Here is a 120,557-nt window from a genome sequence, read left to right as displayed (position 1 = left end):
ATTTACATGGCAAACGATGGATATGACTATTTATTGTAGACTGTGACTGCTCATAGCATGTTCATGCATCTGTAACGACAGTGTGAGAACATCTACTAGAAAACATTTTAAACTGACACTAGCAGTAGTTAAGATCCGCACCACGGACAAGATTCATAATTGCATTATAGCAGGAGAAGTGTCAGGGTTTTTTTTTAGCTGCTTATGATTATTAAAAAAAAAAAAAAAAAAAAAAAAAAAAGATCTACAATTTAATGTACTTTGAATGTACTACCTATGCATTAACAGGTGAGATCAACATGAATAAAAGAAAAACAACTGGTTATTACACCAAAAAAAAAAAAAAAAAGTTGAAAAAAAGGTACTGTAATAAACATCCCTGAGTGCTCCAGTTTTGGTTCAGAACTAAGTGCATCTGAAATGATTACTTTTTGTTTTCCAAGCCCACCCCACAAGCAAAATCACCACAAATCCATTACAAACTGTGGTGAAGAAATTCGCAAATAACAAATCTGGTCAACAGGCTTTTCTGTTTTATTATCTGTATAAATTATTATGCATAGAGGTAATCTAATTCCGTGTAGAAAAATGACGAGCCAGGCTGGTGGGTCTAATATTTTTTGTTCTAAAAAAAAAAAAAAAAAAAAAAAAAAAAAAAAAAAAAAAAAAACAACAAAAAACACAAAACAAAACAAAAAAACACCACAACAGTGCCATCTGCAAGTAGGTGTATTCTAGAGGACACATTCTACTCAGTTACAGTAGTTCTCTGTTTAACTTAAAAAAAAAAAAAAATCACCTTTAAATAATAAAAAAAAGAAGCTGGAATTTGATCCTTGACATGGTTTGACATTAAGGACTGATAAAACACATTTTGTCGTCTGGGAATTTATTGGAAGTGGAAAACTGAAAGGGGAAGAATGCAAAGGCTGTGCTTATATGTATGAATTACTTCTGAATATAACCTCAAACTTCTCAATGAAAAATAATAATTTCAATGAATTGAATTGACTCCTTAAACCTCCATCATCAGGCAAGACAATGTTAATGGTGTGACGTCATCTTTTACAGCCTGTACAACCAGCAATCTTTTCTGTACTTAAAACAGCTGAAAAAAATACAAAACGTTGGATATTGCATGGAACTTTCAGTATCACCTACAATGACTGCAAGACCCAACTTTGCTCTAAGAGCTGAGACATTTAAACTTTGTCCTGTAGCATCGGGACATACAAACAGTACGTCCTAAAATACCAAACCATGACATAGCTACCTCATGTTACCTGCCAAACAATGCCCTAACGGCTTCTTCACTTCCATGAAGAATAAATCCAAGTATGCTTTCTCTGCATAAAAACATTTACATAAAAAAATTAAACGTGTATTAATTACTGTTATTAGCTTTGCTCTTCTACCTCCTCCTCTTCCTCCTCATTGACGTCAATATCTTCTATTTCCTCGCCCTGCGGTCTGGCCTCGCAGCCACCAGAGTCACGCGAGTCGTCCACTTCTTCTACGTCTAGTTCCTCTTCCTCCCTCTCCTCAAAGGAGGACTGATCACTATCATCAGCACCTGGTGAACAGAACTCTGAAGATTAGTTACTGCTAATCCTACAACAATTATGTTTGGTCACTGGGGTAAAGGTCTCAAAAACTATTAGATTGTAGAGCTGGTACTATGCATTCTCAAGACCACCCTTAACAAGGACGCAATGATAAAGTTATTCAAATTAAGCATGTGCAGCATAGAAAGCTGTTCGAGTACTGACAGCTAAGTGAGTTACAAGTAAGGCAGGATTTCTCAGTTAGCCAGAAAACTTAAGCTTAAAGTTTAGTCATCATAGGGCTGCACAATATATAGTTTCAGCAGCAGCAGCATCGCAATGTGCACATATGCAATAGTCACATCATAGGATGTGCAATGTCATGTAAAGCAAATTATACACAGCATGCTACGAGTTGCTTGATAGAAAAGGAAAATTTGCACTGTCCCCATTTTCCAATATGTTCTAATATCGCAAAACAACAAAATATCGCAACGTATCACAATGCCCTAGTCCCTCAACTACTCTCCCATTTTGCCAGCTTAATTTTGAGTTTAAGGTATCTGGCTTATTTGAGAAATCCTGCAATAACATTTACATCTCATAACTAACCATAAACACACATTTGTCTGTGGTTCCAGTAGATGGTAATCAACATGTTAATACTGTATACATTTAGCATAAATGCTTCTGTCATGACAACAGGTCTAAGAGAATATGTCAGACAAGTGGTCGACCAAGTGGTTCTCAAATCACCAGACCTACATATTTAAGAGGATTCATAGAGCCTTTTGTGCCTCCATGCTATACTAACTCCTTACCCCAAAGTTGGCACTGAACATTCCTCTTACCACTGAATAATGTAAAGTGCTCTTTAAAGGTTTGTTAGGCATCTTTGCTCTCAGCTGCAATGGCCAAGTACAATGGGGTGCAACTTGCTGCATTCTGAAGTAAGGTGACATGGACATGTGGAAATAATGTGATCCATTAATTTCCATAATTTTGTTTTCCATATTTTAACAACTGTTCTATCTACAGTTTTTTTAACTTCTATTTTTTATATTATATTATATTATATTGGTAATTTATCTATGTTTTGCATCCGAGTGTCTTGCTATTTCTTTACTGCTGTGGCACTGTGAATTTCCCCACTGTGGGACTGTGGGATCAAATCTTATCTTAAGGATGATCTTATCTTATTAAAATACTTTTTACTACATTTTGTTACTCAGACAAATAAAGCTTTCCAAATTGAGAAATAAGTAACAGCATAGCAAACCTAACTAAATCTTGAGCATTTAAATGTTTTAAGTGTCCTCAGAAAATGACTGAGAATAAATAATGAGGGTAAATTATAGGATCAGGGGTCACAAACTCTCCTCCTGGAGATGCAACTTTCTGTAGGGTGGCTAGACAGTAAAGTAGATCTCCTGAAGAAAGGATGGCGATTAAGGATGCTACAAAAACAATACAACAAACTTTTTAACACACGCGTCCTTTAAAACACTTTTTAACCCAAGCATCACAGCTTTTCCAGCAGCCACTCTCACAGCAGCACTGCAGCTGAACAATGGAAGGATAAGGAAACATAACCATTCTTTCCACCCATAGAGCAGAGCCAATTATGATATCAAGAAATCCCAGTCACAGGATTCGAACTACGGATTTCCTGACATAATCTTTATATTATACACATTTGCCACTTGGGAGCCCCCTTCTTTTTATTTTGGCCACTGATCACATGCTTTACTGAATAGGATTAGAATTAATTATGACCAATTGTAACTTGTAAATTTCTATAGTCAAGTTCACTTCCTTACCTGCGACTCGCCCTTCGTCTTCTTCGCCATCATCGTCCTCTTCTTCTCGCCCCTGCCGTTGATCTTGGCTTACCACTTCCTGGTCATCATCTGAGTCTGAGATTATCACACACTCGTCTCCATTACTGTTGTCTGGTGGTTTGGGTGTGCTGTCAAAAACAGTGTGGCAGTGGGTAAAACGTGAAAGCTTGATGAATGACTGAATGATTATCACTATAGGATATGGTAATTAATGATAATAAACCATACAAGAATTCTGGTGAGACTTTCTTTACTGTGACTCTTACCAGCGGTGTATATTGATACACTATAGTATCGCAATATTATGTTTTGCAATTTTGCATTATTCTCAAAAACAGTATTCATTTTTAAATAACATTTGTTAAGTTTCCATTTGTGTTAGAGTGTTTTTTGAATTGTGTTTAAATCCTGACAGCTATATGCACTTACAGCTCTTGTCCAGAGGGACTTACAAAAGTGCTTCGCTAATTACTCAAGAATAACCTTAGCTAATCTGAATAGACTAAAAATTCAAAGATGCCTCCAAGCTTAGACATTACTAAACACAAGTCAATATGGAGACCATAATACTCTAAGCAGTGTTGTACTCTGTCTTCAGATCCCACCTCTAATTATGAAAAGTGAAAAATTATACTTTTACTTAGATTTTTTTTGCATACTGTGGTATGTGTTTTTTATACTATGACTGTTTTCTTAGAATTTGATTAAAAACAAATCTACACACACACACACACACACACACACACACACACACACACACACACATCACCTTGTTTCATTACCTGCCATTTTGACGTGGTTCCCACAGTGGGGTCAGATAGTACCTCAGAGGATTTCTGTACAGATCATCCTTCAGGATCTAGAGCAAAAGAGAGACAGAGTATACCATGGGCCCACAATTGATCAGACTTGCCTGATTTGCTGCACTAATGCAACAAGAAAATATGGATCATGTGATCTGACCAGCTCTCAGGATCGGCTAAATTATCAGACAATCGCATATTTGGTCTGGAAATATAGCCGATCAATCAAAATAGCCCTCCATCTCTAGACAGGACACTATACTTCCATAAACCAGCTGTATTGTACCTGTGCTATGTCATCCCTCCCAGGACTGCTGTGGTCACTGAACCAGTGGAAAAAGCTCTGATAAACTCCTTGTGAAGTGCGTCTTGGTTCACCATTTCCTATTAAATTCTGTCCACGATGCCACAGAATTGGGTTTGAGAAGGACACTGGGGATCCTGCAGAGAAAAGCAACTTAATTAAACAGAGCAACTTAATTAAACAGTGACATAACCATGATGCACTCCTTTACAAGACCAAGACCATGATACACTCCTTTACAAGAACCACCTGACAATAAATGTAATGTCATGTAGCAAATCGAGAACGAAACTGTGAAAATGGTGTACACTTTTACAGTGCCTGACATCTCACCTCCCATTCCAAGATGGAGCTCTTTCACTATTACTTTATTCTGGAAGAATGGATTCCGCCGAAAATGGAAGCAAATTCGGTAGCCAAGTTTGTTGTTTTTGAAAGTCTCGATCTGTACAAGACAAAATCAATATCACAGTAAACAGAGATGCTCAGTAAAACACATCAAGCTTACACTTATGGGACATGACAACAACAAAAAAAAAACACTACCTAGAAATACAACAGCAGTCATATTAACAGGAGCAGGTACTTTACCTCCAAATTGGTCATGTAGCTGAGAGCATCTTCATCATTCTCATCGATGTGTGCTGACAGGTGCGGGTGGTTGAGAAGCTAAAATGCTTTCAGTTAAGTAAACAAAATGTTTGTAAAACAAAACAAAACAAATAAAGTTATGAAAAATAAGCTATATATTAAATTATACAAAATAACAGTCATTGTAGAATCTATGGTGTTGCCCTTTATGCTAATCAACATCACTGAAATGTAAAATGGGCAACTAGGAACAGGGTACATGATGTAAAAGTTACTAGTGAAGCAAATCTTAGACTTTTATTTTGGTAGCCCTTGGTTCTGAACTTGGACCCCTGTGTAACAACAATGCTATTTGGATGAATTGTAAAGGTTGCCATGTAATTCTATCAAACAAATGTACCATCAATACAATGATAGTTGTATTGATGGTATGTTTTCTGCTGAATCAAACATATTGATCATATATTACTGAGAGGAATTTCATCACACTGTGTTTGAAAGTTAGAAAATCACACAGTATCCTGGCAGTGTCTTATATGTACACCACAGAGTTATAAAGCCATGCAGGGGTCATTATAGAGGCTTTTCAGGCTATACTGTACCTTTGAGCACCATACTGAACACTCTCTCTAGAGTGCCTTTGGTAAACTGGGCCCTGTGTAGTGGCATTAGGCATGTTAGAGCAGGGACATCGGCACAACATGCAGGGATCTGTAGAACACCCCTAATAAGTGCACAACGTATACCTGAGCCTGCGTAAAAGCGCGTATGGAAAAAGGATACGGCTGTGACCCAGAAGCCCGGGATGGTCTGGGTGATGGCGCCGCGCTGGTCCAGATGAGGGCGCCGCTGGCGGCTGAGTTTTAGCTCCAGGCGCTGGTGGAGCCGGGCTCCTTTCTTCTCCAGCGCGTCCAGTCGCATCTGCACCTGCGCCAGCAGCGACACGGACTGCCGTACCTCGGGGGCCATCCTCACCGCCACTATGGCACACTCACCTTCCTCGTTCTCCTCGTTGTCGGACGCAACCGAGGAGCTGGCCGTGGACGAGGAACCTGCGAGCGAGTCGTCCTCCTCTTCCTCCTCCTCCTCCTCATCCTGCTCTCCCCCGTCTTCTCGTTCAGCGCCGCCCAGCAAGGATGAGGAGCTGTCAGCGACCGCTGCCTCGGCGTGCCGGCCCCTCTCCCTTACCCTCTCCTTGGAGGAACAGCCGGGCCGACTGGACCTATCTTTGTCATCTAGCGCTTGCCTGGACGAACAGGGCATTTCTTTAGTAGCGTCCCCGCGGCCGCGGCCTTCCCCTCCGCCGGTGAGACTCGCAAGCGCCTCGGCTGCAGCGAACGCCGCCGAATCTGAGCGCTCCTTCTCCGGCAAAGCTGAGGAGGGCTCGCAGACTCTTTCGGCTTCCCGAGCCGAGGCCGCAGCTTCGTTTTTTTCCGTTGAAGAACAGCCGCCAGCCTCACTCGAGTTTTCTGCTACGTTTGTGCTGCCCTTCTCATCTTTCTGTCCAGAGCCGTCAGGAGCACTGGCTTCATCTGCCGTCTGCTCTGGAGCTGCGTGTCTGTCAGAGCGTTCAGATGAACCAGTCACTCTAACGGCACCTTCGTCCTCCTTCTCCTCGGCCACTTTAGAGCGCTTTGACAGCGGGCAGTCCAGGTCAGATTCCCGCCTCGGACTGGCGCTTCTCTTTTTACATTCGGGCGGCTTACTGCTGTCCGACGTTGCGCTCATGTTATTGCTCGCTACGAAGCCCCTCGACCGCGTTGAAATGATCGCTTTAGTGGCGTTAAAACTGTTGATCTGCTGCTTTTTAGCGAAACCAGCTCAACCCGTTTGCATAGCAGTGAACCCACAGTCTGCGAAAATTACAGAGGCCTAGCTCAGGCCAGCCCTGTGCTAACTCTCCAAACGTCCCGCGTCTGCCTCCCCGCTACCGTATTATTACAGTTTATGTCCACCACGAAGAAGAAAAGCCTCCCTTACTTAAATGCAGGACATTTCCAATTTCCAGAGTCATTTCCAATTCCGCGCATTTGTTTATAATTCGTCCTTCCGTTCGCCATTTGTCTGAAGCTACGCTGTTTTTCATACGAAGCAGGAAAACAAAGCTCTGATTGGCCGAACCGAGCCGCGCAAAATCTTCCGACCAATCGCGAAGCAGAGCAGGCAAGTCGCGTACATTTTGCACGGCATGGCTGCGTTACTTTTGCGCTTTGGCTGCTGATTTTGCATTCAGTCAGAAATAAATTATTTTGCATTAAAAACAACGTACAGCGTGGTGCATTCCATAACGTCTTTTATTCAGTAATATATCATAATCAAAGTTTAATTTCTAGTACAGTGGAAGGTAACAAAAAAAATGTAACATTAGTATTTTACGTCCCCCATGTGTAGAACATCTCTGTAGCTAAAAGACCTTAGCTTAGCATAAGCTTCCCTGGCCAGGCAGGTCAAGGGGGTAGGAAGCTGATCCATAATCAGAATAAATGACTAATATCTAATAAAATAGTAACACTGAGGAGTTGGTGGGTTTTACTCCGAATGTCTCAAGATGTGACTAATCACTGAAGAATCAAAATTCAAAAATAACACATGGAATAGTGTGCCATCCAACCCATGTCTTGATCCCTAGAGACAAAAATGTGTAGTTATATTTAATGTTGTTGTTATTATTTTTAATTATTCATTTATTTTGCATCATTTACACATCAGGCATACAGCTGGACTGAGCGTATTTATACACTACTGTTCTGTACTGTACACACTAGTGTCATTTCATTGTAAATTATTCTAAAATGATCACAAGAATATTAACATATTATAATGAATGACACACATGATTGAAACTTTTGAATGGCCAAGTATTAAAGTGCCTGAAAGCCATTCTAACGGATGCCACTTCAGATACCTACACCTCACTTGCCAAACGCTATGGCAGACAAATGCTCTAACGTAATGCTAGTCATGTTTTTGTGATACAGCTTAATGGTACTGAATCATTATTGGAGTTTACCTCTGTAACTTCTGCCCCTTCCTCCTCAGAAATTCTGCCTCATCCACTGTCCAAACAGAACCCTTTCCTCCATCCACACGCACAAAGCACTTATGGAGACTGAGGTTGTGTCGGACAGCGTTCTATATGGGGGAGTAGAACAAGATTTGTGAATATATAAAGCACATTTACACAGCGGTGCATAAACATTCCACATAGAATCATTTATTAAATTGTCACATGAGTCTGACACACAAGTCTGCATCTGTCAGCAATTATCATGTGAATTAAAGATGTTGATTAGTATGAACTGATGCCTGTGGTTTTAGAGTCACGGAGGGACAAAGACAAGCACACTCGTGTGGTGAGGCTTACCTTCCACGTGGCTGTGTTGTGACGGAAGTAGGAGAACATGCGTGTGAACCAGTGGTAGATTTCATTCAGGGTTAGTTGTTTCTCTGGAGACTCTAGAATTGCCTAAGTGACATCAAACACAGGGTGCATGTGTTTGATTCTTATTAAAACAATTAACAAGTGTGATGAACTTTAAGAAACTCTAAATTTGTAAAATAACGGCAGTGCTCACCCACCCATCTTATCATGGAGGCATAGGTGAATGGTGGCCTTATGTTCGTATATTTGTAGCACTCAATGCTGGTGATAATTCCTGTAGAATAATAGCAGGCTACTTAATATGTATGCAAATTGCATATTTCTGTGCCGAACAGCTCTATAAACATTGTATATAAACATTGGATATAACAATTTATAACATTATTTCAAATGTCAGTCCAAATAGTTCATTTCATAGTTCATAATCATTTTGTACACTTTGTTTGTAGCCTAGTGAGTACTGCATTCAGTCTTACCTGGTATGAACGGTGAGGTAGGGATCTGCCAATATCCTGGAGGTAGCATTTCAGCTGGGTCTCTATTGCTGCCCTGACTAGTGACACTCTCAAAGGCCTGCAGGCTTCCTGAAGGATTGCTTGACTGCTTCAGACTCAGACTGAGGTTGTTCTGCAGTAAAAGTGCATGGAGTACAGGTTTAAGCACAAACACAGTACTGTGCAAAAGCTAGAGACCATCGCTGTGTTTTAAATCCAAACAAAACAATTAGTAAGCACAATTTTTATTTTTCTAGTGTCAAAAACAAGATGGGCACAGGAACTGGTGGTACATAGAAAATGGGACTCCTAGCAACCATGCCTGGCAAGACCTGGTAGAGCATAAAAAACTGTCCTCATCAGATAAACAGAATGTAAAAGGGCCCCTAAAATGAAAAACTGAATTTCCCTCTTTTCTGAAGTAAAGCAATTTGAAGGAATATGTAAAAATACTTACTACTATTTTAAGTGCCTTTATTATGCTGCTCTCTTGTTTGATTTTGCTGCTGTAAAAACTGACTTTCCCCGTGGGATAAATAAAGTGATCTATCTATCTATCTATCTATCTATCTATCTATCTATCTAAAATACAGAATATGGGCCCTTTAAGGCCTTCATCTTTGAGAAACAGGAGAAAACTCTCACTTTAGATCTGAAAAGATCCACATGTGCTTTGTCTATCCCTTCACAGTGAGAAAATTACTCAACAGGTGTGGAGCTGATCAAGAAGCTTTTAGAAACTGAGACAGCAAAAGTAGAAGGTGGAGCATGTGGAGGTTTTATGGACTGCTGAGTCTAAATTTGCTATGGAAGTAACAGAAGAAAGCATATGTATAACTACCAGTGAAGGGTCACTGATGTGCATCAAGAAAGATGATTAGTAAAAAATAATGTTAATACATCATGTTGTACCACCTGGAAAACATTTGATTTGAGAAGAAATCTACACCAAGACAATGTACCTAAGCACACTGCTGAGTATCTCAAGACATAACTGACAAACTAGAAAGTGCTGGTATTCTCAAAATACCTTAACATAATTGAATGTGTTTAGGATTTCATGGTCGATAAGAAGCATCTGTTTGTTTGGTATAGTGTTTTCTTATATATATATATCTGTTTGTTTGGTATAGTGTTTTCTTTTCGTGATTATGAAAAATGGACTTGCACAGTAGGTCACACACTATATTGTATAGTTGTTGAGTCTGGGCTATACACAATATCTGTAGCGACACTGATTATGTCCTACTTACTTCAGCTGAAGATTTTACGTCAGACAGATGCAGGTACATGGCCTGTAGTCGTTGTTTCTCCAAAATCAACTGCGGTAAGTGGATATAGAGAATGCTATCAGGTTTGCTGATAAAGCTGAATTTAACATACAGTATTTACATGTTGTTTACACATACCTTATTCTCCATCTGTTTTACCAAATCTCTCTGTGTTCTCCATTGTTCAATGGTTTTGTCCCCAGGACTATGTTCAGCCTGTAGATGTCTTTCAACAATACAATAAACGTGGTTAATGAAAATGGTTAATCATGCTAATTCAACCTAGAAAGATGTACTATTATTATGGGATCTAATAAGCAAACAATTTAATAGCTTATAAAGTAAATAACAAACTATAACAACAGACATGGATTTAACAAAACTCAAGAAAATGCCAACTAGACAAACAAATAGAGTGTTTAATGCCACTTCTTTGACTTACTTCAGGAAGTGTGAGTATTCCTTGAACACTTTTCTACAGTCTGGCCAGCTGCACACTCCTTTAGCATACAGCAAACTCTCTAAGACTGCCTGTGGACGTCTTCAGTGAGAACAGTATAAGAATGGATAAGAACAAGGAAAAAATAAACACAAGAGCGTGGAAAGATGTAAGAATGAGGAAAAAATGTAGATGCAATGTTCATCTTTATGTGCTCACATATTGCAACTTAGTGGACCCTATGCACTCCAGCCTATATATTTTGAATGCACTTGTATTAGAAAGGCTGTCAGCCTTTTAGTACATTTACATTTACAGCATTTAGCTGACGCTCTTATCCAGAGCGACTTACAAAGTTACTCATATTACAGAGATGGGCCAACGTAGGGTTAGGAGTCTTGCCCAAGGACTCTTATTGGTGTAGTGCAGCATAGGCACCCAGACCAGGAACCGAACCCCAGTCTCCCACGTGGTGTGGTAGCTCACTGGTAGGTAGTGGTGTTATCTGTTGCGCCACACCAACCATGTAGTAGTCATTAAGCAGTTTGCCATACAGTTGGGAGTTACTGCTTTGCCGATACGGTCCAGCCTGCAGTTTGTTTACATACAGAGTACAATTTCCAGAAGGCTTGCCTGTCCCACACCCAGTTTTTATCACACTTAAGCTGGAATGCTACATCTTACCCTGGGTGAGCTTGGTCCACATGTTTGTCTTTGTAGTCAAGAACTACAGATGTCCTGAACTTACCAGAAACTGGACAAAAGTAGTCACATGCATAGTTTCTTCTCTTACCAATACTTGGTTTAGCATTCTCTTCACTTAAGAACTGATTTAATCCTGATAAGGTATTACAGCAGTCCCTGTTCATTACAACCCAATCGTCTAAGTACTTTGTGCTTCATGTCCAAGAAGAAGAAAACATTGACACTCCCACATTCCAGGGTGGCATCTGTACAGCACATTGATCCCAATCTCTGTGGCTGGTTAAACAGCAATTATAAAACACTGGGAATCTTGGACTGACTATCAAACTCACCAGCCCTGTATCCCTCTATAATTCTCAATCTAAAATAGACACAGACACACAAACTTTAGCTGAAACCTAACTCCAGTGAGTGCCTAAAATGGACAGGAGTCAGTCTGATGTAATCTTTCCTGGTAGGATCATTAGGGCGAAGAAAACATAATCAGGTATTAGAAAAGAAACAATGCATGCAACTAATATTTTGTCCACTGATGTTGTATTGCTAGTCTAAAGGAACTGATGGAACATTATAAAACTCTTGTTTTGGAGTGGTAGATAAACTGCATGAAAGGGATCATGTGAATGCAGTTAAAGGGAAGCTGATTGGAAAACCAGACCATCAATATCTAAACAAGCAAGAAAAGGCTGCCACTAGTCCCTTCAAAAAGAATTAAATATGTGTAGATCTTTTTTTACTCACTCCGTATGGTGCTCGGGTGTGCTCTGCCTGAGACTTGGTCCAGAAGCACTGTCCCTGCTGTGAGACTTTGTGTCATAAGAGGATGAGTTGACTGAAAGGTTATTTTCGAATTCAGCCTTACACACAATCTGCATGGGCCAGTCACCCAGACCAGACTGGTTGGACAAATCTGTGGAGAATGTTTATAAAGATATTCCGTTTAATCTAAACATTGTAATAGCGGCCTCAGTTTACAGTGGAAAGATCTGATTTTGCTCAATGAAAGCATTACCCTGTGGTAGAGCCTGGTTGCCCTTGCGTAAAACTGATGGCCTCGGCAGACTGCACTGCAGATGCTGCTTGCTGGTTTTATCACTGGTATTCTGGACATAGAGAAGAGGTGGTTGCAGGTTAGTAGGATGTTATATTAATGCTTTCTTTAAAGTATTTTCAGATAGACACTCAATAGTAACAGAAACGCAATTTGTGCTACAGTAGCCAGTCATCTAGCCATCACAATTTGGTTCTTCTCAAAGTCGCCCAGATTCTTACACTTGCTCATTTTTCACGCTTCCAACACATCAACTTTAAGAATCGTCTATTCACTTACTGCCTAATATGTATATCCCACCTTCTGACAGGTGCCATTGTAACAAGAGAAATTAATGTAGTTTTAATGTTATGGCTGATCGGTGTGTAAGCACTGTAATTGACCCCAGTCTCATTACCTTAGTGATGATGCACTGAGCTGATGTCAAAGGTAAACTGCTAGCTGTTGACTTCAGGTGTGATCTCGACAGCTCAGGGGACTCTTTCTCTGGATACTGAATTTGCTGCTGCTGCTTTTCCTGGGCACAGCTGCCATCCCGTCCTCCACTTGTTCCAGCACCATGACGAAGCATAGCTAGAGTCCACAAAAATCACATACACTAGCTATTATTTCAAGCCGTTTTGATTGTGAAGCTGCAGTTATGATTTTAAACCAAAAGCAAACATTTGAACGTGTCCAGTCATTTCAAATGTAGTTGATCAGCCTTGGCATGGTTTCTGAAATGGAATTCTTTAGTTTAAATGCATACCCCACCAATTCACCAAATCATCATGAAAGGACAGGGACTTCAGGTTATTTTAAATCATTGTTACCAGGGTTAATTATATATTTTTCAGAAACCTACACGTCTCTACAACTGAAAATGAAAACTTATACTTTACTAGGATGGTCCATTGTACATGCCTCATAGATGCTCACCTGACATTCAACTAACATTCAACTGAATATCTAGTAAATGCAACTGAACTGTAAGTTATATATAACTGAATGTCTATTGAATGTAACCCTACACCTAACCCTAACCATAGTAAGATTTAAGGTTTAAGATTTTGGGTTAGGAGTGAAAAGAGGCTGTGTGGAACGTGACACGTTTATTTTGGACCACAAATTGATTAGAATGATCAAGTAAAAGGTAAATAACAGGACCTGGTCAATAACCAGACAAAATGGTAAGCAACCAGATAGCTCAGAAATAAAATAATGGTAAAATTAAGTCTAAATCTGACTGATGAAATGATTTTGATCTAGTTCTGTTTACAAGCTTTATTTTATATCTATATATTTTACTTACCATATTAATGTAGTGATAATGCAGTAATGAGGTTTGATGTTATTTCAGTTGTATTCAGTAATATCTGAGATGAAATTTCAGTGGTTGTGTTTACATGCAAGTAAATGTGCAGGCATTCCTTAAAATCTAATTTAATAGCACTCAAAGAATGATTCACTTAGCAAATTAATACATTTTTGTGTTAAACATTGCTGTGTAATGGCAAGGCTAGGAGCTCATAATAGTGAACATACATGAGTGAGTGCAAACACTGTGATGGATAAGATCAAATGTAAAATGTAAATCAATGTCTATGTGTATTATCACACATTATATCACACAATGAAAAAAATTTAAATTAGACACGCATAAAAGAACTCATGCTTTGAACACCATAGTTACTCTCTCTGAATACTGCCACTTTTTAAATAACTTTGCTATTCTGGAATCAGATATGTTTTTATATTGGCAGAGAGCAAGCAGCACCTCCCGGATGGTAGCTCTACTTTTGTGCAGTCTAAACACCAACCAAAAGCCAGCATAGGCAACTTCCAGGGGTCTTATATATATACGCATTACGTCAGCTGCTCATGCTGAACTTTCCGCAGATATAACCAAGAAAACGTGCACATATCCGTGGGTTCTGTGTTCTTGTGGTATTGCACAGGTGTGCTCTGAACCGATGACAAGAGAACCAACCTGTGGACCACAGGAAACCTTGCAAATGGAAGCAACACACACACGCATCCGCCTGCCTGCGCAGGGCCCCCACGATCGAGGAAAAGGGCAGAGACTGTGTTTGCTTACAACAACAGGCTCTCTTATTATACGACTGTTGTCATCTGTTTGTGGAAGACTGCCAACAAAAACCTGTCTAATTCAGGAATGTTACAGGTGCAAAAATATTACTTTACCTTTATTTAAAACATGTGCATTCTAATGAGGTTGATTGCCAATGTTTACTATGATGTTCAGTAATGTTCACAACACAATAAACACAATATAGTTTTATAATAAATTCAAATAATCAATCATATATTTAAAAGAAATTTGAAGATATCTGATATCTAATCACATTTGGTTTATTTCAGACAAACTGTACTAAACCCCCATTTTTTATTCTTTGATAACAGCAAAATAAATCACTGAAATCTTTTGTCTTTAAAATTCACGCCCAACACCTATCTATACTAAAATAAAAATGTCTTTTAATGTGTTTTGAAATGAAATCCTTAATTTCTTGCATTGAGAAACATTATCTACATCCTGCGAGCTAGTCGGTTGTTCTTCTCGATAGTAGCACATGTAATGTCAACTTAATGAAGTACTGATGAACTGAGGCAGGTATTCAATGATAATGACACACAAAGGCCAGCCACTGAGTTTAGAAATGGTTTCGCTAACACTGCATTGTTAAGCTAACACTGTAAGCCAACTATTTATTGTATTCATGTTTATGTGCGTTTCTAATCATTCCTGTTATACTGAGCATCACTTCGTCACATTAACCAGACACAGTTACTATCCCTAAGAGTACATCCCCATTTTCAAACCGATGTAAAGATTAGATCAAAAAAGAACTTGAAAAATACTTTCACCTTTGGATTGTAGAGCTGTGTTGCCGCTGTGGTTTATTATACACGTTTAGGCATGTAAGTCATGCACAAAGTTTGTCTAACAGAGAACACACAGTGACATTTACAGGCATTTAACCACATCAACAGTGATAAATGTCATTTTTTACCTTGGGGTTTTTTCTAACTTCTCTGCTAGAATCAGAGACGAATCACATGAGTTTTTTGTTTAGTGGGTGTTTAAGGGGTGCAAGAGTGCATAAAAAAAACAAAAAACATTTGCATGCAATAAACACTGTGATGGCAAGGGAAATTAAAAATATTGTTTGAAAATATGTATTTACTTTACGATTCATCATTTTATTTATCCTTCCATGAGGATTTGTTGAGCAAGGCAAAATTAAGTAGTGATAAAATCTCTTTTAACTGTAATAAAGTAGTATTATTATTAGTTTAAATGATAGAATTTTGAAATATCTACATTTAAAATGTCACAGTATGGTGAAGTGATCTTATTAGCAAAAGCTATATTATTAGTAAAAGGTATATTATTAGCATAGTCATTTAGTAAATGGTTAATATCATGATACCTTTTAAAATACGGCAAAAGAAAATCAACTTGTGTTTTTTGTTGAGCGATTCTGAGGAAAAGTATGTGTAGTGGATTTCATTTTTTCACTTTTTTTTCACATTCAGCTATCACCTCCATCCAGGAAACTAATTATACTAACTAATTTGGATCAGAGTTGGAAAGACCTTGTAGACAATATAAATTCTTATTATCATTCTTACCATTAACAGTATGCTGTTAATATAGAGCTACATTGGCAGAAGCTAAAAAAACATCAAATTCCACCATGTTCATATCTCACTTGTATGGAAACATGGCATGCAAAGTCTCTCAGTGATTGGAAGACTGGAAGAACATAATTGGCCCAAGCCTCTAGAATTTTTTTAATTAAATTATAGCTCTGAATGGCATTCTGTCAATGTTTTTTTTCTTAAAAAGCAAAGCATAAAATGACGAACTCACAAAAGCGCTCTGCTGGCCTTCTTCACCTTGGCCAGTTGGCGTTCACAGTTTCTCAGCTAGAAAGACACTGAAAAACTGGAACTCACAGCCAAGCGGATTCAGTTTACTAGGACAATTATAAATGTTTACCTCAGGCTTGCCGTGTTTGAACTCCAAAGCACCCTTGATTTCTTATATCTTCTATGGACGAACGCTTCAAATATGAATTGAATAGTGTTCTAATTCTGTTACAGTTAACAGTTAGAGCAACAGTCCACTCCACTGCACAGATGAGATATAAGGTATGTAGATATATTAAGACAGTTAAAGCACCACAACACCACATCCAAAGGAGTTATAACATTTCTAAATGATAAAATGGAAGGCCTAAATGCCACAGCAGCTCTTACTGAAGACGCAAATGCAGAGACACATAAAGAAGGTCCTTCACAGATATGGAGAACAAGATATCATGGTGTCAATATATGCCATATCCATATAAAGCTGCTGTTATCTGCTGCACAATATAAACTTGAATAAATAGGCCAAATGAGTAACATTTATCATTTTCTCAGAATATATAAAGTTCTCACTGAATTTAAAATATGCCTAAATTGTCTTTATTTAAAGACTATCTAGTATATTATTATTGTTTCTGCATAGAGTATGGATACTTCGCTACTATTCCAATATGAGTCTGTAATTTGAGGATACAAGTCATTCCCCTAAGTGAAATGTAATATGCATTTCTCAGTCTGAATCGAGTGTTTTCTCAGTCCATTCATTTTGTTACCTCTGTTGAAAAAGCATGAAATATTCCTGAAAATATGAGCAGATGACACTGAAAAGGCCTTTGCGCTACATTCCCAAGACACAAAAACAAAAGATATTTACAACAAGCAAATCAAGTGAAATAACTGAATCTCAGAAAGATGGACCAAACATTACACAGGCCCCAAACATAGCCCTGAAGGCAAGTTTAACCCCCTAAAAAGGCTATGGCCTGCCGGCGGACTTAAAGTGTTTAGCCAAAGAAGTCTCTGTAGTTACTGAATAATACACTTTGTGTGTTATAAGCCTATCTGAGTTAAGGGGTTAACTGGGCCAATCAAATTTATGTATGTTATTTATTTATTATATCCCTGTTTTAAGGTTAAACCCTTAAACTGAGTTGATGTCTACATCCTAGCCTTTCAATTTTAGTAACAATATAAAATGACTGTGCTATTATTCAATTATAAAACCATTCAAATGAATGGATGTCTGGGCCCACCAGAAGATCAGTTAATGTTAAAGGGTTAAATGTGAAAAGACATCATGGAACACACAGCAGACGCAGCCAGCCTGACGTTCACCAACACTCTCAGTGCTCTCAGTCCCTTTTGTTTTCAGTCCCTTTTCACTGCAGTCACTTGTGGTTGGTTAGATGCTTAATATCCTTAACACATCATATCAATACTTCTTCCTTACACCTGGTACTCGATCAGTTCTCTTCATTATAAATAGTTTAAAAGTCCTATTTTTGCAGTTATATGAGCATGTTCTATCTGCCACTTTAAAAAGCACTGTTAATGTCACCGTGCCATTTCACTATTACTCCTCTCAGATCTGTCAGTAGTAATATTATAGATATGGGACAGAAAGTGTCTATTGATGACCTCCCACATTTGAAATGTGTATGTAGCTTTTTATATCAAGCCAGAGATTCGTTCTGACTCGCATTTACACCATTTTTCCAGTCGATTGTTTCCTCTCACCGACTTACTAGAGCGGGTGTAGAAATTCACTCTAGAACATACCTCTTATGTCTTACATCGGAACAGAGCTGAATCAATCCAAGACTGAGTTTACTGTGCATCTGCTAAAGTTGGCGTGTAGATAAAGGTTTTTTCTAAATCTTTTTTTCCCCTTTTAATCACAGCAGCCATTTTTGTTTAGCTACAAAACTGTATGTGTCTGGCTATTTGTTATGGTTATTAGATGAACTTCTAATATACTCTTGAGGAATAAATGAAACCCTCCTCGGTCACTGATTCTACCAGACTTACTCATTATCCATGATTACTAGCATACAAGACATTTAAGCATTTAAACATGTATAACTTGATCTTTAGTGATATTACTGGAAATAGTTCCTGGACTTTTCTTGAGGCATTTTTGATCAACATGAAAACAAACATCATACACAGTCTATCTGCCAATAAAAAAATACAACAACTAAAGCCAATATTAAAAGTAAGAAAACCAACATTGTAGTACACATATTAAAATAGTACTTTTCTCCACACACACTTTGAAAAATAAAGGTGCTTCAAGCAGTTCTTTGAGTCGAAAGCCTCTCATGTGAGTCTATTACTAATATAGTTCTTCTATGGCATTGCTCAAAGAAGCATCTGAAGCACCTCTACTTTTAAGAGCGCAGAAAGACAGCTCTTCGACTAAAGCGGTTTCGGCTGACAGCACGTACGTTTTCAGAACTGGTAACTTACCCTCTGCCCGTCACCTAAGTGCTCTTAACCCACAGCTTGGGTCTACCAAGCATAGTGATGAAAATACTTTTACAATGTTAAGTTTGTTGAAAAAGTATGTCAGTTACCTCCTACTCTCTTTTTGTCTGTCCCTCTGTCTCTCTTTCCCACTCAGTTTCTTTCTCGTTGTGGTTACAGTCTCTCCGCTGTAAGGGAAAACCTTTCATGCAGGAAGGAAAACCATAGGTTGAGTGCTCCAGCAAGTGTGTTAGGAGAAAACCAAAATGTGCACTGTGACCTCATTTGTAATTAAGAGTGTAATTGAGGAAATACAATACAACACAATTCAGAGCAATGCAGTACAGTGCAATCTTATTCATTCAATATGGGAGATATTCATGAAAATCATTAATGAAACATCATCATCATCATTTCAAGTACATTTTACAGCTTTATTTCAACCATGTACAAACTGATATCCATTGGACTTTAACCTCTTAAATCCCAGGGTTGTTATTCGGCTATTAAGACTTTTTTTCCGTTTTTTTTGCTACTAATTTTTTTGGAATGTACAAAAAAAGTAACGTGTAAGTTGTGGTAATGAGAGCGAAATGGCTGCCCTTTAATTTAACTATTTGCAGTCTATGTACAGGCTCTTGTCATTTAAGGGGTTAATTTATGTATCCGGTTGGTTTTAGTTCTAGAGCAGTAACACTACAATGCCAAATGTGATGTAATAGTGTCTGAATAATCTTTCCTCCTTCCATCTATTTACCTCTAGATCATTCCAGAGTCTATTTCAGATCAAATTAGCTGAATACGTATGAATGTATCTCCAAATATTCCCTAATATATATCCCAAGTTTCTCTTTATGGAGGTATGTCCAATCTTTTTTTATGGAGATGTCACTGATAAGAGCAAGGACAAATCAAGTCATATATTTCATGAAATATAAAAGAAGTACAGAAAGAAAATAATATATTTTTGCATGAGTCAGTTGCTATAAAGAATCCTATAATAGAATAGATATAATAGAAGACTTACCTTGCTCTGCAATTAAACATGTGGTTAAGGTGAAGGACTGGTCGGAAACGATTTGTTGAATACGTACTGATGGTTAGGTCAAAGCTCTTTATAAGTTCGCGGGTGACATTTAAAAGGAAATCAGTGTGTGTGCGTGTATGTGTGTGTGTGTGTGTTGCTTTAATATTTTGTGTAGGCATGTACAGAACTACATTTCACAGAACTTGCATCCTGTACATTTTTTTTTGCAGAGAGAGAACTTTAAAACCACATAATTAGAACACAATTTTCTTTTTATATTACATTTTCTGCTTTAGGTTTTAAAGTTTGTAGCAATATTGCCCAATTTACTGCTGACAAATTATGCCACATACTTTATGTACATTGGCCTTGCTACATTGGATTTATTGGATTTGCTATTGATATTGAACATTTGAAAAGTTACTGCTGCTAAATTCAGTCCATCTGACTTTGACTGAAAGAACATTCAGTATTTTCTTTAATGTCTTAATGGACAACATTAAAGACCGTGTGACTTTACTTGGCACACCTCTAAAACCTATTTTTTTTAAGTATGATTTATTTAATTGATACGATTAACACAATAATGCAAGTCCCTTAGCCAAAAATGGGGAAGGCCATTCTGGAACATTTCGGAAAACAAGCACACGCAAAAAATAACCTGTTACGCGTTTGGAAAGTCCATTTACGGGGTACGTGACGTGATTCTATGGGCGTTACAATAATGGGGGGAGAATAAGCCCATGTTCATCTGTACATAGCATGTCTGATTAGTTCAGTAATGCAGGAAAAAACAGGTTCATCCTGTTGTTGGTCTCTAAGTGCAGACCGACAAACTAACAGTTCTAAAGGGCTCATCTTCTAATCGTTTTTTTAACCTCACGCATTGGAATATGCTTCAGTTCTCTCTGATACTAATCTTGAAGAAAAATGTGTTGTCTGCAATTAATTATATGAAGTCACTCTCGTTATCATTAAACAGTCACTCTTAGTATTGTTAAATACTCACTCATTGATATTAAATATGCTTGACATACTTTTTTTCTAATTCATCAGACATGTATAAATGTACAGGAGAATTTAATGGCAAAAGTACCGGTACACATGAAGAGCTTCAGTAAAACGTGATTAAGGAGCTTTAGTAACATTTGATAAAACGGCATCAATAAAATTCAATGAAGGTGCTTCAGTAACAATTAGATTAGGGGGCTTCAGTAATATTTTAAAAATCGGCTTTGGTAATATTTGATAAATGGCTTTAGTAATACTAGACGAAGGGGCTTTTTGAAAAAAATTGAACTTTGATAAAACTATGCAGACTTTAGTAACTAGACGTTATTCCTTTTTGAACATGTTTAATATGTCTATTTTAGTTTAACAGCCCTAACTGACCACACATCTGCATGTTTTAATGTATTATATTATTGTCTAACTGAAAAAAGCATGTATATACATTTTACTCCAATACTGTAGTGTAAAATATAGGTACATTTAAAAAGCTGCCCATTGTGTCTAATTACAGTTGTATATAGTAATTTCATTCCACTTGTCACCACCACATTAAATTACTTTTCCAGACTGAGCTTTCCACAGCTGTGTTAAGTTATCAATAGAAAATGAAGGATGAGTAATTATGTTTAGAAGCTCTGAATAATGCAGAATAATTACAGTCTGTATTCTGATTCTTTCTTTTTATGTTATTTTTCAATTAAGAACATCTAATACAGCAAATCTTCTGTATTTTCTATTTGCTTCATATTTATCAAAGTATCATATCAAAGTATATTTTCATAGGTTTCCCAAAAAGACCTATGAAATAGCGTTGACAGTAAGAACTTCTGAGCTATTATTAAAAGCACATATCAGTCTAAATCCTTTGACAGAAAGTCTTTTAAATAGATGGAGGGGTTCATATTTTAAGGTAATGAATGCTGACATTCTAACAAGATGATAAAATGTGTGGGAATTTTATTTCTCCCTAAATAAAACATTTTGCAAAGAAAAATGGCAACATCCTAAACTAGATCTAGATCTAACTGTTTAGGTACTTACAAACTGACTAAATAAGCAAGCATGTTTATTAACCTAGGGCCTGGCTTCTATTACCAAAGAACACCCCCACCGTTTTGTACAGAAGTCCCTGTAGTTAGTAAATAATGTGCCTTAGTGTGTAATAGGCCTTTCTGCAAATGCTTTAAGGGCTTAAAGCATTTAAATGTATTTATTTATTTAACTACATATAAAGTAGACTCATTACAAGTTTAGTTTTTATCTGATGAAAACGAGAACATATATGTCATTTCTAGTCAAATTAAGATCATGTGCAATCATGGTATCTGTTAGGCTGTATAAAATGTTGCAAACTCTACAGACTAATTTCTCAAGCCAAGATCATCTTAACAGATAGCGAGGATGTGCAGTGTGCTTGTCCAATTAAGAAATCCTCTTTGTGCTAAGATGCTTTTGGGAAACCCAGCCCTGTTCATTAAAACATAAACCTTACTAACGAGCTGGCACAAAGATAGGGGTGATTCTGGCATGGTGTGAATTCAATAATAAGCCATCTGGAAACTGGTGAGCGTTTTTATTTCACTCAGCATATATTTGATCATAATATGACAGCGGCTGACAGCTAACCACCTGCTATTTTAAGAAACACTACATGAATAATAAGCCTGTACACACTGTGTGTGTTATGACAATACAGGGCAGGGTTGTATGCAGCCTGTGTAAGGAGCACAATTATTCATCGCTGGGAGGAAACACCCAAAGTGGCAGTAATTAGATTACATATATTATAATATGCCCTGGTCTACTGTTTGCATATTATATTATAATGAGAAAACCCAATAACTTTCAGATTTCATTTGCAACTTCACCTCAGCAGGACTGTTGCAGTGAGGGCCGCGAGCCAGAGAACTCCGTCCCTATGGAAACCTGTCAGGGCTGCATCCTCCGTGTTTAGTCTGAGGGGAGAGCAGGGCCTCATCCTGAGAAACCTGCTGAACAGTTTAAAAGATGTTAAAAACTGGAGCTAAATGGCGACCAAGCTAAAAGAGAAAGCATGGGAAGTTGTTAAATCGCCTGCAAGAGATAGCTATTACTAAACCCAGGCAGGTAGGCTGTAACAGCAGCCACATATCTACTACAAGCTAGCTAACGTTACTCGATCTGACGTTGCTGCTGGACTTCAGCCGTTAGTCTGAGATGATACTCTTCACAATGAGCAAAAACACATCGAGCTAAATCTTCAACAAAACTTTCAATTATCTAATTATTCTTATTATACCTTGTTTATTATAACTGTTTCTTCCTAAGACCATCTTTTAAAGCAGTTTTCTTGGTAGCTAGCTAGCTAACTGTGCTGTGTTCAGAACAGTCCCTCTACATTCACACATGCTAGCTAGCTAAATACTTTACTATGCAGTACTACTACTGTTATTATTATTTATTATTTATTAATTATTATTATTAATAATAATAATAATAATAATAATAATAATAATAATAATGTAATAACCTAGCTTCTTGCTAAATGACCAGGATTTCTGCTCCTGACAGGAACACACACTCGTGCTTGTTTAAGTGGATCAGGGAGGCGTGGTCAGTGTGGAGCGGACCAACTCTGGTACTGAGGAAGGGGGGGCACGGGGGGTCTTTACTACCACAAATACTTCAGCTCGATTTTGACCCCTGGACAACGATGTACTTCAGAAGCACGCAGCGTCCTGCTAAATTTAGCCACATTCTTGTCGTTTCGCCCTGATCCCTAGACCGCTGTTCTCATGTAAGGCTGCTGTGTTCAGACGCCCCCCTCAGTTCGCTCTGCAGCGAGCGCTTGGCCGAAGCACTGACGGCTCAATCTGGCGCTGCTATGCCGGACGGCTGCTTCTGAGAGAGGGGGCCTCGGCGGCTGATAGTGGGGAAACGGGCTGAGAGCGGGAGTGGGACAGCGGAGGCACAATGGCGCAGGAGAACAAGTTCTTGACCATCCCCGCACAGGGGGGCCTTTTCGTGCCGGTGAGAAAGGAGCGAAGCGCGGAGATGGACGACGACGACGAGGACGACAACGGCGACGAGGAAGAGGAGGACGTGCGCCTGATTCCGCGCTGCTCGCCCGTGCCCAGGAAGCGCGGCCACTCGCTGGCCGACGAGACGGCCGAGTACATGCGCATCCGCCTCGCGCTGCCCAGGCGCCGCGTGTCCTTCGCGGACGCGTCCGGCGGTGAGCTTGTGGACGTGCGGCAGTTCGTGCCCTTCGACTCGGACGAGGAGGAGGAGGACTCGCGCTGGGAGGAGGAGGAGGCTAAGTACCGGAAAGCCTACCGCCAGCCCAACTATCGCGTGCGCCCAGACTTCCAGTCGCTGTCCAGCGGCGACTTGGAGCACGCCGTGCGCGCCCGCAAGGTGGAGGTGGAAGGCGTGCAGGAAGTGTCGGACGAGCCGCTGTCCTTTGACGTCCTCATTCGTGTGCTTAACGTCTCCTTCCACAAGTCCGTGTACGTGCGCTCCACCATGGACGGCTGGATCACATACTTCGACTACCCGGCCGAGTACGTACACGGCCCCGGCGACGGCGATACGGACAGCTTCTGCGTCAGGCTCTCCTTCGCCGAGCCCTATCTGTTCGACGGCGCACGGATCGACTTCGTCGTGCGCTACGAGACGGCCGACGGGGAGTTCTGGGCGAATAACATGGGCAGGAATTACTCGGTAACCCTGCAGGTGTCTTACGAGGAGGAAACAGGTCAAGCCAGCAAGGTGGAAGAAGCTGAGCTTAGAGGCATCCTGAAGCCTCCTAGGTATAGGTAGGTGCAGTGGACCAGTGCAGGGTGGCATGTTGACCTCTAACGCAGTGGTCCACAGTCCTGGTCGTAGAGTACCCCTTTTCACACCCACCTATCCTCAGTAAGAGCTTGTTAATCAGCTGATTATTCACACAGATGTGTAGGAGCAGAGAAAACACAATGTAGGACAGGGCTCAAGGGCCGTGCTGGGATTCTGCACTGTAACATTGTACACTGGCCTCTAGAGAATTGAGTACTTTTAAGATTAAGATTAAGATTATCCTAATTTAGCATCCTCATTTAACCCCTTAAACCCCTGTGTGTAGGCCTACACTTTGATTCTTCACTCTCATAACCACTTTACTGCCACAATTAGCAGTTTCACAACCCCTACAACAGAACCCTGTGGGACTCCACCAACCCTAAACAGTTATATAATAACCATATTAATTTTTTGCATTAGGACTATTCATTGAATAATTCTCCTAGGGCTTTATGGACTAATCCATTCGTGGCAGTAAACACATTCACACTCACACTTGTGATTATGTGCAGTGAGCACCCACACTCAAGGTGGTAAGCAGCCTCCTCAGCGCTTAGGGAGCAATTGGTGGTGAAGGTGCCTTGCTCAAGGTCACCACAACCATGCTGGTCCAGGGGATCAAATGGTCATAAGCCTCCTTCTCTCACCATTAGGTCACTGCTACCCCACAATGAATTGGGCAAAAAAGACTTTTTGGAGTCTGTACATCTTACAGACATCAACAGAACATATTACAGTTATTGGTGCCCTGCCAAAGTGACAGGTATCATCATGCATCCCTAGTCATTGATATAATCTGGAAATAATGTAAACATTTGAATCAAGAAACGTCTAGGCATTACCTTCATCCATTAAAGGCAAAGTCAAGCTTAATGAAGCACTTGTCTCACACATCATCAGACACTTTGCCTCCATGGCCACAGTAGTAGAGCATCTTGTGCACGGTGTAAGTCAAGCAGACTGCAGCGCTGCGCATAACCAGGTCCCCGCAAAATGTGGACTACACTTCAGGAGTTTTTTTGTGGGTTCTCAGTCACCTTAGCAATGTGTGATGCCTTCAAGCGATTCCTGTGCATAATGAGCTTGCTCTCACATTGTCTGAGGATTGGGGAGCTCTTTGGACTGTAGCGTGTGGGGTGCACTCGCTCACATACACAATATTCAGATTGACACACAACAACACGCACCCCTGAGAATGGCTGCTATTCCAGAGGGCATGAGGGGGTTGAAAATAGGACAAGGGAGGTGTCGCTTTCAGCCCTGGCGTTTGCAGCTCTTACACTTGACCTTTTTGTAGGGGTTGCTGGGTAGAGATCGGAAATTACTGCAGGCGAACAGGAGTATGCGGTACCTTCTTCACATCTTCAGACATTGCCTGTTTTAGTAGTTCGCTTGGTTCCTTCGACCTTTTCCCAAATGTCAGATGAAATTGGTCCTTTACTCCAAAGCAGCTGAGGAAACAGAATGTTGTAATGTTGTAATGTCAGATGTTTGCACCACAGCTATTACTCAATAGTAGAAATGTGAGTCTTAATCCAGTGCGTCTTTATGCACTTTTGGTTGCTTAGTGGGCTGTGAATAGAAAGAAGCTTTACACTTTTATATGTGTTTTTCACTCATATATCTTTTTACAAAAAGTATTCTCATATGGCATCGCTCAATGAACCCTTTCTAGCCCTCAATATTTTTAAGAGTATATATGCAGTAGGTCCTAATTGATTTGGAAGTTTTGTCACTGATACTGATTTCAAGCAGCTAAAACATCTGGTAACCGATTATAGCAATAATACATGCTAATAATAATATACATGCAAAAAAAAAAAAAAACTCACAGTAGGTTTAGTGAAACAGTACTTACAGACAGATTTGCAAAATGTTCCAAACAGCCTGGCTCTAATATGGAGATGTTTAACCACCATCCGGATATAAACATGAGCCTGCACGTAAACTGCAAAGTGTCAGATCACTGAGCCCCAGCCAGCACTTTCCGAGAGATGTCCCAATACCGTTTTTTGATATGTGGCAATAAATGGAGTGGACGGCACATGCCATCAGGTGATTTTTCATATCTCTTTGGTACATCTTGTGACAGGTCTGAGGCGCAGAGCACACATTTGAGTAACAGCCTTCAGGGCCTCCTGTCCAATAAAGAGGCTGGAAAGAAGATGCATCTTGGAGCCACGTAAAGATGTTACTATGGAGACAAATGTCACAGGGGTCCTAGGTTCTTTCCACTCCTTTTGTGAAGCACAAACATGTCTCCTCAACACGTCTTTTAGTCGTTCGCACTGAATTCTCTAACTGATTCCTGCTCTCTTCACTGCTGGCCTACCATAGCATGTTCTCATTCTCATTCACAGCAACTATGCTGTTTTTGGTAAAGCTCTACATTTCCAAATCAAATGAATCATATTGTTTAAGCAGACAGTTTTAAAGAACTGCATTTGTTCTCTAAACATGCTGAAGTAGGTCAATCATGTCATCAGCACATTGGCTGCTCATACTAAAGCTCTGTTGTTTACCTTCCAGAATGGAGGACGAGAACGAACTCTTTCAGTACAAGGATGAAGGTATGAAAATAGCAAAACGTATAGGCACATAGAGGACAGTAGTGCTGGGCAATGTATCATATAGACCAGCAAGCCAGTATTGGCATTGGACAACAGTTGGGTTGTAGTGTTAGCAGTATCGGTAGATAATGAAAAGTGTTAAGCCTGTTATTATGTAGATGCTTTATATTTGTTTTCTTTAGAGTTGTTTGTTTCTTTAGAGTTTTTTTTACTTTTTTAAAAATCTATTTTTTTAGTACTGTGTAAGATTCTATTTGGTCCAATATTAACCCCTTATGCTATGTGACTTTTATTACACACTAAAAATGACTAATCAGTATCTACATGCACAGCAATGCGAACTGGCTGAGTTGTTCTCAAATTATAGCAGTGGGGAAAAAAGCCAGGAACCACCAGTGGTTCTGCAGAGTTTAAGAGGTTAAAATTTGACATTCTTTCAGCATAAAGTAGCAGTACTTAGGATGAATGGGCTCATTAACTGAATTAGAAAATAACCTGCAAAGGATTGGGCAGCTTTTTTTTTGCTTTTTTTTTACAATTTTAGAGCAAGGAAAAATAAAAGGAATAAACAAATAAACATTTTCCAATGTCTCAGACCTTAGTTGGTCTGTTGGTGCGTCCCAACATTTAGCAGCCATTGGCTGCTCTAAGCTGCCCTTTCTTAAAGAAACATCCAAACTAGCTTGACACAGTTCGGAAAGAAGATGTGTTGACAGAAGAAGTTAAAATAGACATTTTTGGCAACAATGAGGTACTGTTTGTTTGGAGAAAAAATGGTGAGCATTTGTTTCCAACTGTTTACAACAGAAATGGATCAATCATGCTTTGGGCTTGTGTTGCAGCCAGTGGCACAGGGAACATTTCACTGGTAGAGGGAAGAATGGATACAGTTAAATACAAGCAAATTCTGCAAGCAAACATCAATAAATTAAATTCCAGCTATTTACATTAAATGTGGCAAAAATGTGTCTTTTCTAACTTTATCTTACACTTAATTAGCTAATCAAAATACCATTGAATCAAGGGGTGCTTAAACTCTTGACAGTATTATCTGATACTGTGATATTGTCATGTATGTGGAGGACAATGTTGTTATATTTAATTTTACTACCCAGCACTACTCAGCATGTTCTTTACTCTATCCAGAGTGATACAGAATAAGTTAAAAGCAAATGGCAGGCATCACGATTAAGCAGGCTGTTTTTCATCATGCTCTGTGGTTTATTTCCAGCTCACTTTGAAGTATCAAGTCGTTTAGATCCAGATCACGCTTGATTTAATTTTATGATTCAGCATCAGATCATGCTTGATTACATTGTAGGAGATGTGGACACTACAGAGGAAGAGGCAGCTGTGGCGGTTCCCTGTGTTGCATGTCCGCTCGTCATTGAACCTGAGATCGACATTGAGGTTAGTGCTGTCTGCTTTGGGACACTAACACCAGGATGAATGAAGTTTAAGTTTTATTTGCACTGTACAGGAGATTCTAATAAGGGAATTGTAAAAATTATGGGAAATTGAATTTATTCATCTAAAGCATTATATAATGGAAACCAGGTATTAAATCCAAAGAAAGGTGTAAGCAAAGCAGTAATTATTAGATATGTAAAAAAATCTATGCTTAATAAATAATCTGCTACAAATATGAATATAATATATAATATCGTATGTGTGTAATTTTGTTAGACTTATTCATTTATTTAATTTATTTGTATTTGCAATTGTAAACCCCTATATAGCCAAATACTAATTTAGGTGGAAAAACTCAGTTTGGTAACTGGGAATTATAGAAAATAAAAGATATTATGTGACCATTAGACATAGGTTGAAACGCCATAATCTGAACAAAAGTTAATATTTTGCTTTATTTTAAGATCATTTCTCATTTTTGCTTCGTCTGCAGCTTAATGCATATTTATTTATTTTTATGTTATTTTCTTTACTTGCTTGTTTATTTATTAGGGATGCACTGATATGGGAATTGTACGGCTGCAGATATCTGGGGCTGATGCAGAATATTGATACATAATTATCAAGTATGAAAAATGAGACTGGTTGAACAGAGAATTGTAACATTTATTTGTACTGATGCAATAAAATAAATAAAGTTCAGATATTTTAGCATAACAGCTCAGTGTCACCTAAACATTCTGCTCTTCCAAGTACAATAAACAAGTCATCAAAGATCAGTTTGAAACATGGACTAAATCTAAACTGATCAATCTGTCAACATTAAAACCAACTAGATACTATTTTGTAGGTCCCCCTCATGATGCCAAAACAGCACGTCAAGGCATGGACTCTCTGAAGGTGTTTTGTGGTATCTGGCAGCAAGGTGTTAATGTAGCCCTGATAGTTGGGTGGTGGGGTCTCCATGGGTCAAGGCCATTGCTGAGCCTTGGGTGTCCATGGCCCTCTCTCAGTTTAACCTGATGTCCATCCTTGGAGCACTTTTGGTAGGTACTATCTAACCACTGCATACCGGGAACCTTAAAGGACCTGCTGCATTGAAGAAATCACCACAAATTGGCTGTTGTTAAAGTTACTCTGCATCTTCTGTAGGCCCATTGTTCATGCTTCCAACACATCACCTTCAAGAACTAACTGTTCACTTGCTGCCTAATGTGTATATCCCACCTCTGACAGATGCCATTGTTGTCAGTGGTTTTGATGTTATGGCTATATATATTAAGAATTGGTCTGGCAATTCTGATATTATCATGCATCCCATTTTCGATCTACCTATCAATCTAAGTGATAGACTCCAAGTGCTGAGGTTAATTTACATTAGTTTATTTCTGTGTTCTGTGGTAGTTCTGTGCTCTATTCTTTCTAGCATTAGTGGACATATTGACCTTTCTTAATTCATTATTGTTAGAAATGGTTCATGTCTTTTAGAATAGCGACAGCTGCAAGTCTTTTAATATCTACCCCAGCCGTGGGCAAATCCAGGAAGCCTTCAACTTGAACTTCAACCTACTGTTTGTGCATTTAATACTAACCTGATCACAATAAAGACTTATTTGACCACACAGCACTTCGAATTTACTCACTAAAATGACCACTGACATTTTGCCTGAGGCAAGATCACTTGAGTTATAAACAATTGTCAGCGGTTACTGAATCTGGAAACTTTGACAGGTTTCAGTGATTAATTTGATGGTAATAGTTTTTACTATGCGCATGAATGTGACATGACTTGGACAGTGTCTACTGTATTTATCCCTGACTTGATCTTTCCAATATCTTCACATGCTTTGGCTTTTTTGGCTTACTGCACCCAGCCAACCTTCATATCGTGTTGTATTTCTTCGTTAATGTAATTATAAGTAATTTGTTTTGCTTTTCCACCTGGACAGCTCATTGAAGCTTCAGCAAGAACTTAGGTAATGTGCACGCTGCACGCTAACCCTTCACCCCGCTATTGGCATCCTTTTTTTTGTTGTTTGTTCTTAATTATATTTTTTGTAACATGCATCTTGTATAATGTCTTGTACAGTGTATATTGTCTTTCCATGCATCGACTTACCAAAAGAAAAATATTCAGACCTTTCTCAGTTGTAATGTTTATATAACATTGTTTAGTGAGGAAAAAATGCAGGGGTTCAGCCTAGAGACAACGAGCTAAGATGACTTTTTGGATGTTTCCATTGACTTTTTAAGCATCCTACATGAGAAACACGCTGCACTTTAAAAAGCAAGAACATTTTGTACTGAATACGAGGCGGTTCTCGTGACAAACTTGTCAGTGGGGGAAAAAACCTTTGCCTCAGTTAGCTTATGTCTTCATTTGTCTTTCTTCATTTTGTTTATTGGTTCTTTGCAATTACATTTTCATCAGTCACATAGCATGCTGTATCAAACGATCCAACATCGTTGTGGTTTAGTATTCTTGTGTAAGTAATTTATCAATCTTAGTCACCAAAAGCTGCTTCTGTAGCCCTCTGCATGCACTGATACCCAGGCCCAACGCCTTCTTCTACGAGTGCCAAGGTTCCTGTGATAACACATCAGAGTGTGTTCTATCTGCTGATAAGTGAACTAGTCGTGTATATGACCAGTTTGAGGGTCCACTGAATTGCAATATGGTACTGTACGTGTTTTAATAAGCGGATCAGTTCACTAAGATCACTTTAACACTCTAGTAAGAGCCCAAAAATAGGCACAGTGTTCTGCACTTGTCACTAATATTTCTAACTAGAATTAGTTTAATGTTGCTCATGTTATTTTTTGGCTAATTTGCACCTATACTTGTAGCTATGTAGTCAATACCAATACAAGTATTATTATTGGTGTACAGATAATCTGTGGTGTTTTATCCAAGATCACTGATAAAACACCATCATGGACAATATGGAATAATGATACTTGGTTAATTGGTGCTTGTGAATAACCCATAACAGGTACTGTATCCACATCATATCTAGGCTTTTTTGTACACATTCTGTTCCCACACATTCACTGATCTTGTACCTTCACTAATTTGCCATTTTATCAAGTTTGCATACAGTATACAGTGCTGTGCAAATGTGTTTTATGCAGCCCCATCTCAGCAGTGCAACTTCCCTGTAAAAACACAATATAATATTAGATTAAGTGCAAAGAACATAAAGATGAATAGAATTAGAGCATCACAGGTTTGGTAGCTGGCTGGCTTGGCTGCTGTATAGACTTATTAAATTCCAGCAGCAGCTCACTTGATTTACTTTATTAATGCACAGATTAGCCAGACTATGTCTTAGATGACATTTGTTGTATTTATATTTACTCATTTTATTTTCCAGTTAATTTTTTTGCACAGTGCTGTTGGTGTGCTTTGTAGGTATTCTATTACTGACTGTAACTCTGTAGCTCTGAATGTGCACAATTCTTCAGTCACCCTGTATCGTGACCACAGCAGACCATATCATGATTAGCTAATAGCAAGATATGCATCTAAAGACAGGTTGTGTTCAAAGAAGTAAATATGTTTGGTTTTTTGTGCTAAACCTTAATGCCTTATTTTATATTATATATGTATGTTTCAAATCATGTATATATATTTATGTTATAAGTCATTTATAAGTCATTTATGTTAAAATAAGCTTTAGAATTTAATGATCAGTTATTATACCAATGTTAAGTATGTCTTGTCAGCTGTAAATTACTACCACACTCTACAAACCTAGTACTAACCCTGAATATCTATGGATTCCTCTAAAAAGACTTCCAACTTGCAATTTCCACTCTCTGAAATGAAATGTCATTAGGAAATGGCAGTTAACAGGAACTGTTAAAAAATCTGGAAGACCAACAAAAATCGCAGAACTGTTCATATGCTAGCAGGAAAAACAAAGCAACCCCTTATATGACAGCAAGATCTGCTAGAAGATCATCAAATACCTCAAATACTGCTTAATACACAAGTTACCTGTGACTTCATTACACATGCCAGTGTCTGTAAAACAACCTCTAGGAGCATTTCAGAAGCAAGAGCTGTAAACAGATCAAATAAACCTTAAGATAAAGATTTTGCCACGATACAATAATCAACCACATTTAGAAGACTTGTAGAAAAGAATCCCTTGCCAACTGTTGGTGGAAGTGTGGGGCTGGAGATCTGGTACTCTAGAGTTGTGTGGTAGCCAGTGGCACATGAAACACTGATCGATGGAAGAATCCATAAATATCATCACATTCTGGAAGCGGTTACAAAAGTCACAGTTAAGAAACTGAAGCTGAAAAGATGCTGTTTTTATGATCCAAAACAACTATCCAAGAAACACAAGCCATTCCCTTGAAGAGGGGTGAGAATTGTTAAAAACAAGAAGTTAATCAAATGTAAAGTAACTGTGCATTGATATTTGCAGAGAACTATTATTGGAGAGAAATATAAACTTTGGATTGCCACATGGTTGGTGGGCTATTTCCAACCTTGAACCAGTCAGAAATAATAGAAAGTGAGATACTAATGCAGGATCAGATTGATGAAATGGAAATATTGCAGAGACTTATACACTACAACACAAGTGCAACAGTCACTAACATGGCCATAGCATTTTGTTGTCACAGACATTTGACAAACAGTAAACAAGCAATATCTAATAAAGGTGCTATGATTGTTCCTTTTCACTGTTGAATAGGGTAGAGGGCTGTTGATAAATTATCTATGGTTAGTAGTTGTATAGCCTTTAAACCTCTTAACACTTATCTTCTTGATTTTAGGTTTCCGAGGCTTTGTCTATATCTCCCCCTAATACCAGCAGAGACACCACTCCAGCAGAATGCACTCTGCCAAGTATCGAAGATTCCTCTGATAAACAACCTTTACAGGAGTCACCTGCAATTCCACTACAAACAGATCATCCAGGAACCACTGGTCAAGCCACCGAGTCACTGTCGCTGACTGTGTCTATTCAGCAACCTGAAGAGGCACAGCTTGAAGTCCCAGATAATGACCAGTTACCTCATTCTGAAAGACCCCAGGTTAGGGTCACAGTGGTATCTGAGGATGACATTGAGGGTTCTGCCGAACCCAACAAATCCTTTTCCCCAAATCAAGATGACTCCCAGTTGGACATTTCAGCCCAAGTGCCTTTTGACTTAGACATAACCCCATCAGCCATTTATCCATGCATCCCACGTGTAGAGGAACACAAGTCAGAGGAATTGAAAGAGGAGGGAGAAGCTGAAGAAGAAATTAAATCAGAAACAGTTGAAAGTGAGACACCAAGGCAGAGTCAGACAATTTATCAAGTCGATGAAACTGAAAGTTCTTTGCAAGTACAGCATGAGACGGTATGGACATGTTCCTTTAGTAACATGGGCATTGGCAGTGCAAGCCAAGATGAAGGAGATCACAGTTATCGCATATTTCAAGATGCCAAGCCACCTGGCTCAGAGAGTTTGTTAGTGAAGGAACCTGAAATGCAGACAGCAGAATATGATGGCAAAAGTGAGACCAGCAGGGATAAAGGGGCAGGGCTTAGGGTAGAGAAAACCCAGACAGGTGAGAAGGATGTACCAGACATCACAGCCACCCACCTGGGGCCAACAGAAGACGACATAGTGACTCAAAGTCTACAAAGTCTTCCAACTACTTCTGACCCCAAGGTATCCGTTCATCACCAAGAAAGACCAGAACAGGGGCCAGATCTGAAAGAGTTGGAGGATGCAGACACGTCACCTGCCTCTGAGAGTGGTCCAGTCTTGACATCTGTTTGCAAAAGTGACACATCCCCAGATTTTACTGCCGGCGTCGAAGTAGTGTCACCTGAAGACAAAGACAGAGACCTTTGCTCAGTCGAGGAACCGGTAACTCACAAAGAGTTCGAATCGTTCCATGAAGATCTTTCTCCCCTTCAGACCCAAGATGGTCTGGAAAGCCAGCTTCCACTGCCCAGTGAGTCCTTAGAGGACCCTTCTGCTGAGCCTGAGGTGGCACTGGGCCAGACTCTGATCCTGTCCTTTGCTTTCCTCAGTGCTGCTATCTGCCTTGTTGTTGGGCTCCAGGATGCCAGTGTCTTCCTCGTCATGGGACTGTTCCTAGTCTCCCTCTGTTTCTGATGACCTGCGTTTATTGTAGCCATATCCTTCTCCACCTCCCCAGTGCCTTTTTTCTGAATTCCAAAAAAGATTTTTTTGCAAGCACACCTGGTTTCATGTTCAAATGTGTGGTGTCGACATAGAAGATCTAGATATATTGGGTTTTATTTATGTAGAAATAATTATTTTTGTATGCTGTGCCTATAATTTACAGTATGATTTCACTGATTAGTGAAAAATCGAAATTACTGGGTAATTGTGAAAGTAAAGAATTGGCACGTCTTCTGTCCAGCACACACTACTTAACGTCATGATTTGCAACACTTGTAAACATCTATTACAAACACATAAACATGAACTACTATTTAATAGGTAACTTGGACTGATGGTTAGAGTAAGTGGCTTTACGTGCACTTTGATATGGATTTTCAGTAGGGTGTTATTTCTGAACACTACCAGATGAGGAGCAGTGACCACTATAAGAGGAAGATGAAGTATGTTGTACTATTTTTAAAGCGGCAGTTTGGAACTGCTGTTAACTAGCTGGTTTTTGGCAGTACTATGACAGAGGCCTCCAAAGAGCTTTGATGGCCGGAGCTTAATCCTGTATGAGCACGTTCAAATACTAGTCAGTGAAATGATAAAAGTTGTAGCCGTTACACAACTTCTCTGCTGCTTAGCTTTGCTAGTACCAATTCAAATAGTGACCAGGCTCTTTCCTGATCAGAAGTTGTTCATGCTGTTGATTTATGCAAAAACGAGCACCACTGTTTACTTGTCGCAACGAATTTGTTCAAATTGGTTCTGTTGTCTTAAAATGTCTTAAGAGAACTCTTAAGAGTGCTTCCTCATGTCTCAACTCCTGGCCGTTTACATTCACTTTGATTTTAATTTCTTAGGGTTATGGTGCTTTCTGATCCGTAGCTTTGCTTTTGCATTTGATGGATGATTATTTCAGACAGTATGGATATGTTGTATGTCTGTAGGAGTAATACGTTGAGTATATTGTCTACTAGGGCTGCACAATATTGGAAAGAACTGACATTATGATATTTTGTTGTTCTGCGATATCAGTTGTGATGTTAAAAAATACAGCACTATTCACAAGATTTCGCCAGAAGTCAATAATCCAACCTGATATGTTGTGATATTAATAATGCATTCTGTGAATCAATGCTTGGAGTAAAATACTAATATGGGGCAGGTATAATCTGCCTCTGGTTGATGACATGGAAAATTTACATTGAACGTCTTGCGATGTCACTTTTGCACATGTGCACATTGCGATGACGATGCTGAAACGATATATTGTGCAGCCCTATTGTCTACAACAGTCTAGTGTACTTTCTGTAGTCCTGATTGACTAGTCTTTTCACAATGTTTGATGATGAAGTAGATAAATCTAAATGTTATCATACGCCTTTATCTGTCTCCTTGATGTCATGGCATATGTACATGTAATCGTTAGAGCCGATGTTAATCATGTTTTACCAGCTACACTTTCTCACAATGCAGAGGCTTCTTGAACGTTCATAAGACAACCAAACGGCATCTTGTAGAGCGTCTGTCAAGAGTGACCCGAGCCTCTGATATCGGCGCAAAAGGTCACGCATTGCTCTGAAGTCACAGTGTCGGCTTACAGAGCAACTAGCCGCCATTATAAACTCGGATCTGAGTTTGACAGCAGTTTCTCAGAGCAATATCTGACCTTTTGCTCATGTCTTAACGAGTGACCCAAAATGACCTCTGTTCTGAATATGTGTGTTCTATATAAAATTAATCAACCTCAGTTATCCCAAGTTTTCACAAATGCCATCAGCTGAGGTGGAGGAGGATAAAGAATACTGTCCTAAGCATTAAAAAACCTTTTGAAGCTGGTTTATTTCACATTATTTTGTTAAATTGTAGAACTGTTCAAAGAACAGGCATAATCCATTTCATGATACATGATGAAATTATGCCTCCTTAATTGGGTTAAAGGCCTAATCAGGTACATTTACGATGCTCTGTTCAATTCAGTAATGCCTGATTAAGGCCTTTTTAACATTACATTGAAATACATGTACATAAGTATGAGAGGCCTCGATTTGGAATTTTTACAAAGACATTTGTCAGCTCAAACAGAAACAGGATGTTCTATGGCAGATTGGACACAAGCTGTTGCAGCAAAAGGGCAGGAAAAATAAAAATAATATCCTCTTGCCACACGTGAAGTACATTTAACGCCAGGTTTCGTTTGGTTGGTTCCTTGCTTTATTGGCTGCTGTACTAAACAGGAAAATCACTATTTGGGTGATGAACAGAATACAAAGCTATTTTTTCAGGGGTACACTTTACAATGTCAATTTTCAGACAATACACCATAGAGCTATACCAAATGACACAAATCTAGCATTCAAGACCATACATGATCAATTTTTGTTCCTGTGTGATTTATCATTCTGTTTTAAGCCATAGCATTCACAGTACAGTTTTGCCCCCTAATGGATGCTTACTGGAATCGAAGCTGCACATGTCTTTAGGTCTGTGTTCCAGACAGATTACACCTAGGCAAAACCAAGAAGACTAGGTGTAATCAGCATTCAGATAAAACGACTTTCTCGACTTCAAGTAAGTTGTACAAATCATTGTAATTGTTTGATTAAAAAAAGATTAAAAGCCATCTTACAAAAATACCCAAACTTTGAAACTTCGTGAAAAAAAAGAAACGAAAAAGAAAACGCATAATCCCTTTCCAATTAGACAATGGTACATTTGACTGTTGTTGAACGAAAAACAACAAAAAAAAGAACATTTACAAAAGAACTGTACACTTTCACAATGTGGTGAAACATGGTCTTAGGGGCATCATGCCACATGAGCCTAAAATACTATGATGGTATGGAGGCTCAATAGTAAAATGTAACAAGATACTTCTTCACCATTATCAGATAGATTACATGACAGATCTCAATTTCTAAGGACTATTTGGCATGACAGAAACTTATAGCCCTCAGTTGTTTTTTTAAAAGAGATACTTTCGACATGTTGCCACTCCACATTTGCACTCAATACGCATCCGCTTCTTGGGAGAACCCGGGAGTCCCGTCAAACTGAAATTAGAGTCCATCCTTGTGCTCTCTGCATCTACAGGGTCCACTAGAGAGAAAGGACAAAAAAAGGGGTAAAGGTCATTTCCTAGTTTAGAAATGTGTATTTTTGGCTCTCAGCTAACTGGTTAACTCTATAGCATCCCAACAGTAACACCAGTACCTTTACACTATTGTCATCATAATCCAGAATTATTAGACAAGTTTTAGACACTGTATTTTTAATGCACAGCGGAGTTAGACCCTGTGTGTTTGCCAGTTTCTTAAAGATGTGGATTTTTTTGGTTTCGCTTATGGATCATGCTGTAGCACTGGTTTTTGATATTGTTTCTGTTTCAAGCTGTATTTTCAAAGACAGGGAGATTCCAGTCATGGTAAATGAAAGTTTTTTTAAGCAAATTCCTTTCATTCACCAACCCTGGAGCAGGAGATCACTGGTGGTCTCTCTCAAACTCTATGAACATAAAAGGGGCCAATACTCACGCTGCATTTTGTAGTCAAAGGTAAGCTCCTCCCCTGCCTTGATGGCACGAGTGGCGAAGAAAGCTATACGAGGTAGCCTCTCATCCAGGTTTTCTATGAACACATTATACACCTGAAGGTTTGGATCGCACTGCAGAAGAAAAAAGGACAGAGGGTAAATCTTCAAATAAAATGTAAGATGGCGGAGAGGATTCTGCTGTTGCAAATATGATGGACAAGAGCATTAAAAAATAAATAAATAAAAACACTAAAATACATTTAGACTCAAAATATAGTCTGTTATTGTATATTATATAGGTGTTAAAGTAATGACCTCTGTCCCACCCAGGATCTAGTCCCAAAATGCTTTTGCTAGGTGTGCCGATGTGCTTAATGTCATAAAAGTGGCCACATTAAGCTATTTTAAATCCAAACCACTCATTACAATAAGTCTAGTTAAACAAAACATATTACATTAATAAAATAAAACACCAGAAAATCGATCTTTATAACCAAAACTGTGATCCTGGCACTGATCACAAACAGGCCTCTATCAATTTCACTATTTACTATGCCTGAATTATTAAAGGGTTACAGGCCTATTCAAACTGTCCATAGGTTTGAATTAATAATACCTAATAATACATGCATACAGCAGACAATTCTTACTCTTCAGCCATTTCAAGAAAACTAGGAGCATATTCAGACACCATAGCACATCAATCATCACATACACCACATTTAGAAAGCTGGAGAACTCCCACAAACTGCAAACTGTGTGTACCTATTTTAGAGGACACCAAGCCTTTATTATTGATTGGATTAATATGATTACAATCTATAATATTACTTTTGATAATTAATAACCCTGTAAGGTCAATACATCATCCTTATCCCATCTAAATACTTGCCAACAAGCTTTTCATAAAGGGGAATACGCTATCTAAGCATACTTACGCTGTGATTGACGAAGTGGGAAATGTTGCCGTAGTGGGCAGCGTCCACTGTATACTCGTCATCAACGTAGTCCAGATCAAACAGGTAGGTGGTTCCCTCTTTATCATACACATGACCCCTCCTCTCTGCTTCCTCTGTTGTGATGATCTGAATGACAAAGTTGATCAGTTAGGCACTATCCAAGAGACCATTTACAGCACATTAAAGACAATGACATTACCAATGGTGCAGTTGAGGGACAATAAACAAGCAAATAAGTGTAAAAGAAGCTACAGCAATGGAATAAAACTGATTAAAACTCAACAGCAGACGTAAATAGCTATATATATATATGCTATATATATATATATATGTACTTACAAGTACTCAACATGTAAGAGAGCTTAAACTGTGGCATGCAAATGGTTGGGCATCCCTGGTCAAAATTCTGCTACAGTGAATAACTACATTTAGTACACCCCGCATTCTAAATTCGTACAAAGCCAGGAGCGCTGTGAACAAGTCTCGGCACCCCAAGAGATTTAAGCTTTCCTAACTTTCCTAACTGCCAAGCACTATACACAAGTGAAATACCCAATGCCCACAAAGCAGATAAAGACTTTAAGAAGATGAAGCATTAACAGGAAGGACAAGGACAACATGTGAACCCTTAACAGGGTCAATGGCACTTAAGGCTCATTAACGTGATCCACGAAAGCCCCACCTCCAGTTCTCGGACTTAAAGGTTCTGCTGCCAACATTAGTATTGGGGCCAGATACCACATGACTCCTTCAGAGATCTTGTGGAGTCCATGCCTTAATTGGTCAGATATGTTGTGGCATCATAAGGGAGACCTACTCAACATTAGGCAGGTGGTTCTAAGATTATGGCTGATCAGTGTATGACCATCATGGAAAAGCCTTTTGTAAAATCCCTCACATAAGAACTGGAAGACTCTTAGCTGACATCAACAGATATTTTGACCTAGGGTTTACAAACTTTTAATGCCACTGTAGGCATCTCTAATGCCACCTTACCTCTCCTACATATTCCATAACGAAGGTGTTCTTACGGATGCGCTCCATGGTCCGTACCCCCCAGCCTCTGCCATCGTCTGTCCTAAAAATGCATAGTGAATATTGAATACCCTTCTGAACCACTCTGTTGTGGCATTCCGGCCCGCAGCGGCACCTCTTGTTGCACTCGTATATAGGCAGCCCTGGCCGAACGCGCACTTGTCCACAATCGTTGTAGGCAAACTTGTGCTGTGAGGCTCCAGCACAGCAGCCGTCCACGGGATTGTCCAGACAGTCTGTACACTCGCAACCAACGGCCACTTCGTTCAGAGAGATCCCCTCACCCACCTTATAGTCATTAATATAGGTGAAGTTCTTTGGAGGGCCCTCCAGATCTACCACATTTTCCACATAGATGCAGCCTTTGTCAGGACCCAGGCTGTTAAGGTGATTCTCCCACAGTTTAAGGGTCTGCCTGAGCTTTGCCCGCTGGATAAGATGAGAGACGATGGAAGCGTCCAGTTTCTTAGGGACGGTGCGTTTCTTTAGTCTCAGAAGTTCTCGCATCATGTCCTCCCAGAAGTGGTAGAGCAGATCTGTGCACTTGAGGTTCTTCCGGGGCTCCCACGTGTTCATTGATTCTGGGTAGCCCTTCCATTTCACCAAATACAACTCCTGAGAGGGAGACAAAAAAAAAGGTGGAAGAATTTTAGACATCTGAGACTTCAGGACTATTTGAGCTGGATTTATCTTATCTGTTTTCAAGAAATTTGACTTGCTCAGTACAAATTTCATTTGATTATATGGTATATATGGATTATGTCCATTTTTAGGATTGTTACATTACCACTAATTCAAATAAACCTCCCACAACTGAGAGCTCAGAGATTAGCTAATTACAAAACATAATTCAATACAAATCTAAAACGATTAGACCAGAAATACAGTAAAAACTGGACACTGCAGATTCTTAATAGACTGAAATATCAGGTTGCGACAGTAAACACCTTAACAGGTAACACTAATCTAACTATCTAACCAAAAACAAATTACATCAAGGTGAACCAGCCATGAGAAGACAGACAAGAGAAACATCAAAAAGAGCAACTCTCTGTCTACCAAATGGGATGATACTCTTACCTGCACTTCCTCTGTTTTCCCAAGTTTGTGAACGACACGTTTGTAGTTACAAAGGTATTCCACCTCATAATCACACAAATTGGTCTTGGTGACTCCCAGGCCTCTGCAGATGGCACCCTCCTCTCTGCAAATCACCTCCAACTTGTTTAGAGGAGCCAGACATGCCACCTTGCACTCTTCACAGATGAGAGACGGAGATTAACGTGTATATGAAGAATATCATGTGCATGTTAGTCAATCGCTTTAGGCTGGTCAACATTTGAGAAGAACAGTGTACAGTTTTACATGTTTTTTTTCTGTTGGAAAGCAGCTGACAGTCTCTTAAAGGAGCCCCAGAATGTAGGGCATCGGCATTGCAACGTGGATGTGCGCAAGAGTCACATTGCAGGACGTGCAACGTCATTTATTTAATTAAATGTTACAACTTTTTTGCAGCTTGAAGCTCATTTTCCATGACGTCTACCAGAGGCAGACAATGCCCAATATCATTTACTTTACTCTAATCTTGGAAACACTGAGTGCATTATTATTATTGTGATGTTAGATCACTGACTTCTAGAGAAAATTCCTGTACTTTGTTATATCAATAAAACCACTTCCTTGTTTCTACACTGATCAGTCTCACTTACCATATAGTTCTATAATTACAGACCATAGTACATCTGTTTCTCTGCATACCTTGTTAGCCTTCTTTCATCCTGTTCTTAAATGCTCAGGACCCCACAGAGCAGGCAGTATTTGGGTGGTGGGTCAATCTCAGTCCTGCAGTGACACTGAAATGGCGCTAGTACGAGTGGATCAGACAACAGTGCTGCTGGAGTTTCTAAACACCTCAGAGTCACTAATGAAGGACTGGAGGATGACAACACAATCTGCAATCTTCTGTCTCTGACTTTACATCTACATGGTGGACCAACCAAACAGGGGGTCTAACAGAGTGGACAGAGTGTCTGATCCACTCATACCAGCTCAACACACAGATTCACTGCATTGCTGAACATGACCCACCACTCAAATAATTGCTGCTCTGTGGTGGTCCTGTGGGGTCCTGACTATTCAGGAACAGGGTTAAAAACGCTAACAAAGTATGCAGAGTGGACTGCAGTCTCCTATGGGGTGCTTGAATGGTATGTGAAGCTGATACAAGGGACAATGAGTGTAGAAACAAAGAGGTGGCGTCATTGCAATGGCTGATCGGTGTGTATTTTATATATTTCTTATACACACACACATCAAAAATGTAAATATAAATGTATATAGTAAATGCAAATATACAGACACAGCCATAAAGCCTGATCATGAATAAAACGTCTTCACTAAAGGCAATGATTGCATATACAGTAAAACAGGAAAGCGCTGATGGGACAATTGGGACACACATTTATTAAACGTATACTGTAAGTATATCTACCTGGAGTAGCATTACAACGAAATGTAAAATAAATGTATTAGCCAAGTTATTTTAACAACGTAGTTTAAAAAAGCTCCAGGCTATGAAAGTCTCAATTTTTTCATCAATCTAATATCGTCGTGCATTTCTACCACATGAATGCTTAAATGGTTCTTTGCCTGGTCCAAAAGCGTGGAGAACCCGTTGTATAAAGTTACAGGAAGATCCCAGCCATAAAAAGAGAACCACAAAAGCAAGGTTTATAAAGGTCCCATGGATCCATTTAGAACCACTGATTTCAGTAGCTTAAGATCCTTAAGAAACTCCTCTGATACTATATAGAGCCCTTTAGTCCTGCAATCCTATGATAAGATACCTGCAGACTCTTCACAGATAATAAACAACAGCCCAAACCCCCACAGCCCGGTTAGCTACACCCTGGCGGTTCGCTCGCTGTGTGGCGGGACGGAGGACTAACAGCTCACTGCTACACGATGTCTGGCCCTCGACGCAGAGCACAGTAGCAGGGAGTTAAAAGCCCGAACAGGGTGTAAAAGGCTGCCTTTTCTGACCACACCACAAACTATCTCTGTCTTCTGTCTTTCCGACTTTTCTCGGGTATTTTAAACGGGGAAAGAGGAGTGGTCCGCTGTTCAGGCGGCGGCTTCTCCAACTCCAACACCAGTACGAGCTAGCGGGCTAACAGGCAATGGAGAGGACGCCGTTGAACTGTTAGTGAGCGAACTTATCGTTAGTCCGGTGGGCTTATCTACTGGCCACCGTTTAACCCAGCGTAGTGGGTTTCTATAGGGGGTGGGGGGTTACTCTCGGACTGTGTGAGGTACAGGCCTGGGCCCGGCGCAACTCTGTTAAGCTTCGTTTGGCGCTAACGCTTCTCCCCCCAAAAACAACACACCGCCAACAACGTTCATTTAGCTAGCAGCGATTACTGCGCTTCAGACGCATCTTGGCAAAGACCTCCCTTACATTTCCTAAGCTGTCGAAACCGAATACGTCGGATCGCCGGTACTCTTGACTAGTAAATGTATAACCATGTGAATCCTACGTTTAAAGAGGTTAAGCACCGCGAATTCTTACCTTTCAAATTTTCCGCCATCTTCCTACTACCGCCAAAAATGTGATATTGAAAAGTCTCTTGGCGATTGGACCCAGAGGTGTGTGATCGACAGCTCAAACAGCCAATAGAAACAGTCTCTCCAGAGCGTACGTGTATGACGTAAGACGTGTTGGTAAAAGTCGTACTTGCAGATTATAGTTTAATATTTAGTAATGCAAACGTAGCATTTTAGGAATAGATACGCACGGGATATTACAGTTTACATTACACATTGTTTATTAAAGTTTCACTGTGGTTTTAATTTTACATTTGAATTAGTATACAACAAATTTAAACAGACACTCAAAAGAGCAGACTTCCACAAACCAATATGAATTAGTGCTAGATTTTTGATCCCTTCTGTAAAATCAAGCCACAGAGCAAATTTGTAGTTTCATTTTATTTTTAATGATGGAGGCATTTATTGCTAGCAACGACCTTTTTATTAGTAGTGATAGCAATAATTGTGTTTAAATAGATATAAAAAATAGATTAAAAAAAAACAAAGATACTTCAGTTAGAAAATAAGATGAATAGTGTTCATTTTAAGGCGTAGAAAGTAATTAATTACATATGAATTACATTACTCGTTACTGTAATAAAGTATTTTTGTGTACTTTTGTTTTTTACTTTTACTTCAGTATGTTTGGTTTGAAGTGCAGTACCTCGCTACATTAAAAATCACATCTATTACAAATCGCCGGAGACGGGTCACTGAGTAAAATATGAATATGCGTGCTAGTGAGGCTCAACATGGCGTCTGTTTACGGGTGAAGTCCCGCCCCTCAACAAAAGTAGCCAATCTGTTTGCTGGTCACACCGCGAACGTAGCTTTGTGGAGATCTGCGCAAGCGCAGTAGCCAGAAGAATCCGGAAGCATCATCGATGTAAATAATACAAATTATTCATTCAAGTTTTTGATATATATATATATATATATATATATATAGTATTTGACCTGTAATTTGACATGTAGAAGTATTTAGGTCTCTCCCCATTCATACAGATAGGAGCCTGGTCTTGTGTGTCTAGTGGTGTTGTACAGATGTTCACCGAGTGAACAGACTGTTCTATAAGGATCATCTGTTGATGATTATCCTCTCCTCCTCCTCACGGGTTTTCACTGCAGTTCACTAAATCCCGAAGTCTTACTTCACTGTCCAGGCCAGTGGGTGGCGGTAATGCACCTGTAGTTGTTCTGCCGAACGCCAGTATCCCGAAAGAAGAAGAAGAATCAGGATAACAAACGGGCCCTAAAATCCCAGAGAAGATGGAGATAGATCAGGGAGCCTCCAGTGCTGCAGACCCGGCTGGAAGCAAAATCCTGTCCAAGTCTCTTGAAGTTGAGCTCGAAGGAAATGAAGGGAACCCCTGGCCATATTTAAGGGACCATTTCGGTTTCAAGTGCAAGAATGGCAACAGTTTTATAATGCAGTGTAAGCTGTGTTTGCCCAGAGCGACCGAACTGGCAGCTTATAAAAACTCCACATCAAACCTGCGCAAGCATGTACAGGTAAGTTACACAACTACCACAGTTTAGGGACAGGTTTTGTACATATTAACCAAGAAGACATGCTAGCTAATGTTTGGCACTATGTGGATAAAGTTTCCTTTGCTTTACTTTAGCTACCTCTTTTTTATGATTATTATTTATTGTGCATTTATTTTCTCATATTCTGCTATTTTATCTGTCTGTCTATCCATCCATCTGTCTGTCTGTCTTTCAACCAACCTGCTGGTAACTAGTTATTGATGATGCTAACGATCTGCTGACGTCATCAATAACTGAGACTGCAAGCCAAATCGATACACGAACAGTACCTGGTCTATCTAGCTAACAAAGCCTGTAAAATAATGCTAAACATCAATTTGTTGAGGACAAACAGAAATGATGTTCATTTGAATTGCTGACTGCAGCCTGTTCAGATCTGTAGAGCAGCTAAATTCACACATCAACTGGTACTTCACTCCATGTCCATAATTGGTCTATGGAAAGTTACCACCTATTTGAATGTTAATAGAGTCATATTCAACTGTGTGAATGGTAGTGTGACTGGTTGAGTGAGGTCCTTATGCCCAGTCTGTGTGTTTAACTAGTAGGAGACAGTGCTCAGCACTCGTAAGTGTGCAGGAGCAGAGCGTGGTGCACTGACAGAACCACAGAGTTACACTGCTGAGCCCTGGAACAACAACACAGCATATAGTGAGACTTCTTGCTGTGATGCTGTTCCTGTGCTCAGCAGTGTATCTCTCTCTGTTCCTCCAAACGGGGAGGTCTACTGCAGTAAATACACTGACTAGGTGTAAGTCCCTCATATAACCTACTATTTTTAATAGTACTGTTCATATATTCAGGCATCTGACACCATTTTACACTTGGTAGTCAAATGCGCCTCCAAGACCACTTCCGACCTGAATGATCAGATTTGTATCTGGTTTAAATGCCTCCTGGGTGCGTTTACACTCTCATATTTAAGTGTATCCGGATACAATCCTGACATTTAAGAAGGGCAAAGTGACCAGGTGTAAACAGGACCTCTGTGAACAAGAATTGTGCATTAGGAAATGTGATAGACAAAAGCCCTGTTTATACCTGGTCACTTCATGTGACTAGTATCTGGATTATCCTGATAAGATTTTAGCCATGTGTATTTACACTTGCTGGTAAAATGCTAGTGAGGCTGAAGTCACACTATGCTGATTGCTATGTGAGAGGATAGGCAACTTCACTCGCTGTGTGGCAATTACTACTACTACTGCTATTTCAGATGTACTGGGAGGGGTTTTGGGGGTTGCGAACGTCTTAGAGATACGAATACATTTACGCTGCTGTAACGTGGCTCAAACACGTCTCCTGAAATGGTTTGAGTAATCAGATTTTTATCTGGTTTAACTATATCTTGGGTGTGTTTATACTTGCATCTTGATGTGGCCTGGCCTGATCCAGATATAATCCTGATACTCAAGACGCATGAAGTAACCAGTTGTAAATGGGGTCAACATATGTGTGTAATTGACCTTATCACTGAATATACATGTTTTAAATTCAGTTCAATGAACACAACTGATGAACACATTTTGTTCACAGAGGAAACATCCATCAAAGCTGAAAGCCTTCAGCGACTTTGTAGCAACACGGAAGCGACCCCTGGAACCACCAGGAAGCCCAAGCAAGCAAGCAAAAATAAGTCACTTGATGGCAGTGGGTGCAAACAGACATGTGTCACAGGCGAAGGTTGACAAGCTCCTAATTAAATTCATTTGTGAGGGGTTTCATCCATTTTCTGTGGTTGAACAACCTGATTTTAAAGAACTTTTACTGACACTGAATCCTCAATGCAAGGTCATCAACAGACCCACTCTCCAGAACAGAATAGAGGGAGCTGTCAGCCAGATGAAGAGGACTTTGATGTTGCACCTCAGTAAAGTCAGCTATGTTGCCACCACTGTGGATTGTTGGACAGCATACCAGCAAAGTTACGTAGGAGTCACAGCCCATTGGCTAGATGAGGAAAACTTGAAGAGGAGATCCGCTGCACTTGCTTGCCAGAGGTTAAAAGGGTCCCACAACTTTGATGTCCTTGCAGGTGCCCTTAATGACATTTATTGTCAATACAGAATAGGGGGTAAAGTGGTAAAAACCACAACAGACAGCGGCTCAAACTTCATTAAGGAATTTGGTGTGTTTGGTGAGCAAAGCCAGTTTGAGGAATCCGAGTCAGACCAAGACTTTTCTGAAGAGCCCAAAGCTGACTACCTGGACACATTCGGCATCCTAGAACAAGATGGCAGTCTTGAGTACCAGCTTGCTCCACATCAAAGATGTGCATGCCACCTGTTAAACTTGGTTGCTACAACAGATGCTGCCATGGCAGTAGAGAAGAATGACGCATACAAGCGGCTGTCACATGCAGCCTTTGAGAAATGCCAAGCAATCTGGAACAGGTCAGGTCTGTCATATATGGCAGCAGAAATTGTGGAAGATAAACGGAAGCTCCAGCTCATCCGGCCAAGTCAAAGTCTATGGAACTCGACATACGTGGCTGTGGAGAGAATCCTACGGATCATACAAGAGGAGGGGGAGGATGTGATCAGGAATGTCTGTGAAGAACTCCGAGTGAAAATGTGAGTTAATTTTCATTTCTGTTTCTAAAATATAAAATGTGAATAACCAGGTTCATTAGCACCATTTACAATCTTTCAGCTGTTTGCAAAAATCTAAGACCAATTTTAAATAGCTCAACACAACTAATAGAACAAGTGCTTCTCCACATTCAACACAAAACACCACTTTTAATGACCACTGCAGCCTTAGAATTATACAACCCCCTTATGAAAAGCATCTCTAGTGCTTAGTAGAGATTCTTTCGTTTGACCTGCTGCTGGCAGTGTACCTGAGGAACCATTGCCCAGTCTTCACCAGTATGCTTGGGCTTGCGTACTGCAACCGCCTTCTTAAAATCATTCCAAGTCAGGCAACTGTGACGGCCACGCCAGAATCTCCCAGGACTGAAAATTGGACCTTTCCAGGCCAATGAATCAGCAATATGTCTGGAGGAGGAAGCATGAAGCAAAATACCCTGCATACAGTGAAGCATGGTGGCTCGGTGATGCTCTGCTTTGCTTCCTCTGGCACTGGAAACCTGCAGCATATGTAGGGCAAGATGGATTCAATCAAAGATCAAACCTCATCTTGCCTTCTGTAATGAAGCTGAAATTTGGGCATCGCTGGCCCTTCCAACAAAACAATTAGCCCAAGCACACCTCAAAGTCCACCAAGGCTTGGTTTCAGAAAAAGTCCTGAAAGATTCTGGAGTGGCCATCATAGTCTGTTGAATTGACCCCCTTAGAAAAAAAAAAAAGGTTGGTGGGATTTAAAGAAGGCAGTTGCAGCACGCAAACCCAAGAATATTTGTGAACTGGAGACCAATGCCCATGAGGAATCTGCTAAGATTTCTAAGGAACAATTCCAGAAGCTAGTGTCTGGCCATGCATCCAAGATGCAGCAGGTCATAATAACAAAAGAATGCCATACTGAGCACTAAATACTCTTGGCACGAAGGGGTTGAATAATTCTGAGACTGCAATCATTATTAAAAGTAGAATGTGAATGTTGAATGTGGTGATAAACCTAATTTGCAATGTAGGTTCAGTAATTTCGAGTGCTCCTATATAAGATTGTCAAAATACTTGCCTACACATTCCACACCTATTCCTGCTGCATGTTTTGCTAAGAGTTGTATACATACGCTGTATGTCACACAGGCTGAGTCCAGCTAAAATTGCTTTCCTGACTGAGTACTGCACTGTGATGAAGCCTGTGGTGAGGGCCTTAAACATCCTCCAGTCTGAGACCAGTACACACATGGGGTGGCTCCTGCCAGTGATCTTCCAGCTACAAGCAAAACTCAGCAGACTGAAGACGTCCTCCAAAATGTGTCTGCCACTCATCAGAGCCATTCAGGATGGTGTTCAAAAGCGCTTTGGTGGGATGATTGAAGACCCTGAACTGATTGCTGCAGCAATCCTTCTGCCACAGTTCAAGACCACCTGGACTGAGAGGGCTGATATCATAGAAGCAGGTATGGTTTCATTATTAAATATCATGCTGTATGTAATTAGTTATTAATTATTAATCCCAGTTCTGCTTAATTATCAGATGTATACAGAATGTGTGAGTGTGTGTGTGTGTTTGTCACTCAACAGGTCTGGTCTATGTGAGACAGCACCTTGACCAGATGGATGAGGCTGGAGTGGAGCAAGTCAGTCAACATTCATCAGATGAAGAAGATTTCTTCTCCTCAATGAAGTCCAGGAGGTCACGAGGTACAGAGGAGCTGGATGGGTATCTTGCCTGTGTCTCAGACAAACTGGCTCTGCTGAACTCCTTTCCACAAATCAAAAAACTCTCTCTCAGACTCAACACTGGCCTGCCGGCCTCAGCCGCCTGTGAACGTCTCTTCAGCTGCGTTGGACCACTGTTCGCTGCAAAGCGAGAGTGGATGAACTCTACTGACTTTGAAAACCAACTGCTGCTCAAACTTAATAGGAAGTATGAAAGAGTAATGCTCTAAAGATGGACACACAAACTGTGACCATGACCCGTTTTGATTTATAGATGAGAAAAGAAGGATGGTCCACAGTTTATGCCATGGTCTGCACTAGATGGTTGAAATGTCGTGTGCTGTCATTTTTCGTTATTGCACTTTGTACAATTGGTAAAGATGTTCCTTTTAATTAAAAATGACTTATTTAAAATGTATATCCCATGGTCATCATAACTCTGAGTACATTTTAAATTAGCCACGTTTTTAAATTTAACTTGTAGATTTAGTTTTTTACACCAGTAATTTAATGGATTTAAATATCAGTAAAAGTTGAGTAAGCTTGTATGAAAATTGATCTTTGTATTTTTAGAATAGTAGAATATTTTAGTCTTCTTTCCACCTCCGCATTCTGACACGCCAAGCCTCAGCATACGTCTTATGGAGTCAACATTTGCCTGGCTTTAGCAAACAATGTGATGTAATTGCAGAGAAAACAAAGAACTGCAGACGTTGCGTTGAGGTTTCACTCGCTGCATTGTGCACATGGTAACTGGGTGAACTCCATGGACAGACACTATGCAACAGCCAGTGTCCCAAATGCATACTACACACTAATACATTAAGGTTTAGATTACATACTACTCTTAATATTACGAGTCTGGCAGAATAGTACACAAAATATTAACGAACTAACAGGAAATGAAGGAGTGTTAATATGCTAACATTCACCACTGCACGTTCTCCACCGCCACTTGCAGCTTTATCCTCAATTTTCTTTTCCTAATTGTTGTTCCAGAAGTGGGCAGCTCCTCTCTTTCGTCTCACATAGCATTGTGGGATAAGTGTTCATTGTAACCACACTCAAACAATGACTGATTCTGCATATCTTGGATTTTTGAGGATACTCAACTTCGACACTTTCTCTATACTATATACTTAAAAACTGGCTAGTATTCGTACGCAATGAGGACGTAATCGGTGATTGGTTAATTAAAAAAAGGCTTGTGCCATGAAAGTTGTGGCGCATAAGCTATAGCGGACCCCACGGAAAGCATGCAAACGTGTACGCTTCACGTAACGCTCCTTAATTACATTTCACAGGAATTAGGCATTCACACTGCAGTGAAAGAAAGTGTTTTAAAAATGTCTTATGAAGCTGAACCATGACAAAGGGGCTCAATGATTGAAAACCCATTTTATGCTGTTCATTAAAAATAATATATTCAAATCGCATGTTGAACATACTATAAAAGAAAAAATAACCAGTCCCTCATCCTTACACAGCAATTTAATTTTAACGCTACACTCACTCACTCATTCAGTCCAAACAAACGTTATTTATTTATTTATTTATTTTTATTATTTTTTTAATCATGGATGCGCCCCAAAGCGGCCATTGGACGGGGAAGGACTTTTATTTTGAAATCTAAAGTTAAAGTTCTAGTGACGGTGCTTCTTCATCACTGCCCAGGTCCGAGGCATGATTTAGGTTGACTTAGCTAGCCAACAAGTCAAAAGGTGAGTGGTTATTATTCAGTTATGATGTTTTGTATAAAATGCATAAAGTTCTGCATGGTGGGAGATTGTCTCTGTGCGGTGGGGCGCTGACTTTATTTCTGCTGCGTAGGGAGGGAGTGATGGAGGGAGTGATGGAGGTAGCTAGCTAGTACCTATGGAAGCGATCAGCCACAGAGAGCGTAGCACTAGCACTAGTCAGCTCGCTACTGCAGTCGTAGTTTACGTTATGTTAACATTTTAACCACCAAATCATGTAGCTAGCAAACGTCGTTTTAACTTCTTGGTCAGGTTGACATCTAAATTTGAGAGAAGCTCCGTTACTAAACATGCAACTGCAAACATGTCTCTCTACCAAGCTGCATAAACTCATATACGCAAATAATGAGCACTAGCTAGTCTAGCTAAACTAGTGAATTACCAGTGCATGATTTTCTCCCCTTATGTGTTGACTGTGTTGCAGAAGTGACCATAATGCTAAGCAGTATTCGAGGACTCGGAGTCCCAGCACTTGTCCTGCTGGTTTTGGTTCTCTGTGAGGTCGTGTCTCATGCCCTCGCTAATAAAGTAAGTTAACTGGGATCTAAATCGCCTTCTTAATTTCTCCCCCATTGCATGTGAACATTGAAGGAATCGCAACCTTAGTGTCCTCAGTATTACTTATTAATTATTACTGCTCCTCCTCAAATTATCACAGAGCTTTGAAGATGTGCGTTGCAAGTGCATCTGCCCTCCCTACCGTAATATCAGTGGCAACATCTACAACAGGAATGCTTCCCAAAAGGACTGGTAAGTTCTGTTTTATTTAGCTAGCAGCCACTGTGGACTATTGTACATCCCTGTCCAGACACCCTTCTAATGAAAGATTTCAGGTCATTTTAAGGTGCATACGGAAAATGTCTTTAGCTTCCAGATACAGGATGGATGGCAACTCCATCACCATGACCAGTGCAAAGCATCAGCATCAGCATCAGCCTCAGGCGCATACATCCCTTCAGCAGGGGAGTGAAGCAATGGAACTGCATTCTCTAGACTGCTGGAGCTCCACCCGTTACATATGAGATGTGTTAGTGTGGTATTTCTGATCCAGAACTAATGTATTTGTGGTCGTGTGCTGTAAAATCTTCAGCGCAGTGTTCCAACATCTAGTGTAAAGCTCTCTCAGATGAATATAGGTGCTATTGGTGCAGCAAAGGAGGACAAGCATCATATTAATCCCCTTGATTTTGTTGGCGTGACTGCCTTTACTGTCCAGGGAAGGCTTTGTACCAGATTTTGGAGCATTGCTGTGAGATATTCAGCCTCAGGAGTGCTAATAAGGTCAGGATATTGAATGATCACCACTCACCTTATCCCTAACTCATCCGAAAAGCATTGGATGGATCACAATCATTCTAGAGAACACAGTTCTACTGCTTCACAGCTCAATGCTGGGGTCTTTATACACCTCTAGCCCTCCCCTGGCATTAGGCATGGTGCCAGTAGGTTTTTGTTAATGTGCTCCAGAGAGTCCTATTTGCAGTATGTGTCCACAGAGATCAGACAAGCTGTGCGTGTATGTACATTTGCACATCTGGGTTCAGTGTTTGTACCAGTTATCAGTATCAGTGTGTTACTACAGATGAGTAGGAACAGGATACTGCACCCCACCAGCCTATTGTTGGATATAAAGGAGCATTGCTGCTTTAGAGATATGCGTATTATTAATTCTGATGGTTTTGTTATTGCTTGTGTTTACAGTAACTGTCTGCATGTAGTGGAACCCATGCCAGTCCCTGGTCATGATGTGGAGGCTTATTGTCTACTCTGTGAGTGCAAGTATGAGGAACGTAGCAGCAACACTATCAAGGTATGTACGTTTCACTGATCTGGCACTGGTGATGACTCGTGACTTTCGTTATACCTTATTCCACTGCACTGTATTCTTCACCGTCTTTTCCAGGTGACCATAATCATCTACCTGTCTGTGGTCGGTTCTCTTCTGCTGTACATGCTGTTTTTGCTTTTGGTGGATCCGCTGATCCGCAGACACGACCCCTACACGCAGCCACTGCAGAATGAAGAGGATACTGAGGTACATGCACACATGCCTGTAGCTAACCCTGCTTCCCCACAGGAAAATGTCAAACGGATTGTAATGTCAATATGAATATCGTGGGCAGTGCAGGTCTTAAAAGAATAGCCAGAGGGAGGATATGTTTAAGATTGCAGAGGTCTTACTTTTGTGCTCTGTCTCCCTCTACAGGATGCAAGGCCTCATGTGAGCGGGCCTCAGGGCCGAGGGAACACAGTGCTGGAGCGAGTGGAGGGGGCTCAGCAGCGCTGGAAGAAGCAGGTTCAGGAGCAGCGCAAGACTGTGTTTGACCGTCACAAACTTCTCAGCTAAGCTCTCAGAGGCCGAGGGAAGGTGATCGCTGAACATAGTGGGTTTATTTCTTTGTTTTAATCAGTGGGGCCGTGTTCAGGTACCATGAGCTTACTGAGGCTGTTTGCATAGTGTTCTGCTGATTGAAGAAATGTGCTAAAAAGAATATAGCGACTGCACCACCAAAGAGGACCCGCTGGTATTTATACTGGCAGTGAAATTATTAAGTTAAGCTATTTAACCTGAACATTTGCTTGTAGTGGCTGCAATGTTATAATTTGTAGGCTGTATAGCTGTGAAAAGAGGACTGTAAAGCAAGACAGTACAATTCTGGGGAACACTACAGTTTTTACATTCTCACCCTTTCTTTGTAAGCGTGTCAACAGATTTAGCAATTGAATGTAGTGGATTAGTAGGGGTGTAACGCTACACAGAAGTCACAGAAGTTTGTTTAAAAAAAGCTACCCAAAGAAATACAAAAAACATGAGATTAGCCCTTGATTTTGAACAGACAGCCTCTCCTCTTACACACACTCACACTACCGCTATCCAACAATACCTACACACTGTCCTTGTCCAATCCACCATGACTTCATGAGTTGAAATAAGAAGAAATGGTTGGTATGTTGGAAAAACTTGCACATTTTCCAAAGAAAGAAATGATTGCAAAGAATGATTGCATATGAGCCACACTCTACATGCAGCAGTAAGGGGGAGAGCGAGAAGGAGGAGAGGGAGAGGAGGGAGTGCTCGCTTGTAAAATTTCTATATTTAAGTGCATAGCATGTATTTTCCGTGCATCCGCCCGCACCGGACCGTGGCGCTCGTATCGTGATGGTTCAGTACAAATATGCATCCCGTCACACCCCTACAGATTAGTTAAATATGGAATGGAAGACTTGTCAAATGTAGACTTTAGTCAAAACTCTTGTTGTTATTTACCGCTGATCTTCTTAACTCCTTCAGCTCTGTGGACTAGTACGCCCGAAGGATTTCTAATCGGTAACAACATGCAGAGCAATGCAAACTGGCTGAGTTGTTCCTAAGTTCTACCAGTAGGGGGAAAGCTAGGAACCACTGTTGTTTGCAAGGCGAGATTGAAGTTATTTACTGATTAATCCAGTTACTGGGTTTTAAGGTTTGCAAGATTGTATTATTATTCAGCGATAATCTGAAATCAGGTCCCACCTGCCAGAAAACATAACACTGACAGAAAGTGCTGGGTTTTATTTATTTATTTATTTATTTATTTTTAGCTGTTTCAGTTATCCTTATGATTGACCACACTGAACACTGGACTACAAGGTAATAAAGATACACTTTATTGATAAAACCTGCTTTCAGTGGGAAGGGTAAGCTGAGTAATTAAAAACTGCTTAATGTAAGCATGAAATTCAACATCCTCAACACCTGAGAACATTTGGTCATTCATTGACTTCCATTATTTCTTATTAGCTACACTTAGCAGTTTGGTGTTTTTTCTGCATACCGAGTGGGATGTGTGACAGATGTGGCATCACACCTCTCTTAATACTCTGAATAAACAGTAATTAAAAATCATTTGGCTACTTTTCCTTGTAAAAATCATAAAATGGGTTAATTTAATTTCTACTGTTCTGCTGCTGCTCAACATTTTAAAACACATCTGTGCTGCCTAATGCTGGAAAGTGAGGGGAACAAACTGCATCCTCCACAGGGAAAAACAAACCCTATGAAGTGTCTCAAATGAATATGCAGTTACAAATGAACAGTCACTCAGAGCAACAGTGACTACTGGTGGTGTGTTCACTGTTGTGTTCCTGCTGTAACTACACAGTTATTAGCCACTTAATATAAAGTGTGACTGAAAACTAGCTTAAACCCCTACCTGGGAAACCGACCCCCTGTTATTAAAGTAGTTCTCCTCTTTTTCCAAAAGTCCAAAGGTGTTTAACTGTAGGGCTGGCAGTGGCCCCTCATTTTGCACCACACTTATGCTTCGTGTTGTAATTAATATTCAACAGTAACTTGAATGACTAAGAAATAGGGAGGGTAATAGCAGGTTCCCTCAAGCTGACCCCTTATCATGACTCTTTTACTCATGTTCTGACACTGGTTGCACTTTTCCTGCTCCATGGTGCTGTGCAGTGGAGCTACAATGCTGGCTTTGTACCTCAAATGAAGTATTTATGTATGTCTGTATTTGTTTATTTAATTGTATAGTTTTTCTTTGCTGGTTTTGAGACATGATACTTGGCTGCTTATCATATTAAAAGGTGATTGGCATCTCACTGTCTGTGAACAATCTCTGCTTTTTTTGATATGTGAGACATGCAACTCCGTCTTCGACCGCTTGTGTATTACTATGCTTACACTGATGAATAAAATAAATGCAGTGTGGTAAACATTTATAGTCCTGTTTATGTTCCTTACTGTTTGTATTGATTTGTTAATCTGAGATGGATGCCTTTACGCCAGACTGGTGGGATTTAGGGAGGTATTCCATAAAGCAGGATTTCATCTACTGGATGGATTTTATCTACTAGATTGATATTTAAGGCCTTTAAGCAGTCAGCACAGCAACCAGCACATCTTCAAGAAATCAGCACAGCAACCAGCACATCTTCAAGAAATCAGCACAGCAACCATCACATCTTTAAGCAGTCAGCACAGCAACCAGCACATCTTTAAGCAGCTGAAACACCAACCTGCACATCTTTAAACAGTCAGCACAGCAACCAGCACATCGTTAAGCAGTCAGCACAGCAACCAGCACATCTTTAAGCAGTCAGCACAGCAACCAGCACATCTTTAAGCACCTGAAACACCAACCTGCACATCTTTAAGCAGTCAGCACAGCAACCAGCACATCTTTTAAGCAGTCAGCACAGCAACCAGCACATCTTTAAGCAATCAGCACAGCAACCAGCACATCTTTTAAGCAGTCAGCACAGCAACCAGCACATCTTTTAAGCAGCCAGCACAGCAACCAGCACATCTTTAAGCAGTCAGCACAGCAACCAGCACATCTTTTAAGCAGCCAGCACAGCAACCAGCACATCTTTTAAGCAGTCAGCACAGCAACCAGCACATCTTTTAAGCAGTCAGCACAGCAACCAGCACATCTTTAAGCAGTCAGCACAGCAACCAGCACATCTTTAAGCAGTCAGCACAGCAACCAGCACATCTTTTAAGCAGTCAGCACAGCAACCAGCACATCTTCAAGCAATCAGCACAGCAACCAGCACATCTTTTAAGCAGCCAGCACAGCAGTCAGCACATCTTATATATATCTCATATAATAAGATCATTACACAAATAATATCAGTAGAGCATTTAAAGTATTTAACCCATTTAAAAGATATACTGAAACCCATTTTTTGCGTGACATCAAATGAAATCTCAGAAAGTGAGAGATCTGGTCTGGGGTTTAATGTCTGTAAATATAATGGTTGATTTTTTGCATTTTTAATGCATTAACATTAAAACAGCTAATCTAACATAATAAACTCAATAATAATAATAATTATTATTATTATTATTATCAGTCATTCAATTAATTAATTTATTTCCTAAACTGCACCAGTCAGTCATGCATTTTGCAGGACCATCCCCTAATAAACACCAATAGAGGAGCAAGCTGAACTTCAGAAGGTGTCAAATCTTTAAATTCAGAATCACCTCTGTAATAGAGCTGCTTCTGCATCTTTGGTCAGAGCCGACAAATAAATGAACAACTATAAAAACAACAGTGAAAGAACAGATCCAGAAAGTCAGTCTGGTGCAGAAACAGTAAAGACAACAAGAGCCTCTAAGCTTAACATTTAAAAATGGCAAAGAATGGAAATCTTGATCACAACCCACAACCTTGTGATCTATGATACTGCATCCTAACCCCTTCACCTTTCAACGCATCTGAGCGCAGAAATTTTGCACAACCATAAAATTTAAGTCAAATCATTCAAATTCAGTGGACAAGCTATACATTTACAGAAATTCTGCAGAGAAACACATATTTAATTTTACAGATTTGTCCTGAATTATTTTTTTAAACACCAAGAAATTGACAACACCAAAACTTCTGCAGCAAACAAATACATATTTCCCACTGGCTCCTGGCATCTGTTGCTATTTGCATACAGGGTGTGTCCTCCAGTCCTTGACACTTACCATCAATGTGTTTTTTCGTTTCCCAGAGGCTGCCTTCTCTTAGGCGTCCATGTTTGTATTATGTAATGGTCAGTGTTGTAGGCTGTAAGAGCAGGTTGACTTTTTCTGTGTTGCTGAGTGTGACTCTCATGCTACCTCAAATGCTCCCGTTAATTTTTTCCCAACAGATTATTTATTGGGTTATTGTGTGATTTGATCATAATAATTCCGGGAAAACCTGTAAAATAATAGTGTTTCTCAGTAGAACTGTAGACGCTGCCACTTTATTGAAAGTGTTCAATTATAATAAATCAGGATCTGTAAAATTATGGTGTTTCTCTGCAGAAAATGTATTGTTTTGCCACTGAATTTTGGTGTCACTTATTTATTTGAAAAACATATTTGAATTATATATTATCTTTTTTTGTTGTTATTTCACCTTTTTTATTTCTTTGCAGTGTGGCTGGGGGTAATGTGCATCTTTCCAGTGTTGCTGATGCACATCAATTGGCTGGCTGCATCCCAATTGCGTACAACATATTAATACTATAAGGTATATGCTATATACTAATCTTAATAGTGCATGCTTGGCAGGTTAGTACACTAAATATTACCATACTAACCGTTTTGTATTGACAGGTAGTGATGAAGTGTTGGTATGCCAATACATATCACTGCAAGTTCTCCTGCCACAGTTGCCACTGCACTTTTGTCGTTCTCTGCCATTTGTTTCTAGTAATTGTTCCAGAAGTGAGTAGCTCCTCCATTTCTTTTTAGCATTGCATTGTGGGATAATAGTGTCAGTCATAACCACACTCAAAATTCGGTTGGAGTATGCGCCTGAATGTGTACCTTGGACTACATGCTCAACAAGTAGTTAGTATTAGTAGTTATTATGCAATTGGGAGCCATTGGCTCGGAAAACTTGTACTAATCTTCAGCCCTAGCTCTGTGAATGTCTCCAGGAATTGTCTGCTCAGTGTCACAAAATGAGCAAACTGAGTTTTTCTCTGCTTGTGTCTCTGTCCTGCTCTCTTCCCCTCATTATCTTTTCTTTCATCTGTATTGCTGCTTGTGGCAGCTGTAGCTTCACGGCTGCTGCCTGTCCCAGCTGTCCCACTTCCTCCTGTGTTTCTGGTCCCACTCGAACGCTAAAGAACCCTCTTCCCCCAGCCCCAAGCATGGACACTCTCTCTCTGCTCGTCTATATATAAACCTGACACGGGCCAACTGCATCCCAAACGCTCTGCGCTCCTCTAATTTCTCCTTGCTTGGTGTAAGTTTTCCACACAAAGGGGCCAGGGCCAAGGAGCTTGGCAGTGTCTTTCTATCGGAGAGAGAAGGAGAGAGCTGTAGGGAAACGGAGGGTGGAGGAGGTGTAGGAGCACAGTACAAGGCCTGACCCAGTCTTCTGGGAGACCCAAAGGATTGTAAAGTTGGGAATCTTGCTAGAGACTGTGGAACACTGCTGGGGAAGATTTGGGCTTGGGTTCTTTTCAGGATTTTTTCCCCTCTGCTAAGATTGAGACCTTGTAGGTGAGAGACACTCAGAAGGAAAAATGGATTCCAGTGGAGGGCCAGCCCTGGCCTCGTTCATCATGAACGAAGATGAGCTGAAGAGGAAGCAACGGGAGAAGCTGAAGAAGCTACAGGCCACTGGTGGGAACCCCAGGCCCGCCCGCTCCCTCTTCTTTTTCACACTTAAGAACCCCTTCCGCAAGACCTGCATCAACATTGTGGAATGGAAGTATCCTTCAAACACATTTAGGCATCTGTGGCTGACCTGAGATACTAGATTGTACCTTGATTCTGACAGTATGCAGCCTGGCTGAATTTGAATGCCATCTTAATGGCAAGTTGGCTGTGACCAGCAGTTGAAACCATTGGCTTTGATGGAGATCTGGTACTTTTTTTTTTACAAGAACTGTTACTCTACAGCATTCTGGCTTTGTGCTTGTGCATCACAAAACCTGGCTTTCAACTGCTTGTCTGTCTAGGTACAACATATTATCTCAGGCCGGGAGGGCTGCTGTAGTAGCATTCAAAATTCAGGCTTAGCATTCATACATAAGAAAGCACAAGGCCAGAGAAACTACTTCTTAGTCCTCTACTTCTTAGGCTAAACTTCCAATTCTCTATACACCTATTTAGTACACTAGGCATGAATCTGACTACGGCTTCTATGTCCAGATAGTTCTTTATTTTAAGTCCCAAGTGACTGTCGGTTGAATGTTATACCCGATTTGGGTGTAGACATTGTTGCCATTTAAGATTCAGCCATATTGTTCTGTAGATAAAAATGTTCCACTGTCTTGGCTGCCTCGATCTGCATTAATAGAGAGGAAGTTGTTCTATTTAATCTCCTAGGTGCTGAAATCTTTGTCGTGAGCCGGAGGGAAGGTGTTAAGCTTTTGTTATCTGTCTGACCCACCACAGTTGAATGGAAACATGATCTCAGGTCTTTTCACTATCTAGGGTGTTGATGTGAAGACTGACCTCACATTATATAGAGACTATATATACAACCCCTTAATTGTGCGCTAAGAGACCAGCTGTCTGGTGCGTGGTTCTAAGCATGGAGAGAGGTTCTAAGCATGTCAGCTAATCAGCTTTGTTACTGGCTTTAATATCAATCTTTGCTCCTAGTAAATTCTTTGTACCTTCCCATATAATTAGTGTATGAGTGTTGGAATGACTGAGGGTGCTACGTCTAGTATAAAAAGAAATGTAGGCCCTACCTTGAAAAGAATTCTGTGGGTTTTGCGACATTCCCTACGAAAAAGAACACAAGTCCCATGTAAGGAGGCCTGGATTCTGTTTGCTTTGATGTAAGCAGTAGATGTTATTTCGGAGCCATTTTAATAAGCGTGCTAAAGTGGTTTGATAATATTCTGGGTGTGTGCAGCTGTTGTGTGAGATCACTTGTGCTAGACATGATGCTGAGCTGGCAGGGAAATTCTGATATCTTGCCCCCTACTGGCAGAAATGCACACCCATGCTCATACACTCATGTGGACTGTCCCACACTGTCCCATACAGGACTGCTTGGCAGATTGATGAACTGTTTCATGGATGGAGTTTCAAAGAGCAGTTCAAGTGCACAGTATATGACTGTTGAGTAGGTTGATAACATGGTTGCTGTTGTGGAAAACAATTCAAGCTGATGTTCGGTCGATTTAATTCAGCACTAGATCTAGAAATTAGGCAGAAGGACTGCTAGAACTTTATAGAGAGCATCTAATGGTTCAGTGTTATGTTTGAAAACTCAACATGTGGAACACTGTTTAAAAACACCATGGAATGGTCAGGCCCTGACCTTTGAGAAAGCTGGAGGTGTATCTTTCCACTATTAAGTGATGAGTCGTTCAGGTTTAGGACCAATAACCAACACACTATCAATTTGGTATTAAAACAGTGGGGGAATCGATCATGCAACATTCTGACCTTATTACCACTGTTGTCGCAGAATGCAATCAAATCCTCACAGCCATGCTCCAAAATGTAGTGGAAAGCCTTCCCAGGACAGTAGAGACAGCTACTCCAACAAGAACAGGATCAACTCTTTGAATTAACATTGAATGAGCAGGTGTCCCAATACCTTTGTCCATATAGTGTAGCCTTTAGCGACATTAAACCCTTTTCAGACTTCAGTGCTATCACAGCACAGTTCACATCAGTTCACCACCCTGCATGATTATCCTCTTTAAAGTACATTGTAATTGATTTGATTTGCCAGTGTTTTCCTGACCGATCTCCTCCAGGCCCTTTGAGATCATCATCCTGCTGACTATCTTTGCTAACTGTGTGGCTCTGGCTGTGTTTCTGCCCATGCCAGAGGAAGATACCAATTATACCAACTCTACCTTGGTGAGTTCCAGCTCCAGATGTTGGCTAAGCAGAAGGAAGCCTGTTGTTAATATTGTTGTTTAATAGATATACATTTTTGGCAAGGTCATGTAGTTAAAGGTAAAGGTGCACGTATCGGTCACTGTACAGCGAAAAGTGTCCTCCGCATTTTACCCATCTGTGGAAGTACACACACACTAACACACACACACACACACACATGTGAACTAGGGGTAGTGACACACACCCAACTCCAGCGGTGGGCAGCCAACTCCAGCACCTGGGGAGCAGAGAGGGTGAAGGGCCTTGCTTAAGGGCCCAATAGTGGCAGCTTTTCGAGCCCAGGAAGGAACCCACAACCCTGGAGCCTGGAGCGCTAACCGCTGAGCCACCACTGCCCTAGTCAAAGGTTGCATTTTGGTTGCTTTTAGCCACGACATATGGAATTACATTTATCAGTGTTTCATCAGATTTGGTTTATTTAGGCCAGTCATGACAGATCCAATTAGGAATACTGAAGCTTGCATAATTAATACTGACAGCAAATCATCTGTAACACTGTAATCACAGTAGATGTTAATTCTGTTCATTATCTACTATAATTAACACTGATTGAGGGTTATCCATGCTCGTTTGGTTGGGGTTGTCATTAAAGATCACCTCATATCTCAGCAGTGACTGATAGGCCGTAAGATGTTTTGACTCTGAAACTGAAGCTGGGCAGCTGGTATTGGTCAGGACGGTACTGTTTTGTGCTCTGGGCTTTATATTTAGACCCTGGGTAAGGAGGTGCAGCAGGGATGAAGCTGCAGACTTGCAGTCCACAGGAATGAGTGTGAGGTACAAAGATACATGCAAACCTCTAGGGGAATTTTTATATGATGTGCTCAGATATTTATTGCTCATATTGCCATTTTCATGGAGTGTATAAGCCCAGATGCTCCTACATGGTGCCTGGCTTGGATGTATGATTCTAGGATAAACTCTTAATTAGTTTCGAACATTCATATTATATTATGTGGAAGATCATGAAACTATGAAGGTTATTATTTTTAGCATCTTTATTTTTAAGAGTGTAGTTGGCCTGAGTGCTCTAGACTGTAGCTGTGCTGTCAGTATTCAACATATGCAAGAACTCATATATGTTCTTCTATTGGTTACATACAATTTTTATACTATTGCACAATTTGACAAGTACACTTTAGCCTCCTATACATTATCTACAGATGTTTGAAATTTGTGACTAACTGGCTTTTAACACAGTTGATTCTTCACAGTGTTAGACTTAGGGTTAAGATTAGAACCAGGGCTATGTTTAGGACCAGAGCTAGGGTTAGGTCTGAAAGTTACAGCAGAATTAAGTTTCTACGCACAGTGTATTCACAACTAAGAGCTTACAAACAACAAAGTTCAATCCAACACTCAACCTAAACAGCATCTGAACTATCTGGGTCAGACCTGCTGCCCAACAGCTTGCTCAGACTTCTAGTAGTAGGTTATCCAGCGTGTCACACAGATCGCTGTAATGCGTGTAATGATTCCTATAATCACTGCCCATTGCCCAGTCAGCTGTGGCAGCAGCCTAGCCAGGCTGGTAGCCTGGCCATTCCTCAAATATAAGTCATGAAACCTAAGCTGAAAACTGGAACCAAGAGCCCCCACCCAGGGCAGCCAGAAGTAGGTCGGCTGTGTTTCGGCACAGCTGTGCTCACTTTTGCTGAGAGAATATCTATAACCTTAGCATATTTTGTACAGTTTCATACAAAATGGTTATGGCTGCATTCTCAAAAATAAAGAGTCCTAAATGGTTGTTTCTGTAAAAAAAATAAAAATAAAAACCTTTGGGATATACACTTCACACTATGACCATGAGGTTATTTACAGTTTATAAAGGTTTTAAAAGAATAATCCATCCAAAATGTTGATTAAGAACCCAAAAATGGTTCTTCTGTAGCTTTGCTCCAAATAACTATTTTTAGTACCTTTATTTTAAAGAGCTGATGGAACGAGTTCAGATAGAGTGATATGATTTAGAGATTAGATTAAAAATGTAATATGAATCGGTTTTCCAGACCCATTTTAAGATTAAGCACTAAAGTTAAGTTTAAGACTAACCATCTCCAGAAAGAAGGACCTACAAGATTTGGGGTCAGACGTTTTAAAAGCTTTTTCATAGTAAACTTTCTTTTCTATTCTCCCTATATAAGAAGAGCGGGAGTCCCGTATGCTCTCTGTTATTTCTATGGGAAATGAATGCAAAAGAAACTGACCACAAAATGAATGTCCCCTACACTGTTGTTTGCAGATCAGAGCAAACAGAGTGGAAGATTACTGAAGTAAAGCAGCAGTGTTTAAGTATCAGTCAGTGTGACCCATTTCAGAGCATATCCAGGCACCACATGGCCGCCATGCACAGCCCTGTTAGCTGGTTATCCTCCAATTTTCCATAGTACTACAACACCAGTGCTGAAATCAATGGAATATGGATCCGCTATTGCTGAAGTCAAATGCTATTGGTGATGCAACTGTAACTGACTTAAGAGTTGGACTGCTTACCTTTACAGTGCCAGTGATATTTAGGTCATTTAAAAACACACTGAAATAACTTTTCAGGCTTAGTTCAGGCTGGTTTTCAATGATACAATTGATGCTGTATTTGCTTCCTAAACAATATAATAATATGAGGTTTAGATTATAAAGGTTATGCCTGATGTCTGATTAATGTTGTCTTTTTTCCTTGCAGGAAAGCCTGGAGTACATCTTTCTGGTCATTTTTACTCTGGAGTGTTTTCTAAAGATAATAGCATATGGGTTACTATTCCATGAAGGCGCCTATTTACGAAACTGTTGGAACATATTGGACTTTGTCATCGTGTTCATGGGGTGAGAATCAATCTCTCTCTCTATCTCTCTCTCTCTCTCTTTCTATATATATATAAATATTGCTTGTCTAGTCCCTGGTGAGGTGGGACACACACACCTTTTCCAAAGCAATATGTAAATATATATCACTTTAAACATTTACTTTACAGTAGCGGTACAGAAATGGAGCCATTTATTAAAGTGCTCTTTAAGGCATTACTCCAAAGAACCTTTTTGGCACGCTTATTTTTAAGTGCTTATAGAACCGGATTAGTAGAACAGCTCTCATTGACTGGTTTTGGTGAAAATCACTCTCAGTGATCAAAACTAAGCATGTGAAATTTACAATATGACACATGTAACAGTAACAAACACATTTAATATAATAATTAATATTATCTTTAATGCTGTTTATAGGCTCTTTACCTTAGCAGTGGATACAATCAACGCAATAGCTGGAGTGCCCACAGAGAAAGGAGGAGGGTTTGACATGAAAGCTCTCAGAGCCTTTCGAGTGCTTCGGCCACTTCGACTCGTCTCTGGAGTTCCTAGTAAGAGTCTTCTGCAAAAACCTCTTGCTCTAATGGAAACCCCACATGACTAATCACACAGTCATTCACTCCCACCTGTTCTTTCCCCCCAGGCCTGCAGGTAGTGATGAACTCCATTCTGAAAGCTATGCTGCCTTTGTTTCAAGTTGTTCTGCTGGTCTTCTTCTTGGTCACCCTTTTTGCCATCATGGGTTTGGAGCTATTCAAATGCAAGATGCACAAGACATGCTATTACCAAGGAACAAGTTAGTTCTTCTATTTATTTACATAATGAAACTTTACACCCCAGTATAATGTCATAATGTTGTGACTGAAAAACTGCGGTCTTTTGTCCTCTGTCATAGACATCATTGCCTTACGGGAGAATGAAGTGCCATCCCCTTGTGCCCAGGCTGGGAATGGCCGCCGCTGCACCATCAATGGGACAGAGTGCAGGGGAGGCTGGCCTGGTCCCAACTTTGGCATCACCCATTTTGACAACTTTGGCTTTGCCATGCTCACAGTTTTCCAGTGTATTACGATGGAAAGCTGGACTAACGTGCTCTACTGGGTAACTACAAACACTGTAAACAATTCTAGGAAATCTAGGAAAAGGCCTGATTAACGGGAACTCTACAATCGCTACAAACCAACATCTCGACAATATGATGTTGTCCATGTACAGTGTGGTGACATGCTTGGCTCCCGTTATATTACAGGTGAATGATGCTATTGGTAATGAATGGGCTTGGATCTACTTTGTGACACTGATTCTGTTGGGATCTTTCTTCGTCCTCAATCTGGTTCTTGGAGTACTCAGCGGGTAATTAATACATTTTTAAATATGCACATTCACGCACACATTCACGAGTAACCCACACAACACACTTCTTTTTTCACTGTACAACCTGTACCATCACCATCTGTGGTCTGATTTACACACATGCTTCCATTCTGTCTGTAGAGAGTTCTCTAAGGAGAGAGAGAAATGTAGGTCTAGAGGGGAATACCAGCAGATGCGAGAAAGACAGCAGATGGATGAAGATCTAAAAGGTTACATGGAATGGATCACACATGCTGAAGTCCTGGATGTTGATCAGGAAGGACAAGGTAAGCCTAATATTAATATATTTTTAGCCTGATATACTACAGTGTGTGGGTTTAGTGTTGGTGTTGTTTATCAGTAAATTGTTTGCATATTGTCACTGTCACGCAAAAACCTTGTATCTCTCATGTATCTCAAAATACCATACTTTCTTAACTTTCAAAGGAAGTCAATGTGAAAAGATTGTATGTCAAGTCAGTCTGGAGCATTTCTTGGTCTATTTATCATAAAATGTGACAATTGTAGAGGACAATTGCCAAATTAATTTTAGATGAAAACATGAAAAAAACAAAAGTGGAGATACAAGGTTTTTGTGTGACAATAATGATATGATGTCTTTTAAAGTAGTCTTGTAGGCCCTGTGGTTAAGTGTACAGTATGCAACAGCAACTTATTAGATAATTGCTGCCAGCAAGTTACTGTACATTCACAGTCTTCTTTTACAGTGTAGGCTACTGTTAACACATTTGCTTGGCATTTTATTGTCATTTGTATTCAAAATAAATTAGACTATAAATTGAGCATTGTCATATTTGATCTTATTGCAGTGTGGTACCATTTTAGAGAAGCTATAATCCACTTTTAAAATACATTTAAATGTGCCCTAGAATGGAAAACTGTATTTACTGTGACATAGTTAAATAATGAGAGCTGCTTAAGGTACATGAAAGTGACATACCATGAACCTCAAACACTTTCAAAAGCTATCCTATGTTAGTAAAACTGATCTGTAAAATGAGCCAATTCCAAACCTCCAAAACTGTTATGTATTGATTCATTATATTTACACACTCGAAACTGACATACATCCAACACACACTGAAGTGCTACAAAGCTTCCCAGTTCCTTTCTCTGTCAACAGGTCTTCTCCCTCTAAAGGACAGTGGTTCGGAGACAGAAAGCCTTTTTGAAATTGAAAGTTTAAACCGCATAGTGTACTACTAGTGAGTATGCTACGAGAACATTTTTCACATCTAATCTAGCCTCTGTCTCAGTAGACTCAGTGTTGCTCTCTGATTCCTAGTCGTCTCGCACGTCGCTGGAATCGAGTCTTACGACTGAAGTGTACTGTTTGGGTGAAGTCGAAAACGTTCTACTGGCTGGTGATCCTGGTGGTGTTTCTCAATACTCTGGCCATTGCCTCTGAGCATTACCCCCAGTCCGAATGGGCGACTCAGTTTCAAGGTCTGTCCTATAATGATCCAGTGCACTCTCACACTTGTTGACACCTAAAATTCATATTTAAGACAATTCCAAGATAGTTCTAACAGTATCTGTTTCATTCTGGCTGATTTTATATGTTACCTCCAAATTATTCCCAGTTTATGTTTAAAGATGTATCAAATTAGCACAGTGCCACTACAATGATGAACTTAATTTAAAGGGGCATTCCATCCTAAACCTGAGTGTTATGCTCTATCTTGTAGTGCAGAGCTGTACTGGTTTAAAAAACATGATCATTTTATACAACATATAATATATAAAACATATTTTTGTTTATCAATGTTCTTTTACTACACTAATCAGCATTTATTGTGCATTCAACCATTGTGATTTCCTTTAGTGCTCATCCAATCCTAAGCCACTGATATAGTGGCTAATAAATCCTATATAATATAATAATATATATAATCAATAAATACTAATTAGCTACTGCAATTCTTACTTCAGTAATTTTTTTCTTAATCAAACACTGTGCAGTATACCCAGATTTGGGAAATATAATGAATGTTAAAGCCAAAGCAATTTGCTTGTGTACTAGATACCACTAGCTCCAGAGGTGTATTACCCTTTCAGCCAGAGAAAAGGAGCCACACTGAGGTAATAAATCTAGATAGCCAGGTAGCTTCCTTTCTAATGTTAGCCTTCACTTCTTGTTCTCCTCCAGTAATTTCTTCATTCGTAATTTCAGTTATTTCTCAATTCATTATTGTTTCAAAATTTTCATGATGATTTAATGTTGTCATAAGATATCTGTCTTTCTAGCAGAAACCTTGAATCCTTTAGCACTCGCCAGCTACTGTAAAAAAAAACACATTCTAAACATCCCAAAAAAAACCCCCAAAAAACACAAGCAGTATAGTTTTTCTTTCCACCTTCAGAAAACCACCATCAGAAAGGGTGTTCCTTGCCTTCAGAGTGCTCCTCTAAAATGCTCAAATGACTGATGACATACAAGTTTCCAAACCCTCTAACTGCATCTCTTATGCTTGCAGACACTGTCAATAAGATCCTGCTCACCTGTTTTGCAATTGAGATGTTTGCGAAGATGTATGCCTTTGGCCCCCGTTCCTACTTCATGTCCATCTTTAACCGATTTGACTTCTTTGTGGTGACTGTGGGCATACTGGAGATCATCTTGGTTTCAGCAAATGTCATGACATCACTGGGCATCTCTGTAATGCGGTGCATTCGTCTTTTACGTCTGGTGAAGATCACAAAGTAAGGTCTCCCATCAAGGACAACATAATGGATTAGAATAAATTAATACAGTTCTAGACTCACAATACAGGCAAACATGGATTTTAAGTGGTTTATTATTCAATAAGTATTTTTGAATTGTTTGGTAACTACTGTATAAGTTATGGAAATATAAGTGAGGAATTTAAATGTGACCAGCCAACTGGTGTCTGATGTGTGCTTCATTAGCTTACAACTAAAGAAAACAGAAGATGTCAGGATAGCGTTGCTAACAAATAGACTGTCAGCAAGTACATGAATAATTGTCAATTGTTTGTTTAAAAATCTATCTAAAAGTTAATTAAGTAAAAGTAAATTAAGATACCACATGTGCTGAGGTAAATGTGCCTACGGTTTCACAAATTCCCCCACCATCCAGCTATGTGGAGATGTCTAGTTGTGTTTTTATAGACTAAATGAAGTCATACTGCGTACTAAACCAATTAGATGTGTAAGTGTAAAGGTAAATGAGGATCAGGATGGTTTTTAATGGGTTGGGAGGCTTTTTTGAGCATTAACAGAGATAAGATTGGTGACAGTCCACGGTCCAGTGTTTATTAGCAGGATTAGCCAAGTACTGTCTGCTGTAAACTAAAGAAGCACATATTAATAAATAATGCTCATTCTATTTACTTTTTTTTAATCAAACTATTACTTAGGATTTACTTATGAATGATTTCACTGACCCTGCAAACATTACATTACACTGCACAAAATCAAAGTTGTTCAAATATTCAGCACACTCAAAGGCTCATTCTTGCCTCATTATTAATGTATAATGGGTTTGTTTTTTGGCTCTTAGGTACTGGAAATCTCTCAGTAACCTGGTGGCCTCTTTAGTAAACTCAGTGCGCTCCATTGCCTGCCTTCTCCTCCTTCTCTTCCTCTTCATTGTCATCTTCGCTCTGCTGGGCATGCAAGTCTTCGGTGGCAAATTCAACTTCCCTGACAGGGATATCCAGCGCAGCAACTTTGACAACTTCCCACAGGCTCTCATCAGCGTGTTCCAGGTGCTCACGTTATTCTTGCTTTTTAGCAAAGCTTCTTTTAGTCTGTTTACAGATGATGTACTGATTATGAAAGCTGAGAAATTGTATTTATTATTCATATTCAGGTCATAACTGGGGAGGAGTGGGACACCATCATGTATAACGGAATCATGGCTCACGGTGGACCGTCGTCACCTGGAATTCTCGTCAGCATTTACTTCATCATCCTGTATGTCTGTGGAAACTGTATCCTTTGTACAATTGTGAGATCTGACATGAACAGTATTGGGGTTAAGGCTGATGTGTAGGGAATGTAAGTGAATAAGAAACATGAGATAGATGACGCAGCAGCACTGTCCCTAAGAATGAAGTGGAAACAATGTTTTGGGTGTATTGTTTGATTCTATATAACAATTACACATATTTTATACATTATAGATCACAAATAGTGTGCTGTACACTTTAAGACCCATCTTCCTCAGCCAGCTTTCGTCAGTCATCCTTTTGAATGTGTTCCTGGCCATTGCTGTGGATAACCTTACTGAGGCTGAGAGCCTTTCCTCAGCACAGAAAGAGAAAGAAGAGGAGAAAGCTAGGAAGAAGCTTATGAGGTAAACATCTCAGAATAATAAGAGTGTCAGACACCAGCAGCATATGATAATTCATCTATAAAAAGATTTTACAAACAATGCTGGCTTTGAAATGCTTGAATTAATGATTGTGTTCATTATTGTGCTCATTTGTGGCCTAAATAACTGTTTTGTAAATGTATAAACAATTGTTCATTGTTTTTATTGGTGTATTGTGTATTTTTGTGTATTCAGTAAGTTTTAAAAGGTCCACATTGTACTAAAATCAAATATAATTTAATTATACCGAATTGAATTATTTCCTTTCAATTAATCAATTAATAATCAAATCACTGGACAATTAACAGCACCGATTAAAATGAAGAATATATCTCTGATTGGATCTTTAAAAAAATATATCATGTGCAATGTCTATAGAATCTTCTTTGTTTCTTGCATCAGAACAGCCCCGCCACAAAAGAGCGAGGAGGAGAAAGCTGTGATGGTCAAGTCCAAACATAAAACTGAAGGCATGCCTACAACAGCAAAGGTACGACTAATCTGAGAGGCTTAGGTTTACTGTATGAGCTTATAGCTGCTGTACTCATTTTAGGGAAAGATACTGTCAGGTCCACAAATATTAAACTTTAAGTCTTTAAGGTTTTTAATATAAAATATATATCACATTAACCCACACTGTAAAACAGTCTTTTCAATAAAAAACATTATTATCTGCTTACAACCTAATTACTAAATCTGCAAATGACTAAACCTGTAAGGGTGAAATTGATTTAACTAATAAGAACTTTTCAGACAACTAACAACTACAGCAACTGTTGTTAAACATCAAAACTTAGAAATGTATATTAGACAGATTGTGCCTAAATTGAGTCAATACTAATAATGTGCGTGTTCAGTTGATGAATACTTAAATTCAAATTCAAAAAGCCTATTGTTATCAGATACTTAAGAAATTTTAATTATCAGAGCCTCAATATTCACCTGAGCCAGATATGAAATGTTTAAAAAGACCTTTATGAGAAAAGGCTTTTATTTGTCATCATTTTAATTGTTATCCTATGCAGAATAATTTAGGTTGTTTTCCGTAATATGACAGAAACAGTGATAATTATGAATACTATGTGCGTATTAGTCAACAGTGCCTTACTTACAGCTAAACAATATGATTTGGTAGCTAGCTAGTTACATTAGCTTGCTAATACCGGGCTGTAATTATTCTAGTTTAGGTCTTGTTAACCATGCACTGAATAAAAAAAAACGCCTGGTCTAACAACCAGCTACATCGGCCATGTATTCAAAAAGCCATATCACTTACCAGCAATTAAGAGTGTCTGTGTCTTTTTAAGTAATCTAGCTTGCTAGTGATAGTTTAGTAGTTATTAGCTTGTTTAGTAGAAATATATATACAAGCTATATCCCTTGGTTTTACTCTTTCACCATTGGGCAGAGAAATCCAGTGTAACATTGGCTCATTTATATACAGAGGAAAAGACTGTAATTGAGGTGTGATTGTTTTCTTACAACTTCTTAAATGGCCTTTCCCATCATGTTGCCAGATCTGAACTGTATTGCTGTGTCAACATTTTTTCCATCTGGCTTCTGTGTTTTCTGCAGCTTAAGGTGGATGAATTTGAATCAAATGTAAAAGAAGTGAAGGATCCATTTCCTCCAGCTGACTTTCCAGGTAAACCAAGACAAACAGTAAGCGTGTCTTATCAGCCCCTGCAGCAGGGGTTCATGGTGTGGTTAGGGTTCTCACAATGTGATACAGGGCGGCTCTAAATATGGCAGCGGCGATGAGCAAGATTAGCTGCACTATTATAAGCAAAGCTAAACATTAGCCTGTGTGCTCTATGCTCATTTATGGGACAGCTCGAAAATCCCCATGCTGGCTATTTTAGCATGACATTCCAAACAATAAATTTAACATTGCATTTCATCGCAGTTATAACAGGAAAAATGCAGTCCTTTTGTAGAAAAAGCACAAATGTTTAACTTTCGTGTCAGAAGGTTTTGTACTATTTCTGTTAGTCCATTTGAGTGACACGTTATGTTAAGCTATGTCTAAGAATTAATTAACAAACTTTTAGCCAGCAATTACAATTTTTAATAGAATTTGTAAGTATGTTTCATAGGATATGTAAACGGTTTTGATGCATTTTTAAGATACATTTAGATACATTTTTCAGCAACAAGAGCACTTTTTGTTGTATACTAATAGTTCATTCATTTTTACGAAGCAAACCTTGAAATGTTTTATTATCTTTAAGTGTTCTTGCAGTGTAAATGACTTAATGATTTAAGAAGTTTTGATGTGATAGCTATGATTTTCAACTTCTCATTAAAATGTCTTACTTATTTACCTCTTACTTACTTGCATCATTTACCTAATTTTATAACATTTTCTGTAGGTCAAATGACCTTTCTGTCAAAGCAGAAGTAATAAAAATCTGTCAGTAAGCGAAATTGCCTCCTCTACAATGCAATAAATGTCACAGTGTGTAATTGCAGACACTGTAGAAAGGTCAGACTTATTGAACAGTTATGAACTCTCTGGTCTGCTCAGGTGATGACGAGGAGGAAGAGCCAGAAATTCCTATTAGCCCAAGGCCCAGGCCCATGGCTGATTTGCAACTGAAAGAGACAGTGGTGCCCATGCCTGAAGCCAGCTCCTTTTTTATCTTTGGCCCACAGAACAAGTGAGTTGCTCCTGTCAAGGATGTTGTGGTGTGGTATTGTATTATGAATATGCTCTCACAACAACCTTCCCAGACTGGTGATGGTTAACTGTTAACTAAAGTTACTTAAGTTAACTGTTAACCTTTTACAGTACTTTTCAAAATGTGTTGAATTTTATTTTAAAATATTTATATTTATATTTATATATATTTTATTTATAAAATACCTTCATCCCTACCAAAAACATTAATTTCATTCTGCCCCTGCATATGTATTTACTGAAACTTATACAGTGGTCTGTGCATTTCCGGTAAGTCTATTCTGTTCTATTCCATTGACAGGTTCCGTAAACTGTGCCACAGAGCTATCAACGCAACCCCCTTTACCAACTTCATCCTCCTCCTCATTCTCCTCAGCAGTATCTCTCTGGCTGCTGAAGACCCCATCGACCCCAAATCGTTCAGGAACCAGGTGCTGAAATATGATTTACAAGAATGCCTAAACTTTTAGTGAAGATTGTATGTCGATGTATTTTTCAGTTAAACATGTGCAGTATATTTTACTAGTGACTATAAATTGTAATGTCAAAGGTAGTTATTTAATTGTTATTAAAATGTTATTTTGCACCAGTGTTAGCGTTAGGCCAACATAACATAACAATTCCTATAGGGATTTCAGAAAACTAGCAGAAATAGCGCTAGCAGAAATGATGGCCTAGCTGTGATATTCATGAAAATGATAGCCACTGAAAAACTAATACAAATATTATGAGTTACAATGTCATGACAGCAACAATATTTCAATCTAATTAATGCTGAATACATCTGACCATTTTATAGATCTTGGCTTATGCTGATATTGTCTTCACAACAGTTTTCACCATTGAGATTGTGCTTAAGGTAAAGTACTTTTTTTCATAAGAAATTATGAAACTCTTTATGACAGTTGTATCAATCGGTGGTCCTCGGTATGCAGCAGTGACTAGCATGTACTGCATTTGTGTCTCTCGTATGGCATGGATTCAGATGACGGTGTATGGCGCCTTCCTGCATACAGGCTCCTTCTGCCGGAACGCCTTCAACATCCTGGATCTAATCGTTGTTGCTGTTTCGCTCCTGTCCATGGGATTAGAGTGAGTGTAGTAGTGATGCTAAATGATGTTTGCTCATTTAGTAAGCTCATTTTGCTAAGGACTGTTACTGAAAACATGGTGTTGTGTTTCCCTGATGTAGGTCCAGTGCCATCTCTGTGATCAAGATTCTTAGGGTTTTGAGGGTGCTGAGGCCTCTTAGAGCCATAAATAGAGCCAAAGGGTTAAAGGTATGTCACAATATCAACATGAATATTTAAATAAAGCAAAATTGAATTTGTTCAATGTACTAGATATTTTCTTGAGTGTATTATGTCTGGTTTGCAGCATGTGGTCCAGTGTGTCTTTGTGGCCATCCAAACCATTGGCAATATCATTCTGGTCACCATGCTCCTAAACTTCATGTTTGCTTGCATTGGAGTCCAACTCTATAAGGTGAGATGTAAATCCAGTCTGCTGAGGTAGCTTGTCTTGTATGCCTGTTTGAGAGCTGTTGTAATGGTATTTTCTTTTTTATTTTTAAAGGGCAAATTCTACTCTTGCACAGATCCTTTGAAGCTAACCGAGGCTGAATGTCAGTGAGTACATTTTCACACTTATATGTTTCTTATCTGTTAGCAAACACCTTTTTTCTGAGTTGCCAAAGGCATTACTTGCTCTACTCAGATGCTGAAAGCAGAGCTCTCTTTTTGATAACGATCTCCTTTTGTTTGCGGTTCTCAGGGGAACATTTATAAAACATGTGCGGAACACACTCCATGATAAAGAGGTTCGCCAGAGGCAGTGGGTCAACGGCGACTTCAACTTCGACAACGTGCCAAACGCCATGCTAGCACTCTTTACTGTCTCCACATTTGAGGGATGGCCAGAGTGAGTTTTGGTGTATTGATCTTCTCTGGACAGCACTGCTGTTGTCTGGAAATTTCATGTAACAAACTTCTCCAGATGTCCCTTTTGAGATTTTTTTTATTTCTGTGACCTAAAATCCTTGATACACTTGGGTTAATGTATTTAATATTTGCTGCCTGTCCACAGACTGCTTTATAAGGCCATAGACTCTGATGCAGAAGACAGAGGCCCAGTCTATAACAACCGAGTGGACACCTCTTTATTCTTTGTCATTTACCTCATCATCATTGCTTTCTTCATGATGAACATCTTTGTGGGCTTTGTCATTGTCACCTTCCGTGAGCAGGGGGAGCAAGAGTACAAGAACTGTGAGCTGGACAAGAATCAGGTAACGAGCATGTGTTATCTTTTGTGGGAAACTGACCCATCTATGCCTTACCCACAACATTCTATTGTGGCAGCTGTTGAGAGGTTGGTCTTTGCATATTTAACTTGCATATTTAATATGTCGCAGCTAACCGATTAAACCATCCTAGATGTAATGCTCATTACACATATGAACGTCTAGTAATGTCCTCCATCTGTACAATAAAATTTGTATTACCAGTAATAAAGATTAACCGGTCTTCTAAAGATGGGAAAAATTCTGAGGACTTCTAACAAGGATCATTGGTTGAAGCTGAAGATCTCTTGCTTTACATCTTACTCTCATTGTGTTTAATGAGTAGTTTTTGTTATGCTATTCAGTGTCAACTAGAGGAGGTTCAACCTTTGAGTTTCGTTTTCTCCTCAAATTTGAGTGAATGAACAGACAGTCATTCCTGAACAGATATTAATACTGCTACATATAGGATGTGCACTATTGCAGTTTACTGCACAGGTCCTGCTTTTGATCAGAGGTAAAACTGACAAATTACTTGTGTTTAAACTCCATTTGTAAAAAAAACTAAACAAAACATACAGTTATTTATAAAGGTGCCAGAAAAGGTCTTTGTATAATAGAACAACAAGAGAACTTTTGGTTCTCTAAAAAGCCTTTCAGTAGATGGATCTTTAGGGAGCCATTTTTATACAGGAGAGTATGTGAAGAACTTTCTAAAGGGTTAAGGACCTCCACCTCCAGAAAGAATCTTTGAATTAGTGAGATTTTCACAGTGTTATAAGTCAATGATAGCAAATTGCAATGAAGCAAATTCTTCTTCTGGTGATTAACAGTCAGATACAGTATATCACTGTATCATGACAATATACCCATTAAAGCTGTTGTAAACAGGCTGGGCCTTGACGTTAATCCTATGAACATTGTACAGCCATTTTGATCGGCTGACCTTTTCTCTTGTAATCCAAAATCTCGATTCTTCCCACCTCCCAGCGTCAGTGTGTGCAGTATGCTCTGAAGGCTCGGCCCCTCCGATGCTACATCCCGAAGAATCCTTACCAGTACCGGGTCTGGTACCTGGTGACCTCCTGCTACTTTGAGTACCTCATGTTCTTCCTCATCATACTCAACACTCTGTGTTTGGGATTGCAGGTGTGTGATTTCGCTAACACATGAAACACACATACATTCGGGTGCCACGTTCATTTTAACCTGTAAAAAATGTATAGTAAATAGTTATAAGAAAAGCAGTAAAAAGTGAAGGAATATTAAAGAATCTGCACTGTTTAGGGCCATTGTACAGAAAGATCAGATTTCTTCAGTCCTGTCTATTCTTGAAGCTTGTGTTTAGGTGATTCTCAGAGGGATTTGAGGCCTTTACCCAACTTGTGAAGCTTATGTAAACTTAAGTGCACAATGTCTTTAAAGCAAAAAAGGAGACACCACCAAATACAAAAAAAAATATGAAATTCGTGTTCAAATTCTAAATATTCAACTTTTGGCAGTGAGCGTTCGTTAACAGTGTCAGTGGAAATGGTTACACCAGAGAGGTCAACGAAATGATATAATGAATATTACATTCATACAATGAAAATGGGTTAATTTCTGCATTTGCTTGCTTTTTGTTTTGTAATGTAGCACTGTAACCAGTCAGACCACGTCACCAAACTGTCAGATACTCTGAACGTCATCTTCACAGTGCTGTTCACCATTGAGATGATTGTCAAGCTTATTGCCTTCAAAGCAAAGGTAGTTTTATCATTACTCATTGTACTAAAGGCAAACTCTGCAATGTTTATTTTTATGAGAAGCCTCAGAAAACACTTATTCCACATATTCATTTTGTATAGGGTTACTTCGGAGACCCTTGGAACGTCTTTGATTTCCTTATTGTGGTCGGAAGCGTCGTGGACGTCGTCCTCAGTCAGGTTGATGTGAGTAGAAGAAAAAAGCTTTGTGTAAAATGTTGAATTTTGACATATTATTAGACCCAAACAGGTTTCTCAATATGGCACAATGGCAAAGTCCTCCCAAAACTAGAAATGACCAGTTTTTTGTATTTTAAACCTACATCCAGATACACGTTATCCTGAGACAAGCCGAAGCGGTCAGTACCAGCACTAATTCACAGGACAGGAGTTAGAACTTGTCACATTTGTTAACCAGCTCCATCAAGGCCGGACTCATCTCATCTTCTTGCCATTTAAAATTTTGACCATCTGTTTATCATACATGAGTGATGGTCATCTCATCCTGTCTCCATCGGTTATGAAATCAAACCACTATTGTCCAATTTTATTCAGCTTTGTTCAACTCTCACAGCTACTGTAATCCGTCACTGTTGTTTATTCAGCATCACCGCATGTCACTGAAAGCTTCCTAAGACACTTTTTATTCTGGACTGTGCTTTTTTCTCTTCATATTTTGCCATTGTACCCATCACTGTTTGGTATGGTGTTGTTAAATGGTTGTTAAATTTAAATCCACATTTAAATCGTGTCTTCTTCTTTCTCCCATTTCCACCCACCCACTTTATTTCTCTCTCACATTACCATTTGACTGCGCTGTGTGTCTCCTCCAGGCTGCTCTGGAGTCTAGTGGTGGACTGTACTGCCTCCACGGCTGCACTGTAAATATCAGTCTGCACTGCATGGGTCTTGCTGTGTTGAACACATTTACTGACAATGGTACATCCTGACCGCTCTAACGCTGGAAATAAAGCAAAAAGAGAAGCAGAAAAAGGAATCATATATGCTTGCAGTAGTTAAGCTAACAAGACAGTGCTCAAACTAATTGCAATACACTTGGTAAAATATTACATCAGTAAAGTAGAAGTATTTTATCTGTATTTGTACTTGAGTACAACAGGATATGGGTTTAAATTAATAATCAAATCAAATTAGCAATGTGAGTTACCCACTGCAAATGTAATGGTGTGATTGGTTGATTCCTCTGTCAGATATTTTGAAGTGTTCAGGCCAGTTCTGGAGGCCTGAAGATTGTGAGCATTCAAGCAATCTGTTAATTAAGTCCTTCAGAGTTGCAGAGGGTGTGTTAAAACAGGGAACACGCTAAAATGTGCAGGACAGGGTCACTTCAGGACCAGGTTTGAGAAACATTGGTTTAGGCCTTCAGTTCTGTTGGTCCTAACCAATGAGAGAGCTTGGTCTGTGGTATCCACTAAGGAAAGTTGTTTTGTTTAGTATTTCAAGAATTTCAACCCTTTGTTAGCAACTAACATTTTATAATGAAATCAGACTAGAACGGTAATCTTGCAGAGTTTAAAAACACATACAATTAAAGAAGTATTTTCTAATTCCCAGAAATTATTTGGTTATTTGTTTAAGTTGTCAAAAGAATTTAACATAACTATAAACAGTGCTTTTACTTTAGATGCTTAACATATATTTAGTATGTACAAAGTATGTACAAACATTTAGAAGTGTTTTTTACCTCAAGTAGAAATTATTTTAGAATTTATACATAATTTATGTTTCATTAATTAATGTTTAAAGTAATATTTTACACAGTGTATTTCTACTGATACTCAAGAACAGAACTTATTTACTTTGCCTACCCCTGCTAATTGTAGCATTAATGTTTGAAATGCCCTTTTTAAGGTACCTTTAAAGAAATTTAGGACCTCTAACCCTTCTAAAAAGTCATTTTTTAGTCTGTTGCCTGCTTTACAAAGGTTAATTATATTATATTATATGTGGAGATTACAATACTTGGCCATTACAAAAATGATTGGACAGGTAAAACCTGTTAAAATGTTATTTTCTTTTCAGGAAACAAACCCAATGCAGGCCATTGCTGTAAGTGCCCACACACCTTCATTTGCATACTTGTGTTGCATACCATACATTGCTAGTTATGTTTAGATTTTTATTTCATTTTCTCCAATTACTGAATTTTACATTTCCATTTAATCCCAGTATGAAGAAAACGCCAGAGTTTCGATCACCTTCTTCCGACTCTTCCGTGTGCTCCGTCTGATAAAACTGCTGAACCGCTCCGAAGGCATTCGCAACCTGTTGTGGACTTTCATAAAGTCCTTCCAGGTCAGTTAGGGAGAAAGATTTTAGCCTATAATTGAAAGCATGTTTTTAAAAAGTGAAGTGTCATGCAGACTGTGTTAGCAATGTTATGATAGGTAATGACAAACAATGAATGAAATTATATACACAATATGTCAAATGTTTGTGGACACCCCTTTTAATGAATGTATTCAGCTACTTTATGCTGCACCCAATGCTGACACACACAAGCACAATATGTCTAGCCCCTGTAAAGAAGTATTGTCTATAGAATAGGACTCTCTGGAGCAGATGACCATTAACCTATGGACACCATTCCTAATGCCAGGTGTAGGCTATAGGGGTATAAGAGCCCCCCAGCAGTGCAGAGCTGTGAAACTCTGGAATAATGGTGTTCCATCCAGTACTTTTGGGAGAAGTTTGGGATGAGATGGGGTGGAGTGGTGATCATCTAACATCCTGACCTCACTAACGCTTTTGTCACTGAATGCAATCAATTCCTTACAGCAATGCTCCAAAAACTAGCAGAAAGCCTTCCCTGAACAGTAGAGACTGTAACTCCAACAAAAGAAGGATCAACTATTTTTAATATCCTTCATTTTGGAAGAAACAATGAATGAGCAGGTGTCCCAATACTTTTGTCCATAGAGTGTATGTTTTCCAGGTAGTGTAATCCAGCAAGATTGATTTGATTATGTGTCACATACACTTAAATAGTATCTGTCTCTTTCTTCCAGGCTTTCCCTCATGTGGCCCTCCTCATAGTAATGCTCTTCTTTATCTATGCTGTCATAGGGATGCAGGTAAGCTTCTCTCACCTTCTCTGAGTGTACTGTCTTTAGGGCACTAGTACTGCATACACTTGGTGGTCATACTACTTTGTTGTTACACTTTGTAGGTGTACAGCTAGCTTATCTTCTTCGAAGCACAATCATTCTTCCATGCACAATCCACAAAGTTCACATCTAACACCAAACTCTAATAGTTAGATGTCCCTGAAAATCTTCTTTACCTGCATCAGGTGTGTTTTATTAGGGTTGGCACTAAACTCTGCTAGGTATAAGATATCTAGAACCAGGTTGGAACACCTCTGCTGTCGATGAGGCTTAAATAGCTGTGGGGTTTCATTCCAAACAAGTAGGAACACACACTGACTCTGCTTGTTTAGCCAAATTGCCATGGCCCAAGGGACTATAATTCCTGATTCCTAGAAACTAATGCCATCCTATCCAGTTTAAAAAGGTTTTAGCTGAGCAGCAAATTATCAGTTCAGTTCAGATATATTATTAAAAACAAATTGGACCTGTCTCCAGCTGCAGAAACATGGGCTCTTTGTGGATAATATTGATACCCTGCTCTAGGTCTTGATGAACAGCACCACCTTGCTTTTTCTGGTACACTTGAAACAGTCCAATACACACTACCATACCACTACCATGATCACACCACCCAAATAATATCAGAAGTGGTCCTGCACTGTTAAAAGTATAAGATCAGTGTATGGTGACAGTGTAGAGGATGACTGGTTTATGAGGTAGAGGTAGGGTGGCTGATACAGATGGTCTCCAATCTCTCTACCCCTCTGTAGGTGTTTGGTAAGATAGCCCTGGTGGATGGCACAGAGATCAACCGTAATGCCAACTTCCAGACATTCCCACAAGCCATTCTGCTATTGTACAGGTGTGTCAAGTGTTTTCCTGACAGTACTATGAATCAGAACATGTGGCAGAACATGAAACAAATGGGTAAAACTGAGCTCTGCTTGACTCTGCAGAACTGTCACTGGTGAGGGGTGGCAGAAGCTCATGCTGGCCTGCATGTCTGGGAAGCTTTGTGATCCGAAATCGGATTACGCTCCTGGAGAGGAGCACAGCTGTGGTACCAACTTTGCTGTCTTCTACTTCCTGAGTTTTAACATGCTGTGTGCCTTTTTGGTAAGTGAGCATGAGGCTGTGATCTTGTACAAAAAAAAAAGATTAAGATGATGAATGTAATGTAATAAGTTGATTGCTAAATGATAAACATGTTACCCATTCTGTAGATTATCAATCTGTTTGTGGCTGTGATTATGGACAACTTTGACTATCTCACTCGTGATTGGTCAATCCTTGGCCCACACCATCTGGACGAGTTCAAGAAAATCTGGGCGGAGTATGATCCTGAGGCAACGTAAGTCTTATACTCCTTACCCTTAAAAACACTTTTAGTACACTGCAAAAATGAGAGATATCATCTGTAGTAAATAGTAAATAAATCTAATATTTCTAGAGTTTTACAATTTTGAGATTGTATTAAATATATTATACAATTTTTTGATTGTTTTTTCATTTACTTATTTTTATTTTTTATTTTTAAATTATATTACTTTTATATATATATTTTTTGTTTTTTGTTTTTTTAACTTTTTAATGCTTTATGAATGCTAAGAATTCAACATAAAATATTCTAGTAAGAAATATTAGTATACAAACAAATTATTCTATAAATTCTATAGAAAGTAAAGAAGTAAGTGTAATAATCTACTAATATTCTCATAATAAGAAATATAAGATATATTGACTAGACATAACATGTCATCAGAATATATTTTTTTTTGTATTGTTTGACTTATTGCTTTTTGCTTTCTATCTGAAGTGGCCGTATTAAACATCTTGATGTGGTGACTCTACTACGAAGGATTCAGCCACCGCTGGGATTTGGTAAATTCTGTCCTCACCGCTCTGCATGCAGGGTAAGCCAATTAGAAACTAGTTTTAAAAGCAGAACAACTATAATATAAATATAATTTCATAACTATAGTATGATGCAATATCATGTCCAATATCCTTCACACAGACTGTGACTAGGATGGGTTTACCAACACTGAAACCTCCTTTTGTCCTTTGTTATTTTTGACAACAGCGATTGATTTCCATGAACATGCCCCTGAACAGCGACGGAACGGTCACCTTCAACGCCACGTTGTTTGCTTTAGTCAGAACAGATTTGAGCATTAAAACTGAAGGTACAACATGCTATAGAAACCTATAGAATGCTATTATATAGTATATTATTATTATTATTATTATTATTATTATTATACTATACATTTTAATGCATGTCATTTGAACAGAATATCATGTATGTTGTGTCTGTCAGGCAACTTTGAACAGGCCAATGAGGAGTTAAGACTTATTATTAAGAGTATCTGGAAACGGACCAGCATGAAACTGTTGGACCAGGTCATCCCCCCAATAGGAGGTAAACCCCAAAAATTAATTAATACAATTTTAGGATTTTACTGATTTCATCTGTACAGTTTTTACAGTTTTTACATTTTATGACTGTTTCTTATTGAGATGTAATGTGATTGACTTTAGAGGATGAGGTCACTGTTGGGAAGTTCTACGCCACCTTCCTGATTCAGGAGCACTTCCGTAAGTTTATGCAGCGCCAGGAGGAGTACTACGGCTACCGGCCTACAAAAAAGAGCGCAGCCGAGATTCAGGTACAACAGCCTTTGATATTGCTGCATAGTGAATGGTTAACAAGTCACAGCAATCACTTTATGTGTGATAACTATGGTTGCCATTTGTAACAGATTTTATGTCTTTTCCCATCTCATGCACTATACCCAAGTATTTGGGATTGGGCAAGAATCTGTAAATCCAAGCCAATTATATAATCTCACTATAATGTACTGTAATGTAATACATTACATTATTCTTCTCTTGGCACTTGGCTCTGTTCTCCAGGCTGGTCTGCGCACCATCGAGGAAGAAGCTGCTCCTGAGCTCCACCGGGCCATCTCAGGAGACCTCATCGCTGAGGATGAGATGGACAGAGCCTTGGAGGGAGGAGAGGAGGGCATCTACAGGGTAATAACCCCTTTCAGTTAAAGGATGAGCGGCATCTTTACTAAACACAGTTGCCGTGACACTCAGGATAAAGCTCTGAGAACTTGCTAGGTGTAAAGCCAGAGCACACACAACCATTTGTACCTTGCTTTCATCAGCGTGTTGATTGGGAATCCGTCACAGTCTGCTGATTTTCTGGCACACCACAGATGTATTTGTACGCTTGTTTAATTATTGAGACAAAATTATAGATGGTAATACTAGATATGATAACTAGTATAATAATAAAAATAGAAGTAATTAAAGACAAATACATATAAAGAATCAAAGGAATAAAAATAACAGTGTTAAAATAAAATATTTAGTAAACAAATATCATGTATATATTTGAATTACATTTATATATCTCATTTATGTTTGTGCTGAAGCTTTAAAACTAATGTACCCTAGAAATTACTAGAATCTAATAATCTACCAAATAGCACTATGCAAAATATATGCTTAAATCATTAAACACTGACCTTAAGCCATATCAGATTAATAAGAAATCTCAAATTGACTTTCTTATTCACTATAAGTCTTATACATATTGTGTGTTCTTTTCTATAAACACAGATAAACATGTACATGCATTGATGCTGCATGGTAGAGTGTAAGCTTTCTTTACTAGTGCATTAGTCTTGTAGAGAGCAGACTCACATGTCACAGACTAAACTAATATTGGTTTGCTACAGTTATTGCTGTAGTTAAAAGGAAAACTATGCTAGTTTATTTTCTGTCAAACAGTTTAAATTCATATTAGGATTAAAAATGCTTTTATTAGTTTTGGTAGAGAGATGTTATATTATATTATACCAGTATTTCCAACTGAGATTTCATGGCATTTTAATTACACTTTGGTAGCATAATGTTTAGGTAACACTGGGCTACTTTGCTAAAATATCTGTATTTAGGATTTTTATTTTACTGCATTTGTAACACTATAGAAATACATGCTGTATTAATATTTTAATGTTTTTTGTATCTGCACTGTCACTGCCAGTATGTACATTAGAAATTGGGTATTGGCATCGAACCTGAATTCCCATATCAGTGCATCCCTAATTAACATTGTCTTTAAAATTCCTTTACTATTTACAGTTTCTTTAATGTGTCCATACAGCGAACTGGAGGTCTGTTCGGTGGAATCAACGCAGACCCCTTTGCGTCTGAGCCCAACAGTCCCACGGCAGCTCAGACTAGCAATCGGCCCTTGCAGTTCTCTGAGACTCGCCCAGAGGACGTGGAGTCTCCACCCGACTCTGTCTTTCTCCCTAACACTGAGTTCTTCCCTACAACACCAACCAGAACAAACACCAACAACAATGCCAACTTCACAGAGGGGTGAGGGCTTTACCTGCTGTTTTTTATAATTAATGCATTCAGTTACTTTAAGTTACACAGACATGCAAATACACACACAGCTTGCTTATTCCCTGTAGAGAAGTATTGCCAGTAAATAGGACTCTCTGGAGCATATAAACATGAACATGTTGGCACCATGTTTAATGTCAGGCGTGGGGTAGAGGGGTATAAAGCACTGAACTGTTAAACGGTGGAACTGTGTTCTCTGAAATGATGATGCTCCATCAAATACATTTAGGATGGGTTGAGGATGAGGTGGGGTGGTGAATCAGATCCTCACAGCAATGCTCCAAAATGTAGTAGAAAGCCTTTTCTTTTATTTTTTAAATACCTTGGATTTCATATATATATATATATATATATATATATATATATATATATATATATATATATATATATATATATATATGTATATGTATATGTATATATATATATATATATATATATATATATATATATATATATATATATATATACACACCACCAAAGTGCTCCATCACTAGCTTTTGTTTACCCCAAACATGACATTTTTTAATGAAGATCAGATTTAGATCAGATGAGGAGTGTAGTTGTTGCTTATACACCATAGCCATCGAAGACTAAACTTTTGTATAGTATGAACAATAATGCAAGAAGAAAAACTTAATTTAAAAGAATATTCATTTATTTTGTCATTTTTCAAACCTGCAGATTTATGTTTGAACAAGAATCACTATCAGCTGTTGGAACTAGAGACCAATCCTTTGAGGACCTAAGTAAGTATAATAAAGTGTAAATTGAGCTAAAATTCCTACCTTTCTTTTTTACGTCATGGTTTTCTCATGCACCCTCACCTCCCCATCTCCCAGACGTAAACAAGAATGCTGTAAATTACAGCGGAAACCATGCAGTTATCTACTGTAATCCTCAAATACCATCATCTATAAACAATTGTGCATTATTCGATGCAAAGGTCAAGCTTTTTGTCAGTTAAAAATTAAAAATATATAAATTTTTAATAAAATTTTTATGACATTATAAAAATATATAATGTTCAGTTGCTCCTGAAGGCCTTCATTATCTGGATCAGGTGTGTTACATTTGGGGTGGAGCTAAACTCTGCAAGGTGGTAGATCTCCAGGACCAGGTTTGAGCAGCCCTGCTGTAGAGTATATAGGAAACGTGACCAGGACTTTATGGAGTCTTGAGCAGCCCGTCTCTGAATATAGTCCTCAGGAAGACATCTGCAGTAATTCAGTAGTCGGCATCAAGTCCATTTTACAGCATGAACTAATCTGATAATACTGAACCTTTTATAAAAATATAAAAAAGTTCACTCATAGAATTTTATAATTCTATAAGAACATACTACTGGTAATATTCTTCCAGACTTTCAGCGACCCATAGTTCTTAATGCACAGTGCAAAACTTTTAAGCAAGCCGTGAGTGGTGAGAGTCTGCACGGAGAACATTTGTAATAACGTAATGTAACACTGTTAAAATTATTTAAATGCAAAACATTTTCAGTATTACAGAACACTTCAGTAGTACAGAACATTTAAAATGATTTCTACATTATGTTACAAATGATCCTGACTAAAGAGAACATTGACCAACAGGAGACTCCAGCATGTTCTTAAGTGGCGCCTCATCCTTTAGAGACGCTGAAGACAGAAGCCAATCAGATTTTACTGTCAGAACTGACACTACACAGGTAATTCAACCTTCTCAGTGGTGTACATCTGTATAAAAATGTGCTTATATTACATATAATGTTCACTGACTACATTACCTGACTTACGGTTTTATTTCCTTGTTCTTTTCTTTTTGATTTGCTATCTCAGTTCCCTTACGATCCTTCACACAGTCAGGCAAACACTCAGAAACCTGCAGCGAAAGAGTTGTCGGCCACTGACAAACTCATTCAACAGGTAAACCAGATTAAGACAGATTATCTTGTTGGTACTATCTTGTATGGGACCTCCAAAAGTTATTACATTGCATTTTGTTTCTCTTCTTAGACATTAAGAGATAGTGGTCTTGACCCTCTGGCCGAGGACCCTAAATTTGTTTCGGTGACTAAGCAAGAGATGGTAGAAGCCATGAAAATCAGCATGGAGGATATGGAGGGAGTCGCCAAGGGAATTCTGAACGGGCGGAGTGGGCAACCGGTGAAACGTAAAAGACGTCCCATCCCGGTTCCACCCAGTGCCAAACCCGCCGAGCCGAAGGACGCCACCACTGCAGTGTAGACAGTTCCTCGATGTAAGATATGTCGACTTATTTCATGACTGTCGTGAAGAGGCTTTGTTGACGACTGCAAAAGAGTCCAAAGCCTGATTTTGTTCTGGAAACACAAATACACTGGCCTCACCATTTGCCATTATTTCACATGTTGTCAACTGGCTGTTCTCCAAACAAAGAACCCAACAACCAAAGATCTTTTACAGGTGTCTCCTTCAACAAGTGTGATTCATTTTTTTCTATGTAGAAATAAAGCACTTAAGAGGACACTTGGCCAACAGAGATCTTTAGTGAGTTCTTTTTGCCATTCACGCCAGAACAAGCAACTATGGGACTGCAGTTTGGCCTAGGTGAGAGGTGGCACTGTGTTTATTTTACTGATGGGTCATTTAGGTGAGGGAGAGAGCTTTGTCTTTGGAGACTGGTCAGACTAAGGAAAGTCTGGGAATCTGTTTCCTCATTCAGTCTGTGGATTTTTCTTAGACAGGGTGGGACTGGACAGATTCTTGCTTATTAAGGCAAACTCTTACATTTTGTTTTGTTGAGGGCAACAAGAGATTGCTCCTTTTTGAACAGTTATTAAACAGTAGAGATTAATGTTGCCATGTATTTGATTCATTCTGGACAATCCCATTTTTCGTCCTGATCAGTGGCAGTTAGCAGAAAGTGGGTAATGTGCGTAGGGCACTATGAGGGTTCATGTTGATGTGTTAATGACTGTAAATTTGCTAGAGGTTTTTTTTAAAGGTGGTTAGCTTTTGCTCTACCAATAGGTAGACATAATGTCAGGATATAATAAATGGATTTGAACACATGCAAGTGAGTCAGAAAACAAATTGTTAAAGGATATTTGGAAATGATCTGCAATTTTGTAAAGAACATGTCTTATTTGAGAGTTCTGTCTGAAAGTGTTGAGTACAAATGACTTTTCTGTATTGTAAAAAGTTTTCACAAAGACATCCAGGCGCTCATTAGGAAGTTATTTTGGCTTAAAGCCATCTTTTTACATTCACATAAAGTTTTGCAGAAACTGTTTCTATATAAATATGAGAATGGAAACAGTTTAGTTTTCTATTTTTTATTTTTTTTTTGCAACAGATAAAAAAAGCTTTATTGACTGAGTTTATATTTGGTTTAAAACATTAAACATTAAAACAGCATTGTCTGGATATACAGTTCCTCCAGCATGGAATGAGCCATGAAGGTGTGAACTGTGAAAGCTCAAACGCAAAGCAGGTTCCCCCTAAAATGAAATGATGGCTTTGTTTTTCACTGTGCCTTTAAAATTTTCCAAAGCAGTTCTCAGCCGTGTCTCAGTGCATTTTGACTGCATGGCCAATGTCTTCACCAGGACAGATCCAAGCCAACTTCATACTGTGGAACTTTCAGAATTTTCCCTCCACTGTTGAGAAGACATATAACATTAATAATGATTACTTGGTGGTAATCCTGTGAAAAAACTATAAAATATGAAGTAAAGTAGTAATCTTGACTCCTTATACATGCTTCTCTTTTTCCCCTTCCACCAAGATTTCCGTTCTTGATTTAACGTGATTTTTGAACCTGTTAAAGTTCAATTGTAACTTTAAAACAATGAAATCCTCACTTTTTCTAGAATATTTCTCTAGAATGCATCATTTTATCTCGGTCCACTCTAAATGACCTGAACAACAGTGAACAAGACTAAAAAATCAGTGGAATCCCCTTTGTAAAGAATTTGACTCATAGATTGCGCGAAATACAAAACAAATACCTGGACACTTTTTTTGTGAATCTTTTTCTGTTTTGAAGCAACACTGAAATAGAGAAGATGGAGTTATTGTAAATTGGCAGTTCAGACAAGAACACACCTGCTGTGCAGGATCTTCATTAACATACAGCAGTGCTGGATAATCTTTCCCGTATTGCCGCTACTTAAGAACCACTGCTTGCTGAAATACTGTGTGGTGTGGTGTACTGCAGCACTTAACAGTTAGCCTCTTCCTCTACTGTGACAACTGAAGGGCTTAAATATTTGTCTGGCATGTTGAGTCAGGTAAGTCAGAAAAGGGAAGACACAAAGCTTTTCCAGGTCAGGTCGTTCCCAACTGGAGGTCAAACATAATACTGCTCGGTTGCAAAGAACTAATATTCTAATCATAACTAATCATAAATCTTACCGCAGTGCAAAGGCTGTGATCTCTGTAGCCTCAGACTCAACTCCAACAACCCTTGAGTGAAACATGAGAGCAGCTTCCAACTCTATTAATACAGAAGCAGGTCACAGTCCTCTTATGGCATGGAAACTTAAGCCACAAAGCAGAGGTGAGGAAAAGGCATACTTAAGTATAGCTGCAAAGGTAATCATCGCTAAAATCCAATGGAAGTCACTTTCCCAGTAAACACAGGTTATTAATCTGGGAGAAAGCATAGCATGAGAGCTGATCTAGGATCTTATCCTGTCAGTGAGACAAAATCTGGGCCTGTTGTTACCAAGTTTCTCAGATTCACTTTAAGGAACAGAATTATGAAAGAAGGTAACAGACTCCATCCCAGCACGGATTCTACCCATTCTCTACTGACATTTCTTCGGCTGGTTTACAACACCACTGCAGTTCACACAGAAGCATAGTATATACATAGCATAGTGTAGTGCGGCATGGCCTTGTTCTTACCACTGTAATTCCAATGTTATACCTAGTCCCAATATCCTGTATTGAGGTATGCAGTTAGCTAGCTGAAGAGTTGGTAAAGCTGGTTGGCTAGGGTTACCTTTCAGCCTGGCAGATACCCACTGGATTCTTCAGCTTTTGGCTCCGCCTTTGCTGGATCAGGCCTGCCGTAGCACAGATTGCCTCAGAAAACCTCATAGTTAAGTAGAAGTATCAAAAACAGCAGGCCTTCCGTTAGTGGGCTGGGTGTATGTACAGTTTAGTGGTGCAAATATAACTTACACCCATTTTCCAGCCCTGTTTTGGCCTTTTTTTATTGAAGAGATGATATATTTGTGGTTTACAATGTTGCATTTATGTACTGAACTGTCAATATTCAAACAAACCAAAGTAAATTTATTATATATAATTTATTGTATATCATAAATGTGGTGACGTTTCAAATGTTTTACTTCATGTTAAAATCTTTGCTTTTGCTGCCTCACTACAGGCATAGCCTGGCATCTCACTGCCTTTAAGAGCGCTTTCTATTATTACTTATTCATGCCCTGAGATATGAGTGCTGATAAACTAACGATACATTTAAGACTTATTCCTTTGTCTAAAGGTGTGATCAAAGTTGTGTTTTTGGTCAGTTGGGATTGATTTTCTATTTTGAGAATATTATTAACAAGGTGCCCTGGTCCTAGATCTGCACTCAAACTCTGAGAAGCTTTTATGACTACATTTCTTGAAATGCAAAAAAATAAAATCTTGCCTCATTACTCTTTTTTAATGTCCCAGCAAGGACATTTTCTGTAAAACTGAGTAAATTTAGAGCATGTGAAATTCTGAATACAAATAAAATGTATCACACATAACATTAAAGAAAGACGTGGCAAATAAATGTGTTTATTTTTGTAAATACAAGGTTACCAACAAGTAATGAAACACCAAGAATGGTTAAAAAAAAAAAAATTACTAAAACTTAAAGGATCAACTAAACCAGGTTTTTTTCTGTCCATCATGGTTAAAAACATGATGTCTTTACAGGATGAGCACCACCTACAGGAGCTCCTATCCCAGGTTATTTTCAACAGTTCGTTTCGGCAAGAAATTCCGCTTTTTTATGTGAAGTAGTAGGGCTTCTTAACGTTGATGCCATACTCTGTTAAGGCTGGAGTCAGGTCCTCCATCGTCAGTGTGTACTTCTTATCCTGGTTTTCCGGATTCAGAAGAGTACAGAAACAGAAGAGTACATTTTAGATTTATATATTTTTCTAATAAGCTCTCCTTCATAAAGCATCCTTCTACAAACCTTTGTTTTGTTTCTGGAGCTTCCGGAAGCAGTGCCCTTCATTTTACAGTGCTGCAGTGCATCGTTAGCAATGTCTGAGATGAACTTCTGTGCCGCCAAAGAGATCAGTCGAATTCTGCATTTAAAATAAAATAAAAAAAACAGATTAAGTTTAGTCTACAATATAGTATGTTTATATAAAAATAGTATAGAAATATAACAAGCACAAAGCAGACACACAACTACTAAAGCTCTGCACCCCTGTCAAAACAGTACAAGAAACCGACACAGTCAGAATTAAAACTTTAATCAATAACTTATTTAGAGTTCCAAGTTAAACTTACATCCTTGGATCTGATGCTTCAAAGCCTGCTCGGTTGAGATAATACCCTGTCACTGCATCTGGAATCTAATGGAAAAGGGAGTGAGTCAATAAGGCTTACAGAAGAAAAGCATTAGTACATTAAGATGCGATTACTGTTACATTTCGTAAACTCACTGTAGGAGTGTAATCCTCCAGCTGCATCAGGAAATCAGCCAAAGGTGTGGTTGATACTACAGGCTTCACATCTCCATTGGCTATTCCTGTGGGCACGTAGAGTCCATTGGAGACAGAGGAGTCTGATGATGGTGTTGCCATGGCAGCTGAGGCCGGCACTGTTAGGAGGGGGGGGGGGGGGGGATGACTGGCATGAAAAGCTGTACATCTTGCTTTCTGACAAAGTTAATCCAGGAGTTGTTCTTTACATTGGGTAAAACTTTCTTGACCAACAGAAATGCTCCAGATACGTTTACCTTGAAATCAAATCTTTTTGTACTGACTTCCATCGAAAGTCAAAAAGGTTCTCCCCCTCTCAAAGTTACTCATTCAGAAGTTTTTACATGACTGTGACACTTCACTCCAGTAACGGCCTCACTCACTTGGAAAAGCTATACAGTAGACAAGGAATATTGCAGTGAGGATTTGAGGGAATTCCACTAAAAGATGCTGAATCACAGAGTCATGCTTCTGGATGATCAGTTCAGGATCATAGACACCACTCCAGCTCAGTGTGTTGCGCAACTGAACTCACGTGTCAAATCAGAGAACCTTAAACAAGCTGAACTTATTAATATTTGAAAAGGGGATTTGGACACTTTTGGTCGTTTCTGGACATACAGTATACTATAGTGTGTGTATTGAAGCTACTACTAATGACTAAAGGAGAGGTCATGAGGACTGAAGGTTTTATTTTTATAATTTCATGCAAAATGAAGCATTAGCTACTTACGTTAAGCCACATGTCAAACATAATACTGGACATTAATGTGTGCGATACAGTACAGCATGAACACACCTTAAAAAAGTGAATGCAACTTGATAGCTAGCGAGCCAACCCCTAAGGTGGCACTAACTGAACTGGGGGCAAGTTAGACTAGCTTTATTAGCACTAAAATGGAAACAATACAATCCAAGATGTATTTTATTTGACAGAAAAAGCATGTCTATCAACAGGATGTGCACACTGACACACTGATAGCACATCGCTGCAGGCAGATTAGCTAGCACTAGCCAGATTATTGCTAGCTAGCTAACTCTAGCTAGCACTAGCAATTAGCCACCTCAGCTGAACTGTTTACATACAGTTAGCCAGCTAGCTAATCCACTCACCATTACTGCTCCCCGCTGAGGGGATACTGCTGACATTGGCGGCAGAGTTGCTATTTGGGAGGCAGTTGCTGCTGTTGCTCGATGTTGATGAATTAGTCGCCGCTCCGCTTGTGACAGGCTGTGGAGTGTCGACATTCATGCTGGAAAATTAGCTACTGCTAGCGCTCGCTAGCTGCTCACCGATTCACACTACGGCCCTTTAAAAAGACCAGCGACGTAAACACAGAGGCTGTAGCTGTATTTCGACGGATTCTTAAATTCTGTATGCAGTTAAAAGCATAAACTCTGCAGTTCTATATAGAACAAAAGCCGACCTGTCCCTCCTAAACCCGGGTGTTGTTTGTTTGCGTCTTTCCTCTATTATGAAGACGACAAGCCCGCGACCTTTCCCGTAAACTCATTCTTCAAAATAAAAGCCTATAGCAGGTCTGTATTGTGCGCGGCAAGTTTCATTTCCAAAATAAAAGTCCTGCACCGCCATGCTTTCTTTTACAGATGCTGATATTTTGCTTTCTCTCACAGATACTGATATGTTACATGCTATAAATTAACTGGAAGACAAGGTACTGCCTTTATTTTGACAAGACAGCTCTGATTAGAAATAACCACATCTAGACCATGTACTAACCCAAATCCAAACTCTTAACTTTTAACCCCCCACACATGCACCCCCACATCTTTGTGTTCTATAAGCCTTTCAAAAGCCCACATTTTATTTCCACTACTCGCTTCAAATGTTTACACAATTAACACAATAGATGTTAACTGCTGTTATTGCCATATTTAAACAAAGTAGACTACATACATAAGCAAATAATAATCATAATCTATAGAAAATGGTCTATAGAACATAAGTACTAAGATCTGGTTGTTGTTTGTTTGCAACCCTTTCCTCTCATATAAGACAGCAGCCAGCAGCCGTAATCTCATTCTATAAAACACAAACCTATATCAGGTCGGCTTAGATTCTCACACATGTTTAAATACTATGACGGTTTCAGAAGATGAACATAAGGTGCTGGGATACTAAGCTAATTATTCCACCCTGGTTCTCTTTCTTTCACACTGCATAATTTGCACACTACGGGAAATTATTTATTATTCTCTGTCTGTACTGTGTTGTGTTGTCTGTCCGCACTTGTTTGTTTGTGTTGCACTTGTGTTCTGTATGCACTGTGTCAATGTTGCACCATGGTCCTGGAGGAACGTTGTTTCGTTTCACTGTGTACTCTGTATGTAGTTGAAATGACAATAAAACCCACTTGACTTGACTTGACTCTTTCACAGTCAAATGTTATCAGAAGCTATGCAACATTTAACTTGTTTGAAACATCAGTTGTAAAGTGTATTTGTGTATTTTTTAAAATAAAAGTATTAAACCTGCTTTGTGTGTAAAACCCATTACACACTCATAATTGACATACTATGAGAATTTGGACGACATTGCCATAAATCAGACCTGAACTGATCTATTTTAACCAGAAAACTCTTGATTAGACTCATAATTGCCCTTTTAACACATCTGGGTCCAGCAGCACAATTCCAAACAAGATACACACCAGAGAAGTTAAACGTTAAATGCTTTTATTGCCATAATCATACAAAAAATAACTACACTCATTAGCCATTTAATAATCATAAGCCTACATAAGGATGAAACCAACACCACCAGCTGACACAGACAAGAATATACAGGTAGAGACGGCACAATGCCATTAAATAATTTTTTCAAATCCTTGGAATGAAAATGTGAAGATTGCATCAGTGGACAAATGTCCAACAAAACAACAGTGAATTACTTATTTATAATTGCTTGCAAGGTTTTCAAGACCTTACAGTTTTGGCCTTATCGACGGAGTTCTCCGACAACTGCAAAAATGTCACATCGTTCTGTTGCATAATTACATTGCACAGAGTTGTTCATTTTAAGTGACTAGGAGCTCAAGATCACAGCACATTTCCATAGACTCTAAACTGTGTAGCACCAACATACAGGCCACACATTTCCTAACCAGTGTGCTGCGACCCCAGCCAGACCATATTTACCTGATTCAAGAACCAAAAAACAGAACCATGTGAACTGATGGGAAGTCCCAAACGACTGAACTGGAATGAACAGATATGAACTGTAACTGTGGTTCACAAAACTCACATACACAGCTGTTCTGTGCTCTTCCTGTTTTCAGATCATGACTGACATGACATGACTTAAGACCATAAATGACTGAATGATTTTTTGAGCAGACTATTATTTGTACTTTTACTAAAAACATTTGGCACAATGTTGCAACAGAAAACACAAAAATATATATTTTAAAAATATGAACCAGCTCAAGGAACAATGATGAACCCCTGCAAAGATGGAGTTAGAAAACTGATTGGTGCATATAGAAAGCACTGGCCCTTTCTTGTAGTAAGTGCTAATTAAGTTAAATCACCTTTAGAAATGAGGGCTATAACTTAACCAGGACATATTCCAGTGGTCCAGTTACCAGGGGGAGCTTCACTGTGAAACCTAGTATGACCACTTAAACAACATATTCCTTGAAATCCATCATTTAGTTTAAAGCTGCTTGAATTTCTGCTTAAAAGCCACCAGCATCATCACTGTCAGACAAAACCTCCTATCTCCAAAAAGACAGCTTCCCAGGAGAAGGAAAAACGTTCTTAACTTACAATGAAAATTAAAGCAATAAGGTTTTATTTCAAGTAATTCTGGACTACTGGTCCATTCATCATGAAAGGTTCACACAATGTAAAGAGCAGCTGGAGATACAAGGTTTTGTCCCAAGAGCGTCGATACAAGGCTTACAATAAATGGTCACCAGTTTTGAATTGTTTTGTAGGCCATTATTTTGGCAATTAGCACTACAACTCCAATGTTTGTCCCTCCATATCCACAGCACAGGGAATCTGCACAACATCTGGTTACAGTAAAAGGAAAAACATGGCAAAGGAATGGACAGATCAGAACTGCAAAACAGATTCATGCATCTACGGTTTGCATTTTCACAACACAATCAGACAAGTTGCCAGTGACGCTAAACATACCGTACTTGACAGGTTTTATGAATACAAGTACACACAATGCATAGCAATAGTCCACAACAGTTTCCAAAATGATAAAAAAAATCCACCAATATTTATCACAGAATACAACTCTGAATGTAAGGAACAGTTGATATCCACAGCCACTGTCTTAAAGGGAAACCGATTGTTGTGGACGATGGGTCCTGTCTCAAGAAAATAAGCTCGTTTTCTGTTCACAAGACCAGTCACCATACAAAACTAAAAGCATCTTAAATTTATTCCATGAAAAAATATTCTATTCTTTATACATTTCGTAGTTACCAGTACTGCTGTGTGCTCCCACATCACTGAACTGGAAGCTCAAAAACAGCTAAATTGTGAGCATGCCCCTCTGTTTTCTCATATTAAGCATTTGCTGAATTAAGAATTAATTTAGTCTGTAGAATCACCTGCTTTGTGTCTTGACTCATGAGAAAAGCAAGACATGCACTCTTATATATTATTCTTTGAGCATTGCCACAGAAGAACCATTTTTGTAACAGAGCTGTGAGTGTGAAGAACATATCACTTTACATCCACTTCTTTAAGCCTTTAAAAGGTTCCTCACATACACACCTCTTCTTTATGGAACCAAAAATGGCTCACCATTGCATCGCTCAAAGAACCCTTTGGAGCACCTTTATTTTTAAGTGTGTCGTTAAGGATGTAATCTGTGGAAGGCAACACAACTAAATCTTCACCATGCCACAGTATTACAGTGTGCGAGTGATAGTCTAAAGGGCTTTGCTGAGAGGTGAGCAGACTGCAAGTTTCATGCCTGCACCTGATTTCTTTAACCACAACACGTTTACAAGATACAACAGAAGCATCAGAAACAGAAAGAGGTGGGTTTTAAACCCCATGAGCATGCCCATCTTTCTTATACCCCTCCCACCCCATCAGCATCTCACAGTTACTGGTTAGTCACATAAACACAAAACACACACGCACACACGTACACACGGGGAAGCACTTAGCATAGATGGCCAGCAGCATAACAGCAGAGCTATCCAGATGGATGGCCCGAGTATGCTACCCCAGCAGCACAGAGCTAGAGTTAGAACAGGGGTTTAAAAAAAATCAAATGCTTGCTGATGTTACTGCCAAAGAAAACTGCATTTGTTTATTCACCAACACGGTGGGAGTCTGCAGGACAGAAGATTCTGATCTCTGCGAATCACAAAGCGTCTCCAAGCCACAAGACTGGGTGTTGGAACAACTGCACTGCCATATTAATAATGAGCACTAGGGGTGGGTAATATGAGGATAACGTATTGTTATTGTGATAAACTGTGAAAAAGTAACACAGCGGGTGTTTGTGATCATGTTGTGGGTATGGTTAATACACCAAACCAAACTAGTGGACCTAACTAAATATTTTTATTAGAAAGGTGTTAGAGCACAGCACACAAAACACTAAATAAAAATGGTGTAGTTTTTAATTGTATATTTTTTACATTTTCTCATCTGTCCAGACTTCTCAAACTATAGATGAAAATGAAATTGATGTGTATTGTGGAATAGGGTTGGCGCTGCAGGTAGTGTGTGTGCTACACAGCGGCAGGGGCCTGCGGTTGTAGGCTCAATTTCCGTTGCAGTTACGGTCTGTGAGGAGTTTGGTGCGTTCTCCCTGTGTCCATGAAGGTTGCCTCCCATCTCCTCCCCTAAATTGCCCCTGGGTGAGATTGGAAGGATGGATTGTGAAATCGCCCTACATTTGTGTCATATTACCCACCCCAATGAGTGCAGTATGGAATTGCTAACTATAATAGGGATGCACATAGGTCCTGGAATCATATCTAGAGGTGGGTAGTTCCAGTTCTGAAAGCTTTTTAAATTAGCTCAAGGACAGATGTTTAGATTTGATCATTCTAACTGATATTTCATGAAGTGACCGTATTTAGTCCAAGAACAGGTGTTTAGGTAATGTTAGACTACTATGCGGAACTATTTCAACAGGTCCCGTGACGTCCAATTACTACACAACTGTTCATGTAACACGACATTGTGTACATACATACATGAAACCTGTCTTTGATGATTGATTTCATGATCAGTGCATCCCTACATAGTATAAATACTTGCTTTCTGCATGTATGCAAGCACAGGATACACACTCGTCACACACAGCCTACCTGATCTTTTTCAGATGCATTCAAGGGGAAGATTGTCAAGACATCACAGTGACCATGCAAAAACAGAAAAAAAAACACCCACCACAACCACAGTCATCACACATGCACACACTCCTTGTCCCTCACAAACACAGTGTAAAAAGAACACCCTCTTTTTTGAGGCCCCAGCATGTTCTAACAATGTTTGCTTTCTAAAAGGCGTTTGCTGTGCTAAGCTAGTTAGCAAGGATACCATGGAACCTATTCTTTAATGCAAATAAGGTATTATGTTGCATACAGTGCACAATAGGAATACAATGGACTGGATGCAGCAATATAAATCATTTGACAATTAAAAAAAACAAAAAACAATGCAATTTAAAATTTGAATCTACTTTAAAAATATTAATTTAGAAAGTTTATACCTCCTGGTAATATTTAACTAGTTAACTATGGTAAGAATTAACACCCAAGTGAAGCAAAACTGGGACAAAAAAAAAAGAAAGAAAAAAACAAATTGAAACAAGAACACATCCAGTCCAGTGTAGCAGGGGGCTGCAATCAATGAGAGGGCGGCATCAGTAAGGACTAACGTTATTTCGGCACCCCATACGCTATTCACGGCAACTGACAATACTGTGACACCCCCCCCTCTCAGAAAGTGAACCGTGAACAGATCGTTGAGCGTTGCATAGTATCTCTGCTAAGAGCGCCCTGTTTGATAAATGAACATAGTCAGGCAGACAGACAGGGGGGATGAGGAGGGGGACGGTTTAAGCTGGGCTCTATAAGGGAAGTGAAAGTGGTCATTTAAAGGCTGACTGCAGCTCTTTGAAAGCTGCTTGTCTCTGTTTCTTCTGCTCAGCTTGCCGTTTCTTCTCCTCTTGCTCATTACGGATCTCCGCCTCAAAACGGTTTGATTCATTAATGGCCTGGACCTGGCAGAACAAAAACATTTAATAAATTAGCTGAACAAACTGACTTTATTAAATATTGTATTAAATATCATTCTTGCAATGCAAAAATCTTCTTTCTACAAAATGGCAACATTACAGGATGAAAAAAACAAAAAGCATCTTAAGTTTCAGTGAAAGTCAATGTAATAAGCTTTTATTACAAGTAAAGGAACAAATATTTTATATCTATTGTGACAGTGATTTCATATTACCAAATTATATTACATAAAACATAGGCGGAAGGGTACAGAATAATGGAAACATGAGAAACTCATGGGTCAGTGCTTATTTTATCTGAACACACCTTATCAACTGCTCTCTACCTTATTCATCAATGGAAAAGTGGTGGTGTATTTTTTTTTTTAGCACAGGAGTATGGTAGTAGCTTATTGGTGTGCCGTATTGGCCCTAGTGTACCATGCACAGCAGTGCTGCATGCTAAACTCCTTGTGTCATCACAGAGTTGAAAACTCAGACTAGAAACTGCCTAGAAGATGACAGCTAAAACCTTGGTAAAAGAGGTACAGTCTCCAACAGGACCCCTATAATGTGTAAAAAAGGGCTAGATGTGTCCAAAAAAGTGGCCAGTAAGAGTCCACAGTTTAAAATCCTCAGCAACACTGTGATGCACTGATAGCAGCACAACACAATGTCATTACCATGTTGATGCCACTCACATAAAATTTGATCAGAGGTCCTATGGTGGTCGACTGACTTACATTGACTGTAGAGAGGTCATCAGATAGTCTATAGTCAGAAGTTGTAAACCAACAAAAAGCATATATATGATCAATATGATCTAGGAAAATGACCTAGGAGTTTGAGCATTTTAATGCAGTGTTTGTAATCTTGTAGCTCTTCTGCATGCTATCTTTTCAGAGGTGTTAGTCAGAAGTGCAAACAACTGAAAATTAAACTGCTAATAAACAAAGATAAAGGTTTGACTTAGACAGAACATTCAACAATGTCTTACTTTGGCTTCAAAGAAGGTCTTTGCTCCTTTCACTCCTTCAGTGGACACATCAATCTCAGAGAGACGTGCCAAGACGTGGAGCCCACTGTCTTCGGCCAGCTCCCCTGCTGCTGCCTTCCTGAAGATCAGGAGGAACTAGTGAAAAGAGAAGACGGTGATAACACGATTTAATATTCTCACAATATTTTAGTATAGCAATATCACAGCTGTTCATCACTGTGTGTGTGTGTGTGTGTGTGTGTGTGTGTGTGTGTGTGTGTGTGTGTGTGTGTATATATTTATACAATTTAGCAATTTACCAAAGGTTTTTACTTCTGCGTTACCTCTCTAAAACTAAGTTTGCCATCCAAGTCCTCATCCACCTCTCTGATCATGTTCTTCAGGCCCAAGTGTGTTTGTGGAGCCTCTAGCTTCTCCATCATCAGCTTAAGCTCCATCAGGTCAATGAAGTTATCCTTCTCAGAGTCGTACCTGCACAGAAGCAAACAGAGCAAGCATCTTTAATGACTTCATGTTTACCAACTTAAATGAACATCAATGATAAAGACAGGCTTGTGAAAATGCTGGTTGGCGAACATAGTTGATGGTACCAAATATCACCTGTGGCATACAGGGGGCAGTAGGAGCTTTATAATTTCCCTGTGAGAAACAAGCTGCGATGTTGGTGAACATAGAGCGGTTCTACATATTTTTTTTAAGGCAACTTTAGCTGACTTCATTGTCTGAAAGGTAAACTAGTCACACAATCCATCTAGTGATTCAATTAGAATAGACCCCTTCCTATCCCCATTACTCTCAACACAGCCATGCTGCCACTTGCTCTTACCAATGAAATGTATGACCCTGTACAGTCACTTTTAGACCCTGGTTACATATACATTGTTATACAGGATTGCTAAAGAGCACATATTAAAAATTTTAATTAAATTATTATACAATCTGTTTTTAATGTACGCTACATTACATGTGTTTTACTGGCTCAGAATTATGCCTCTTTTAAAAAGTAGTCCAGGCTGAAGTACACTTGATAACTTGATATAAAGAGAATGAACGGCCACTGATATGGATAGAAGTTACATGTAAATGTGTTGTTTTTTTTGTGTGACAAAAACAATTCATCTAGCACATGTCATGTGTGCAGCTTAATTTCCATATAAGGACTGTATGGATTGCAGAGTGTAAACAGTACGTTTAACGATTTCAACATATGTTTAAATTCTACACCATCCTCTGGGTTTCAATGTTATGGTATGTGGCCTTTAATTTTGCAACTAAACTCTTTGTATATAAACAGGGTATTTTTACAGCTGCATACGTGCACTTATGTTGAAAGATTTTCAGGCCACATCATGATAGCAGGTTGTTCTCCACTCCGATTCACTTTGAAATGATGTTGCTTTCAGAACTGGTGTCTAGTTGCTTTCAGAACTAGATCAATGGTGGCTGAAATTGCAAACTGACCAGTTCCATACAAAAATCCTGGAAATTATAGTGCATGTTCATATAGTGCAAATTATGTATTTATCTACATTTTTTGTAACTGAGTGTCTTGCTATCCCTTTCTGCTGTGACACTGAGAATTTCCCCACTGTGGGACTAATAAAGGATTATCTTATCTTTTCTAATATACCGTGATGCATTTCCAAGTGAAACCTGTAAGTATGAGGCTCTGAGATAGATGATACTTTGAGTAAAGAAAGGTAGAGGTGGTGATCGAGGGAGGTAGAGTTATAACATTTCTGCTTATTATTAATTATCCTGCATGCTGGTCAATGGAGATCCAATTAAAAAAGCATAATTAATTTCAGATAATAAAAAGCCATTACATTTTGAATGTATAATTCACATCAGGAATCATGCTCAACATGAGCAGGGAACAAGCTAACCTGGTAAAAATAGACATAGACATTGATTCCAGGTTCAAATAAACAATAGACCAACTCCACCACCCTGTCACTGTGAGTTCACAGAGTGAACCAGCATGAGCTGAGGTGGCAGCATCCACACTGACACCATCATCAGCAGTACACGAAGAAAGCAGTCTTTGCAGTTACAGCATGCAATTTTCACTTCATTCGGTCAGTGTAAGCACAAAATCCACTCATGTACACAGAATGTCCATTAGGCAAAAATAATCTTGGTTATTATGATAACTGCCTACAATATGGCTTTTTTATTACAACCACTGAAATGTAAACCTTCAAACTCTAGACTAAATTCAAAAGTAGCACTTAAATACCAAACAAGGTAGTTCTGCTTTGCTCCAGCCAGTTGCAGTTAGAATGGTAGAAATGGATTAAGAAATGAAGCAAACAAAGTATTGAAGGAAATGAGAGTGAAAAGAGTGAAACGTGCTGGCACAGGTAGAGAGGACAGAGGCACAAATAGTGCCATTTAGAAGGGCTTGTAAGAGCACACTGCAGTCTGAGAGACCAGATCTGGATGAGGCCTTGGTGAAGAAGCACAACAAGTAGACAGTATTTGTGTGTCACTGAGCAGCAGTGAAATCAGGAAACAACTTAAGTAAGAACCTCTTCCGCTTAGCTATTAACCACTCTGTGTGTGTGTGTGTGTGTGTGTGTGTGTGTGTGTGTGTGTGTATATAAACACACTGGGTCGCCAAGCCAGCAAGTCCTATTCTCTTATTAAAGCTGCGAAAGCTGGCCTGACAACCACAGTCAAGCATTTTTTCACCATTCTATCTTAGCCACTATAAACACTATATTTAGGCATGTGTAAATGTCTTCTGGCCTCCTGAACTTTCATTTCCTGGACGGAGTGCTGATCTGGTGTACTGGCCTTTTTCTGAACTACCAGGGAGACGATCTGTAGTAGATAATAAACATGATAACACGGTCTTACGATCTAACTTTAACCAGCTTCACAGCCAACCTGGCTTCAAATAGCCTGACATTGACCTATGTCTTCTTAAATAAAAAAGCCAAATGTAAATGAAATGTTTACATTGTTTGTGCTGATTACACCCCTGGAATTTGGCAGTAAATAGTCACAATGATTTATAGCATGTGGCACTCTTACATAAACATCTCCACATCCTCAAAGACACATAAGCTCCCATTAAAAAGAACTTCCACCATCCTGCTTTTCTTCCCCTGTGTGACTAAAAGGCTTTTCTGAGACTGTAGAAAAACAACAGTGCCTCCTCACGTGTGCACTTTTGATATGCAAACCATTCCTCACTGCAGTGACCAAAGCTTTAAGGTCTGTCTATTAACAGAGTGAAAAGAGGACTACAGAAAGGAGAGGGATACACATGCAGAACAAAGAGGGGAAAAAAGGAAGCGTAGGACTGTAATTTTCTTAGTGTACGTGGCCTCAGTCTGACAGGGCTGGTAGTTATGCTGTTAAGGACTACTAATAATTATCAGTGCACTGACAATGATACACACATACAGTAATTGCTATGGATCCTGTACACTGTCTAGTCTTTACTGTCTTATGCTTAATAGTAGTATCGTTATTGTATATTGTGCAAAAATGTAGTTAGTGTACTGTCTATTTATTGCCTTTGCTGCTATTCCATGTCAAATGTAGCACCATGTTACTTCCTTCTGTGGATTCAGTCAACAGCCAATCATTAAGCAATTCAGAATGATTAAATTGGACTAAATTCCACACCACATACAATTATATTTACAAAGATTTTTAATTATCGGAAATGTTGAACTATGCAGCCTTTAAAAACTCCTTCTGAACTTCCATTCGGTAAATCAACCATATTAAGCAACTGGAAGTAATTAATTGTTGCTGACCAATAATGTTATATCAAAATCAGTGTTTTTATATATATCTGTATGGGCAAAAAAAAAAAAAAGAGTGCACAAGATCAGCAGAGCAACACAACCTCACACTCTCACTCTGTGACCTTTCTTTGTTACCACAACCGTTAACAAATACAGTCAGAAAACACCTCCGAGCACATGTATTCTCCGCAGACTTGCCAGTGAGCGGTGCACCAGCATGCCCGCAGTAATGGGCATTTCTCTTCTGGTAGCTCCGCACACACATCCTTTTAGTACACGCTCTTCATGAATATGGAGGTTGTGTCCATCTGCCCCCACAGCTGGCAGCGGCACTATTGTCTACAGACACAGGACCCCTGCTGCTGTCTCGCACACATACCTTTAACTCCCCTTATTAACCATGTACTACGCATCTGACAGCCATTATTAATTATTCAGAAGCAGTTGTGGGATTTTGGGTGCCAGCTCTGCTTCCAGCTAACCCTCAAATTCACTGAATCTGGCATGTCCCACAATCTGGTAAATGATATCCCAACAAAGAGCCAGAAACAGTCAGTGGTGAGAAGGCACAGCTAAGGGTGTGCGTTTCAGCAAAAATACATCAGTGCAAAACCATTTAACATTTTAACAAGCCAATTGGTTGCATTACTTTTAATTACTTTGTGAATAAACTGATAAGGATAAAGTACACCAGCAAACCTGTGATGGCTAATTTTTAGAGACTACAAAAAAATCTATAACTACATTGTTTTTTGTTTTGTTTTTAATGAAAGTATGTAAAAAAAAAAGGGTAACATAATTAATTTAAAATATAAGATAAAGTCATAATAGCGGACAAAAATAAATCAGCTGTCAATACAAGAGGGAGCGTAACAAATAATGTAGGGGTTGTAGTTAAGTACCTTTACTGTCTTTATACATTTGCAGTACAATGAAATTCTTCTCTTTGCATATCCCAGCTTACAGAGTGCTCTAACCACTGCTATGTACATCAGATTGCAATAACACAATCTCAAGTGTTATTCTCCTGCTTTTACACAGCACCATCATAGACAAAGGGAACTGCTCTAGACATGGCAACAGGACTCAATTTGAGTTCTTCATAGTTAGAACTGAGGTGGTATACTCATACTGACATCACATCCTTCACAGGAGGAGTTTAGAAGGAATGTGGCATTTTCAAACATGTATGTTGTATTCTTCTATTTCTCCACTGAATCCGATGGTACAGTCATGTATCTTGCTACTGCTTAACGTAGTAAAGATTTACCATTTTCAAGTTCAGAGAGATGTCCTCTTTTCCCAACAAACACTCGTCAACTAATCAGATTGCTTGGAAGAAAGAGTGTGATTAACCTTCTCGCTTTCATTTATTCATGTTGAAGAAACTCAGAAATGTTAGCTCAAATGAAATGTTAAAGGTAGTGGGTTATTTGGTAAGCAACCCAGCACTGCACATGTTAGTGATTAGAAACACTGCTTTGGGGGTAAAAACAAAAAACAAACACTTAACAGAACAAAAAAAAAGATAGACCATAGGTAAATCCTCTGAAGGTGAGACTCTCCCTCACTCTCCCTCTCTAACCACACTCCACAGACTTTATTGGCTTTGTAGGAGATTACTGCCTGGCCTTGTTTTTCACTGTAGTTTTAATGAGAAGTGTCACACTGAAGGCTGGTTGCTGACCCACGCTTACAGCCAAAGACGACATACTAAGGGCTTCTCAATATTATTTGCAGACCTGGAAGGACTAAAAGACTTAAGAGGTGTTTATAATAATAACACTTTTTACACATGTACCTGCACCCAGCCCACTGCAGACCCAATCATCTACAGTGAAGCAGCAAAAGCATTCCCTGTTTTTGTGCTTGGCCACTTCTGCACAAAAATGACAACATGGCTAGCAATGCAAAATGTGTTGGTTGTTTTGACAATTGAGTGTTTGGTTTTAGTAAAATAAATATATAATAATTTTGTGGATGATTCACAAATGAAAGAGGGGTTTGTCTTTTATGCCGAGGACCTCATACTGCTTAATGGCAAGCATGAACAATTTACCATTTAAGGACAGCATGTGAGGACACAAACCCTGAGCATTACTGGCAAAAGTAAACTGATGATGTGCCAGGTTAAAGAAGCGGACCAAGTAATACCAAGTAATGCTATAAATATATTACCACAAATGGATGATCGCAGTAGTAGTAATAACAGTAGCTGGCCTGTGGTCCAAATGTACCCAGTCATGTACAGTCCACTGCAAACTTTCAAGCTAACTGCATCTGCAAAGTTCAAAATACTTTATAGGATAATATAAAACAAATGGGCAAGCTTTGACAAGGGCCAAATAGTGAAACCTAGGCAATAAAATACTCAAACAGTATAGGTTATGTGGGGTGTATGCAGTGGTTAGTACCTACTAAAAGTAGCGCAAGAAAGCACAACTGGTGAGCAGGCGTCATGGGAACCCAAGGCTTAATTATGCATGTGGGGCAGCAAAGGTTAGCCTCTCTGGACAAGACTAATACTAATGTCTTGGTAGCAGATACCACAGGACACTTTCAGAGGTCCCGTAGAGTCCCTAGCTCACTGGGTCAGAGCTATTTTGACAGCATAAGGGGAACCTATACAGTGTTATCACTATATGGCTAATCAGTGTATGAAAAATGACATCAGCACAGCAAAGTTTTAGCAAGGAACAACATGAAACATTTTTTTTCTCTTCAAGGCAAAAACGTAAATGCTCTGAATTCAACTACCACTGAAAAAGACCAGCTTACTCATTCAGCAACATCACAATCACCACCCAAAGGCCTTCACCTTTTTTAGTTATTTCATGTTTCTTGGTTCAGGTTTCATGCTTAATTCAAATGCTTCTGATCTAGTCTATAAGCACGGAACAAGACTCAAATGTTTTAAAAGTTTAAGGGGTTACATGGCTGTCTGTGTGCTCATTCAAGATGCTATTGTTCTGGATTTACCACCATGTGCTGCACATTACTATTTCAACAACCTGCACACTGTCCATGAATCAAATCGAAGACGAAGAAACACCCATTTCCCTAAGTACAATTTTGAGGAACATGACAGCAAAGCTCCATTTTGACCAAATAAGTCTAAATAATCATGATTGAGGAAGCTGGGGCAATTAGCACTTCCTCATGCATGGCTCTGGATAGAAGCAATAGCAACAGAGAGCCTCGAACCTTCCAGCTGATTTAAACACAGAGCTGATTCAGAGAGCACTTCCTGTTGCTGAGTCTTACTTGAGTCACCTGACTAAGCTGCTGATTTAAGGCCCATGTCAGCCCTTCAGTTGCCGTAGTGGGAAAGAACTGGTGTCTGAATAAGGAATTTGTAGCAAGCTGTGAACATGTAAAGACAATTTCCCTCAGAGCTGTTCCAGATCCCACACAATTGCTCACTGACCTTTTTTAAGCACATCAATGCAAAACAACTTTGTTCTGAACTGCATCAGAGCTAAAAATAAAGCTTTTTGTGCACTTCCTGGTATTTACAGACTAAAATATCAAGGCTTTTGAGGACTGAAGCATTTTTTCTATTCTTGACCATCCACCCTTTCACACGATTTATTTTCAGATGGTTGGTTTCACTGAGTAATGTCACCCTGCTGTTAAGAGCATGTACTCGAACAATTTTGACACTTCTGAGACCGATAAAGCTGACAAACTTCTTCTGAAGTCAAGAGAAGATACACTATTTGGCCAAAAGTATTGAGACACCTGCTCATTCATTGTTTCTCTTGACGTCAATGGTATATGGGGGGGGGGAAGAAAAAAAAAAACACACTACTCTGTCTTTCTACTAGATTTTTTAGTATTGCTGTAAGAATAAGATTGTATTCAGCAACAAGAGCTCTACTGAGGTCAGAATGTTGGAAGATCACCACTCCACCTCATCTACAACTCCCCAACTCATCCCAAAAGTACTAACTAGAGAGTCCTATTCAATTGGCAATACCCCTCTACAACACACTACCCAAGCCATGTGTATTTGCACATCTGTGTCAGCAATGGGTGTAACTTGAAGTAGCTGAATGCATTCATTCAAAGGGGTTTCACAAACATTAGGACATAGTGTAAGTAAAGACATTCAAACGTTGTTGCAAGTATGTAAAGAACTACCCAAGTATGTCTGCCTGTGGTTTTATTGTGGCTTTCACCTGTCACTTACCTGCTGTATCTATGGCCCTAGTGACCGAAGCAAGCAAAACCATCTCAAGAGAATGTTAAGAAGTGAGTGTCTGACTACCCCTGAAGGGAGTAGCAGAATGTGCAGAATGCTTCCTGCCAGGCAGATGGGGCAGATTGCTGAGAAGGAAAGAAGGAGCAAGAAAAAAATAAGGGGGGTTTTAGGATAAACAAGATGACATGGGACTATTAAGAAAAAGAAGAAGGAGAGGAAATCTAAAGATAAATGACAAGAAAAAGAAACAGCTTGGCAAACTCAGATTCAGAGCTTGATCAAATCAGCTTCAACACTAGTGCCACTATGTTCTCATTTCTTCCTATTGAGCAAGACACTTCATCACACATCATCAGCTTTGCAGGTTTAAGGGTTTTTGTGTGTAAATGTTCACAGTGCTCTGAGGACAGGAACAGTGTGGTCAGACCTCACAGTGCAAAACAACTTTGTTGAGTTTATGACGTGTGACTGATGAATACATGAAGTTCACGCCTGTGAATGATTAATAATAGAGGTCAATGTCTTACAGGGAGAGACAGATGGGCGTTGTCTGTGTGAAAATAGGCATCGTGTGTACATCGGCTGACTGTGCACCAACACTCACATTCCTGTGGCCTTTTTCATGCCCGGGGAGAAGTACATACAAGCCTGGAGCTACATATAATCCAAAACACACTGCTTGTGACATTTGCAAAGTCCAGTGAAACAAACAGTGGCTGCATATTTCAACCTAAGACTGTACATCATAAACATCACACATGCAGGTAATGGTTTTAACTCCTCTGTGTTTGTAGGCTCCTGAGGCTTGTATATTCGGCTTAATCAGAACGTAATCCAAGCTATAGTTTTATCTTAGAACTGGGCTGAGTTCTGTCTTGAATGATTACTTAACGAATGTTTAGAGGCTGACCAAGGCAGTCTCAAAAGCATTTTTGCATATGTTCAGCTAGCATGAACTTTACATTACAATCAATCAAGTCTTTTACAGACTCCAGACTGATTCACTGCAGCCAGGTGGCGGGGTTGAATGAGCAGAGACACATTACCAGAGTTCAAGTTAAATCAGCCTGAACCAGCTGTTTATTTAGAGGCATGAACTAAGGCAAAACAATGTCCACTGTTTGATGCGTGTGCTTTCATACACACCCACTTGAAAATAAATGTGGAATGTACAGTACATAGTTAAAGTGTGGTATTTGGGCTCACATCTGGTTTTGCACTCAGCTGTCCTACAATTAATACACAGATCATGAAGATTGTATAGAAGATAGGGAACTATCTAGTTATATTGGAAATGCTGGGGTGGTACAAAATTTGCCAGGAACAGCACACACTCACACAGCGATGAAACATTGTTAGCTGCGTTGTTAGCTAGTTTCTTCTCTGTGCAGTAGTAGTGTTTGAGTACTTTGAGCATTTGACTAAAGGGAACGGACTGAATTTAAAATGGGTCATTTTAAAGCGTGGCAACACTCAAGATAGTGTGACGGTGATTGTGACAGTAAAAATAATGTTTCTTGGCATAGCAATGTTTCATCACTTCCTGTTAGCAGGAAACTGATTAGTATGTTAATATTTTGTGTACTAACCCCTACTCTTAAGATTAGTATGTAGTATATATATCTTTCGTATTAGTGTGTAGTACCGAGACTTAAAAATGGAACCTATTCTCCTGTTTGACAGAAAAGAGAGAACAGAAAAACAAGAAATAGAAGAAAGCTTTTGGAATTGCAAGCCAATTAAACTAATGACAAATTATTCTGCCCTTTTTGATAGGACACATGTTCTTAGGATATTTTAGACTATTATGATAATGTCAAGTCTTGATCTTGTAGCATTCAAAACCATCTAGAAAACAAAGTTGAGCACTGCCTTAATCTTACCAGACCCCAAGGGATTAAATTACCTGCACAGAGGACTTGGTAATTTAATGTTCTGTGAAGAATTAAATTATGCTTACTCAAAATTAATGTGACTGCTTTACAGAGAAAAAGGTTGGCGTTTAAGCAGTCATGCCTAATTTTCTCATTGTTGCTAATGATCCGTCTTTTGCACCAGCGTGTTACGAACAATAATACAGTAGTGTAAGAGCTGCACGGTTTACTATTAGAGGAAAGCAGCCAAGCAGACAGCCCGGCATCGCTCCAGCCTCTGCTCTTCTGTTCACTCCCTCTCTTCCTGTCGCTCTCCCTTTCTCTCTCTGCCAGTCTCCTTCAGACTTAATCCTTGGTTGCCAAGCAACAGCTAACCAGAGCAGGCATGGGAAAACCCTCTCTCTGACATGCGCGCGCACACACACACACACACACACACACACACACACACACACACACACACCTTGTGGACCATTTCTTATGACAGTCTAAGTACGTAACAGATGCATTCTCTCAGAGGAACACGTGTGTGTGTGTGTGTGTGTGTGTGTGTGTGTGTGTGTGTGAACTGGGACAGGGTGGAGGGGCGAGTGGCTTAAGTTCTGTAACAAACCTCTGTGTAGTGTAGTGTGGTGTGATGTGGTGTGTGTGTGTGTGTGTGTGTGTGTGTGTGTGTGTGTGTGACATCATTCATGCTACATTTACTCTCTCTAGCCTCTGGCTGAGAGAAAGGCACACAGAGTAATGTATGGCAGCACAGCTGCAGCATGCACTCCACTGGCCACTACGAGCTGCATGATTTTTAGGTATGAACACAGAGTGTAAGGTTGGACTCATTTACTTCAACAATACTATGGTGATTTATGGTTAAATGTATTTTTGTATTTAATAATCTGCAGATTACATTTATGATTAGTGAAGTAATCCGATAATCTTAAATAACTGAGTTTAGTAGAGGAATATTTACATCTTACAGATGACGAACATATACTCAAATGAAAAAGAGCCTATCTAGAAAAGGTTACACCTGTATAGACAGTACTTTGGCCAGATGAGCTGCTTTGAGAGCACAGCTGAATAATTCAACAGACAGCTATAACAGTAACAGTATGTAAATAGAGTGACAGGATCTTCTTGTGGTTGTCGTTCCTTGGAACTGAGTGGCATTATGCCTCCATCAGTACATGAAACTGTATACATGCAAGGCATGAGCAGGACAGACCAGAGCCTCTGCTCTATGGCAGCAAATTCTAATAAACTTTTGTAATACGTTTGTCTGATTAACTGGGCCTTCTTTTATGCGTGTTGAACTCAAACACATGGTCAGGTCAATGTATAATTCTTTCATATTCATTTTCACCCCTTCTGAAACACCCCTCTGTCTACTGGTCTCTGGGTCTAATAGGAGCTACTACTGAATGCACTTATAGGAGGATATTGAATTAGATCCAGGGAAAGGAGACACAGTCCTACATTACCCAACTGCATCTGAGAAACTGCTGAAATTCTTTTAGACCACCTGGCTTGTGTTAAACAAGATCATGAGAGACAGGTCAGACCTACACTCACACAGCCCACTTAAAAGGCACTTCTGAAACAGCACCATGTGATATCCCAGCTTCCGGCCAGCTGCGAGGTCCTGAAGCTCCAGCCCATTCCGCAAAGGGTCATGGGAATCTAGGGGTTTGCATGCTTCTCCACAGTCTTCTGACTAACACACAGAGTATACACTTGTCTCAGAATTGGTGTGCCAAGGGCAAGAAAGACAAACTCATACAGTGTACAAAAAAAAATAATAAATCAGCTGCCAGAATTTCAAGCACCATTATTTGGGGAGATCTCAAGAGAGCATCTGATTCAAAGTCACTCTGGCAGAGCCAAGAGCCTTTCAATTACACCAAACTATAGTGCAGTTACTCTTGAGATGTTTCCAACTTTTAGAATAAGGTGGTGCACCCAGCATTCACTGCAGTTACTGGCTCAATGCCTGTCTTATTACATAATCAATACACTGTCACAGCCATAAAGCCCTGTGAAGTGTATCTGCTGAGGATGGTTTTTATCTCTAATGAGAGGAGATAAGTAGAGCATTCCTGGACAAAAATAAAAGCCTTGCTTTGTTTTCAGAGGTCTGAAGGACTGCAGTAAGACATAAAGCTACAGAAGAAACACAAGTACAGCAGGTTGAAGTAATCAAAAAAAAGAAAAATGAGGGCAGCAGGATACAAGCAAATAAAAGCAAACTGAAAGCTACTGAAGGAGGAACTCCTGTATTTTACTTTACATTCCACTTTGAACCAGCATCAAATTTCAAGTGCAAAATACATTCCATTACTTGTCTTAACTAGTCAGAATATTCAGCCACAGAAGCTTTCCTGTACTTTCAGGCACCTCTACATGACTCCTCTGAGATAAGTAGAGTAACAAAACAAAATGGGCCGATTTACTGGACAAAGATTGAGCCCTGTCTCATAACATAAGATTCTGAACGGAAATTGTCCATTGAAAGAAAAACTAGCCCTAATCCATGTCCGGGAAACTGGACCCATACAACACAAAATGTGTTGTTACTTAAAGCAATACTATTGAAAATCGGCATTTTGTGCTCCTGGGCTCCCTCTTCAGTCAGGAAGTGTAATTTGTGCTTTGAGCCACTACTCTTTCTAGACAAGGTGAGAGATAAATAAATGTGACTGAAAGTCATTTAAGCATGAGCACATGCAGAAAAGGAATATTACAGGATTTACAGGATGTAATATTATGCAGTTCTCGTGAGCGCCATCCTGCAGGTTACTCCAACGTTACAAAGTGCAGTAAGCAGCATGCTGAGCCAGAGTAGCAACGATAGCTATGCTATTTTCTCTACTACATGTCAGCGGAGCATCACAATTATTTGGAAGTTGTTATTTTAAGGTACAAATGCTACACAGTTTATAATAACTTAGGTAGAAGTAAAAGTAGCCACTGAAGTGTCTGGTCAAAAAACACTGTACCGAGTTCCCTACAGAACCTCAGTAGAGCCGTATTGTAAGAATGCATCAATGTGGGGATTGTGGACCAATGCTGACAATTTGACTCAAATGCAAGTTGCTGTGGATCAGAGCATCTGCCAATGTAAAAATGTGGCACTTCATTGCAGTAACCCAGTGTCCCAGGTACTGTTAATTTCTGCAATGGTTTGACATATATTAACAGCATACTGCTTACTCACGCTCAAAAACTAAAAATGACCACAGAATTACTGGTGTGGACTATTAAACTGTTTTGTTAAACTGTAGGGCAAATAGACTCAAAGCAGTCCTTCTGTGCACAGCAGTGGAGGTGGACCTGCTGTAGTGCTTCTGAGATTACAGAGCAGGTGACTAATCACTGGTGATTAAGAGAAACCCCTCCTAGATCAGCCAATGGTCATAGATAGCTAGAATCCAATAGGGCTTACTTCTAGCAGTGTCAGTGTGCAGGGCAGAGAGAAATAATGTTACAAACAACCACATCCTGGGGGACAGACTTGGGATGCTGGTGTAGGCACTCAACTAACAGCACAGTGCATATGGCCATTCTGAAGTAAGCCAAGTTTCTACGCTGCCTACTGATTTCATGAGTCATTGTAAGCGTCTGTCACTGGTAGATTGTGAGTCATACGTAGGTGTATGTAGGTGTGAGGTCTGTGTGTGTGTGTGATGTCGAGAACAAAAAAAGGACCTGGTGCTTAACACAATTAGTGGGCAGAGCCTACCAAAGAAGCCAAAGCAAATAAGGAGTTTTGCAGCAAGTTCCTCAACATGCCACAGTTTGCCACTGGTGCAAAGAGAACTTCTTTACTCCTTTACTTTAGGCTGCAACCAAAAATAAGCAGAGGATCTTTTACTGTGGGGGTATGGAGAGATGAGGAAATGGGTGATTAGGAAATAATCACATCATTCCATTCCTAGTGGAAAGCAGAGAATATCCGGTTAGGGATGGATTATAAACAAACTGGAGGGGGGGGGGGGGGGGGTGGCATACATTAATCACAGTGTGGGCTTCTCTCAGTTAGATTTAATTTAGGTACACCTTTACCTTATGGATCTAAAAGACAATATTTTTAATTGTTATTGTGTCAATGTTAATACGTGCAAACCTGACAAGCTCTTTCTTTTACAGCACCAAATTGTTGCTTGTCTTGTCCTGTGAGTGAGGAACGGCAAGCTAGAAAAGCTAGAAAGTCTTTTCAACTTCCTAGAGTCCAGTGCAACTACACTGTAATGGTGACCTACTAGTGCAGCAGTTTTCACAATTTGCCATGCTTATTTATAATAAAGGTACACTTTTAAAAGAAAATATAGCATTGGAGAAACATAAAGGGCGCAGCCAAAGGAAGAGCATGAAGCTTATCTGTCGCCTCCCTCATTACCGGAGACGATTCAGCAGGAATGCTGCTTAAAGGTCCTAAAGCCCCCTCCTCTCATATGTGCACACAGCATGAGGGCTTCAAGCATAAGCGTGGAGTCAATTAGGCAGATTGCTTTCTCCATTAAACCAGTAAGGCTTATGGAAGAACTGGGCCAGCAATGCTTTTGCAGGTTTGGCCCCATGCCTCTTGCTCTCCTTAGGTCTACCAGTCTAAACCAGTCTGACAAAAGTGGGTCATCAATACCAAAGGCCAATGACATTATCAGAACCTGAGTGAAAGATAAAGGTCACAAAGAACTACCTGGAACTCAGACAAGATCTTATTGAGAATCCTACATTACACCTGCTAGGATGCAGTACAAGTCAGATATTTGTTTCTGTGGAATTCCTGCAGTAAACAAAGACAAAATAAATAGTCTATGAGGAACATCTTGCCCAGGTCTAGGAGAGTCACACAGACGGAAGCGAGTGACGGCATGGTCTTACCATCATACTGGTTGTACAACAGGTTTATGCAACTTTCCTAAGAACAGTTTATCATGCATAAATATGTGCAGCTAATGCAGAAATGAAAACAAGTATACACATACTTTCTATGTACAGAAAACAGAGGACCACATCAATACATGGCCCTGCAGCCAGTTGGGATATATGGGCCCAAACATAGCAACCTTGCTTTGACACCCTATCTATTACAACTTTGCGTGTTATGCTTGCATTTGCATCAGCGGATCTTGAACTGGGAGTTAGCTAAGGTGAACCTGTCCCGAATGGCCAGAGGCCAGGGAAGAACCTGCATTCCTCTTCTGACCTGGACTGAGGCCAGCCTCCACATACTGCATGCCTTTTGCTCTTTGCACAGATCACTCATTTATTCACTATGCAGAAACTGAGGTCAAACTCACATCCTGAAGCACAGAAACCAGTGCGATGCTTTTTTTGTTTGTTTGTTTTGTTATTTTTCTTCCTTCCCTCTAAAAGTACGTAGGCCAAGCTATGGACATTATAATTGTGTTATACTGTTAAAGCCAGAGCACACCAACCAAACACTCTGAGAAAGTTAGGTGTTTTAGAATGTTCTAAAAAATAACTATCCGTGGCCACTGGTCAAACACCACTGTACAAAACAGCAGATCTTCATTACCTGAAAACTGTGGCATGATAAAGACTTGATAAAAATGATAAAAACGCAATAAAACTCTAAAGAATAGTCAAACTGAAAATGTTCCAGTAGATACGCAACTGTGTTTGAAAAAGTAAAAGTCAAAGCCAACTGCGCAAACATCATCAAACACCAACAAATCATTGACGCAAATAAAAAAAATAAATAAATCAAAAAAAGTGGTGGAATATCTCTTATTAGAATCATATGACATGTTTAATGCCATCTTTAGCCTACAATTTTAATGGGAGTTGGATTGTACATCCTTCAATCTCCAACCATTTTTCCAATAATTATTTGCACATTATAATTGTAATTATGACTTTACTCCTATTTTAGGGGGTTCATTGTTTGTTATGCTGGACTACACTATTAAATAAGGGTTGGAATTACATCTAATCAGATCATTGGTCAGCTTTATTACTTTGAGGAATACACCTAGCAAGATTAACTGCAAGATTTTTTTTTCTCCCCTCAAGCAGGATCCCCTCAATCTTGTATTTTTATGGCTCTTCTGCTGCCGTATATAGTATCCCTTCCCTGCCTCTACCTTAATGTCTTTATTATAACCACAGGCATTCACACCAAACAGCCTTCACAAAGCACACACTATCATTATCAAAAGCAGAACTGCACTAAATCAATGTGAGGACCGTATCATTATCATAAAGCTCTAAGGGGCTTTTTACACAACAATGTGTGCAAAAAGATGGACTTTCGGTGCCTTGCACACACACAAGCACAAGCTTATCTAAAGAAACAACTTATTAAAGGTCAGCTTTGAGGAGGGAAAAAGGTTTTTTGGTTAATGTTTAACTCAGACAGCAGTCAGCCACAGCCCTTAGGGCACACCAATGCAGCTGCCAGGTTTGTCAACTGTTAGCATGTCTTGGTTTGGTTCAGTCCTGGATCTGACAAGGAAGTGTAGAGTACAGAGATCTCAGCAGGCAGTGCAGTCAGAGGACTTACAGACCTGAAGTGCTTTCATTAATAAAGAAAGTCACCTAATCAGTCTTATTTGGGCCATAGGCTACACATTTTGTCATCATTAAAGAGAAATTGTTAATCTGATACGGCCCGGTCTGCATGAGCACTGTCTCCAGAGAGAACTCCCTCCCTTATTAGATCAGATGGGCTGCTTCCTGCATGAATAACTAACAAATAAAAACTGGATAATATTCCACCTTTTCTCACCAATATAAACACCTTTAAAGTGTGGGTTCTACAGTACTGTGCAGACTTTTTAGGCACCTCACACTTTATTTAAAACCATTCCTGCTTGTAAAAAAGTAGTGCATGTTAGAACAGATGCAGGTAAATATAAATACAGCTAAATGTAACAAGAATTTTGAAGAAGGTGGAGATCTTATGAGATACAACAAAGTGTGGTTCCAGATTTCTCCAGGACGGCCTCAGGCAGCATAAGAATTTGTTCGATTCAATCACCAGTTGATTTAACATCATTAAGCACTGATTTACCAAACCAGTGGTTGATAACTATAAGTAATACTAAACACTTACTGACCAGATGAAAACAGATAGGAATTGTTTTACTATAATTTTCAAAGTTGCCCAGTACTGTATCTAGAACTACCTGGTTAAATGGTTCCATCAAGGAAAACATCTTGTGGATGGCTCCTTAAATAACACAACACTACAAAAGGTCAAAGAACCCCTTCTTATTACTACATAGAACACAAGCCTGTTGTTTCTAGAGTGTAGTTCAAAACAAGACGCGTCCATTTCCCCATCCTACCTATGAAACCTCAACCTGACTGTACCCCCTCTTATCTATCCCTTTTGTCAATTGTATTGCGCAAGACTCTTGCATAATATCCCTACTCAGTGCAGATAACACTGCCTTTTGTGTAATCCACCAGCAGCACTAAAGCATGCTGAGTCCTGAGAGCTCATTTTCAGCCTTCACATTACAACAGCACAGGCATTCCCCTCAGGGAGCCATTATTAGAGAGACTGTCATTTGTACACCTGAGGTTGCAGGGACCACAGCTGCATAAGAGGCCTTGGTGTAGAAGCTGAAGAACACAGATATCCTGCTCTTCTTCAGCATCTGCTGTTGTGTCATGAAAACTGTCAGAAAAAAACAACATATTAGCAGCTAGCTGTTGTGTGTGTGTGTGTGTGGGGGGGGGTAATATGCTGGTAATATGCTGCTGCATCTTAAAACGTTAAAAAACGTGGGATACTGGAGAGGAACGTCAGTCGACGTCTGAGCTGAAATGGTAACTTGAAACGTTCTAAGCTACCCGTTCCCATTCCCAAACTCCTAATTCAATTCTGTCTGCAGACAAAAAGTCCTCACAAGCACATTCTCCACTGAAAACAGCTCATTTCACAGATCAGGCTGATTCTAGTGGATGATTGTCTGTAGCAGCACAATGCTGCCTCTGTCTAGAACAATATATATGTGTGTGTCTGACAATATGGAGAGCATTAAGAAGCAGAAGTGTGGAGAGGAAGCCTACATGTTCTCTGTAACACTTCCCTTTAGTTCTTCATAAAAAAAAAAAAAATAAAAAAAAAGTCTGTCAGTTCTGGTTCGGGCTGCTCGGGCATGCCCGCCAGTACTCAGGAGAACAAGAGGTCAGCTCAGATGGAGACCTCTGTAAATGGAATTAGGCAGACAAGCACTGTCTGCTTAACTGAACATAGATGACAGGAGGGCTGTCCATGGAGGAAACACTTTTAAAGAGCTTTTAAAGAACTGCGTGTACAAGAAGGTGTGACCAGGATTTTACACTTTTTAAACCCGCCGTAAAAGGTGATGTCAGGCTCTTTCAATGTTCTACACACTCTGTTTTTATCCACAAGAATCAGTCTCACAGTCTTGCTGGCGTTAACAAGCTGATTTCCAACTGAGGGTGTACAATATGGAGAATAGAAGCCGGTTTGGGTGGGGCTGTTTTATGTCCGTATCTTGGCCTCATGAGATGCTTGCGGTTGCTTGCCTAAAGTACACCATGCACACACAGTGACACAAAAGAAGCAACAATAGGGCTGCTGCTTTGTATATTATCACCTCACAGATGTCCTGCTAGATGTTTGCATTTCAGACGAAATTGTATAGGTGGTAAGGGATAACCTACAATAGAAACGCTCATTTGGTTGCAAGATCACAATGTGTGAATGTAGGCCAAGAAAAAGGACTTGCCCACTACACATCTTTTTCAATGTATTCTCAAGAAATACAGAACAAGGACCAACAAAACATGGCTGTCATTTCTAGAGATGACGCAACACCACTTTTTCTTCTGATGGTGAAATCATACCAATCAATACCGATTAGGGTATTTTTCCTTTAAAAACTATTAAGCTATGAAATGAGCTGCTTTTAATTGAAGCACTTCACTCAACAATGAACAACTACAATGTAAGTGATCATGCTTAAACTTCTCAACACTTCTACCCTACAGCAAGACATTCACAGCCAACAACATGGCATCACACAGCACAGGGGGTGTGCTGTTTTAGGCTAGATTTGTTCTGGGGTCAGATTTGATTTGAGCATTCAATTATCTGATCTTGAATAATCTGCTGATATCAGCCTAATACCAATACAAAGGCAGGTGTAGATATTACTAAACTATGCAATGCACAGAATACACTTGTGGATTTACTGTGAGCATATTATTATTAAGGGCATATCCCTTAATGAAACATGCTAAAAGATCCACATTCATTATCAGATTTTTAGCTTTTGGATCAAATGAATGATCCAAAATAAAGATCCTATGACACACTAAACAATGGCTGTCAGTTCAACCATTAAAACAACACTAAACTAGAAAATGAACTCTGATAATTACCCTGAATCAAATGTATTTAACACAAAAAGTATTTATGCGACTTTAACACGACTGCAACTGCTTGTTACCACACATCATGTTGGTTTTTGTTGTTTCACAAGATCGCAACCCCCCCTCAGGAACGACACTGCCTTACACTGACTTACTGCCACACCGCAGTCCACACCGTCCACTCGGGACCCCGGGCTCTCTCCTGCTGCACACTACAGTGAATGAGCACTCGGCGCCCTACTCTACACTTCTTCACATTTGTAGTGTTAAGCAGGTTAGTGGTAATGAGGACAGGACGGAGACGACTCCTGACTCCTGAGTCTTTCGTAAATCACTGCACTTACTGTTTGAACATTTTCTCCATGTCCTTGATTTGTTTCCTGGAGAACTCCTTGAACTCGGTGTAGGGGTTGAACACAATCATGCTGGGCTGCTGGTGCTCTCCCACGCCGTCGTTCAGCTCGCCTCGCCGGACCAGCTTCGCCTCCAGCTCCGAGCCAGCGCTCGCAGTCGACCGTTTCTCGGGGTCCCCATTTTCGTGTTCGTGAGCTTCGTTCACGGCCACGGGGTCCTCGGCGCCATCCTCTATCTGCAGCCGGCGGTTCAGCTTCTTTGACAGCTCGTCTGTTGCCATTTTGTGGCTCCGTTTACCTCAAAAAGCAAAAGCACGCTGTCCTCTAGGCAAATAGCATGAGTTACAAAACGCACAGACCTGGACACGGCGCAGTCCACGGACAACGAATTCGTCAGTGGGTAAAACCCAGGCTTAGACAACCAGGTGCGTTTTAGTTTAAAATGACAAAAAGCACAAGTTTAATAACGCGGCGTGTGTGTGTGTGTGTGTGTGTGTGTGTGTGTGTGTGAGTGAGTGAGTGAGTGAGTGAGGGCGAGTGTGTGTGTGAGTCCCTTAACTGAGCTCGCGCGAACACCCAGCAATGAAATAGCTACGCAGTTCGCGTGACGTTAAGCCACGCCTCTTAAAGGAGTACGCACACACACACGGTACAGCGTAGGGCTTAAAGCACGTACACAGTTCCATTCATCCTAACACTGAAAGGATAACAGTACATGTCCAAATGTTGGAGGTTTAAGCTGAGGTTTAAAACAACAGTATGTGGTAACTATACCTTAATATAGCAGCATTGAAGTCATGTTGTAATTGAGAGAATGGCATCTCTATCATTGCCATCCTGCACAAAACCTCTTGGATCGGTCTATATGCTTTTTTCACTTCATATGCTAGTTCTGCAGCTCTCGGCTTGTCCAGAAGTGCATGTGCATAGCAGTCCATGGTGGTGCAAAAGTAAATTCCACTCCTTTCCTGTAGGGGGAGCCCAGGAGCAAACAATACCAATACCAAATACCAAATGCATAATGCTGCTTTAATGTGCACCCAGCTTAATTTACATATGTGCTGTGCAACTTGCATAATCACTGCCATTTAATTTTGCTGTTGAAAGAAATAATAGTTTAATAGTATGTCCTGCTTTGTATTTCTCTTAAGTGTTGTGCAGTCATTGGAATGCCTGCAAATTATTGGCAAAAAAACTCTGCATTTTACAGCTTTATCACTTTAATTTTGTATTGCTATATGTTCTAACCTTTGAGGCACTAACTGTAGGTAGGCAAATGCTATTCAAATAACAAGAACAAAATGAAGGCAGACTAAGTACAATCACATACATGCACACACCTACACGCACACACCTACACGCATACAAGTGAAGTTGAAAGTAGCTCATAAACTCAAATCGTATGCTAACCTGACCTTGAATTAAAAAAATCAACTGAGATGGATTCAGACTTATTCAATAGGGTCTCTTCCTGTGAAATAAACCAGCATAGGC

The 120,557-nt window shown here is 39.5% G+C and overlaps 9 protein-coding genes across 16 annotated transcripts; 4 read left to right on the top strand and 5 right to left on the bottom strand.

The window, feature by feature from the left end:
* Positions 1 to 202: 202 nt before the first annotated feature.
* tspy (testis specific protein Y-linked) lies at positions 203 to 7,161 on the bottom strand. Its single transcript, XM_072681722.1, has 7 exons — positions 5,867 to 7,161; positions 5,084 to 5,161; positions 4,826 to 4,937; positions 4,475 to 4,629; positions 4,168 to 4,244; positions 3,365 to 3,513; positions 203 to 1,573 (listed from the first exon to the last, which is right to left on the bottom strand). The coding sequence occupies exons 1-7, from the start codon at positions 6,809 to 6,811 to the stop codon at positions 1,398 to 1,400; spliced, it is 1,692 nt and encodes a 563-aa protein (XP_072537823.1). The 5' UTR covers positions 6,812 to 7,161; the 3' UTR covers positions 203 to 1,397.
* A 204-nt stretch (positions 7,162 to 7,365) lies between these two features.
* foxp3a (forkhead box P3a) lies at positions 7,366 to 24,046 on the bottom strand. 7 transcript variants are annotated; one of them, XM_072681724.1, is made up of 14 exons: positions 23,084 to 24,046; positions 22,674 to 22,796; positions 18,878 to 18,969; positions 12,823 to 12,998; positions 12,387 to 12,477; positions 12,116 to 12,284; positions 10,673 to 10,771; positions 10,369 to 10,456; positions 10,213 to 10,281; positions 8,942 to 9,092; positions 8,663 to 8,739; positions 8,448 to 8,549; positions 8,094 to 8,215; positions 7,366 to 7,708 (listed from the first exon to the last, which is right to left on the bottom strand). In XM_072681724.1, exons 4-14 carry the CDS (start codon positions 12,994 to 12,996, stop codon positions 7,660 to 7,662), a joined length of 1,191 nt encoding a protein of 396 aa, XP_072537825.1. In that variant the 5' UTR covers positions 12,997 to 12,998; positions 18,878 to 18,969; positions 22,674 to 22,796; positions 23,084 to 24,046; the 3' UTR covers positions 7,366 to 7,659. The 7 variants fall into 7 exon arrangements, 6 of the variants coding, with proteins under 6 accessions (XP_072537825.1, XP_072537826.1, XP_072537828.1 ...); XM_072681725.1 differs by having other exon boundaries at positions 23,504 to 24,046; XM_072681727.1 differs by having other exon boundaries at positions 22,674 to 22,793; positions 23,504 to 24,046.
* Positions 23,479 to 36,591, top strand: LOC140557357 (uncharacterized). Its single transcript, XM_072681721.1, has 4 exons — positions 23,479 to 24,602; positions 27,154 to 27,194; positions 28,516 to 28,604; positions 33,399 to 36,591. The coding sequence occupies exons 1-4, from the start codon at positions 23,758 to 23,760 to the stop codon at positions 34,737 to 34,739; spliced, it is 2,316 nt and encodes a 771-aa protein (XP_072537822.1). The 5' UTR covers positions 23,479 to 23,757; the 3' UTR covers positions 34,740 to 36,591.
* Positions 36,592 to 36,709: 118 nt separating this feature from the next.
* On the bottom strand, positions 36,710 to 43,869 carry suv39h1b (SUV39H1 histone lysine methyltransferase b). Its single transcript, XM_072681723.1, has 6 exons — positions 43,851 to 43,869; positions 41,363 to 41,538; positions 40,244 to 40,897; positions 39,227 to 39,373; positions 38,291 to 38,420; positions 36,710 to 37,856 (listed from the first exon to the last, which is right to left on the bottom strand). Exons 1-6 carry the CDS (start codon positions 43,867 to 43,869, stop codon positions 37,723 to 37,725), a joined length of 1,260 nt encoding a protein of 419 aa, XP_072537824.1. The 3' UTR covers positions 36,710 to 37,722.
* Positions 43,870 to 45,111: 1,242 nt separating this feature from the next.
* On the top strand, positions 45,112 to 50,131 carry LOC140556819 (zinc finger BED domain-containing protein 4-like). The gene is made up of 4 exons (XM_072680893.1): positions 45,112 to 45,382; positions 46,958 to 47,994; positions 49,135 to 49,451; positions 49,576 to 50,131. Exons 1-4 carry the CDS (start codon positions 45,140 to 45,142, stop codon positions 49,941 to 49,943), a joined length of 1,965 nt encoding a protein of 654 aa, XP_072536994.1. The 5' UTR covers positions 45,112 to 45,139; the 3' UTR covers positions 49,944 to 50,131.
* Positions 50,132 to 51,329: 1,198 nt separating this feature from the next.
* On the top strand, positions 51,330 to 56,182 carry tmem9 (transmembrane protein 9). Its single transcript, XM_072680891.1, has 6 exons — positions 51,330 to 51,434; positions 51,895 to 51,998; positions 52,129 to 52,220; positions 53,172 to 53,280; positions 53,374 to 53,505; positions 53,677 to 56,182. The coding sequence occupies exons 2-6, from the start codon at positions 51,906 to 51,908 to the stop codon at positions 53,815 to 53,817; spliced, it is 567 nt and encodes a 188-aa protein (XP_072536992.1). The 5' UTR covers positions 51,330 to 51,434; positions 51,895 to 51,905; the 3' UTR covers positions 53,818 to 56,182.
* A 3,290-nt stretch (positions 56,183 to 59,472) lies between these two features.
* Positions 59,473 to 87,777, top strand: cacna1sb (calcium channel, voltage-dependent, L type, alpha 1S subunit, b). Of its 2 annotated transcripts, none has more exons than XM_072681732.1 (45): positions 59,473 to 59,671; positions 61,686 to 61,791; positions 64,514 to 64,653; positions 65,050 to 65,183; positions 65,276 to 65,428; positions 65,528 to 65,733; positions 65,882 to 65,985; positions 66,127 to 66,272; positions 67,130 to 67,211; positions 67,292 to 67,452; positions 68,484 to 68,709; positions 69,530 to 69,737; positions 69,842 to 69,962; positions 70,213 to 70,327; positions 70,748 to 70,835; positions 71,921 to 71,990; positions 72,873 to 73,005; positions 73,327 to 73,456; positions 73,825 to 73,884; positions 74,011 to 74,117; positions 74,218 to 74,305; positions 74,403 to 74,510; positions 74,601 to 74,653; positions 74,799 to 74,945; positions 75,111 to 75,312; positions 76,297 to 76,455; positions 76,942 to 77,052; positions 77,154 to 77,237; positions 77,885 to 77,932; positions 79,095 to 79,121; positions 79,242 to 79,367; positions 80,081 to 80,146; positions 80,932 to 81,023; positions 81,118 to 81,277; positions 81,385 to 81,512; positions 81,978 to 82,074; positions 82,245 to 82,347; positions 82,482 to 82,583; positions 82,703 to 82,830; positions 83,078 to 83,200; positions 84,342 to 84,562; positions 85,274 to 85,338; positions 86,182 to 86,276; positions 86,407 to 86,493; positions 86,584 to 87,777. In XM_072681732.1, the coding sequence occupies exons 1-45, from the start codon at positions 59,484 to 59,486 to the stop codon at positions 86,812 to 86,814; spliced, it is 5,529 nt and encodes a 1,842-aa protein (XP_072537833.1). In that variant the 5' UTR covers positions 59,473 to 59,483; the 3' UTR covers positions 86,815 to 87,777. The 2 variants fall into 2 exon arrangements, with proteins under 2 accessions (XP_072537833.1, XP_072537832.1); XM_072681731.1 differs by having other exon boundaries at positions 85,238 to 85,338.
* Positions 87,778 to 90,328: 2,551 nt separating this feature from the next.
* taf10 (TAF10 RNA polymerase II, TATA box binding protein (TBP)-associated factor) lies at positions 90,329 to 92,775 on the bottom strand. The gene is made up of 5 exons (XM_072680890.1): positions 92,385 to 92,775; positions 91,233 to 91,390; positions 91,078 to 91,142; positions 90,755 to 90,869; positions 90,329 to 90,653 (listed from the first exon to the last, which is right to left on the bottom strand). Exons 1-5 carry the CDS (start codon positions 92,521 to 92,523, stop codon positions 90,564 to 90,566), a joined length of 567 nt encoding a protein of 188 aa, XP_072536991.1. The 5' UTR covers positions 92,524 to 92,775; the 3' UTR covers positions 90,329 to 90,563.
* A 1,176-nt stretch (positions 92,776 to 93,951) lies between these two features.
* On the bottom strand, positions 93,952 to 119,645 carry efhd2 (EF-hand domain family, member D2). Its single transcript, XM_072681720.1, has 4 exons — positions 119,055 to 119,645; positions 99,820 to 99,967; positions 99,497 to 99,631; positions 93,952 to 98,505 (listed from the first exon to the last, which is right to left on the bottom strand). Exons 1-4 carry the CDS (start codon positions 119,342 to 119,344, stop codon positions 98,374 to 98,376), a joined length of 705 nt encoding a protein of 234 aa, XP_072537821.1. The 5' UTR covers positions 119,345 to 119,645; the 3' UTR covers positions 93,952 to 98,373.
* Positions 119,646 to 120,557: the final 912 nt, after the last annotated feature.

This window comes from Salminus brasiliensis, chromosome 6, assembly GCF_030463535.1.
Source record: "Salminus brasiliensis chromosome 6, fSalBra1.hap2, whole genome shotgun sequence".
Classification (NCBI taxonomy): domain Eukaryota; kingdom Metazoa; phylum Chordata; class Actinopteri; order Characiformes; family Bryconidae; genus Salminus; species Salminus brasiliensis.
The sequence above is the reverse complement of the archived record's forward strand: the minus strand, read 5'-3'. Positions and strand labels throughout refer to the sequence as shown.

Coding starts and splice junctions, on each gene's coding strand:
- tspy (XM_072681722.1), bottom strand. CDS start 6,811: ATGAGCGCAACGTCGGACAGCAGTAAGCCGCCCGAATGTAAAAAGAGA. Junction 4,938..5,083: donor GCTACATGACCAATTTGGAG/GTAAAGTACCTG, acceptor TGTCTTGTACAG/ATCGAGACTTTCAAAAACAA. Junction 3,514..4,167: donor GAACCACGTCAAAATGGCAG/GTAATGAAACAA, acceptor TGTTTTTGACAG/CACACCCAAACCACCAGACA.
- foxp3a (XM_072681729.1), bottom strand. CDS start 12,996: ATGCTTCGTCATGGTGCTGGAACAAGTGGAGGACGGGATGGCAGCTGT. Junction 12,478..12,822: donor CTCAGTGCATCATCACTAAG/GTAATGAGACTG, acceptor CTCTATGTCCAG/AATACCAGTGATAAAACCAG. Junction 10,282..10,368: donor TAAAACAGATGGAGAATAAG/GTATGTGTAAAC, acceptor CACTTACCGCAG/TTGATTTTGGAGAAACAACG.
- LOC140557357 (XM_072681721.1), top strand. CDS start 23,758: ATGGCGCAGGAGAACAAGTTCTTGACCATCCCCGCACAGGGGGGCCTT. Junction 24,603..27,153: donor CTGAAGCCTCCTAGGTATAG/GTAGGTGCAGTG, acceptor TTTACCTTCCAG/AATGGAGGACGAGAACGAAC. Junction 28,605..33,398: donor AACCTGAGATCGACATTGAG/GTTAGTGCTGTC, acceptor TCTTGATTTTAG/GTTTCCGAGGCTTTGTCTAT.
- suv39h1b (XM_072681723.1), bottom strand. Junction 39,374..40,243: donor TTATGGAATATGTAGGAGAG/GTAAGGTGGCAT, acceptor TTTGTCATTCAG/ATCATCACAACAGAGGAAGC. Junction 38,421..39,226: donor CCCACTTCGTCAATCACAGC/GTAAGTATGCTT, acceptor TTTCTTCTGCAG/TGCGATCCAAACCTTCAGGT.
- LOC140556819 (XM_072680893.1), top strand. CDS start 45,140: ATGGAGATAGATCAGGGAGCCTCCAGTGCTGCAGACCCGGCTGGAAGC. Junction 45,383..46,957: donor ACCTGCGCAAGCATGTACAG/GTAAGTTACACA, acceptor TTTTGTTCACAG/AGGAAACATCCATCAAAGCT. Junction 49,452..49,575: donor GGCTGATATCATAGAAGCAG/GTATGGTTTCAT, acceptor GTCACTCAACAG/GTCTGGTCTATGTGAGACAG.
- tmem9 (XM_072680891.1), top strand. CDS start 51,906: ATGCTAAGCAGTATTCGAGGACTCGGAGTCCCAGCACTTGTCCTGCTG. Junction 51,999..52,128: donor CTCATGCCCTCGCTAATAAA/GTAAGTTAACTG, acceptor AAATTATCACAG/AGCTTTGAAGATGTGCGTTG. Junction 52,221..53,171: donor AATGCTTCCCAAAAGGACTG/GTAAGTTCTGTT, acceptor TTGTGTTTACAG/TAACTGTCTGCATGTAGTGG.
- cacna1sb (XM_072681731.1), top strand. CDS start 59,484: ATGGATTCCAGTGGAGGGCCAGCCCTGGCCTCGTTCATCATGAACGAA. Junction 65,429..65,527: donor ATGCTATTACCAAGGAACAA/GTTAGTTCTTCT, acceptor CCTCTGTCATAG/ACATCATTGCCTTACGGGAG. Junction 74,946..75,110: donor ACATTTGAGGGATGGCCAGA/GTGAGTTTTGGT, acceptor GCCTGTCCACAG/ACTGCTTTATAAGGCCATAG.
- taf10 (XM_072680890.1), bottom strand. CDS start 92,523: ATGAATGTCGACACTCCACAGCCTGTCACAAGCGGAGCGGCGACTAAT. Junction 90,870..91,077: donor GAAGCATCAGATCCAAGGAT/GTAAGTTTAACT, acceptor TTTTAAATGCAG/AATTCGACTGATCTCTTTGG. Junction 90,654..90,754: donor GCTCCAGAAACAAAACAAAG/GTTTGTAGAAGG, acceptor CCGGAAAACCAG/GATAAGAAGTACACACTGAC.
- efhd2 (XM_072681720.1), bottom strand. CDS start 119,344: ATGGCAACAGACGAGCTGTCAAAGAAGCTGAACCGCCGGCTGCAGATA. Junction 99,632..99,819: donor GCAAACTTAGTTTTAGAGAG/GTAACGCAGAAG, acceptor TCTTTTCACTAG/TTCCTCCTGATCTTCAGGAA. Junction 98,506..99,496: donor AGACCTTCTTTGAAGCCAAA/GTAAGACATTGT, acceptor TTGTTCTGCCAG/GTCCAGGCCATTAATGAATC.